The sequence below is a fragment of the Panthera leo genome, chromosome A2, assembly GCF_018350215.1.
Source record: "Panthera leo isolate Ple1 chromosome A2, P.leo_Ple1_pat1.1, whole genome shotgun sequence".
NCBI classification, from domain to species: domain Eukaryota; kingdom Metazoa; phylum Chordata; class Mammalia; order Carnivora; family Felidae; genus Panthera; species Panthera leo.
In genome coordinates, this window is record NC_056680.1 from 132,017,286 (window position 1) to 132,161,464 (window position 144,179).

General features: G+C 38.4%; 1 protein-coding gene and 1 long non-coding RNA gene across 3 annotated transcripts; one reads left to right on the forward strand and one right to left on the reverse strand.

Annotated features, from left to right (window-relative positions):
• Positions 1–11,802: 11,802 nt before the first annotated feature.
• Positions 11,803–98,374, forward strand: MDFIC (MyoD family inhibitor domain containing). Of its 2 annotated transcripts, none has more exons than XM_042922608.1 (5): positions 11,803–12,126; positions 12,409–12,594; positions 30,649–30,771; positions 64,705–64,983; positions 96,831–98,374. In XM_042922608.1, the coding sequence occupies exons 2-5, from the start codon at positions 12,510–12,512 to the stop codon at positions 97,076–97,078; spliced, it is 735 nt and encodes a 244-aa protein (XP_042778542.1). In that variant the 5' UTR covers positions 11,803–12,126; positions 12,409–12,509; the 3' UTR covers positions 97,079–98,374. The 2 variants fall into 2 exon arrangements, with proteins under 2 accessions (XP_042778542.1, XP_042778548.1); XM_042922614.1 differs by having other exon boundaries at positions 12,412–12,594.
• On the reverse strand, positions 70,944–78,950 carry LOC122210135. The gene is made up of 4 exons (XR_006197935.1): positions 78,825–78,950; positions 77,784–77,826; positions 76,699–76,741; positions 70,944–71,000 (listed from the first exon to the last, which is right to left on the reverse strand). It is a non-coding gene; the product is annotated as an uncharacterized LOC122210135 (long non-coding RNA).
• Positions 98,375–144,179: the final 45,805 nt, after the last annotated feature.

Consider the following 144,179-nt stretch of genomic DNA (forward strand, 5'->3'; position numbering starts at 1 on the left):
AATTTGTGCCTGGTATATTGTAATAGTTTTTATACGATAGTAGCTATAACTTGATTGTGTGGGCAATTGATTACTTACTGGCTTGATATTTCATTAACAGAACTCCTCCCAGACCAATGGAAATAATAATTTACTTATAAGTTGGCTTTCTAAAATACTGATATTTTAAAATTTATCAACTACAGTACTATTATTATACACTTAAAATAGCTAAGGAGACAAAATGGTTTAAAAATACTTCTAATGTGGGAGCACCTGGGTCACTCAGTCAGTTAAGTGTCGGACTGTTGATTTCAGTTCAGGTCATGATCTCAGGGTTCCTGATGTGGAGCCCCATGCTGTCCGCACAGAACCTACTTGAGATTCTCTCTCTCTCTCTCTCTCTCTCTCTCTCTCTCTCTCTCTGCCACTCCTTGGTGCTCACTCTCTCTCTCTCTCAAAATGAACGTTAAAAATATTTAAAAGTACTTGCAATGTGAAAAGAAACTATCTTTTTCATTCAATGTTTTGAAATGACCATTGGGCTTCTACTGAACTTGCTAAACTACATACGCATAGATAAAAATTGTACTATAGTTATGAGTATCATCCATAATCCTGGAAGCAAGATTCTAACAACTAGAGGTTATTACTTTTTGGAGAAATTTTAACAAAAAGAATGATGTTAAGCTCATCAGAGACTTAAAAAAAGGTTTTCTTCCATTTCATCTCACTTAAAATGTGCAGGGTTTTTGTTGTTGTTGTTCATTTTTGTTTTTTATGTATCTGGTGCCATGGGTTAAAGGCCACTAGGGAAATATTTCAAACTTCTGACTGTTACACCACAGTTTTCTTCTTTCTCTTGGACTAATGTTTCAAATTCTCTAATCAAAAGTCTTCTTTGTCCCTTGGCCCATTGTCTACTCTGATGAGCTTGAGGAGCTGGGGGCAGATGTGGCTCCTTAAGAACCACTGAGTGTTGGAAAGCATGAACAGACCCAAGGAAAAGAAGTGATTTATGTTTGTTATGCTAAACTAAGAATGAGAACCATAATTTGAGTTGAGTCTTCCATAGCCTTGCTTTTAAAGTAATTATCTTTACTTTGTGAATTATATTCAATTTTTGAAATGGCATTTAAAAAGCTATGCTAAGAAAATCCCAGACCATCTCCAAAAATTGATTTATCACAGAAAAAAAAATCCAGGTGGTCCTAAGAAGTTACTTCCTTCTGGTTCTGAAGGTATTCACATCCTATATGAAAGAGGTGTAGTGTCTGTAATGCTGAAGGATCATAGACCATGTCTGTCAGCTAGCATCTGAAAGGAGAGTGCCCTGGGTCTCAGTACAGACCAAATAGAATATTCCAAAGGTATTCTAGCAATTTTAAATCTCATGGTCTCATTTTGTAATGGTTTGTTTCGACCTTCTCTTTCTTAGTGTCTTTGGCATTAATGATTGTTTTATATGATTGAGAAATTTCCTTTTATTTTGAAATAACTTTGTAATCATACCTTTATAAACACCAATATTTCTCTCTTGTTTAGAAAATTACCTTTACTTGTAGTGGGCTTTCCAAATATCCGCTTCCTCCTTCATTGCAGACAGACCCAGGAGAGCTGATCTGTTCTTTAGGGTTTAAAAAGTAAAAGACTGTAGGGGTGACCCCTGGGTGGCTCAGTGAGTGTTCACCTCTTGATTTTGGTTCAGGTCATGATCTCAGCTCATGAGATCAAGTCCCACATTGGGCTCAGGATTCTCTCTCTCCCTCCTCTCCCCTCTCCTCTTTCTTCTTTCTTTTTCTTTCTTTCTTTCTTTCTTTCTTTCTTTCTTTCTTTCTTTCTTTCTCTCACTCAAAATAAACATTTAAAACACTTTTTAAAAAAATGTTTATTTACTTACTATTGACAGAGAGAGAGAAACATAAGCGGGAGGGGGAGACACAGAATCCGAAGCAGGCTCCAGGCTCTGAGCTGTCAAATCAGAGCCCTATGTGGGACCTGAACTCAAAAACCATGAGATCATGACCTGAACTGACATTGGACGCTTAACTGACTGATGATGATGATGATAATAATAATAATAATAATAATAATAATAAATAGTAGAGACTGTAGGATAAAGAGATAAATGACACCAAGGGGCTGTAACCAATGTCCCACTCCAGCAACATCATGGGGCAACATAATTCCCTTGGTGGCATCGGTGGTGCAGTTTATGGTATAAATACAAATGAGCCTTCTAACTATACTTTTTTTTTTTTTTCCTGCTACCAGGTAGATTTTGCTAGCACCATATAGCCAATAGCATTTTGGGCATACTTCAGGTGGATTGATGTCTCATCATCTGGGGAAAATTAAACATTCTCATTATTAGAGAGTTAAAATAAAAAACTTAGACTAACACATTGCACTGTATGTTAACTGGAATTAAAATTCAAAAACTTAATAAAAATTGAAAAAACTGAATCTAGAAATCCCTCTGACAGAATTCTGAGATGAATTAAAAGATTCCAGAATGCATAAATGAGGTCTTGTTTTGGATTAGACATATGTGTCATAAGAAATACAAAAAGAAAAAAAACAAAAAAAAAAAAAACAAACAAAAAAAAAACAGGTGCAGGGTTTGGAATTCTCTAAATGTGCCCGCTTTACCTTCCTTCCCTCTTCCTATGGTTGAATTCTTCTCATTCAGGCTCTTCTCCAAACCAGTATCATTCTTGAAATTCTTATCCCTCCAGACGGGCTTTGGTGCCGCCTCTTAGGCTCTGTCATAGGACCCAGTTGCTACTTCCTAGTATGAATCCCATGTTTCATCTTTATTGATTCTTTCCCTGTTGTTAGGTTCTTTTAGAGCAAAGACTTCATTTCTAATTCCAGGACCCTTTACCCACTCTCACAGCACCCATTGTTTTCCTCACTAACCACTATCAGTCCTTCCATATTTATAGGTGTGCTTGTGTGATGAATGTCTACCTGCCCCAGGGCTCTACAGCTTTGTGAAGGCTTTACTTTCCTTTGCATCCCAGCAGGTAGCAGCATACCTGACATCTTGCAGTTGAGAAAATAATTCTGTACAACCAGGATATAACCGGTACTCAAATGTTCTTTATTTAACCTCTCTAAAGCTTTGTTTTCTTATAGAGGGGGAATTGTTAACAGGGCTGAACTTCCTCTGGAGGCTCAGGGATGGAATCTGTGCCATGCCTCTTTTGGTTTCTGATAACTGCCAGCTTCCTTGGCTTGTGGCCACTTAACTCTAATCTCTGCATCCACCTTTATAGTGCCTTCTCTGCATACGTACACACACATACATACACATACATCTATATACAAATATGTCTGTATATAAAAATATTTATATGTTTATAATATATTTATAAGGAGGTTTGTTACAAAGTATTGGATGCAGGCTGAGAAGTCCCAGGGTTTGCTATCTGTAAGCTGGAGACCCTGGAAAGCCTGTGGTGTAGTTTGAAAGCCTGAGAGCCAGAAAGCCAATGACACAGATTCCGGTTGGAGTCTGAATGCTTGAGGACCAGGAGTGCTGAATACAGGAAAAGATCAGTGTTCTAGCTCAAATAGCAGTCAGCTAATTCAATGTTTCTCTGCCTTTCTCTTCGAGTTAGTCCCTCAGTGGATTGGGTTATGCCCACCTACACTGAAGAGGTTCACCTGTTTGACTCAGTCTACCAATTCAAATACTTACATTTCCCAAAAACTCGCTCACAGACACACCCAGAAATCATGTTTAATCAGCTGTCTGGGCACACCATGGCTCAGTCAAGTTGACACTTAAAAATAACCATCATACTTGGCATTGAAATGAAGGCCTACCTGGATAATCTCCTCATTTCAAATACTTATTTATGTCTGCAAAGACCATTTAAACCAAACAATGAAACATTCACACGTTTGAGGATTCAGATGTAGAACTATCTTTTTAGAGGCCACCAATCAGCCGGTGACAACACTCCTTAGGAGAGTGAGAAAAGAAAACATGCCGTTGTATAGGTTGGCTGAAGTAGCCAAAGTATTGGGGTGTTGCTGACCTTTAACACAGATAAATTAGGTAATTGTAATTGTAGTGATTTTAAGGATAATTTTAAGATACCCCTCCCCCAATATATATGCCACAACACCTTTGTTTCTTCTGGTCATTTTATTGCACTGATAATCCACCAAATATAAATTCAGGTAAGTCTATTATTATTAATACTATTAGTGGTAGTAGTTGTCATTGTTTTGAACCTCTGAACGAAGTGAGTTAATCAGTACCTTGATACATGGCACTTTATCATCACTGGTCTGCAAGTTCCTTTTCTTGTACATAATGCTTGTTCGGGAATATACGTTCTCTTTGATCCCTGTTTACTATTTTCCTCCCCACCCTCAATAGATTACCATTGTAAGGTGTTTTCCTAAGTCCCCTTGCTTATGTGTATGCTGTTTTGTGTGTGCATATTTTTAATTATTAGTTGGTGCTGTGCTAAAATTACATTCTGCTTCTTACTATTTTCACTACGCAATGTTTTAAAGACAGATTTTTTCGCTAACTTGTGCATATAATCTGTTTCTTCTAAGGGTTATACAATCTCCCAGGCTCCACATCTACCCCATTAACTTCCTGCTTTCCCAGGGATGGCGGTAACAGGCAGACTCCAACTCCCCACCACCAAAATAATGTGGCAATAAGTAACCTGTCTATGTCCCCTTATGGGCCTGGATACATTTTTGGGGTACTATTAACATAGGAACAGGACTGTTGGTCCTCATTCTATGAGTTATTTATATTTTTGTGTTTAATACATCAACTTGAATTCATTCCTTTAAATTTTGGCATGTTCTTTGTACTGGGTCTAAAGCTGGGAAACTGGGGTAGCAAGAAAATAGTTTGGGGCTCCAAGTGCTTGGATGCCAGGGCCAGTAGGAGAGAGAATAAGGGAGAGTGGGAGGATATTCAGGAAAACCTTGCCTTTTACCCACAGTTGATTGGAGGTCCCAGGATTGACTATCTTTTCATTGTCTTTGTCATAATCATCTTGCAATTATAGTTTCAGCGGATCAGTTATCATTTGCAAGGACCTCTTGTGTTCATTACTTTTCCATAATACCTGGTATAGCCAGGTTTACTTTCTGTCTACCAAGAAAAAGTCTCCTTATTGTGTCCTGCGTACAATATGCCCATTTTCATTTCTGTCTTCACTCACACTGTTCTCATCTGACATGTGCCACTGTGTGGCTTAATATCTCCCTCCCTTCCTTCAAAACACAAGCAGAAAAGTACAGTGACAGCAAGGAAATACCCTGAAGGCCAGTGCCCCAGGCCAGAGCAGTCAACCAACTGAAAGGGACACTGAGGGCTTGGAGGGAAGGACAAGTCAAACTAATTCAGCAACAGGAGATCCTGTGCCCAGCTCTTTGGTCACATATTGACAACAGAAAATTTTTGGAATTCCTAAATATAAGATCAGGCATGCCCTTTCTTCAGCATCCCTTAGAAATGATGAATTCATTTACATGACTTATCTAGATAACGGGAACAAGCCTGGATGTCAAGAAATGTAAGTTTTTAGTCCTAGCTCTGTCATGAACTCACTAAATGACCTTTGCCAAGTCAGTTAACTTCTGTGGGGCTTTCCCACTAGTGTGCCTTTGCATACATTACGCCTTTTATCTGGAATTACCTTAGCATTGGGACAGGGAAACTCTTACTCATCAGCAGTACTTAGCTTGGTGTCAGCTTTACTCTGAAACATCCCCTGAGTCTCCCCACCTACGCCTCAGCAGTTAGGTGCCCCTTTCTTCTTGACCCTGTACTACACTTCTTATTTATGTGACTGTCCCTTTCCTACTCTGCTCCCTACCCCTAGAGTTCCACTATGAGCTACTACTATTGCCTCTGTTTTGTTTTTGTTTTTGTTTTTTTTTTTTAAGTTTAAGTCTTTATTTTGAAAGAGAGAGAAAGTACAAGTCAGGGAGGGGCAGAGAGAATCCCAAGCAGTCTCCACACTAACAGTACAGAGCTGGATGTGAGGCTTGAACTCAGGAACTATGAGATCAGAACCTGAGCTGAAATCGGACATTTAACTGACTGAGCCATCCATGTACCCGTCCTCTGTTTTTGAATAGAGGAAGTGCCCAGCCTATGGTTTGACATATAGTGAATACTCAGTATGTGCTTGTTGAGCTTGATGAACTTTGTCTTTATATTTCTTTGCATGCTAAATGAAGGAGTTGGACAAGAGGGTGGTTTTCAAATGTTTAAAAACTAGAAGGACCGGTTTTCTCATCTAAAAAATTTTAAGGGGAGGACCAATAAGAATGTCATGGAGAAAAAGAGGAAAGTGCTCTATTTGAAGTAAGAATGGGATTCCAGAAACCTGTCCACTTGACCTCTCCTCTTCAAGAAAGCACTAGGAGGTGGAGAACCACAGTTAAAACAAATCGGCCTGGAATCGGGGTTGCTCATTTCCCTTGCAGCTATAAAAATGTAATTCTGTGAAAGATACTCTTTCAAGTAGCTACATTTTCTCTTTCTTATGTGAACATTTTTTGGTGAAATTTTTCCTGAAATGTAAAAATACTGAACTGCTTCCCTAAGACAGAATGCAATACTAATGTAACTGAATCTTTTCTTAATGACCTAGGTACCTCATTAGGAACATTCACTGTTTCACTGGGCTGAATTCACAAAGGCACTGTTATGACGTGTTTATTTTCCTGTATCTTCCCTATCTGTCATCTGCCATTTCTTCTGCTGTCACTTTCTCTGACCTAATAGCTCCCTTAGCTAATGTCTTTTTCTCAAAGCCCCTGTGCCCTAAATTTTTTGTGAGCTAACACAATAGAAAATAAAGTTTGTTTAGGAAGTATATGTTCACACACACACACACAAAGAGTCGGGTTTGAGAAAGTCGATGGCCATTGTGTTGGCCCTATGTGAACATCATGAAGGTTATTTTTGGTATTTAGAGGCTTAGGGGTATTTTTGCATCCCTGGGTTTGGGGATTGCTAGAGTCCCACCTTGACATAAATTAGGTAGGTATATATGTTTTTTAGAAAAACTAACCTTGGAATAATCTGGGAATGACTGAATGAATGTACCTTGAATGATGTAAAGCATTTAAACCATTTTTTTTTTTTTACAAAGCAAATGATAGAATATTTTTTAGTATGAACCCCTAATATATGTTTATAAATGATACACAAGTGCTTTTGTACTAATGTGTTTTATACATTGTAAAACATACTCGAAAATCAAATTTACAAATAATAAAACAAAAACAAATATAAATGTTCGTATTAGAATATTTTCTCATATTCTCACACTCCAGAGAATCGTCTTGTGCACCCCCTGGGATGCATGCACAATTACATACCCCATTTGTGTGACTGTGGTTTAGATAACTGCATAAGGATATTGACTTTGACTTGAGCTATGCCACTATTCCTCTGCCCAAGTGAAAACTAATTTAGGTGCTTTTCAAGACCTCAAATAAAAATATTTAGCTCCCGAACTTGTGACCCAGTACATAGCACAATAAATGTTTGATGAATGTTGAACGAATGATGGACATTGAGTAGGTCATAATGATGCTTTATAAACTCATTTAATTAGTTCATTTTATCGGTTTAGCTCATGTCAGACTTTTTTCACAATGCGTTCACATTAGATCATCACTAGTGCATATCACTAGACAGAAATGGGTATAAAACACATTGGGATTTTTTTAATATCTTTTTTAAAAGTTTTAATTATTTATTTTAAGAGAGAGTGAGAGAGCAAGAGCAGGGCAGGGGCAGATAGGGAGAGAAAGAGAATCCCAAGCAGGCTCTACACTGTCAGCACAGAGCCAGATGCAGGGATTGAACTCCTGAACCACAAGATCGTGACCTGATCTGAAATCAAGAGTCGGACTCTTAATCAACTGAGCCACGCAAGCATCCCACACATTGAGATTTAATGGTAGAGGGCTTTGAGCCAGAGCATTTAATTGCCCAGGGAAAGTTTCGACCCATCCAGATTACTATAGTAGGAGACATGGCAAAATCTGGCTTAACAAAGGCCATCATGTGATACCCATGAGCATCTGGGGTTGTGGGTCAGTGGTGGTAGTAGTGACTAAATAGTGGTGGTTCTCAAGCCAGGGAGATAACAGTATTATGAAGACATTGGGAAGGGTGTGGAGAAAGGGAGTGGGGCCAGTGAGGACACCTTTGTATTGAGTTTCAGGGCATAGCTGTGTCTTAAGCCTTTTGTTTTTACGCTACATATTCCTCTTGGGCACTCAGAGCTCCTAGCCAGTGGAGAACCATCTATGTGCTGACGTTCCAAATCCCTATCCAGCAACCTTCTGGATGATTCCAGTTAGGTGTGTTGCAGGTACCTCAGAGGCTATATCATCTACGTGATCAATTCAGCAGCTTTCCCCAAACCTGCTTCTCCTAAATGTTTCCATCTTTGTGGGTGGTATTACCAGCCTCCACCCAGATGCAGAAACCTGGAAGTCACCTTGGATTCCTCTCCTCCCCACCTCTTGCCTCTATTTGGCTTCATTCCCCTGCCATCTTAGTGGACTCCCTAGCTCCAATCTCAGTGCCTCCAAGTTGTTTCATATGTTATTCCAGAATGATTTTTATAAATGGAAATTTGGATAAATAGCCTCCTTGTTCAACACTGGTAAGGCCCCTGATTTTCTCTTCAGCTCCATCTTTCTTACTGCCTCCCTTGTATTAGTTATCCCCTTACACTGAACTTCTTCAGTTCTTCAAGGATGCTTGGCTCCCATCCATCCTCCAGGCCTCTTCCCACATGGCTCCTTCTACCTAGAGCAGTCTGTTCCTTTCCTTTTCACTTTCTTCTTCTGGTCTCAGCAGAGACATAATTTTTTCCAGGACCTTTCCCTTGATTCCTAGACCAGACTACATCTCCCTGTTAGCTTATTTATTATCCTAGCATCCCAGAACTTGTCTTGCCTTGCCACTCAGCAACTGTTGTTGTAAGTGGTTGTGTATCCCTATTTACTCCTCGGCTGCGACTCCATAAGGGCAGTGGCCACATTGATCATCTTCACTGCTGCGTCCCCAGCACCCACAACAGTGCCTTCCACCTCCAAACGTATTTGTTACATGAAAGAAGAGGGCATGGAGTGCCACTCATCAGGAACCAAGATAAGTGATTAATCAGACTGAACAAATACAGCAAGGGATAGGGTAAGTGGGCAGCTTGGGGAACACTTAGGAGCCCACAGTTAATTTCTGGCCTATCAGATGCCACCCTTACACCTTCCAAAGGGAAGACCTGAGTTTACTTAAAGAAGCAAGATAGCCTTGAACATGGATAGATCTGAGTTCTAAAAAAAAAAAATTTTTAACGTTTATTTATTTTTGAGACAGAGAGACAGAGCATGAACGGGGGAGGGTCAGAGAGAGGGAGACACAGAATCTGAAACAGGCTCCAGGCTCTGAGCTGTGAGCACAGAGCCCGACGCGGGGCTCGAACTCACGGACCGCAAGATCATGACCTGAGCCGAACTCGGCCGCTTAACCAACTGAGCCACCCAGGCGCCCCTAGATCTGAGTTCTAAATCCTAGCAGTGCAATCCTGGCAAGTTATTGGTAGGGCTGATCTAAGAACACAGAAAATTTATAAAGTGTATGTATGGTAACTGATCTATATATTTTTAAAATGTTTATTTTAGAGCTAGAGAGGCAGAAAGAGGGAGACACAGAATCCAAAGCAGGCCCCCGACTCCGAGCTATCAGCAAAGAGCCCGATGCAGGGCTGGAACTCAAGAACCGTGAGATCTTGATCTGAGCCGAAGAGTGCTTAACCAACTGAGCCACCCACGAGCCCTGACACCTGGTATTTTGATGTGGCCCTTGTGATCTAGTCATCATGCCATGCTCAGTGTAATCCATCCAAATGCTTCTGCTGTATAATGCTCAGGTATTGACCCCCTGTCCTCATACCTGACATTATTCCAAATGCTATAGGAGACTTATATTTTTCACTTATATTTTTATTTTATAATTATTTTTTTATAGTAAGCTTATTATCCCTCATGGGACCCTGTGAAGAGTTTCTCTTATCATCTTTATGAGGCAACAAAGGGATAGAGAGTTTGACTAAGTTGCCCAAAGTCACACAGCTGAGCAAGATACAGCATTTGACCATCCTGGTGATTCTATAATACAGGCTCTCATTTATTCCTAATATTTTTATTTGAATTTTATTCCTTCCTCATTAAAAAGTAAAATGTTTAAATTCAAGAAGTATTTATTGAATCCCTTACCATGTGTGCAACATTAAGCACTCCGTGTGAAACTAGTAAATATTTATTGTGACTATGACTTTGTAGAAGAGTTGTAGAACGTCTTGATATTCATGGACTGTAACCTCTTTGTGAGGGGATTAGGAAAAAAAGAAGTCAAGGAAATGTGCAAAAAAGGGATAACACAATCTTTGAGTGGCTACTTCCTGCCCTGTTCCCTTGATTGCAGATAATGTTGTAGTAGACAGTGATGTTTCCTAAACGTTTATTCTCTAAAGGAACTGCAGTCATCCTCAGAATTGATCTGCTTCTATCAAGCAGATTCTAGAGTCCAGGCCCCTGTACAAGTTTTCAGCAAAGTGAAGGCACTTTTATGCACACTGTTTCTGAAATGTCTAAACTAAAAACAGAAGAAAAAAAAAATTAGGCATAGGTCATTAGGGAAAATGTCATTTGTCTTTTGGGATGTAGAGTTTGACCTCACTGTCATCAGCAACTTCAAAGTCTGTGTTCTTCAGGTTTAACTGAAAGTAGGTTGGGTTGCACTGGCACTTTCAAGTTAAGAAATGGATTTTTTTCAATCAGTTGAAATCAATTCCAGTGGGTTTTTTAAAGAAAGGAAATTCCTGGGATATTATTGATACACCTAGAAAGCTGCATCCAGTGTATATTTTCTTCAATGTTGACAACATGACTGATTTCCTCTCTTGGCCTAGAGATTTAAAGCATGAGTTGGTTCTACCTTTCTAGAAATGAATTCTGCATTTTGCTTGCAATGAAAGAACAAAAGTTACCTGAATACATTATTAAAGTACTTTGTACCTGCAAATTGCTTCGTACAAGTTATTCTAGGCTCATCAGGTTATGCTACAGTCAGAATGCCTGATACTTAGTTGGCTTTTTACTTCCCACCACAAGTTTATCTTGCCACCGAAGCCATTCACTGTGCAAGGCCTGGCTTGGGGCCCTGGGCCAGGGCGTCCTCTGGGATGTCAACCTTGTCTGCCTGGATGCCTCCAGTTGATTCAAGCAAGTGCAACTGGTTTTACTGATCCACGTTCCTGTTGGACCAGAATAAAGACCTGAAAAAGAGAATAAAGGTAACTTCAGAGGCATAGAGTTTAAACACTGAGCTAAGGGTCAGGGTTTCAAAACCACACTTTTACTATCCTATCAGGAAAGTTCGATAAATATTTATATTTTTTGTTTTGCATTGTCCCCCCCTTGAAGGTTTCTCCTTCACTCAGGGAGTTCCCAGATCTTCAGTGGGTCTGGGGCAGAATTGGGAAGAAAGGCTGGGAGAAGAGGGAATGGGGTAAGTCTGGGCAGGAAAACGCCTAGGCAGCCAAGGACCAGCCAACTCCCTCCTTTCTCTCAGCCCCGAGAGAAACCCCTTACCCGGAGCCAGCCCGTTCTGGCTTTGGCCTCCTGACCCAGACAGTGCAGGGCGAGGGAGCCCACATTGCACCGCCCCCAGCCTTGGGCGGCCCGCCAAGAGTTCGAGGCCTCCTGATCCGGATGTGATGAAAAAGAGCAACAGACGAGAAGTGTTTCAGGAGTGGAGGAGTGGTGGCAGGGTGACAGAGAGCCAGAGGGGGAACAGGCCCCCTTCCTGGGGAGCTGGCCGGACTGAGCTGGCTGGAAAGAGAGGGCGGAGAGCACGGAGTCAGAAGAGCGGCCACTGGCGCAGTTGCAGCCACTGCAGTGTCTGGGCTGAGCCTGAGGGAGGCGGGGAGGGACGCGCAGGGGCGGCCGCCACTGCTGCCAGGCCACTGGGGTGAGATGCCGAAGCTGCTGGATCCTCGCTAACTTTGCCGGGCGGAAGAGGAGAAGGAGGAAGGGGCTTTGAGAGAGTTGGGGGGGGATGCCGAGGTAGGTGGTGGTCTCCCCGGCCAGAAGGAGGAGGGGTTTGGTCCCCTTCCCCGCGCTTCCAAATCCAGTCTCCCTTCCCCGCCCCCTTTCAGTGCCTCCCTCCCACTGCCCTCCCCCGCCCCCCAACTCCACCACTGTCAACGTGCGGGGTAGCAGTTTTCCTCCCGGGTTTCAAATCAAAACTTCTCTGGGGTGGGGTTTGGGGGAGGGAGGTGGAGGGGCAGGGAATGTCCTGCAGGGGTGGCGTGCTGGTCTCTGAAAACACTTTTTCCCCCCCACCAGAAGCAGTCAGTTCTCTGCACCCACCACCTAACAGCCCTTCGCGTCCGCCCCGGGGGCGGCGAGCTAGGCGGCAGCGCGGCGCGGGCTCGGTGGAGCGGCCCATGTCCGGCGCGGGCGAAGCCCTGGCTCCCGGGCCCCAGCGCGGGGCCGAGGCGGGCGGCGGCCGGCTGGGCGCCCCAGCCCAGGGTGAGTGCCTGCTCGCAAGTTGCGAGTCGCTTTGTCGTTGTTGCATTTTAAAATTTGTCCACACATTTACTGATTGAGGGAGGGGGGTGGAGGTTGGTGTGCAGTGAGGACGGAGTCTCACCCCGTAGTTGTGAACTTTTGCACAGTTAGTGCTACTCAAGAAAGTTCTCCAGGACTCCAGCCCTAGATCAACAACCGGATAAGAGGGCGGGATCCGCTGGTCCTTCCACTCCCCCTTCCTTTGACTGCAGGGAAACTGGATGACATGATTGCTTCTTTCTTAGGCATATGCATTTTGGGGCCTAAGACTCCCATATGTGGGGTCTGAAGCACTCTCGCCTGCTTCACTTCAGTTCTTGTGTCTTCCTCAGATCCAGGTCTGTTGCTGCTCTCTGAACAAGCTAAGCACTCTGGGCTCATCTTTGTTTCTTGTGAGCCACTCTGCAGCTCAGTTGATGATCTGGGGTTCTGTGACCAGTTCCTTTGGAATGGCTCCCGCATATGTTTCAATAACTGTTTTGTTTTGAAATCAGCATGCTTTAAAAAGGAACACTTGGCAAGAATGAATTAGCTCCTTTGTGTTTTTCCAAAGTGTAAACACAGGCAGCCTATAAAGAATATGATCTTGTTTCTGGGAGACTTCCCTAACAAGCTTATAAACAAGTCAGGCAACATCTTTGCTGTCTTGAAGGTAACATCCTTGAGGTTTTCAGTGAGCAAGGGCCTTACTCTTCTGATGCAGTTTCCTCTAACGGTGGCTCTGATTTAGAAAGTTCTGATATTGATTTGGGCTAAATAATTTTCCAGGTCTTCAAAACCTACTTTATGGTCTTGATTTTAAGCATATCTGATAGCTTTTGTATTTCTTTGACAATAATGTAGTGAGCTTCTTGGGACTGGTGTGGTTTTTTTTTTTGTTTGTTTTTTGTTTCTTTGTTTTTTGTTTTTTTTCCTTTTCCCCAAGCTGCAAAAATGGAAAGGAAGAAGTTAATGTTGAACTCAAAAGAGGTGAAAGCAGAAAACATCCATGGCTAAATTAAAATGTTCTGGCATTCAGGGCTGTTAAATTGAATTATGTTTATCATTGCTTTTTGCTTCTAAACAGTGAGTCATTTTTTTCTAAACAGAAAATAGAGCAAATCAGAGAAGTAGAATGATAAACATGTTTTCCCAGAAGCAGCCCATGCTCTGCACATTGTATTGCCAACAGTCATTTTCCCGTTGTTAGGCATGCCCTTCCTAGTCTTATCGACTCATTGATGTTTCACACTTGAGCTGTTAATCACTATTGTTAAACAATGCTTATGTCAAAATCCACATCAAACATGCTACAAAAGCAATTGATTTGGACATGGTGATATCTACAGTGTCCAACTTACTTTAATAATACGCATTGTTAGAGTCAGCTAGAACTTGCAGTGGTGTGTAATATAATGCAGTGCAATGCTGTAAAATATCACATGATTCTGATTTTAGGAAGTGAGCATCTAGAATGGTCTGAAGTGCAGTTGACTGCGTACAGGATTACCAGTGTGGAAACTCTTGGGGTTATGTTGTACCTGAAAATCGGCTTACCCTCAGCAACATAGTTATATACCGCCTTTTTATTAGTTTATCTTTGACTCACATCCTGTAAGCATCAATTTAATTGTACGTGTAATATAAGGTAATGATTGTACTGATTTTTTAGGAAGAAAATCTTCAGATTCTTGCTAAAATATTATGTCTCATACAAGCAGATTTCATAAGGTATATTGGAAGAAAACAAATTTTGGAGTGAGTGGGTAGGGTAAAAGTTTGCAGATGCAGCCTTCCATAGGTAGTTTGGTCCTCTTGGTAAAGGCGTTAGTGAAGAAAGAAGCTTGGCTCACAGAGTGCCCTACTCTCCAGCTCTTGAGTTCTTTCCTCTGTCCTTGGATTCTTTATCATCTTTTCAGAAGAATAGTTTAATAATTCTCTGGTCAGATGTGGCTGCTTAGTTAATTGAAACTTAATTTAAAATTTCTATATATTAAAATCTGTGAGAAAAATGGAGTGTTTTATGGCAATTAGCAGAAAATATCTTTTCATGAAGAGGAAATATAAGGTCAAGTCTTACCTTGTAGGCAAAGATAGATAGATGTCAAGATAAAACCTATGCATATATCACTATATCATGATGAGATATCCACACTCCTAACTAAGGGCATGCAATGTTAAAGTTAAAAGAAATTATAGGGGGGTCTCTAGTGAACTCCCCATCAAATCTAAAATCCCTTTCTCCGTTCTTCCAGATGGTTAGTTAGAAACCTACAGTGTAGCTGATTCTACGTAACGGCATTCAGGGTTAGGAAGGTTTCCTTATTAAGAGCACAGTTCTACCTCTTTAAAACTTCTGCTCTTTTCCTGTGATCTGCAAGAAAAACTCTATTGGTTTGAAAGCATTAAAAACATTTTCTGTGTATTTTGAAAATTGTTGCAGAGCAAGGACATAAGCTCCTATGCTCCAGGCTGTAAGAGGGAACCAGGATGGGTGTGAGGAGCTTGTAAGCAGCAGGGATCGTGGGCCCTGGGACAGCCCATGGGCCAGGAGGTGGTGATGCTCAGCTCCAGCTCATTGTTGCCATTTGGGCTAATATCTTCCAGTATTTCAAGAGACACTGGAAATACAGATTTTTATGTATCATCTCTCCCTTTTTAAAAGTTGGCAATTGATGAAATACAATTTTGCCCCGGCCAACAAAACAACTACGCTTTCAGGCTGGATATGGCCTCTAGGCAGCTGATGTGTTATCTCTGTTCTAGAAATTAGAATGTAAACATGTGTTTATAACTGTTTCCCTATTTGTGACTAACTTCTGAAAGATTGGTTTGATTTGCTGTCCCATGCAAAGTCCCTGTATAAAGGTCTTGATAGATGAAGGATAATTTGGGCCAAACTTAATTTTGTTTTAAGAGAGAATGGATCTTGTATACGTGATTCATCTGATTGTCATTTTTTTTTTTCATTCTTGGATTAAACATCTTAAAATTCATTGTGTTATCACTGAAAATGTAGGTACTTACTTTTTTGCGCAAAAGTTACTAGAATCCATGTACTCGGAAGAGCTTTTTAATTAAGTACTTCATTCATACATTTGCAACCTGGGACTATGAAGATTTATAAAAATAACTTAGTCCAAATGGATCACTTTAAAAAAAATTTTTTTAACATTTATTCATTGTTTGAGAGACAGAGACAGTGCAAGTGGGGGAAGGGCCGAGGGAAAGGGACACAGAATCTGAAGCAGGCTCCAGGCTCTGAGCTGTCAGCACAGAGCCTGGTGTGGAGCTCGAACTCAGGAACCATGAGATCGTGACCTGAGCCAAAGTCAGATGCTTAACCGACGGAGCCACCCAGGTGCCCCCAACTGGCTCACTTTTTAGAAAGGTTGTCCAGAGTATTCAGGTGACTTGGCCAAGGTCTCATGCAGTCCATAGAAATCAGGGTAGAACCACAAACTGGGGAATATATGTCATTGTGATAAATGTGGTTGAAGTAAAGAATGAATATAAATCTTTCCTACGGATGGATGAATCGAAGATAATAGGCTTTGGATACCGTGAATCACTTGAGCCTGTTCCAGTCCCTGCATCTTCCCCCTCCCCCCGCCACTCCCTGCATTTGCCAAGACTTCGATTGTTGGACTGTGAGTGCTGGAATATACTTTAATGTGATAATGTGTGATTTAATGCACTCTTCTCTCTTGGGAGAGTCCTCTGAGACTATTAGGCAGACTTTTCATAGCAGGATGCAAAATGCCAGTGAAGTTAATTAAAAATAATTTAAAATAGAAGCTAGGGAGAAAATCTTCGAGTTGAAATTACATAAGAAGAGCTTTGACTTAGAAGCTTAGCTAAGTTGTCAGGAGTTTATAGTGGCTAATCAGATTTCCTTTATGGGAAGCCTGTTTATTTCAATTTATACAATGTATGCTTGTGACACCCATATTCTTAGACACGTATCATATTGTTTTATCCTTCTGATTAAGGATGGAATTTCTCAAAGTGGATCCTCTTTGGATAGCTTCTCTCTCTGGTTCCAGTCCGGGGAGATTGTGCCCTCCAGGAGACATTTGGCAGCATCTGGAGACATGTTTGGTAGACATACAGGGAGTGGAGTGGGTCCTTCTAGGATCTAGTGGGTAGAAGCCAGGGGTAATGCTAAATATCTTACAATGCTTAGGACCAAACAGCCCCTCACAACATAGAATTATCTGGCCAAGAATGTAAGTTGCATTGAGATACTACCCTAATATTTCAAGGCTACTGGCATTTTTGGTCCCACTCTGGACTTTTAGAATCAGAATCTCTGGATATGGAAGGCTCAAGAATCTGTATTGTTAACAGTCTCCAGGTGCTCTTTATCTCTAGTTGAAAATAATTGTTATATAGGCTTTTGTCTGCAGAAAGATATATTGATAGGTTTCTACTAAGTCTATCATTTTTAGTTAGAAAGGCCTCAGAAAGCTTTAAAAACAGTCTCTCTTTCAAGTTCCAAATTTTAAATCCTATCACTCTGTGTATCTTCTACATTACTACTCGTCAGCATGTTTATCACATACCCCAATTAATAAAAATAATCCTGAGTGTATTCTTCCTCAAAGAACTTTCTAACATTTTGTGGACTGTAACACAAATGTATTGTGAACTTTAAAAAGGAGATACAGAGATGAAAATTGTAAGTGGATGAGATAAAAATAAGTGAAATAGGTATTTTAGTACTTTCTTCTATCAGCTCAGTAGATATTTGTGTCCTGCCACCCTACGCTTCTCTTCGGAGATCCCAGCATTATGGAATAATAAGGAAAAGAGTGCATAATTTGCACATGGGTTGTGTTCATTTGTAAGTTGGAGTTTTGGAACCTAAGTTACCCTTTCTCATAGAAACAGTGATAAATTATATTTAGTTCCCTAATCTCAAAAAATTAGAATCAACTTATATTAAATATTTATTACTAATTTTCATTTCTACCATAGCCTTTTTTTTCCTCTTTGCATTATTTCTGCCTTACTCAAATGCTTCATAAATATTCAATCCTACACACACACACACACACAAATATATATATATATATATATTCATCTTGAACCTTGCTGTGTGACAAGTACAGAGAGGAATACGCTGAATGAAATTCGGGTCTTGCTGAATGATGGGAAAACACCTACACTCACCCATAACTGTAATACAAGGTAGACTGATAGGTGCTGTGATAGACGTAAAAAGAATGTGTGATGGCAGAACATGGGAGACAGAAAGTATCTCTAGCTGGGGCATTTGGAAGAACCGCAAGGAAAACTTTTGATTTGAGCTGGACAAAGAAGCACGATTATAGAACTCAGCTCTGTGAAGATGGATAATGGAGAGCAAAGCTGGGAGGTGATTATTACAAAATGTTGAATGCTTCACTAAGCCCTTTGTATGGGCTGTATCAAAGAACAAAGAGTGAGGTAAAGTTGTAAAGATAAACTGAAGTAATTTTGAGGATGGCTCTAATTCTCCACTAAGGTGTTTGTATATCCTTTTTGTAGGCAATGGTGAGCCATTGAAAGTTCTTGAGAAGGGGAAGGACAGGACCAAATTGGTGTTTTTTTAGGAGAATAAATCTGGTGGCAGTGCAAAGGATGATGTTGGTACGAGGGGCAAGAGTGAAGGCAGTGATTATCCGGGAAGCTATGACAGGCACTTGACAAAAAGGACATAGGGCAGCCCCACTAGGAATTTGATCGAGGAAATGGGTTTAAAAACAATAGCAAAAGTAGGATAGAGTTCTTCCTAGCTGTGAGAGCCCCTTGAGGGCCTTAAGTTTTACTTACTCAGCTGTGAATCTCCTAAAGCATAGTGTCCAAGTTTTGTTGTATCCAATTGATATGGTTCAGCGACGTGACGTATTTTATACGGGAGGTAGTGTGAAGGTAGAAATTCAAGGTAATCCAGGGGTTTGACTTTTTAGCCTGAGTGGAAACATGGGAGTAGCTGTTGAGTCTTCTTTGGATCATCTTGGTTCCTGGAGCTTATCCCTTGCCATGATAAGCCAGTACTTGTAAGTAGGAGAGTGGTGAGGGTCAAGCTCACAGGGTCAGAGTTCACCACCAGATAGTTGATGGCTGGACACAAGAGTGAGGGAAAGGACTGAGGAGAAGCTTTGGGGGCATGGCCACACTTGAGGAAGGAGAAGGAAAAGAATACAGAAAGAGAGTCCATAAGGATTGGTCACAGAAGCCTTAGAGGTTTAGTGGTCACGGAAGATGAAAAAAGTTGTGATTTGTTAAGGGAGAAACCAGGTGTAGAGAGGATTTCAGTTGGGTGGATTTTGAGCTTGCTCACCACGTGCTAATGGAAAGAAATCCAGGGGAGAGAGGGAGATGGAAGTTGAAAGTGTATGGGGTACAGTGGTGGTGTGGTGGGTGTGTGTAATTGAAAGTAAAATTCCGGGACAGAATTGGACAGAGACCAGTCATAGGAAAGTAGACCACGTTCCCTTTACAGATGGGCATGGGAGAAAATAATAAATGATAATCTAGACACAGTTTGATGAGAAAGAGAGATCTTGGAAGGCCGAAATCTTCTTAGCAAAGTAGATGGTAACATTTGCTGAGAGCAAGAGTGGGGGGCGGTTAGGATGAGTCAAGAAATTTGAGATGTGTGGAAAAGATTTCAAAGAATGAAGTATTCAAGAGGGATTCAATCTGGGGCAAACAAAAGGGCTGCTCTGTAGCACTGAGGGCTTAACTGAGAATGAATGCCATGAATTTTTAGTGGACACGGTCAGCATGGTTGATTGCCTTTCTCAGCAAGGAGCATGTGGGAGCTTGGGAATAGAGCTGATAGAATGAGTTTTTGGAATTAGCATAGGGTTGGAGGTTGGCAGGGTAGAAGCAGTGGGGGACAAAGGAGGAGGATTACCCATGTGTGAGAAGAGTGTGTTTGTTCTAATGAGTCTTGGGTTCTAGGGTGTATGGGGAGCCAGAGAGCCCAGCAGTGTAATTGTCAGGCTAAGGTTTCTGGCCAGCAAAACCATGCCTGTTGGCCTTGTTTGGTCAGTTAACATGTAAGGATTTATACGTTTATACATTTATATAAATGTATATATATATATATATATATATATATATATATATATATATATATATATATATATATATATATATGTATTTGAGTGACCTTTATAGGGCTAGTTGGGGGGGGGAAACTGGAATTTTTGGGTGTGTAAGAGCCTTTCCTGTTTCTTTGAACCTTATTTCCTGGATCTTGTTGAGGTGATATCATGGAAAATTCTAATAGCTGTGTGCAATTATTTTAGTATCATTATATTTTTATAATAATAAAAGATTTGGGGAAAATAAGGAAACCTAAATTGACATAATCTGAAGTTAAGCCATTTGCAAATGGAAAATTAGAACGATACAATAACCAACAAAGGAGAGAAATGATTCAACCAAATAAATGGTCTTTCTGAGGTAACATGATTATTCTACCCTATATAAAGTTAGGGGATGTGATTTTTATGTTTCTTTTTCTAAAAGCCTTTCTTCAGTTTTTACTAAGGAAAGATTGATCCTGCACTGTCTAGATACTAGATGTTTGGACAGGTGGATGTTGGTGATTGGAGCAGATGAAGGACGCCGTGGTTCCTCCCATTGTCTTAATCAGACATGTATTTGTGCACCAGTGTTTTGGATGCTTCTCTCTCTTTTCCTTATCTCTGTGTCTGTGTCTCTTTTTCCCTTTCCTCCTCTCCTTTTGCCATTGACACTTTCCTGAAGTTACTTAAACTTTTCGTATCTGCTTTCACATTCGCATACATCTTCTCCAGAAGGAAAGCTTTTAACCTTGAGTTTGAAAGCCAGTTGTGTTTTAAAAAGATTCTAATTTAATCAGTTAGGGTTCACTAAGTAGGAGCTACGAACAGAGTTATTTTAACATTAATTTCGTTTGTGGTTTCTACTTGCAGTCCACTTCTGTTTTCAGATTCACACCCACATGATCTGAAGTAAGATGATTCATATGCATGTGCTTTTATGCCTGATTTTTTTTTTTTTTTTTACTAGTTTCAGGAGTAGAATCTGAAGTTAATTTTCCTGGCCAGCACATAGATTTCATTATTGATACGTTTGAAGAGAAGCCCTGTCAACAAATCGTTTTTGTGTGCCTACTGCGTGCGAAGTCTTGTGCAGATTAAGAATCTGTAATGCGTAGTTTGCCCACAAGGAATTTGTAAAGTTAATTCCTTGTCTAAATATCAATTCAAGATTACAACAAGAACCAGGTGACAGATTAGTTTATGGCCAGTTGCCAGCTGACTGGTGCAGTTCTGGAGCATACAAATTCAGAGGTTGAATGAGAAACCCAGAGTGGCAAGAAGTCTGTTCCTTCTGGGTTGGGCTGCTAGTGATCCCATCTGAAGAAGACATAGTTTGCAGGTCTTTTGGTTTTGAATTATGCAGAGTTGAGCACCAAAAATAAAGCAATTTGTGGTTGAGTAGGTGACAGACTCTCTGAAGGCAGCTGGAACACACAAAGGAACCAGCCTCTTCTCTAGGATCAGGTCCTCCTACTCTTTTCCCTGGATCAGCCCTTGATCTCCTGGGCTCTATGAACGTGGACCTCCTCTGTTGTTTGTTTTTCCATCGCTCATGCAGCTTGCATTTTCTGAGGGGTATTACTCTTTATTTCTCACTGAAATACAAGATGAAATTTTGGAGCATGGGAAAGGTGTAGGAGCTTCCATTAAAATAGGTACAACATGACAATATACCGATTGTCATCACTATGCAAAATGAATTTTTACTTGAGCTAAGGAGTAACATATTCAGTCTTTGTGTTGAAATAATTTCAAGAAAAAGGTGGCATTGGTAGTGGGCATAGGAAAATATACATTTGAGAGAGATTGGGAAGTTATAATTAGCTGGATCTCATAGTTGACTCTGTTAGGGCGGAGAAAATAGAGAATTGAAAGATGATTCTGTGAACACCGCTGACCAAGATATAGACTATAGTTGGAGAAACAGGGCCAGAAGAGAAGTGGTGATGAATTCCTAAAATTTTAGGAAATGTTGAGTTTGAGTTGCCAAAGATATATTCATGTAGAGGTGAGACTTCAAATCTGTAGGTCAGGCAGGGAGCAAGTCTAGAGGAATGGATTTACAAGTTCTCCTCCTGGAGGCCATCAGCCATTTGTGAGATTACAAAGATTGTGGGGCCAGAATGGGTTTGTTGTCTTAGAGGAGAATCCAAAGAAAGCAATGTCTCAAAGAAATGATCCTGAAGGCAAGAAGCCACGTCAGTTTTGGACTGAAGTCCAAAAAATAAATGGCAATATGGTTCTGCTTCTCTTATCATTATTTTATTTGTGTTTTCACTACTATGTGAAATGCTCTTCTCCATCCTCTCTCACTTATATCAGGAGTGGACTCAAATCATAGCTTTGAAAAAGGCTTTACAGATGAAACAACCCCCTTTGGTTCACTTTTGATTTCCATTGGCCTTCATTCTTGTAACAGTGCCAAATTAAGGTTCATCCCCACCCGATATAACTGAGAAGTAACAGAAAAGTTTTAGAATTGTGGCACTTACGACAGTGATCATGACAAAAGACTGAAGATGGGTGTGTGACATCATTTTAAAAAAAGAGGAAGATGTCAGAGTCCTCAATTCCTCTTTGTAATGGGCTTAGTCAATTGCCAAGTAAGAAAACTGCTGCAGATATGGCCTCTCTGGATTTCCACAGTAAGACAAACTGTTTGATGATGGCTTTCTAGACAAGAGGAAGAAGACTATCCTGTCTATAAGGGTGAACAGAATGTTAAAAAAGTTCCCGAAAAACGATTGAAGGAATTGAGGGTGTTTAGCACGGAGAAAATAGACACAAAGGCATGAGATATTTTCTAATATGAGGCGGTCACAGAGGAACATTAGACTTTGATTGCAAAGAGCAAAATATGATGAATCAGCGAAAAATGTAAGGAAGTAGATTTTAGCCAATTGTGAGGAAAGCCTGTGAATGATTAAAACAGTCCCAAACTGGAGTCAATGGTGTGCTGAGGCTATTTCCCTGCCCCAGAAGTAGTCATGCCTATACTCCTTGGCTTGTTCTTGGGGATATTGGATGGTGAAGGTATTCATCTGAATTCAAGTTAGCAGGTTGGCTGAGACCTCTAAAAGCTCATCTAACTCCAAATTCCATTAGCCTGTGAGTGTTTGGTTTTAGCATGAGTATACTTGGTTGAAAGAACACAAATGAGCATATATTTGAAGTGGAAGGAGTTTACTATGCCTCAGGGTAGGTCATCCTGAAAATATATTTTTAGGAGAAAGAACTGTAGGTTTGGATGTCAAAGGGCAGGAGATAAAGATGACCGAGGTAATGTGCCCCGGTTGCCGGTATCAGCTTTCTGTCATCTAACCTCTCCCTACTCCTTCTGCCATTTATTTAGAACCCAGATTTATTGAGATATTATTACATTTTGTACCTATTCATTTGCGTGGTTCTATTCAATTGTATATTTATCTAACTTTGGAATTGTTTTCCGCTTTGCTGTGTGTATAACCCACTCTACCTACCCCCAAATTTTAAACCAGTTGAGTCAATGTCATTTTTATCACTCTTGAATATAAATGCACCCTAAGCTTTTAAATGCATACGGAGCCCTTTGAATGAATGCACACTAGATTTTGCTCAGTCTTATTTTTCAAAATATTGATAACAGTGAATTGATTAAATTAAATTGATTCAGGCATTTAGTTCTATAAACATTTATAATGATTTGTGCTTATATAATAATTCTTGTATTTACAAAATTATGAAATTTTATGCATATGCTTATTCATCTGTTAAAATACTTTGGTTATCTTAACCTTTTTTGGACAATGAGATTTTAATCCAATTTATTTTTTGTTCTTTAATTAAAATTTTTGAGAGAGCACACGTGTGTGTGTGTGTGTGTGTGTGTGTGTGTGTGTGTGTGTGTGTGTGCAAGCAAGGGAGGGACAGAGGGAGAGAGAGAATCCTAAACATGCTCTGTGCTGTCAGTGCAGAGCCCACTGTGGGGCTCAATCTCATGACTGTGAGATGATGACCTGAGCTGAGATCAGGAGTTCAACTGACTGACATTCAACTGAGTGAGCCACCCAGGTGCCCCGATTTTAACCCATTTTAGAGCATTAGGCAAAGCAGGTTGGTTTTGCAATGTTTCTTGAAGGTCATTAGGCTTGAGGGTTTTGTTTGTTTGTGTTGTTTTGATGAGTGAAGAAGTAAAATTCCGGAACCTTAGGTCTTCCTGGAAACTGCTTTATCTTTGATTTTTAAAGGTTACATATGGGAAGCATTTGTAGATTTCCACACTGTTCTGAGCCTCTGGGAAAAACAGACCCAGATTTTTAACTTTGCCCAGAGATTTTAGTCTTGGATTACTTGAGATTTCATAAACCGGAACACACATAGACCATCTGAAACGATGCTGATATTTTAAAGGAAGAGTAAGAATTGTTTAAAACAATTGCTTTGTTTTCAGAAAAAGGAGGTATGAATATAGATTGCACAGCAGTAAGAATATCCATAATATATAGATTATAAATAATCTGACATAGATTATTATCAAATATTAAATTGAATTGGATGAGATCTAACATGCAAAAGTCCCCAAATTTAAGTACAAAGAATGGTACTTGTATTCCTTTTATATATGAATAAGTGTGTGTTTTACACTAAGTTTTTGAGGTTTTGTAAAGATTTCTGCCAAGCACCATCATTTATATTAGTCTTCCATGAAGTAAGCAAATAAAGTATGGTTAACGAGTAGAAAATATATTTGATGGTTGGTTTGTACATTTACATATACCTCTGCCTAGTTCAGTAGAATATTTTGAGGTGGCTTATAAGAGTACATTTTAAAAGAATATTAAAACCTAATAATGGAAAATACAGGTACCTAGGAGATCCAAACATGAGGGAAAATCAAAGTGTATATAGAGACTGTAGGGTCAGACTCACTCAATTTTGTTTGTAAATTTGGGTCAAAAAGAAAACTTTTTCTTTAATACGATGTTCCTTGTGCCTCAGGAAAAATGTATAGCTTCTCGGAGAGAGCAATAGTTTTCCTCATACTAAGTCTGGAAATAGGTTTCTTGCCTGCTTTTTCACATAGGGATTACTGACTAGTTAGTTCCTTCAACATCTTCCATATGATAGCTTTATATCAGGGTTTTAAAAGATGCTTATTGTAATAACAGTTAATGAAATAATAATAGCAAATGTGGATGAGCCCTTACTATATAACAGAAACTCTGCTTTCCAGGCATGATTCCATTTATTTCCACAGCCAGTTTATGAGATAGATACTATTGCTATTCCTATTTTAAAGATTAAGCATGTGACAGTTAATTTGCCCAGGATCCATAGCATTCGTGGTTGACCCAGGCACCCTGATTTGAGATCCTGTGCCGTTAACCACTTCCAGCACAAAGTGCAATTTAGAGATGGTCTTTCTGTTCCAGAGAACCAAAGAGAGTCTTTGTTCATCAGGAAGGATTCAGATATCTGCACTTGTACATGACAGGATTATCTCCATTTCTTGGAAAACCCTGGCACATACAGAACTCTGTGTTTAAAAGCTCATTAGTAATTTTCACAAACTAATCATCCGCATGCAGCATGGCTAGATTCTTTTACTGTTGTGTGCTAAAAGCATTTAACTCTTGAGATGGTATATTTGCTTGATTACAAACTGATGGAAAGACTATCCCTTTTCAGTAGTTGACAATGTAATCTTTTAGAAAGGTTTAAGTTTACTATGTCTACCTTCAATGGGCAGAACTGAGACTAGTTATAAATTACCTGATAGCAAATTTGTGTTCAAAATAAAGAACAACTTACTAATAGACCTAACTGACCAGGAATAGGGGTGTTTCCTTGTGTGAGGGATCATTCCTTGGAGGTTTGAAGGGCTGAGTGGTGTGGTGGGTCTTTCTACACTTGGTACAGTATCAAATGAGCTGCAAGATGCTTTCCACTTCTGGCTTTTCTCCTATTTTCGCCTGAATGTCTGTCTCTGACTCTCATTCTGCATTCTCATCAGTAAAATGAAGCCAACGTGTTCTTACGATATCATTGATGGTTCTGAAGATCAAATAAATATTAAAGCCCTTTGAAAATTGCTAATACTGTAATTGCAAAAGTTAATTAATTTACTCTTCCAACAAAAGGAAGTGTTTTATTTTTAAAAACTTGTTTAACAACCATATACCAGCTAAGTGGCTGTTCTGTGGCATAGAACATAATATAATGTTGTACGTATATTATTATCCAATTTACTTACATGTAATGCTTTTAGATTTTTCTCTTGTTAATCACCATTCAACTGGGTTATTCCCTAACTCTCAGAGGTCAGTAAAATTCTCATTCTCAAGGTTTCAAATTTGGACAATGTCGACTAGGTAAAATATTATAGAATTTTAAATGAAATGGAAATTCTGTTTACCTGGATCTCATTCTTCTTCAGCAGGAACGATTGACATTGGAGAGAGATTACTTTTCACCATTCATACCCTTGTTTAGAAAAATAACAAAAAATAAAGAGTATTGATCCTGTGAGAGAGTCATTTCTGAGTAGGATATATTGTATTTAAATCGATCATTTAGAATTCTTACTATTTTCTTTTGATTCTTTTGCTTAACTCATGCTTGTTATTTTCTTTGAGAATTAACTCAAATCCAATGCCTTACAAAGGTTTTTCTTTGATTTCCTCCACTCTATTCTGAACCCTTCAACGTGTATATGAAGTTTTGGCTCTGTTGTTTAGACTGTTGGCAAAGTCAGATTTACAGAATTGTGGAGACAAAAAAGGCCTCTGCCATCATCCAGCTCAGTGCCCTCACTTCTGTTTGAAGAAAATGAGACCCAGCCCCAGCCACATAGCTGGTCAGTTTTTGAGTCAGAATTACAACCCAGTGCAGTTTCCATTACCTTCTGTTTGGTAATTGCTTGATTGTTTTGTGTGTATGTTTGGTCTCTCAAGCTAGAGGATTTTTTTTTTGTCAGAGACCAAGGTGACTTTTTTTTCCTCCCTCAGCCAAAGATTTCTTCCGTACTTCTGTGATTCCTGGGAGGCTAGCCTTATGGAAGCAGATGCCAGTAGTATGCAGCTGTCCTCTGGTCTAGTGCTGTTTTTAAAGTGTCTTCAAGTTTATTTTAATTTCTAAAACAATGCTTATATATTCGTCTATTAGTAGAGCTTGTTAATGTCATATATAACTAATGATTTGTATTTTCATAGTTGTCCTATGACAACTATGTAGTACAGAAATTGTGTAGTGCAGAAGAGCTTGCTTAGAACAGTGTCCCTCAAACCTGGCCATATATGATGATGACATCCCTCCCCCCATCCTACCCCATACCACCTGAATTGGAACCTGTGCCTCTTTATGTTTAAGGGGCTCAACAGTGAAGACCCACTGGCGTAGAAGAACAGCATTATTGAGATGACCACGGTCCCCTTTTAAGAGAAAACGGTTAAGTTAGAGAGCAGTGCTGCTTGGTTGTATACGCAGAATTCTTACAGAAAGGTACGGGCTGAGCTCATGCATCACGAAGTTACTTGATTGCCTATGGGATGTGCCTTTTGGGACCATATACTAGTTTAACAGCATCTACAAACCTTCATAAACCCAGGAAGGAATTGATTAAACCAGGACTGTGGCCCTGCTTCTGCAGTTCAGAAGTGACACACATACAGTAAACCTCCATTGATAACAGAAATCTATTAGAAATTGCCTGTTTGTCATTTTACTGAGTAGTGGCTGACCCAAAGTACTGAAAGTTGTAGTAAGGTTGGTTCTGCGGCTGGGCATCATGATTCCCGCCTTACCATTGTCTATCAATTAAGTCTTAGTCTGCCTCCATGCGTTTCTTCAGTGTTAGATGTAACGGCACCCCATTTATGAGACTGTTATATAGGTATTCCATTAAATATTACAAACATGCCAATAAAATAATATACACATGTTAAAAAGTTATAGAACATTCAAAGGGTCACAGAAATTTAATTTTTAAAAGTGGAGAATTGGCAAAAGTCAACTGAATTTTTATGCTTAGAACCTTTTCTGAGCCTTGTTTTGGGCTGGGTGCTGTGTGGGTCATAGCAAAAAGCTGAGGCCAACTTTTGGGCTAAGACATTTACTTTTCAAGTGAGGCAAAGTTGGATAGACTGATGATTATGATTTGATAGTAATTACATTTTGTTTCTTATTTCTTGAATATAAAGGGACAAAGAATGATAATTTTTCTTTTTTAACTTGAGAAGGACTCTAACTCTAGAATTTCACAGATAAGGAAACTTAAAAAAAAATAAGTGATAAACTGTTCCTTAATAAATACTTAAAGCAGAAGAACTTTATTTTCCTCTTAGTGGTGGGTCACTAGTAAATCAGCGTGTATATGGACCACATGACATTTTCATTTATTCGGTGGAGAGTTTAGAGGGCCTGTGTTGAGCACTTGAATATTGGACATGATTCAAATGTGAGTCAAGTGTGTCTAGAGGCTTTATTCATACCTATTTTCTTTTAGTCAGCAATGCTTCATAATGCCCTGGTTTCATGAATTAATTTTAATGGAATTAAACTTGAACAGCTCAAAATTATATAATTAATTTCATTCAGCTTCAATTAAAGTTGCTAATTGAATCAAGCCTACTAGCATGACACCTGGCGGCAGTTAGCTTCATAACAGTAGCAGCAAGTGTGTGGGACTCTGCTGATGAGCTAGTTTGTGTATACTAGTGAGTTTTTATAAAAAGCTCTTCTGTTGATAATCTCAGAAAGGCCTTGAGTTGACTGTAACAGTGGAAAGATTTCTGGAGTTGTTTAAAAAAGTAAAGATTTTAATTGAAACGAACACCTCTCAGGAAGATTACATTTTCTCTAGGATAATGCTGAGTAAATGTTACATAAATCTTCTAGAACATATTGGTTTAGCATGCTTCTGATTTATATTTTACTGCTACCTGAATATGGTTTTGCTTTCTGAAAATACTTAGCATTGAAGACCTTGCTTTTTTTCAGAGATTTTTAGCCTCTGGACTTAGTCCTAAGCGGTGTCCATCTATTTTCATGTGTTGAAATGTGTTTCATGGCAGAACTTTTCAATTGTTGTGAAATCCCCATGGTACATGAGAAACTTCTGCATGTGCAGAAAATTTTTCCTTCCACTGGAAATGTTAACAGAGTTGACTAACAACTTCTGTTTGAATCTCTTTCCTTTCCTTGCTTCCATGGCTTGACATCATCCAGTTTCTCGTCCTTCTCTGACTCCTGTCTAATTGTACAGACCCTGTTGGTACTCTTATTTTAATGTGCTCACTCTTTTGATGGGCCCATTCATTTAAATGGCTTTAGCAGTCAAGTTTAGGAAGATCACTTTTCCCAGCTATAACTTTATTTATGATTTGCACTTTCAAATGTGCAACCTAAAGTCCTCCTCTACTAAACTGTAAAGTTCATGAAGGCCTGAGCTGTGTCTCAGAATTCATTGAGCCTTCATTGCCTGACACGATGCCTAAAACATCTACGTACAAATAGATATTTTTAACTAATAAATTGTTCTCCTCCTCTCCAGGTTTTCCCCTTCAAATCCTTGACCAAGAGAGCTCCATCATCTCCAATCCCATCTTCCCTGATCATCTGTGCAAATCTCTAGTTATGTTCTCACATCTACCCCCTTTCCCATCTTGTTGTTCAGTTGATTAAACTCTGATTAAACTGGACTACTCTAAGCCCCTCTTATACTCTGTTCTCCCTCTTAGATACATCCATACTCCAGTGATTGTCAAGGATGTAAGTGCAGTAAAATTACCTAAGTGCCCCATCCCTAAATTGAAATAGAATCTTTAGTGGTGGGGTCCAGGAATCTGCTTTTTAAAAAGCCCCCCAAGTGAGTTAAAATGCAGACGGGATTGAGACACTGCTGTGCACAAATGAATTAATCTTCCTAATGCACAGCTCTGATAAAGCAATTCATAAAGCTTCAATGGCTACTTTGACTTACTTATCTTGCCTTGAAATTCTGTCTAGATTTCTCACCCTCACATTCAGATACCCATGCCGTGTCCCTAATCAAACCTTTATAGTCTTATCTCCTAATGTCCCCCTTAAAGTATTTCACACTCCAGAGAGTTGGAACCTTTGCTGGAGTTTATGCTTGTGGAGTTTGGCCAGGCCATGCTTCCACCTGGAATGACCTTTCTCCCATCTCTGCTTGCAGAATTCCTGCTAGTGTTTTGAAGACTATCCAACACGCACCTTTCTCTGGAGTGCTTTTCTTGAGGTCTGAATCTTGATGACTTTCTTTTTCTTCCTTTGAACCTCTTTATTGCTCTGGACCTCTTCTAACATGGATTTTACCTTGTGTTGTAGTTAGCTTTTTGTTTGAGTTGTTATGTTCCTGATCAGATGTTACTTTTCCTTACTGGCTTTCCCCCTAAGAGCCCATAAACCCCTGTATAAATCTCCCATCCTAAACATCTCCCTTTGTGAGAATGCATAACACAGCCCTTGCCTCTTTCCCAAGTTTCTGCAGAGAGAACGCTGCTTGTTTCTGTACCTTCTCACTTCTCAGTTGCTCCCCACTGAGCTTCAGCCTGGTTTTTAATCCCCACCGTTCATTGGGATCTCTTCTCCTTTGTTGCTTTCTCTGCTGCACCTGCCCTCTGCATGTATGGACTCATTTTCATCTTTTATGTGACCTTTCCACATTTCTCTGTCATGGCACACCACTTGTGTTATGATGACTTATTTACGGTAACAGGTTAGTTTTACTGTAAACACGTTTGTTTCTTCGATGCTTGTCACATAGTAGGTGCTCAATAAATCTGTTACTTTTTCAATACCTATGCGACAGTCAATAGAGATACTGCTCCCATTTCCTTAAGTTATGGCATTATGGCAGACTTGGAAGCATTTGGAAAAAAACACCTTAAACTGAAAAAAATAGAGAACAATATGTAACATTTAATGGTAATAGATCTTTTGTTTTATTTAGAAAAATGTGATAAAGAAAATACTGAGAGAAATATAACTCAAGCTGCCGATAGCTGCTTCACACATGGAATGATGCAAGACCAGTCCATTTGGGGAAATTGTTCAGATGACGAACTCATCCGAAGTAAGTATTTTTAGAGAAAATCAGAGTGATTTGGGTATATGCCTATGATAATAGGCTTTTAGTTAATTGCCCCATATAATTTTCCTGGAAATCTATAAACCAACAGAGTTTATCTGAAAGTATGTTCATGAGTATTTTAAAAAACAGAGCTAAAACTAGAATATAGGTAATCCTGTTTGTCCATTTTCATCCTTTGTTTTTTTTTTCTTAGAAAAGGAAGAATTGACCTGTAAACATTGGATTTTATTCTCATAGAGCTAGAGATAAAACTTAATTCCTTCTTGAGCAGTGACTGAGAAGTAGTCAGACAATTCTAAATGGACAGTGAAACTAAAAAGATAATGAAAGAACAAAAGGGCAATGAACAGTATTTTGGTAATGCCATTCTGGTCTCTGTTCTTGTAGCCAAATGACTCCAAATGTTTCTTTTTTTTTTTTTTTTTTTTTTTTTTTTACAATTCCCGTCATTGGCATTACTTGGCTTTTCTTTTTCTTCTCTTCCTCTCCCTGAACTTGCTCTGTAGACTGTATACAAAAGCTGTGGTTTATTTCCATTTGATGGTGGGAATCCCCGGAAACACCAGTATCTTTTGGGTACTATGTAGAATACTCATGATGTGTCAGGTTCTCCTAAGACCTGAGGCTTTCCCCCACCCCCACCCCGGTAGGTTCAAAATGAATTTGCTATATAATGAAATATTCTTTGTAGCAAACAGGTAAGTATAAAGAATATTGTTATGCTATTTGGTGATAGAAAAAAATACTGTCAACGGCATGAAATAGTTTCTTTGTTGAGATGATGATGATTCAGCCTGTATGATGGGACACTGGCACTCTGGGAGCAACTGTCAAGTTGTTTTACTAATATGCCCTGAAGAAATGCAGAGACAGGGCGCTTTGTGCCCCCCCCCCCCCCCGCAACCCTGGGAAAATGGACAGATGAATGCATACACGATAAAGTCCGAAGACAGCAACGCCACTCCTGCCTGAAAAATAGCTGGTGAGAATTTCCAAATATTTGCGGGTGACCTTGGACTCTGAATTCTGATTTACAAATTTCAGAAACTGTATTTTCGTTCTCGTCCTGGTCACGCTTTTCTAACTAAGGCAAAGACGACTTTGTTGGGTCCAGAGAAAAATCTGATGTCTGGATTTGCCAAAACGGAATGTTTTATGTCATATTTAAACTCAACTCAAGCCTGGATAGCACTTCAAAGTTTGCTATTGTGATAGCTTCTGCTGTTCCAACTCCCTGACACTGAACTCTACAAAGCTGCCTGGATTTCCTTCTTTGGCCCCATAGGGTAGTTGGCCATCTCTGAATAATTTAATGTCTGTCTCTCTTAACCCCACAGCTAGGGAGATGTGTGTTTTCCTCTCAGCATCCAGCACATTTTGGGGGGCCCAGTGAAATCTTTTGTAATAACAGTAAGCCCTGGAAAGAAGGCCCTGGCTCAGAGTTGCATGGGGGAGGAGGGGAACATCTGTGGTGAGTCAGGACCGGGCTGGCTCCCGTTCCAGGAGTCCTGTGTGGCTCCCTGAGCACTGTGGAAGAGGAGGACAGCTGGCTCTCATGGAACTGATTTTAGTGTTCCCACTGTAGTGTGAGCTTGGCTGGATGCAGGGATCATCAGAAAAATGAGGCCGGCTGGGGTGTGGGAACGTTTTCAAATGCACAACCCACTCTTTTTCCAAGCTTCCATGGGATAGCTCAGCTGCATAAGCAAGAAATAGAGGAGAGTGAGTCTGTTTAATACGACTTCTTTTTCTCTATCTGTTCTTGAGAGTGTTTAGAAGGGCTGGCAGCTAACATCTACGTTGTCCGGATGCCTGCTGCTTTCTTTGTTGGACATTTAAGGCGTAATTTATAGGGGACTGTTAGCTGTCAGTGTGATGAGGCTGTTTTTACTTTTCTGAGAATAACTGAGCTCTGGAAAGTCAAGGGAGTGGTTGCTTTGGAAATTGTATTCTAATTAAAGGGTGTATTCTCAGGCCTCATAAACGAGATCCAAGCTGAGAATAATTTCCAAATTATTCTCTGAACTTTAACCCTGACCTCAGTGGACCACCCACTTGTGGCTCACACTTGGTTCATACTCCACACAGAAGTTCATGAGCTTTGTGTGTCTTCCCTGGTCCTTCTAGAAAACATTGCAGGTGACAGACCTCAGGTACAGTGCTCTCAGGGCCTGGATTTCACATTGGTTGCCCTTGAGTTGCTAACTTATTACTGAGAATCCTTTCTGGAAGTTATAAATAAAAGAGAAGAAATCCATATGGAATCAAACATTTTGAATAAATAGGCCACACACAATCTGGTCAGGGAATGTGCATTGTGATTCTCTTTCTTATGAAATTTAAATTAAAAAGACAATTCTAACGACTCAAGTTTTTTTTTTTTTTTTTTTAACCTAAATCAAATCAGTAAAGAATTAAAAATGTAAGGAAGGTAATTTGAGGAAATTTTATGTTTGGGAAGTTTTATTTTTTCATCTTATGAGTTTCCTTTTTACAGTTTACAATGGGTTCATGTTATGAGAAAATATTTTTGGTCTATAATTGCTGGAAAGGGGCTTAAGTCTAAAGTTTAGAGTTTATAAGAGTATATTTTTATGACAACACCAGTAAGGACTTTGGCTTTTCCCCTCAGTTTAGCGTATATGATTCAGTATATAATTTGGAGCTATGCCTTGTTTTTATAATCACTATTCCTCTGAATTGGTAAAATAAATGTGGCAGGGAAATGACACCCTCAATTAATATTAATTTTTCTATTTAACCCATAATGCACATAAACTGGTAACAGGCAATAGGCAACATTTCATGTTTTAATTAGACTAGAAAAGGAGCAGAAGAAACATTTTGATCTTAGTCTTTGGGGGGATTTCTAAGGTAGGAAGGAGTGTGTGTGTGTGTGTGTGTGTGTGTGTGTGTGTGTGTGTTCCTGTGTTCCTGTGTTCCTGTGCTTACATTCAGATACATGTAGTATTTTCCTTTAATTTAGGTCAAATTCTATTTTAATTATTTCTTATAGAGAGCTCACATTTTTCTTTGTTCTTCTTTCTAAAGTGCCTTAGGTCTCTATCTCTGATTTTCTAGGTCTTTCTGAAGAATTCTTATCACTTAACTTTATCCTTGGCCATTGCTTTTACATACATGTCTCCTAATTCTAAATGCCATTACTTAACTCCAGAAATTTTCCTTAGCTCCTCTTCTGAAATAAATGTCCCATTAAATTAAACTATTTTGTTCAGCTAATTCTCTCCTTTGTGATTTTGTAGAATTCCCATGATCTGAAGCAAAGTTCGAATGCTCTACTTAAATGGCAATCCTCATTCTATTTAACCCATTTATTCATTCTGAAGAGTTTCTCACTCTCATAATAGTAAGCACTCAATTGGCAGTAGGTTGCAAGCCTGTTGCCCAAGTCACTCTTGCCTCCTCTTCATGGAGCTAATGCATCAGGCTTTTTCACTCGGCTTGCTGCTTGACATCTTCCTCTTGGTGTCCTCTGAGCTTCCTCTCAACATCAGCGGGCTCGGTTATGAGGATCTCTATTCTTTCTTTCCCAAGACTTGGCCAACGTAGCTCTGATCGCTCCTTAGTGAATATTATTTTATCACTTTCGGGGCTGCCTCCTCTATGTCTAATACTGGAAATGGCAGATACTCAGGTGTACTGTTTATATACAGAGAACATTTGTTACTTGGTGATAAGGAAAGATCAGGAGAGATTGGGATTTAAATTTCTTTTGCAGGTCTCATGTTTGAATGCACATTATAGTAGTAGTATTAATATTCTCCGAGAATTCACTTATGTAAACAAACCCCTGAAATAAATACCACCCAATAAGACTGGGAGAGGCAGCTTTCGTGTTACGGTTCTCAGTAGACCTGGAATTCTTTCCTAATATTGCATGCTCATTCATTGTGGGATCCCATATCGGGAGCAAGTCATTGTGACTTCATCTTGCTCAATATCTTTGCCTCCATTTGTCTCTCAGAAAAATTCTCTTTAAAAAAAAAAAAAATACACTGACCAAATGGTTATGTGGCTGCAGTTAAAATGCTTTGGTCTGAAGAGAAGAATCTTTAAAAAAAAATTTTTTTTAACGTTTATTTATTTTTGAGACAGAGACAGAGCATGAACGGGGGAGGGGCAGAGAGAGAGGGAGACACAGAATCGGAAGCAGGCTCCAGGCTCTGAGCCATCAGCCCAGAGCCTGACGCGGGGCTGGAACTCACGGACCGTGAAATCGTGACCTGAGCAGAAGTCGGATGCTTAACCGACTGAGCCACCCAGGCGCCCCATGAAGAGAAGAATCTTTAACCATTTGTTATTCCAAAATCGAACTCCTGGTTTAGTTTAGGGTTAGGTGGACAAATCATAAGCTGTTTTTTATTTTATTTTTTTTAACATTTATTCACCTTTGAGAGACAGAGCATGAGGGTGAGCAGGGGAGGGGCAGAGAGAGAAGGAGACACAGAATCTAAAGAAGGCTCCAGGCTCTGAGCTGTCAGCACAGAGCCCGACACGGGGCTCAAACCCACGAACCATGAGATCATGGCCTGAACCGAAGTTGGACGCTTAACTGATTAAGCCACCCAGGTGCCCGAACATAAGCTGTTTTTGATGGTTACTTATAATGATCTCATTGTTCAGTGACCATCACTAGGCTGCATTCTAGAATGGAACTCAAGTTTACTGACACACTTCTCCCTTAGGGTGCATTATTCCAAGCTCATCTAGGTTTTGACCAAGAAGTTAGGGAGAACCATTGCCATCTTTTGCTTTGGGCATCTTAAGTTCAGTTCCTGGAGGCCAGTGGGAGTTGATGGTCAGGTTCAGATCCTGGATACATGATTCCTGCTGGTGTTGGGCAAGTTATTTAAACTCTATGATCAAAATTCTCCTTTTTTAAATGGAGGTCCTGGGGTGCCTGGGTGGCTCAGTCAGTTAGGCATCCAACTCTTGGTTTTGTCTCAGGTCATGATCTCCTGGTGTGTGGCATTGAGCCTTGTGTTAGGCTTCACATTGTAAACATGGAGCCTGCTTCAGATTCTCTCTTCCTCTCTCTCTCTGCCCCTCCCCTGCTCTCTCTCTCAAAATAAATAAGCTGTAAAAACAAAATAAAATGGGGGTACTAATTCTATATACCTTATTGTGTTATTTTAAGGATTATTGGAGAAAAATATTTTTTATGCTTAATTATCACAGAAATATGTGTCTAAACATTGAATCAATTTATTGATTGTCATTATCTTTGGACACAAGTATCAGTTTCAAAGCTTTGTTTTTTGCTTTTGTTCTTGCTCGGTTTCTTTCTTTTGTTCTTTCATTGTTTCTTTCGTTCTTTCTGGATCCATGGTTCGAATGGGTTACATGTCCAGACACCTGATATGCTGGGTGTTAGACCATGTCTTCCTGAGATCATTGATAATTATGTCATAATAGAGCATTGGATATTACATGGTTTGTGCTTAATAAATCCTTAAGAAGTACATGGAATTAATGAGATTCTTAAAAATACATCTTGCTTGTATTATTTCATACTTTAAGTTCCTAATATGAGCATTCTAAATCAGTACATTCTTTGTTTTTTGCCTTCTAACCCCCTTCTTACTCTCAAGCCATACCTGATTCATACATGTCGAGTTCCAAATATTCATAGATGACTCCTAAAGATATTAAAACAGTCAAGTCATAGGTTTGACTGCTCTTCACTTTGAAGCTAGTCTGAAGAGTTCTCAGTGAATGGTGGCAGTGCTCTGAATAATGTTCATTGTCTGTGGAGGTGGGTAGGAATGGCACTTTATGTAAGACCTATTTTCGTTCCCTAGTTCTTATTTTTCTTGCTTTGCTAGAAGAGTCTGAGACTCCTTTAGTTCCTTTCTTCCTTCATTGCTCTTTCCCTTGCTTACTGCCTATCTCCCCAGCTTCCTTCCTTTCTTCTTCCTTCTCCTATCTTTCTCAACCTTTTTAAATTAGTTTTAAAATGCTTCACGTTCTATAAAGTATACAATGTATATAGCTGATGTTGTTGTCCTTACTATTCCTATTAATATTCTAATTTATTACTTGCCCTTCACCCTTATCTTATACCATGACTCATTTCATTTCCAGTCTATCTCTTGCTGCCCTTTTGTCAAAGATTTTCAGGCTCTTTCTGATATCCCTAAAATCTTTTGGTCTTTATTGGGAGAGATGAGATGATATTGAAATACAGGTGGCGGGTGGGGTTCAGTGAGGGAACCAGATATATTCCTTTCCTATTTGGGAGTTTCTTCAAGTCTCAGGGAGGAGCTGAGGCCTGGAAATTACCACAGAGATTACCCTGAAAATGCTAACCACTGAAGAAATAACTAACATGTAATGATCAAGACCATAAATGCTGCGGTCCAGATAATTTTAGTTCTCAAACCTCCAACTTTCTGGAGTTGAATACTGTGTGAATTTACACATAAATTCTTTTTTGTAGAATATGTTATTCATGGGTACCTTTCAGGATTAGGAGTCAAAATATAACTTTTAAAGCTGAATAAGAAATCAGTTCTTTTAAGATGAAGTGTTACAGTGTGCTGACCCTCTGTTATGTTTGTGATGCAGTGATGAACACTACAGGTGTGGCCTCTGTGTTCAGAGTTTATAGTCTTGAAATAATGTGTATTATGAAAGCTTTGATGGGAAGGAGCAGGTTGTTATATTTTCACATTTGAGAAACACAAATTCTCATGTTAGGGAGAGGTCAAAATGGGCTTTCCAGAGGGAGCGATGTATTTGGTAAAGCCAAAAGGAGCTAGCCAACTCTGGCAGAGCATGGGAGTGGGTGGAGCCAGTGTTCCAAGCCAATAGGATGGTTTACAGGTCTAGAGGTAAGAGGTCAGCTTGAAGAGAGTTGGAGAAGTTTTGCCTAAGCTGAGATGGAAAATATTGGATGAGAGCTGGAGGGAGGTGGGAGGCAAAGAATCTGTGAACAAAGGGTTAAGGGAAGATGGAAGGTATTGAAGGGAGTAGTGACTTAAGCAGGTTTATTATTTCGTTTGCTTATATTTTAGGGCAATAACTATTGGGGTAGCTGGAAAATATAAGTAAGAATGAGAAACAGAAAATATTAGGATACCGACTGGGAGACTGTTGTATTAATCCAACTGAGAAAGATCGGTCTTGGATGGGGTAATGGCAGGTAGGATTCAGCTTTTTGGGATGTACAATCAGTAAGACATATGGGGTAGGGGAATGGCAGGTGCTGGGGATGAGGCCAGGGTTTTTAGTTTGGACAAATGATAGTTATGATGAAAAGACAGTGGGGCAAAGGACTTAAGGACGTTGTCCAAAGAGAGTTTATAGCGCTGGGCTGAGGATATCAGATGGGTTGAGAAGGAAGTAAAAACAGGAAAGATCTAACAAATAAGAAAACTAGCCAGAGAGGCTGACAGTCCCTAAAGGTTTCTATTCCTGAAGAAACAAAACAAGTATCAGTGGAGTAAATGAATAGGAGTAGAAAGAGTAGATGAATTATGAGATTGGGAAATAAGAATTTAAGATTTCTGAGGTAGGACAACACCCAAGGTGTAGTTGTGAGGCTGGATATCTGAAAGAGTGTCTTCCAAATCCAGAGTGCTAGATTTGGAAGAAATTTTGGAGGCTTCATAAAAATTGCCCTGTTTAGTAGATGGGGAAACAAATCCAGAGTTTCATTTCAATCAGCATGGCCAGTAAGAGGCAGAGCTGGGGCTTATCTATGTTTTTTGTTTGTTTTGAGTCTCAATCATCTGAATTCTTCATCAAAACATAATAGTTGAGAGGAAGGCAGCCAGTTGGTTATCTCTGGTTCTTTCTGCTTTGCCCTAAGATTAGTCACCTGTTGGGGAAGAATGGAAGAGTAGTTTGATATTCTTTAAGCTGAAGACCCTGAAATGAATGAAAAATAATGCACACTCTGTGGAGCTGCTGGTTTGCTCCATTGAAAGATTCAAAGGGGTCTTCTCCATCTAGTTCAGTAACATACAAAATTGGGATTTTTAAAAAAAGATATATATATCTCTATCCATCTATATGTATATATCTATATGTCGGTGGGGGGTTATATATATAATTGTGTGTGTATGTATATGATTTTTATTAAATTAGATGTGTATTTTTCTTTTTTTGTAATGAAAGATATCTCTTTGCAATAGTTACTTTTAGGGAGTTATGTCAAATTAAGTGTGGGGGGTACATTTGTGAAGAAGACTTCCACTTAATATTGTGTATACCTTCCTCTGAATCATTGATTTCCCCCCCCAGGGTAAATTATCTTATTATATTAAAAGCAATAATATTTTAAAAAGAAAATTCTCCCAGATAGCAAAAAATACCAGGGCAAGGGGTCAGCTTCCCAAAGCTACATTAGAGCCCCAGTCACTTGTAAGAAATGCTTCTCAAGTGACAGATAAGCCAGGAGATTCAGATTCCTTCAGGTTCTGTGGAAGACAGGACCAGCTAAATAAATTGGTGGGTGTGTGTGTGGAGAATAGTGCGAAATGAGAATTCAGGTCCCCTTATTCAAAAATTGTGAATTTTAAGATGGCAGCAGCTGAGGTTTGCACAGGTCACAGGTCCATGAAGCTGGGCCTGGCTGGAGGCTTCAAGAGAGTGGCCATTTCAGTTCTGGTAAGCAAAAGAGAATACTGTATACCCGTTTTATAATTTGGTTTTTCAGTAAGGCACTAAAGTTCTAGAATGAGGAAGTTTTTCTTTGCTTGGCAGATCCTGCGTTTGTCACAAGCACAAATGACTTGTACAGGTACTTGGGAGCTGCCATGCAGCAGACTCTGGAAGACAGTGGTTCCGAGCTTTTATCCAGCCACAGGAGTGAGACCTGCTTCCAGCTTTATCCATGGCTCAGTAGTAGAGAATGAGGTGTGTTAGAATGAGGAGACTAGGTAGAAATTCCTCTCCATTCCTTCCAGGAACTCCATTTCCCCTCTGCCTTAGCACAGCTGAGAGTCAATACAGTGACTTGTCCTGTGTTTCTTGCAGTGAGTCTTTCAGGACTCAGTGGTAAATCCATGCTGCACAGTTTTCCACTGGAAGCTGGATTCTTCCCAAGTCCTTGGGTTCTGCAGTAAAACACATAAAAGGGAAATTTCTTTTAAAACCCTCTGATGCTGGTCTTAGAGGGTGAAATTGCATTATGTGAGCTAGAGAAGGAGTGGGTGGAGAAATTTGTTCTGCATTGGAATATAATCTAATTAAATACATTTCCCATGGTTCTTGAGAACTTAGATTGGGAAATTTTAGAAAAAGCAAAAGATTTCCACCATCTCAAATTGTCATAAATAATTGATTCATGCCTGTGATCTAATAAGACCATTCATGTCCTCTATGGATGCTGCCCATCATTGCTCCTTGTAATGGAAAGGGTACTAATGTATCATCCACGAAGAGGCCCGTCTCTGCAGGTGGTCTTCTGCATATTTGTTCAGCACTGCAAAGGTGCTGTAGTCATCACAAAGGTGAGTGAAATGTAGGCAGCAGCAGTGAGAACATCGCGTCCAGAGGATGATGTGATCATGTGCAATTAGCATTTTTCTCCTCTTCCTTATGAGTTAGTTTCTTCTTTTTGTACTTCTCCCGTATCCAGTAAATTTTTGAAAGTCCTATCAAATAGCTCTGAATATGAATAATTACTACTGGAAATGTCATATGAACCCATATTCTTACATATTTAGGTTTCTAATATTTTTCACTTTAGCAAGTTTCAGGTGGTTGATTTTTGGTCTGGCTTTACCTGTTGAAACAAACAGAACAAATGCCTTTTAGTACTTTTTAGGTAGATAGGTATAATTTGCCTTTTTTTTTTAAAATAAGAGGAATCCCTTTTAATTTCTATAGATTATACCCCAGTGGAATATATGTGTGTAATTTAAAATGTGTGTGTGTGTGTGTGTGTGTGTGTGTGTGTGTATTAATTTGAGAGAGAGAGAGGGAGAGAGAGAGAGAGAGGGAGGGAGGGGGAGAGAGAGAGAGAGAGAGAGAGAGAGAGAGAGAGAGAGAGAGAATCTGAAGCAGTCTCCACGCTCAGCATGGAGCCCGACATGGGGCTTGATGTCACGACCCAGGGTTCATGATGTGAGCTGAAATCAAGAGTTGGGTGGTCAAGCAACTGAGCCACCCAGGCACCCCCCTTTTTAATATATCATTTTAAATGTATATCATAAGATCTTTCTTATAGGAGGTTGAATAAAACTGGCTTTTTCTATAAAGTCCAAATTTGTTTGGACTGATCCAAATCAGGGTAAAATATTTCAGGCTATAAGATCTTCTGATAATTTAAACATTAAATTTGAGGGGCGCCTGGGTGGCTCAGTCGGTTGAGCCTCCGACTTAGGTTTGGATCATGATCTCACGGTTCGTGAGTTCGAGCCCCGCGTTGGGCTCTGTGCTGACAGCTTGAAGCCTCGAGCCTGCTTTGGATTCTGTGTCTCCCTTTCTTTCTGACCCTCCCCCGTTCATGCTCTGTCTCTGTCTCAAAAATAAATAAACATTAAAAAATAATAATACTAAAATAAAGATTAAATTGGAGCCTAGCTGCTAGTCTGATACGTGCAAAGTTGATTTGAAGGGGGTGTTGGTAGTAGCTGACACTGGAAGTCAAATGGCAGAGTCTTAAATTACTCATTGCGTGGAGGAGTATTGAGTGTGTTGTTGCTCTGATCATTCTCACATTCTGTTCCACCTTCTAGCCTAAACTATTTGATCCCTAACTAGTATCCAATTTGTTCTCGAAGTCAAAGCTTCTTTTAGTTTCTTTATAAAGCTTCTTTTAATTTCTTTGAAATCACACTGCTTCTTGACGACTTTAGCTCAAAGGCCCTAATGTCTATTTCACTTCAGCCACCTTACAAATATAGACCCACCTTGGACCTTGTTACTGCAAAATCTCTAAGATTTTGAAATCAGAAATTGACTTTCTCATTTCTGCCTGTTTTTGACTTTAATTATGCCTAATCTGTGAACTATGTTCTTTTGCCTCATAGTAACTCATCTGCTTCTTCACTTCATGTGCCTTTGTTTTCATGGCCTGCTAGCACCTGCAAATGATCTGTCATTATCCCCCTCAATTCTATGACCTTGTATCCTATTTGCCGTGATAATAAAGTAAAAGACAACACCATCAGTATTCTCAGTTCAGATTCCAGGGGCTCATAGATAAAAGATGATCTATGGGGATCTATGATCTATGGGGATCATAGATAAAAGATGTTATATCGCAGTAAGATTAGCTGTGGTATAAATACATATTCTCTAATCTCAATTGAGACCTCTCTGATACTCAGCTATACTTTAGTTTCTAGTTGGTTTTCACTTATGGTCTATTTTTGCCTTTTGATTTTATGACACTTCTGTTTGCTGAAGACTCAGATTGTATTCTGATACATCTGTCTCCATCACTGAGATATTCTAGGCTCTATTTTAATACTAGCTCCTGGTATTCAAACCCAGTTTGGTCCACATGGCTGATACTTAGTCTCTCCTGGAAGGTTAAATACAACTAAAATAGTCTTTTTTTTTTTTTTTAACATTTATTTATTTTTGAGAGAGGGAGAGAGAGACAGAGTGTGACTGGGGGAGGGGCAGAGAGAGAGAAGGAGACACAGAATCCGAAGAAGTCTCCAGGCTCCAAGCTGTCAGCACAGAGCCCGACGTGGGGCTCGAACCCACGGGCTGTGAGATCATGACCTGAGCCGAAGTTGGACACTCAACCGACTGAGCCACCCCGGCGCCCCTAAAATAGTCTTTTAATACTGATAGGTCAGTTATCGCAGTGGTCTCTTCTCAGACTTCTGTGTGTACTGTTTGACATGACGTGTTTCCTGCTGGAAATTCCTGCCCCTGCCTGTGTAGCTATACGGGGTTCCTTTTCGGATCCTCCAGATGCTCTGAGTTCCTTTCTGTCTCTGAGCTTTTGCCCTCTGGGTCTGCCCACCAGACTTAATTGTCAGTTCCCAAGAGAGACTTCCCAGACTTCTCAGTCTAAACTGGGCTTCCCTATTTCTCCAGGCATCCTTGCTTTCTGTCGTGGTCACAATTTGTAACTTGTTTCTGCTGTTACATGTCTACAGGTCTCCTGGCTTTAAGTTGCACCCCCAGCAATTAGCATTGATCCAGGAGTACATTGGACCTTCCCTAAGCTATTTCGGATGACTGTGGGAGTAAAAGAAATTTTGTTTTTTTTTCCTCCACTACTTCCTTTCGTGAAGTTTTGCCGTAGCCCAAATGCATTCCTTTTTCTTCCCTCTCCGGGTCCAGTATTTTCCTTCTCCCATGCTTCACTCATGTTACCTGTCTCCCCACATCTCCAGCTGTACAGGCGAGCCATGCTGTGATTTCTGCAAGCAGAGTGGCTTTATCTTCATCTCTCCTAAAGGGCTCGTTAATTTTGAAATCATCCTGTGTGGATGGCCCTCTTCCTCATCACTGAACTGAAGGCTCCTTAAAGGCAGAATTGGCGGCTCATTCAGCTTTGTAGCCCTCACAGCATATAGCCCAGGGCCATGCACAGAGTTTGTTCCCAATACTGTCATGTTAATTGTTGAATAAATGAAAATCTGTACCTTTTGACTACATTTAGCTTCTCTGTAGGAGACTGACAGCTTTGAATTGGTTAAGCTGTAGTAATTTGTCTTAAAATGTGGATTGACTATCTTTGCCTCTCTTAAGGAGCTAATTTTCTCAGTCTACAGTTCATGCATATCAAAGGATGCTTTTTATTAGTAATATTAACAATGTTATTACTTAGAGCTTTTTACAGTTAATGAAATTTTTCATATTGATGATCTCACTTGGCCTATCAGCAACTTTATCAGGCAGGTGGAATAAGTATTATTATCTGTAGATGGGACTGAGCTCAGAAAAGTCAAGCAGTTTACCTAGGGCCACACAGCTAATCTCCCAGTGATGTAGCCCTGACTCTCAGATGGGGAAAGAGTAGGGAAAGAGTCAGGACTCTGTGGTGTTCATGGTCCCCTAAAGATTACATTAAAATCCTAGGGGAGATGATAGTTTTCTTAAATTAATAGTTTATTCCAAGCTGAAAATTCTAATCCATTTCCCTGGTTGGAAATTATTGCCCTTTTTCACTATTAATGATGTGACCGTATCCTGCCTTTGTGTTGGGTCATAAAAAAAGTTAGGAAAATTTTAATCTACTATATTCTTTTGGAATTTTATCTTTGTTGTGATAAATTCAAGTCTATTCCTGGGCTTACAATATACTTGACGTTTTAGAAAAAGGGCTTCTTTGTTTTCAGAACTATTGTCTCATTGCCTCTATGAGAACTTACTTGGTCTCATTCGGAGAGATAGGCAGAGAATCTTGACATCTGCTGTTCTTTTTTTGTGGTCTGAAGATAGGCATTTTCATTTGGCACCAAGAAGAAATCAGAAACTGAAGCTAAAGATACAGGGGCCAGAATATGCTGCTGTAGTCCTATGCCGTTGTTGAAAGCAAGGGTTCTCCACTCTTTGCATTAGCTTCAAAACATATTGATGTCCAGACCAGTCCACACCAGTGAACATAGATCATATGTGGGCATGGTCTGGACAAGCTTAATTTTTCAGAGCTTCTTAGTTAATTCTGAGGTATAACTCAGACTTAGAACTAATACAGTTTTCAATTGAATATATTGCCCAGAGTTTTTTCTTTGAACATTTAGAGACTTTTTGTTTGTTTGTTTTTTAGAAAGTGGTTTCTTAACAGTTGTGTTTAATGACCCCTAGGGACTGATAGCCATGGCTGCCTTTTTGGGAGAACCCAGGTACTGGCTCCTTGTTTGAGACTAAGCTTGTTTTGAAGTTTTCTAGAGAGATGTTTACATCGTTCACAAAGTGTTTCTTACTTTTAATTTCACTGTGCAGCACTTTGCGTTTTATAATACTGGAAAAGAACTATTACAGTTGGTACTTGTGGCCTCGTTAAATGGCATGATGGGGTTGGATAGCGCAATGAAAGGACTTTAAAATCGAAAACTTGATGTCGCCATAAGGGATTATTTGATTATCTTAGGAATCTTGATTTATTAACCCAAGATCAAGGTTTATGTTCCAGAAGAGTCAGATTTCTTAAGGTTGAAAACTCTTTTGCCTGTTTTTCTGAGGAATTACAAATGCCTGCTTTCATCTTCTCTTGACACTCTGTCCCAAATGGGAATAAGCTATCTCTTTCAGTTAAAAATGTCTGCAATAAGCAGCCTTCCAATCAAGTGTGTGTAGATATAGTGGAAAGAATATCTCCTTACCTATTACAGCGAGAGTTTGTTCTCGAAGTAAAGCAAAGTCCCTTATAATAGAGATACAGTTTACCTAAGAGTCAGATTAATAAGTAAAAAAAGATCAGCTTTTTGAATAATATATGAATTCATATGATATCTGTGGTATCTAGGCATTTGGGACAATACATAATTAGTTTCAGTGCCTTTAGAGAGGGAGATGTGGATGTTAAAATAAATTGCTGATGAAGCACATACTTTGGAGAACAGTGTATTTCAAAACTTTGTGCAGTATCAGCTATTTCTTTCAATGGTATGGAAATATAGCATAAGACGGAGAAGATTTATTAGGGGCAGTTGTACACCATTCTTACTGTATGAAAGTTCATAGTTTGCTCATTTGGAACGAGCTACTAAGAGAAGAATAATGGCAAATATTTACAGGGCTGCTGGGAAAACATTAGTTCTGTACAACTTCTGGCACCATTTTTTGTTGCCAGTCAACCAGGAATAAGCATTTGCTTCCAAAGGATCATCACTATCGCAATATTTAAGCATTTAAAAGAGCTTGGTCATTTAGTTATTAAGAGTGACTGTTTTTACAAAACTCTGTAGAATGGACCTACCCCAGAAGATTCAGTACTCGTGGAGTGAGAAGACCTGAAATTGTGGAATAAATACATTCTGAGAGAAGAAGGGAGGAACAGAGTTTGGAATAAATTGATTTTATTAATTTGTTAATTAGTTAAAAAGTGAAACTGACTCTATGGAAGGAACTGTTTTGCCATGAGGAATGGATATTCCAAACTCAACTGTTCTTGGGCAGTAGCCTGTCTCCTCATTCTTACCTTGAGGGAGTTCTTCAAAGGTTTCAGTTTTACCAGGAAAACTAATTAGGCTCCAACCTACACACTAGATGTAGTTGAACGTTCTCTGCGAGCACAATTTACCATCGGCTCCTGAGTGTGTGAGACTCATAAACGAAATACTGTATCTTTTGCACAACTCTTTGAAGTTTGTGCTCTGATGTTGGTACATTTACACTATCATTATCTTAAATGGTTTCACAAGTTTTTCCCTGAGAAGTGGGGCCCTTTACCTAGCCAAGGATTCATCGCCCTGCTCATCACTTTGCTCAGGTTCACTTATTTTGATAAACATGACGTTGATGAGCAATTCCTTGTCTCCATTAAGCCTAAAGAAAATGAGGGGTTTGTTAGAACACTCACTGGGAAGAAGTCTTTAATTTAGTTTGTTTTTCTGGTGACATCTACGGCGTTAAAGTAAAAATATTTAAATGGAACAGTTCACCGAGTACATACTTAATGTGTAAAAAGAATGAATGTGTGGGAGTGGTCATTTTCTGCATTTAATTTTTTTCTTTTTTACTAAAAACAAACAAAAGCCCAACCACTACTTCTTCGACCTAAAAAACAAAACAGGGTAACTAAGCTCACAGAGTCAGAATCTACAGCTCTGGCAGGCTGAAGAAGGGCGATTATAGCTTGGTCAGTAATAATGACAGATTTTAGTGTCCATTTTAGTGTATGAAACACTAAATTACAATGAATTGAAAAGATGGGTAGTTTATAAACCTAGAATAGCATATCTTGGGGGATAAGGATGACGTTAAATCGTTTGAAGATGGTTTTGGTCTTTTCTCTTAATTGTAGGTACAGTGTTATTTTCACGTCTTTGCATATTAATACAAATGTGGAAGTATTTGTGGATAGTCTTTTTTGGAGAGAGGCTCATTATTATGTGTCTCTCACCCTTTAACGTATCCCTATTTTTTTTGTTTGTTTTTGGCACAAATATTAGAACTCAGTCCCTTGAAAAATGTCATATAGAAGTTTCGTTATTCAGATAACTTAATTTTTATAAGTCTGCATGAGTGCTGTTTCAACTTAGTTTCCAGGCAGTAGGGCCTGATGCAATCCACTCTAGTATGCCTTGCGAACTAAGTGCTGAAATCTCTCCTACTGTTACTGATGATGTATGAAGACTTGGGAAGAACTGGAGGTGTCACCGACGACAGGTACAAACATAGAATGGTGCTTTTTTTTTTTAAATTTTTTAACGTTTATTTATTATTGAGAAACAGAGAGAGACAGAATATGAGCAGGGAGGGGCAGAGAGAGGGGGAGACACAGAATGAGAAGCAGGCTCCAGGCTCTGAGCTGTCAGCACAGAGCCCGATGCAGGCTGGAACTCACGAACCGTCAGATCATGACCTGAGCCGAAGTCAGACGCTCAACCGACTGAGCCAGCCAGGCTCCCCACATGGTGCTTTTTTAAAGCAGAGGAAGGTACACATGTGGCAAGCCAATTAGATTGACTCCCATTCTTAATAGACAAAGGCAAATGTAGGAAAAGTGAAAATGAAATTATGGGCAAAAGCTTGACTTGTCACCTAGCTCTAGGTTTGACCGGAGTGATGCTCCTGGTCAGACATTATAAAAGGGGCTTTGTATATGCAGAGAAGGTCAGATGTGAAGTCCTGTGATTTGGATTCTAATCCTGACCAAAACTCCTTAGCTTGGGATCACTGGGCAAAGTCATTACATGGTCTCCACCTTCAGAATATGGACGAAGGGAGGTACTCTCTTCTCTCACTACCTCTTGAGGTTAGTGAAGAGGCAAACATGAAAACCTAAGTGGAAATACATTGTTAACTCTAAGTTTCTAGATGCACATTTGTAATACATAACAGTGACAGTAACTGGTACCCGGATTAGACTAAGAAGTGCAGGGCCATTTTGAGTTAGGCATTGGAAAGAATGGAACGTCTTCTTAATCCCATATTCAGGCTGATCCCGAGATACTGAGCAAGGACCCAGGAAAGAAAGTGGAGTTGTCTGGATTCTCCCATTGGTTAGCCAGGAGTCAGCAGGGGAGAGTCAAGTACACACAGCATGGCCTGTTGGTATGATCCTAAAACGAAAACAAAAACAACCTAAAACACATCATCAGAGTTGCCTATAAAACCATGAGAAAATGAGACTCTGCACTGAAGAGGCCTCTCTTTATTTTAAAATGAATTTTCAGTTTTAAATATAATGAAATATCTCAGTCATAAGCAAAAGTTTACTTTTCTAGGAAAAGGATACTAATTTGCCCTTGATCCTGGTAATATCCCACTCTGTTAGTGTTTTGGTTAGTGGTTACCAATCAACTTATATGCTTAATAAATAGAACTCTGATTTTTCTTAACATTAAAGTAGCTCCTTTAGAAACGAGGAAAAATGAATATTGAAAACACCCATGAATGAACCGGGCTCAGCTTTAACAAGTGTTAACATTTTGCCACATTTTCTTAAAGTGTGTGTGTGTGTGTGTGTGTGTGTGTGAGATTGTTTTTTAAAAATCATGTTTAACATGGCAGATTGGACATACATATTCCATTCCCTTTGGAAATCCCACTTAAATGATTATAAATTAAAGATAATTTTACAGAGACAGAAATTTAAGGAAAGCAAGAACAGACCAGGAAATGACAGATCAGAGATGTTAAGAGTTTTCTGTAAGATGGAAAGTAGATGAGGAAATAACTGACTTTGTAGCACTGAGTAGCCAAAACCTAAGTGTCAGTATGGCACAATCTGGCACTACCCCCAAAAGGCTCCAGATCTTGAGTCACCGAGGCTCTTGGGCTCTGGAGTGAACTTTGACGCCCGGAAGTGTGCTGGTTGGAAGTTTGCATACAGAAGGCTTAGACCATCAGATCTCTTCCCCTGCTTGAGTCCGAGTACCATATTATTCCCACTCTGACTCTCATAAGACACAAGAGAGGGATACTCTGGGCAATATAAACCAGGGAGGCTCCAGATCATAGGCACCTGGCACAGCACAGCACGGGAGTGAGTGGCATAGTGATCACAGGGTGCTCAGCGAAAATCAGCTGCCGGAAGGATGAGTCACAGTTACTGTCCCAGCCTCCTTTCCTCCTAAGCATTGATGGTCATGAACCAGATAGCACATACTATATAGAGAAAATACTTATTTTCATATTCTGTTTTGTTCACTGGTTTTCCACTTTTGAAAAAAAAAAAGTCTTAATTTTACCCCTACTGGTTACCATTGCTACAGCCCTGAGCTCCTGACATCTGGCCAAGAGCAGAGGGTTTGTGAACCTTGTGAAATTAGTAATTGTTGGCTGGAGGTGGACAGCTCAATCACTACTGTCACTCCCCCTGGTTAACCTGGCTCCGAATCAATGGTCCTATTTAAGTGTCATACCTTCCACCCTCTCAGACTCCTTTCTCTAGAAAAAGATGACATTTGAATACTTACCTTAATAGATATTATCTAGATGACATAGATTCCGAATTATAAGGCCCTAACAACATGGGTGCTTACGCTGGTATTTTCCAGTTTGTTTTATGTATATATTATGTGCCATGTTTACATTGTTTCTCTACATGTGGAAAATGAATCCTGGGCCTATATTCTTGTAATATTAAAGTTAAGGAATGTCCCTTAGAGATCAGTGTGTTCGACCTCTGTGGGTTCTGTGTTTTGTTTGTTTCAGCTGGCAAATTGAAGCATAAAGAGGTAAACAGTTTATCTAGTGAGACTCAGGTAGTTGGTGGCAGAAATGGGCTAAAATTTTTGAGAATGGTCTTTGATTATCAATGAGAACATATAGTTAGCTCTTGCAGTTTGTAAACTACAGTGTGGGATTTGCAAGGCTAAGTTTTTCCTCAAGTTTTCATTTAAATTCTACTTAGTTAACATACAGTGCAATATTAGTTTCTGGTGTACAATATGGTGATTCATTGCTTCCGTACAACACCCAGTGCTCATTACAAGTGCCCTCCTTAATCCCCATCACCTCTTGAACCCACTCCCCTCCCTCCTCCCTTCTGGTAACCATCAGTTGGTTCTCTAAAGTTAGAAGTCTGTTTCTTGGTTTGCCTCCCTCTCTTTTATCCCCCCCTTTGCTTATTTTTTTCCTTAAATTCCACATATGAGTGAAATCCTATGGCATTTGTCTTTTACATGCTATATTAATTGAAAATAATTGCTAGAAATTAATGGGGATTTTAAAGACCCCAGGTAGATAAACTTATTCAACTGACTGTCCATTTGCCCATTTTGTTCTCCCTTAAGAGTTTGAAATCATGATAAAAATTGCTCTTGGTAAGCTCTCTACTGATCTGTGACTCCTGTATTAGAGTTAGGATTCTCCAGTGTGGTGCACAAGGCAACAGCTATGAGACTCGCTGGAGAAGTTTGTTTTTGAAACCACACAAGATATTCCTGAAGGGTATGTGTTGCTCAAATAAACTTCTGTGGAGTTGGAAAAAGATTGAGAAATACTGCCAGAGAATTATATTTTGAGTAAAGGAATCAGATTTTGAAAATTGGAATAAAATAGGAAGATGAGTACAAAATCGGAATGACAGTCTCCTTTCTAAAATCCGAGCAGATTCCTAAGAACAGTAGCAAGATTCTCCCACAACCATTCATTTCACTATCCGAGAACATGGAATAATTCCTGCTAGTCTCTCCAGCCCCAGAACAATTTTCATCCACTTTAAATATAAATAGATTTGTACATTTCAGAGAAATGGATGTATGTGTTTCTTTCTTAGAAAGTAATTAGAGGATAAGATTTCTATAAATGTTTCCTAATATTCCAAATTGTAGTTGTATATATACAGTTGATGGCCCCTTTTTGTAACTTCCTCAGAAGTCTTTTCCTGGGGGTATCTTGATTCACAGTAAAGTATCTAAGTCAACTTCTGGTCAGTTTTATTGAGAGTGGTCTTATAAGTGAATAATTTATTATTGTAATGGCTTATATGGTAAAGAAGCAGAATATCTGGAAGAATATTGCCAGGAATTGTTGATGGAAGCATTCTATGATTTTTCTGATGTATTTGTTACTGTTTATCCTTTGAATGAGGCAATACATATTTTGTCCAAAGGACTGTGTGAGTGTCCTCTAGCCACACTGGCTTCCCAGCAGGTCAGCAGATGTGCTGAGCCCTGTTCTGTTGCAGAGCTTTGCACGTGTCGTTAGGTTGGCCCAGAACCCTGGAACTCTCTGCAAGGCCTTCTTCCCCTTCAGGCCTTTGGTGAAATGCCATTCCTAGCTATCCTAAGCAAAACAGTTTCACTTGTTATTCTAATAGTAGTATTTTTCCTTTATAGCAAGTACCATGATTTCAAGTTGTATATTTTGTTTATTATGTACATGTCTCATGTCTTTTTATTCAGCTCTACTTGACTAGTCTTAGCGCTGTGCCTGATACATAGATGTTCCATAAGTATTTGGACACATGAAGAAAACAGAATTCTGTATATCATGGGCACTTCACCCACTCTTAATCTTCAGGTGCTAAGATCTATCGTTGTTTTTTACTGTTTGTGGGTTTTTATCTACTGCTGGAAGACGGAGCAACGTTCTTCGGAATGTTAACGAAATTAATATGAGGTCTACGGTGATGAATAAATTTGACATTCTCATTTTCCCATTTCATTCGAATGATAGCTCATAACTGGCCTTGTAAATAACACAGGGTGTGTGGGCTGTTACAGGGTGTTAGGGTTGTTATCTGGGTTAAGTAGAACTCAAATTATATCAGAGAGGTATGGGGAAAGGCAAACATGCTTGTTTTCCTTGTTTACTTTTCTAGGTAAGAAATGCGTACTTAAGGTTTTATTTTAATGGATTGAAATTGGGAGCTGTGGAATGAATGTTATTGTCTGTCATTCCTTCATTCATTTTTCTAAGTGACCACTATTTGAGGTACTGTAACACATCTTCAGAAGCGCTGGGCACTTGAATGTAGCATTTAGTAAATGCTCGTTGAGTGACTGACTGAATGAATGATATGTCTCTTGCTACGGAGGAGCGTATCTACAGTGTGGGGGAAAGGGCAGACCTTTAAACAGATGTAGGTCTGCAGGGAGAGAAGAAGGGAACTTTACTTTTAGTTTGTGGCCCAGTGTCCACCAATGAAACCTGAGGGACATCTCCTGGAAGGAAGGATTTTTTTTTTTTTTAAATATATTCTTAAAGAGATGGTAAGAAAGAGCACTTCTTCTTTCAAGGGCTGTCATCATCTCGAGATGTGATGTTTGGAGCTGTTTCAGAGAGTCTTGTAACTATGAGGAGAAGAGTCGGATGGGAAAGTTGGCATGTCGAGGATGGCAGTGAAAATACAGAACCTGTGAAATTAGTATTAATTAGAGCCACCCTGTCTTCAGATTTCTTGTTATGCAAGATAATAAATATCTCTTAGCTTTGTGAGGGCAAGGCATTTGTAAATTTTGTAAAATCTCTTCTGCCTGGAACAGTGGCTGGCACTGTAGTATGTACTTGCCAAGTATTTTATAATATATTTAAGTTAGTTTGTCGCCAAAGGTACCCTGAAGGATTTAGTGGATTTTAATGGTAAAATCCAAGGAAGAAATGGTCTCGATCTTGTTAATCTTTAAATGTGGTTAATGAGTTTGTTCCTCTGTGCTCATGTTGGGATAACATTTCATTCCCATCAAGGTTAAAACAGTCTTGATACATTGGTGAAGATAAGAATCTAAAATTCACATTCCTCAAATCTGGCCCCAAAAATTTAAAGTAGCCCTGTAACGGGGTGGGGAGCGGGGGCAAAATTTCATCTTAGGAGAAGACAAGTTGAGAATGAGGAAATAGTGTTATTTTTTACCTAGTCCTTTCCATATTGAAACCTTCTATTATGTTTAACCTGTGATCTGTTGCTCACGTGTAAAAAAGAATTTAAAACTCGTATGTGTGAATCTGCCTCCACAGGTTTGGAAAACTTCACTGTTTTTTTGAAAATTGTTTTCAGTTACGTGGGATAAGCAGCTAGTTTATTACTTCCTTATGGAGGAAGCTCTCCAGGATCTCCCCTAGGAGTTGGACATGATCGTTAGGGCCATTCCAGTCTTAGAGTCAATTCTGAGAACTTTGGAGTCCTAAATCTTTAAATTAGATCAGAGAGAGCATCACCTGTAATGAGAACTGTTCTTAGAATGAAAGCACAGAGGTTTCCTTGTCTCGGACCCTATCTTCAAGGAATTTATTGAAGAGTGGAAAGCTATCCCAATAACAAATACTCACCAGTGAACTTTGAGGGTTATGACCTATATTAAAGCTCTGGGGAATAACAGTGGAATTTACTTTTTTTCTGATTTACCTTGTATAAGCTACCAGAAATAAATTTCTTTTTAAATGTTCAGTTAGCAGTGCATCGTTTCCTCTACCTGATTCCCTGTCTTCTAACTGGAACTTCACTTGCAATTCTGCTGCTCCACCCTCAAAGAGATACGAGTTTTACTTGTACATTAAGTTGGATTTACTTTTATTAAAGGGCAGGGAGAAAACTTTCAGATATATAATTTGGTACTGACTTTTTAATGCTGTTTTCAGGAAGGTCACTTAACTAGTATTTTTGATGCATTTCCCTACACATTGTATGATATCTGTAACTGAATCTTTAATTCCCTTGTTATAACGGAGAATTTCTTGAATCCTTGCTATAGCTCCGCCATCCTTATATTATGCTTTTACAGCAATTCCCTAGACTCGTGAAGGTGAAGGATGAAGTTTATAATGGTATTGAATACCAAACTGTTGCTTGATTTATTCAGGAAGGTTGTTACATACTGGGATCAAGTGACAGCTTAAAAGCTAGTATAATTCATCATCATCAGTTAATTTTCACTGGGTGTCCACTGGGTGCTGAACATTGTACATGGCTCTTTGTCAGCAGGTATGTGCCTGATAAGGTTGATGGAACTCTAAGAAGACGGAACCTTGTCTTTAAGGCACTTGCTGTATAATCAAAGGCAAGTCAGCAAATGCCCAGTGTTAAGCTCTGTATACAAAATGTGTGTAACTAAAAGTACTTTATTTTTTGAAGGGTTCTTGTCAGTAAATTGAGGTCCTGCTCTCATTAATAGCCATACTGGCACCAGAAGAAAGTGGGTGATGTTGGATGGATCAAGATTAGGTGTCGGTTATGGTCCAGTCTTTGCTTGACCAGCACATATTTATGTGTGTGTCTACATACAGATACTTTTTGTTTCCGTGCATATGGATTCAGAATATTCTTAATGAGATCCAATTATCCTTTCAACAAACACATGTGTACTCCACCTGTCCCTAATGAGAGATGAATCAAAGTCACATTCAGATGATGCATCTAGAGCCAGCATCATACGGTCATTGTTCTGCACACCTCTGGGTGATATTTATTCCTCCTTTGACATGGTTCAGAAATGTGATCTCAAATCAAGTTTGGATTTAGCTCCTCATGATCTTGCGACTTATGTTTGAAAACAAATCTAACTGTATGATGGTAAAGGAAGTACAGGGCAGCTGTAGTGTAAACTCTCAAGTACAGTACTGATCTGGGGAATGTCCATGTCAGTCTGGTGAGGGATAGTACAGAAGCATCTCTTTATTGAATGTTTCCCTTGACCTTGGCCTGGGTTCTGTAGGCAGTAGATGTGCTTACTCCAGGATCATCTGCTAAGAAGATTTCCCTTGTTGGGTGTCCCTCATGGCCCTTTCCTCAAGGAAGGGCTTCAAGGAGGATTCCTTTGTTAGGGATTTTAGCAGTTCTCTTCTTGTTAACAAGGACTTAGATTCAGGGATTGCCTTTTGGTGGAACTGTCACAAGCCTTTATTTTCTAAGCTAGAGATTTTTCTAGCAATGTAATTTCTTTAACAACTTTGTTATTTGTTTATCAATATCCTTTTGGGGGAGGTGATGGGGTAAGACTTCATTTTCTGGTAACTGGCATCAAAAGTTGGTTGAATAATCTTTGACTCTGGTCCCTTGACCTGCCATCTGTGTTTTTGAGCTCTGATCTCCTCCTGTCTCTGCGTACTGGCTTGCCGTCACTAGCTCTTTCTGTGGTTGGTGAGGCTTGACCCCGTGGTCGCTCCTTCCCCAGGCTGTATCCCTCGTGAATGAGTTATGTGAACTACTGAGAGGCAGTGAGTGCGGGAAGCACTGGAGCTGGGAGTCTCAAGCCTTTCTTGAGATCAGCACACTCAATTTTGACTGAATACATGATTTGGTTGCTGAAATCCAGTTACCATGTATGACTCTCTGAACTCTAGTGGTCCCTCCTCACTGGCTACTAAGGCTCTTGCTTAGGGTTGTATGTCTGTGAATTGCACCAAGGCAAGTAGAGGCCAGAACCTACTCTTCGTCTACTCATTCAGGTATGCAATCAGGCAAGGAAGGCTTTTGAAATTTGTGCAGAGGGGAGCACCTGTTTGGATTTCCCACAATAGCAAATTTATATGTGTGTTGCTAGCTTTGTTTGTGTTGCTTGAAGGTAAAAGGAGCTCCCTTGAATGAAGCCGCCCGCTTTCTCCAGGTGGCTGTTACCATGGCCAGTTAGAATGGAGTTTGTTGTTTTATTGCAGCAGCTACTGAAAGCCATAAGAAGTCCGATATACCAATTTGTGAGTTTTCTGCAGAGTACTCCAAAGCTCCAGCCTCAGTATGCACATGATTTCTGTTCTAAGAACTGATGGCTACTCACTTCAATGAACTACTTTGCTACTGGTTCACCGTGACTACTGATTTTCTAGGGTAGGATGTATTGATTCTCATCTTCCCCATTCTTGGCTTTACTTAACTAGTTTCACACTTTAATAGCCTACTCTTGATGCAGTTTTTTATACTGGATCAGAGTTCTTGGTTTCAAGGTTTTTTTGACTTGTATCCTTGCCTTACTGGAGAGCTCTCATCCCATGGAGGAGGGCTAAAGTCACTCGAAGGCAGGGATGATCCAGGACCTATGTCAGAAAGCAGTTCTGCATCTACCCAAGTGTGTCAATGTGTATCTTCAGTTGAAGCCTAGGAGTGCTGCATGCTTCTTAATGGAGGTGCTCTTATATGCTTTGTGGTCCTTGAAATCTGTAATTAGTATATAAAACCTCAGGATGGATTCTGGAGTGTCAGATATGTGGGGTTTTCAGTGTGTACTTCCCTTAGTTGTTACCAACACTAATTTTACTGCAGTGTATGTTGTTTGAAGTTTGTAGATGCTGCATGTGGTTAAATAAGGTATTTCTGATATGTTAAAGATATGTGAATGTGTCCTATTCCATTGTGATAGATAATCAGGGGCTTTTATTAATTTTTATTTTTTTCATGTTTATTTTTGAGAGAGACAGACAGAGACAGAGTCTGAGTGTAAGCTGGGGAACGGCAGAGAAAGGGAGACACAGAATCCCAAGCAGGCTCCAGGCTCTGAGATGTCAGCACAGAGCCCCACATAGGGCTTGAACTCACAAACCATGAGATCATGACCTGAGGTGAAGCTGGATGCTCAACTGACTGAGCCACCCAGTGCCTCAATAATCAGGTGCTTTTATTTTTTTTTATTATTTTTTTAACGTTTTATTTATTTTTGAGACAGAGAGAGACAGAGCATGAACGGGGGAGGGGCAGAGAGAGAGGGAGACACAGAATCGGAAGCAGGCTCCAGGCTCTGAGCCATCAGCCCAGAGCCAGACGCGGGGCTCGAACTCACGGACCGCGAGATCGTGACCTGAGCTGAAGTCGGCCGCTTAACCGACTGAACCACCCAGGCACCCCAATCAGGTGCTTTTAAAATGATTACTTATAAACATGGTATTAATAATTTTTTTTAAAAAATCTTTTTCTTTAAACCTATGGTGAAACTCTAGCAAGGTCAAAGAAATATTTAACTTATGGTCTGAAGGTTGAAGTATGAGTAGTTGTTCTCTGATACTTGTCTTCCTACTGTTTTCAGAATTCCAAGGAGAGATTCTATTTGTTAAGACATAACACAACTATAGGATTTTTCAAACTTCTGCTTGCCCAATAATTGTTTTTTTTTTCTTAAACCAAAGAAGTGCCTTTTATAACTTAAAAAACAAAAAAAACAATAAAATTTTAGGATGTAAAATAGTTTCTGGAAGAGTATGACTTTGTGTTGCCTTTTTATTAGTATGTTTTCTCTCCTACAAGAAAAGCCTGCTTAGGCGAGATATCTAGATCTAGATCTAGATCTAGATATTTTTTAAATGTAAGTAGATAGGCACTTTTTTTTAGATATGTATCACATAGTTGCAAATAATTATAAGTAGAGGATATTCTATCAGTTGAATCAAATGGTGGAAATACCTGAAAACATAGGGATACCTACCGTAGCAGAACGACCCCATCTTCACTATGGGATTATATCAGAAGACCGTGTGATCTGTTCGTACATAAATAAAGCTTGTAGGTAACAATCCATAATGAAACTTGCTAACTTAAACTGAAAAATATTCTGTTCTCAGATGTACGAGTGGTGGGCCCATGTTATCCACATAAGTTAGCTAGAATCCATGATGTGTGAGAGCTGGCATAAAGTAAGGCCAAATTTGTCATTCATTTGGGGATGGAAACAAGTATTCAAGAAAAGCTACACTTGGGGGGAATACAATAAAAATTGTTTGTTCATTGGCTTACTGCTGGGGACTTTTCAGTAAAACATGTAAATCTTAAAATGACAAAATGATTTTCCTTATTTTTTAATATATTTTTCAATCAAGTCATTATTCTTTCTGAACAATGAAAGATACTGTGTATTTTTTTTGAAACCTGTTATTTCATAAAAAGATCTTGCATTGATTTATAGGGGGAAAAACCCCTAGTAACAGAATTAAAAAAAAAGCCTAATAGTAAATCAGAAAGAAATGATAGGAAAATTATGTAGGGAAGAGTAAGGAAAGAGAGTAACTGTGGTACAAAACTGGAAAGTGCTAATAAAGTGTCCATACCCATGAGGACCTGTCACTTTCTCATTTTGCTAGTGAAGGGCCTCATTCCCAGGGAGATGAAGTACCTTTCTCAAGCTTACAGAACTGGGAAATACTGACTCTAGAATTCAACCCCTCGTGAGTCTCGCTGAAAGCCTATCTTCCCACCATCTGCTAAAGCCAGTGTCTCATTTGAGGAAAACAGTAGCAATTGTGTAAAATTGCTCCTGATGTAAAGGTGACCAATTTGTCCCAGTTCACCTGTCTTGTTTTAAAAACTAAGAGTTCTGCATCCCAGCACCTCCCTTAGTCCTGACCAAATGGGATGGTGGTCACTCTACTGGATTTCCTACCAGCCATGGTGAGGCTAAAAATTGTCTTTGAGCAGCAGAGTAATGCTGGGATACTTTTCCTGCAGAACTGCATGATGCACGACTATCCCTCAGTAATAACTGGCTTCTGCATGGTAAAGCTAGCTCATCTGCTGTCTTCTAAGACAAACCCCAGGCTGTGGGTTTGCCAGTGGTCTTTCTACTGCTACTAATGTACTGTTTCTTTCTAGTGAAATGTGGTATCTTTTAAGTCATTTGGGCTAGGGGCAGTTCATATATATGTATTTAGAATTTGTGTCGTTGTTAATAGGATTTGATAGAAGCTGTAATGTTTTGTAACATTGTTTATAACAACGAGTCCCAGCATTAATCCCATGACTGAATAAAAGTTTATTTCTTATGGAACAGTATAAGATGAGCATACTAGGTCAGTGAGAGGCTCTTCTCCCTGCCATGCAGATTCCTTCTGTTTGTTTTCTCCAAAATGCCTAAGATATTTCCCACTGCTGTGGTCAAAGCTGGGTTGCTGGCTAGTGCAAGAAAGAAAAGTATAGAGGACACACCCAGGGCTTAGGCCCAGGCCTGGAAGTGGCGGAAATAATTTCTGCTCTCATTCTTTCAGAGTGAACATGGATATATGGCTGAACTGAACTGCAAGGAAGACTGGGAAATGGGTTAGCCAAGAACCCGGGACAATGGGGAGCATGGAATTGGGGAAAAGCTAGCAGCCCTCCGTCCTTTGAGCTCTTCTTCATTATGGTTAAGGACTTTCTTAATGATTGATTCTCCAAACAACTTGTCAAGTTTTATCCTTTTGTTTGGGAAGTATTTGCAACCCCTACCACTGATAAGTGAATTACTGTTAAAAATGCTTTCATCATAAGAGAGTCTCTTCCATCTTGTACATTTCAAATTGTGTAGAGAGAATTTGATTGGGCTTCTCAAACCGATCAATGTTCCAAAAAGGACACAATTGCAAAATATATTTCACTATGTTAATATATACATTAAATAAAATGAAGATGGAAAAATATAACATGTGATGAAAAAGTTCAGAGGCTCAAGAGATAAGTCAAAATTTTCAGAAAGACCTTGGGCGGGGAAGGGGGGCAGAGACCTAAGGAAACAGGTAGAAAATGCCAGGAGCTTTCGGACTGTGTAAGGGCTAAGATGCTGGGTCTATCTAGGGTACACTGAGAAAGGCTTGTATCAAGCTGAGGAACAGAGTTAGCCATTATTTTAACTTTTATTTTAGTTGATTTTAGCCTAAATCTTACATTATAACAAATATAATTTTATCACATTAGTGCATCTCAAAGAGATTTTTTAAGCTATTGGGTATTGACGCGTATTACATGTATATACAATAAAACACCACTTTATTTATATATAATATCTACTATTTTAGTGTGTGTGCACATGTGCATGTTTGTCTCTGTCTCATAGTGACCATGGAGTTACATAATATTGGGCATCCAGAAAAGCTTTGTCACCTATCTCTGGGAAGAGTAAATTCAGTTTATACCAAGTCACCCCCTAACAATATTCTATTTTGATAATTTTGTTACAATTTTAAATTCTAAGCATTTAACTTTTTTTCATATGCATACAACCACCATTTAAAGTGGGCAAGTGGTATGAGAATTCTTTTGTAATTTTATTAAATCTGATTTGTGCAAGAGACCAGTGACTGAAGAGGTCTTGCACATGCTAATAGATTATATGCTATAACAAAATGTTGCTTTATATTGCCGCTCAGGCAGCTACAGTTGCAAGTGTAGTTATTACTTGCTGCAATATCACCCAGTTTAAAAAAAATTATCAAAAGAAGTTCATGCTATTGACTCATTACTCCCATATTTATTATTCTTATTGAAAATCACTAGATTTAATTCTATTGGTTTCCTCCCTGATTGAAAACATTTGAACCTAGAAAGCACAGTATTTCTTAAGACATTTGTAACTATTCATCACGGATATTAAAATTACAATCATGCGGCATTGTGTGAGCACTGGTAAAAAAAAAAAAAAAAATTCTTTACACATATGGTAAGCGGGTGACCAATGCTATCCAGGTTTGAAGATGCTGAATGTTCATATAACTGGTATTTGAAATTTTGATGTGTATTGCATTAGTTACTGAATGTCAAGAATACATTTTTTTGCTCATATAGAGTAAGTTTAAAATGGGGTCTTTTGTAGAAGCACCCATCCTGTTTAGAATGATATAACAGATGCTGAATGTTCACATATCAAACAAAATGCCAGCTTTCTGTAGAAAAGAGGTGTCAAAAAGTTTCTTTGTACCTTTAACGCATGTGATTATGTAGTACAAAATGCAGAGTTTGTAAAATTTCTTGAATATACAGGCAAAAAAATGAATAATTCAAAACAACTCATAAGTTCTACATTCTATTGTCCCTTTATAACGCAGGCAGAAGATAGCAGTGCGCTCCCAATAGAGCTGAATTTGCACAAGTTACACCTCGGAAAATGCCAGATGGTCTATGGTCTACTTTTGAGAGCTGTCACATATGTAAAGATTTGAAAAAAGAAAGACAGCTGAATGAGAGCAGTGGATCATTAAAGGGAGAGTGAGGGTCCCTAGGCATCACTTGTGTTTTAAGAAGCATTGTGTTGTTCCCATATTACTGTGTTTTTTTTTTTTTTTTAAAGCCATACACAACTTTTACACAATAAGGAAAAGAAATCTATTTAAAGACAAGTAGTTAGGGTTTAATCAGTCAGATGTTTTTGTTCTTTGAGAATAAAATCCTGTTTCTGACTTGGTTTTGCTTAGAATTTGACTCTAAGATTCAAGTCACACCCATGAAAAATTAGCAGTGAACTTAAAAAAAATGTTAATATAGCTAATATACCAAGGGTTTATCCATTTTTAGTTTGACTTACTGTATCTGCCCAAATCCTAAAACTAAGAAATTATTTTAATAAAAAAAAAACTATTACTATTAAAAAAAACAAACTGGCATAAAGAGATAATATTTGGTTACCTGACCATAATACAAACTATAGTTAAAATAGAGAACAGTGAAACAAAAATGAATGTACTTTGATTTATCTGCCAACAGAAATAGATATCATTTTGAAGATTGAAATGTAGATAAATCATTAAGGATATGTTTGAATACCACTTGAGCCATATCTGGTAATTTGCAAATAGTCAATTGTGATAGTAGAAAAAGGTCAGATCTGTCAGTTTGAGAATTTGGTGGCAAGACATAGTTGTCTTTTACCACCTTTTAAAAAAAATTACTTATTGGAATGTTTTAACTACTACATAGTAGTTTTAAATTTATCTTGGATTATGGACTGTGACAGGATATTTTGGGTTGATAAGAAGTCTCCTTAATATTGGTCAATTGGATATTTCAATTTAACCAAGCTCTCAGATTGCTTTTGAAATATTCTTTTCAGAGAAAACGTGGCCCAAACATTCCCTTTATTTGGTGAAATTACTGGTAAGTGCTCTGAAAAGAACACCACATTATGTTTGACTATCTTCTTTGGCATCCCTTTAAATACATATGCATAACTATGTGTGTTCAATAGCAGTCATTAGGGTGTCCTTCTAGTTGATACAAGTTACAGGAGCCGCAGATTAATCTCTAGATCAAATGATTGCACACTCATAAGAAATAGATCTACCTTTGCAGATGCCTTGTCGATATTTAACAGAAGGGCATATATATAGCTGCTAAACAGAGAAGTAAGTTTTTTTTTCATCAAGAGTAAGGAGAAAAACAAAATATTTTGATATATTTTACCACCATTACTTTAATTTTTAGACAGTCATTTTCCTTTATCACTGAAGAACTGAAAACCTTTAAGGGAGCTCATAGGTTAGTTTAATAAATCAGGTATTAATGTTAACAGATTTTGTACGAAAGCATGCTTTTGTTAAGTAAACAGAAAAAGAATGTTGTTTTTCTTAAAATATGCACATTCATGAGTTAGCATGTTTTGATATGTTAAGATGTTTTTCTTCAAGAGACAGAGGATATGTGAACAGGAATGGAGGTAAACAATGTGTGCTAGAGACTTACTCAAATGCAAACTGTCTTTGTCAAAAATACATACCAAGTCTTAGCTAATCCCCAGAACACAGATAATCAGACATGGTCAATGCCACATATAATTGTGACTGCTTTGCATGCAATACTTTTCTCAATTGAAGAGTTCTTAGTATTCAGATGTAATATATATTTCATAACTGCTCATATTCATAAATGGAAAAGAAGATTAATTAAAACAGCACTTTTAGATTTGAAATTGCAGGAAATTATAAAATAGTAAAATTTTGGGAACAAATTGTTTTTATTGGTGGCTTTTGCTGAAGTGCAATGATGGATAGCTTTGCTTAGGGGCTACTCAGTCAAGGTGAATGTTGATTTTAATAATCTCATTATGTAACCAACGTAAAATAACACTGGGGGTGGGGGGAGTTAGGGCTCTTTAGCTACAAACACTAGATTCCATTTTGGCTAATTTAAATAGAAAATAAATTTATTAGCATACAGACCCTCCCAAGAGTTACACAGCCACAGATCATTCCCATCTATTTAATGGGGCTTCTTTGTTGAAAACCCCACTGCTAGACTATCGGTTTATTGGTCTGATAGGAAGTGGACATCAGACACTGCACCCCACTGCCGAGACCAATAAACGCTTTCTACATGGTCTGTGCTGAGGGTTTCCACCTCTCTGGTGGAGGTGGCTGCCTTCTTGCATTGGCCATTCTGCATGTAAGTCATACTTGTGCTTAGTAGAACTTAGGTCACATACCTGTCCTTTAGCTGCAGAGGAGTCTAGGAATGGAATAGAGGAATTTACCAAAAATCCATGAGGGTGTTCAGAAATGCCAGGCAGCACCAATGATGAATAGTCATCCTGCTTTTTTTTATGATTCATTGTCCAAACAACCAATTAGTTTGTCCTTCAGTGTCATGATGTTAAAATAGTCTTATATTTTTTCAATCTGAAAGGTTTTGCTTTTCATAGATAGGCATTTAATATACCCATAATTTATTTTGTTAAAGAATACATGCACTTAAATGTGTGCACACATTTATATTGGGAACTCTCTCTGCTTATCCCCTGGTTTATGTGTCTGTGTCTGAACCATCAGCTCACTGATTTAGCTCCTGTTGGTTTTGTGATAAGACTATATATGTAGTAAGTCAAATGCTGCAACCCTCGTTTTCTTTCTGAAAATTTCTTTAGTGGTTGTTGATTACTCTTCCTCATAAATTCTTGAATCAGCTTGTCAAGTTCCCTCAACAAGCCTGTTGTTTTATGGGAATTACACTAAATAAATAAATTGGGGAGAATTAACATTTATATGCTCTACAGTTAGTAGTATATTCTTTAATGTCCTTCAGTATTTTTATAATTTTTGCCAGAAAATCACTGCCCATTTTGTCCTAGCTTAATTCTTAACAGTGTTTTTCTTGGCTTTGTTTTTTGTTTGTTTGTTTGTGTTTTGTTTATGATATTGTGAAGAGTTCATTTTTTCTTGTATATTTGCTATTTGGTTTCTGTTGGCCTAGAGGAACGTTTTTTTATTTTAATATGGTTGATCTTGTATATACCTTGTTAAATTCTTTGTGTTTCAAGATTTATAGTCTCCTAAATTTCCCCTAGAACATTCAAATTAGGTATACCTCTCAAAAACATTTTTTTTCAGACCTGTTACTTCTTTTTCATATTTATTGTTTTCTCCAGGACCTCTAGTGTGATGTCGAATAAGAGGGGTGAAGCTGGGCTGCCTTTTCTTGGTCTTGACCTAAATGGGAGTGTTTCTATAGTGCTGACATTTAACTCGGGCAGATGTGTTTTATCAGATTAAGGAAACTGTCTTCTATTCCTAACTTTTCATAAATGGTTGATTTTTATATCAAATTGAAGGATACATATAGAAAAGGTTTTCTTCTCCAGGATTTAAAATAAAATTGAAGGGGTGCCTGGCTGGCTCAGTCGGAAAAGCATGTGATTCTTGATCTTGGGTCCTGAGTTCAAGTGCCACATTGGGTGTAGAGATTACTTAAATAAATAACCTTTAAAAAAATGAAGTGAAATTGAAAAGAAAAACAACTATATTTCCTTCTCTATTGTCCAGCTTTGACACTTGAATTCATTGTTCTTTCCCTTTTATCTCAAAAGACAATTAATTACTTTAGCCCATTATCAGAGATATTGAGATAATATTGCTGTTTCTAGCACCCTAAAGAGGGGCCTAGTACATAGAAGACAAACATTTGCTGTTGATTGGGTGTGGAATAACTTTTTCAGATTTCCAACTTAAATTTTCTTAAAAAAACAAAAGTCTTTCCTGCTATTTTCCTATTCCTTGTGTCAAGTCACTTCTGATAACCCTGTTCCCACTTTGCCTTTTGTACTAATTGTTTTCTCTGTGTCCATGTTAATTAATATTTCCTTTTTCTCCACCTTCCATTTTTTAGTACCACAGGTGAAACCCAGGGGAAAAAGAAAAAGTCTGTTACTGAATATATTTTGATGATTTTCAAATATTTTTTTAACTGGAAAAACTTTTCCTGTTCTTTAGCCCAACCTCAGCGCCTGCCTCAGCTTCAAGCGTCCCTACAGGAGCCAAGTGAGGAGGAAGGCGGCAAGATAAAGAACGGCCCCACTAGTCTGAGCAACGGAAATGGAATTCACCACCACGGGGCCAAAAACGTATCTGCGGATAATCGAAGACTTTCAGCACCTGTTTCTAACAAGATGCATAGAAAAATTCAGTCCAGCTTGTCCGTCAACAGTGATATCAGTAAGAAGAGTAAAGTTAATGCTGTGTTTTCCCAAAAGACAGGCTCTTCACCTGAAGGTGAGTTTGAGATACATGCTTATTTTATTTGACCAGATGTAAAATCATATTCACCAATAACTACCTGATCAAGCAAACATGAATGAAGAATCTTGCTTATCTTTCAAACAGGAGTTTTGGTAAAACGCAACATCTGCCTAAGGAAACACAGGCTTGGAAAGGAAGTGTTAGCAACTGACATCCTGCTTTAGATTATTGTCTTCTAGAGTGAACAGTCAGGACTTTAAATAGAACTCATATACCCATTTTTTTTAATACCACATCTGAACATACGAATGCAACATTCTGGTGGTGTGTGCATGTGTTCTCTCTGTCCCTGATTCATTATGATGTCCTGTGGTTCAGAAATGACTTGCTTATATTTTTGTCTTGCAAATCAGTTCTTAAATACGCACAAGTAAAATGAGGAAAGGATTAGGTAATTTCCATCCTCTCACCAGGGATGGGCCCGGTGATCTGTTGCTTCACTGAGGAGCATCTTCCAGCCCCCGGTGTTGTCACCCCTCCAGGCCCACCTCATTGCCCATTCACTTTGGTCTGGTTGTGGCCTCTCCTCCCGAGGTACATGGGTGTTCTTTGACCTCTGGGGAATTACTGATTAGGTCTTCAATGTGCTTCATCCTGTCCTTGGCCAGGTTAAAGTCAGGTTAAATACTATGAACGTGAGAAAGCTTTTATCAGAGCACAAACCCATCCGATGATGGGTTTACAGCCCACAGACTCCTTTCATAAAAATGGCTTGTTGTGTTATATTTTGTTAGAGAAGAATAGCCTCCCTACCATGTGTAAGGTCCCAGATTTCGCCCAGCCTATCCATGTTGTTCTAGTCTTCCTCTTTCCTCTCCTTTAGCAGTTCTTGGGGATCAAAAACCTCACATCTGCATTTTAGATACAGATACAGGCATATATTTCCTCCTCTGGTTCAGATCTATATGTGATTCTTTTTTTCTAATTCCCCTTACCTTTCAATTTTAATTACCATGAAATTTTAAATAAGGCAAATTCTGTGGATGCCTCTGTGAAGTTGGCCATGCTTATTCATAGAGATAAATTGAGTTGTAAATAGGAAATTGTATTGAGAGTTACCAGTAAGGAGCGGGAGAAAGGATATTACATTTTGGCTACAGGTGTCCTAGACTCAACTGAGGTAAAGTGTTAGGTTGATCAAATGATATGATAATAAGTGGCCTGCATAGTTCCAGGTCAGTGACACTACTTTCCAAACTAATTAGATTGAAAGGGACATGATTGACACTTTAAAATGAGTTTGACATGCAAGCTGTATGGTCATCTCGGAAGCAGAGGTAGGCTGTTAACTAAACTGGCTCTCCAAGGAGTTGGGAAGGCAATGCAATTTTCTTTAGAGTATCTTTGCTTCCCAGTGATTGGGTGAAATAATTGAAATCTACTTGTTTTATACATTTGAATTTACTTATTACAGCCTTAACCTCTTCTTTTCCATTTGATATTTACTTATTGTAAAGAATGGTGTATCAGTCCTACCTGAAATGTATCAATCAATCCAACCTGAAATAGCTTATGGAACTTTTAGATTGTCCTTATTTGTTTATTTTTAATTCTGTGTCTGAACTTATTTCTAATGGAAGAATGCAGCTTCCTAAGTAACATAGGAAGGAAGAGGAAAATCGATAGTGTTGAAATGAAATAGAGTTGTGTTCTCCCCCTTTCTCTCCCAGGCCTGTGAGTGTATGAGGGAGATAAGGATAAGGGAAGTCCCTTGTCATCCTCCTCTTTATCACCACATCTTTGCCAGGTTGGATTGGGGAATGAGGAGTGTGAAACACAAATGAAGATGTCTAAATATATTGTACGTCATTCTATCCAGAACTTTGCTGTGAGGGTATAGGATTTAGCTGATTGTATGTTGTTGTGATTGCTCAAATCTAGATGAACATGTCCTTGTCCCAGTTTCTTCTGTTCTCCAGCTTGGGCATCCTCATGCTTTTTGATGCTGTTTAAAGTTGACTCCTGATTTTCAGTTTTGAAGTTAAGTTTATTCCCCGGCAATGTAGTTGTAGGTAAACAAAAAGTACAGACCTGGTAGATGGCAAATGAAATGACAAAGTGCCGGCCACCAGCTAGCTGGGCGACTTGCATTTCTCAGGGGGCTGCTTTTTCTGTGAAATGGTTTGGAGTAGGAATCTTCCAAGTTAGGATGAGTTCAGGATTCTGTGATGCCATCCCCACAGCAAAAACTGCTTCACTTCAGCGCAGGTTTCTTGCTCTGCAGAATGTGATTCCTGGTTGAGCAGAAATGTAATACTTGCTGAGTAGGCCCGGGGAATGGCAGGAATGGTTCTGATGAACAGGGAGAGCATCTGGATTTCAGGAGGTATGTCACAACAGTAGGTCTTGAACAGGCTTGATTTAGGACACTGATAAAAGTGGATACAAATTATTTTTTTAAAAATGAGAGATTTAATTGTTTTCTCACTTTCTTTTTGTTACATTTTCTCAAGTCTTTATTGTCTATGCCTGTTCCTCCTACAGTAACAGGAGCAAATGAATAGCAAAATAATATTCACTCAATTCAGCTCAAAGACAGCTAACCACAGTTTGACAGTGTGATTTCTAGACAAACGGCGCCTGTGGTTATTTTTGTGTTACACATAAATAATAGTGACAGGGGCGTTTTTTCTGGTTCAGAAGATGGAATTAAATATGAAACTATTTTATTTCGCTTCATTAAAAAAAAGTAAGGGCCTCTTTGCAGACCAAATTTTGAAAAACCCTTAAGATGTGGGCCCCCTTGGGGTGCCGGGGTGGTTCAGTTGGTTGACGCTCTAGCTTCAGCTAAGGTCGTGATCTCACGGTTTGTGAGTTCAAGCCCCGCATCAGGATCTGTGCTAACAGCTCAGAGCCTGGAGCCTGTTTCAGATTCTGTGTCTCCCTCTCTCTCTGCCATCTCTGTCTCAAAATCAAACATTAAAAAGTTTTTGAATAAAAATATATTTAAAAAAAAAAGATGCTGGCCCCCCTTGCTCACGCAGAGCTTAGGACTTACCCAGCCCCGTAACTGAGTCAGTGTGTTGGCAACATCTTGTAAGATGCAACTGTAGGTTATCTATGGACTGAGCTCAAGTAGTAATGTGTATTGTTCATTCTCTTTTAAACTAGGCTAGCATGATTTCATTGTACCCTCCCAACAGCACTTTAAGTTAATCAGCTCTATGTAATTGTCTTATTATAAATGAGCCAACTGAGGCACAGATGGGTCAGGTGAACCCACTGAAGTCAATTGACAGGTGGTAGAAATAAGATGAAACCCCAGACCTTCTGGCTCCACAATCTATGCCCCTAACCACTGATACTTTGCCTTACTGAAGGTCTTTATGAGAAAGGTAGTTACTGGTCATTCCCGCATCGCATCTGATGTTGATGGTGTTATCTGTGGATGAGGAAAGGATCTTAGTATACATTTGCCTTCTTGAAGCTTTTCCTACTAAAACTATAAAAACAATTCTCACACTTTTGCCCTAGGCTTGTTTCCCTTTCCTGCCAGACTAAAGTGCCGAAGAGGTTGGACTGAGCTGACTCAAATTTTTTTCTTTATGAAGCTTTAGCGCTGGGCACCATTATAAATTAGAGTTTCCCACCAGTTAATAAGTGATACAGTGTTTTATTCCACACACTTTTATCCTACTCTTCCTTGAAACCAGCACTGGAAAATAAAATAGGTGCTCATATTCATTAAAAAATGTTATTTTAAAAATTTCCTTTTTTGCAATAGAGGGAAAAAAATACCCATGTTGGAAAATAATGTACCTTTTATTGAAAGTTTATTAAATAAGTAGATTTCTACTTGTTTTGTGTAAAAATATTTTCATACATCCTTAAATTTTCTGATTGCATCACCCATGTGGAGAGTTTTAAGACTAAATGTTTAAGATTCTTGACCTCTCAAATAATTATAGGATAATTTAGCATCATATGATATTCAAATTGCCAAGGGTTTTCATTAGACTCTAAGACACTTTTCTTATCCTAGGAATGGTAAATCTAACACATTTGAGGTATGCCAGTTACAGCTGTATATTTGTGTGAAAATTAAGTTTCAGCAAAGGTGTTTTTAGAATAGACTTTATACCTTTCGGGTTAATATGCCATCTTATATACTTCTCCAACCCCAAAGCTCATTGAACTTAAATTGAACAAGACAGCCAAGAGCCTTGTGTATATAGCAGTACCTAGGATCTGTCCCATTTTTAATCACACACAGGCTGTGTGGCCTAGGGATTAGACCACAGACTCTGAAACTAGTCGGCTTAGGTTCAACTATTGGCTTTACCACTGACCTGTGATGTATCCTGGGGTAGGCTTTGTACCTCAGTGTCTTAAGTGTAAAATGGGGCTATTATTAGTACCTACCTCATGGAATTGTCGTAAAGAGGAGTTGAGTGGATGCCAAATTCATTTGAGTTAGAACGGCAGTCTGGCCCAGATGAAGCATCTGATAAGTATCACTGTTGTCATTGTCATCATTAAGGAGCTCACAAGTGTTAAGAATGTTAACTTCCTGAAGAAGGCAATGCCTGGGTGGACGCTCAATAGATAGATGAGAGAGACATTCAAGGCTGTTAGGAATTAATGTGGTTTGTTCAGATAATCATAAACAGTTTACTGTGATAGAAGCTAAATTAGCCATGAGAGTGGAAATGTGACAAAGGGAAAGTCCACAGGACCCCTGGGATGTCCTGTTCCTCTGAAGCTTTAAAGCAGTCGCTTTGAAGGACACCATTTTATATCCAGTATACATTTCTTTGAAAAAAATTTTCTCTCCATAATGCAGAAATTCCATGGTTGCAGTTATTCAAACCAGATGCCTTCTTACCTGTTCAATATTGCTCTCTATTAAGCACCTGCACGCCTAGTGCCTTCACAACTTTTAGTATGTTAGAAATAAACTATTGCCATACCTGACATGATGAGTTACTCTGGACTTGTTGAGCTGGGATGCTACCAACCTCTAGGAAGCTTTTGGAACTATGGATGGACTTGACTTGAGCCCAGTCTTCCAATTTTACTGGTTCTCTCTGCTTCCTTTTCTTCAAACTATTTTCTTGGTTTCCTTCCTCTCTGACCTATCATTTTAGATTCTTCTTCCTCCCCCTTTTCTCTGTATTTCCCCTTGTATTTGTAGTGTAGCAGTTTTTCACGGTATACCAGAGGGACAGGGCACCTTAGCATGAGTAGGAGCAGGTGGGGCACACAGCCTTCAAAGTGGATGTGGCACTATTGAGCATGAAAGTTTGAAAAGCTCAGGAGGTGATCAGATATGTCCTGCCCCGCCTTTCTTGAGAATTGCTGGTGAAATGGTAAAAATATCTTTCCTTGACCTCATCACTTCCCCTACCCTCCTCACCATCTGCAAACCTTGGCACAAGTCCACGTGTTTCAAAGCATGCCTTTACTCCATTGGTTAGAGGTCCCTGTACATGTGGTTAAGGGGTACAAGTAAATGCCCTTCCTTCTTGTCTCCCCTCAACGTGGAATGCTCTCGTAATTTTCCTTGCCTTTTTCACCTGTGTACATTTTTTTTCAGAACTCAACTTAGGCATCATCTCCTGATGCCCAGTTTTGAGCTAATTGCCCCTCTTTTGTGTCCCCATAGCACCTTCCACATACCCAATGATACTGAAGTTTGTCTTCCTGCCTGCACTAAAATGTAATTTCACTGAAGGCCAAGACTCTGTCTCATTCTTTTTATTTCCAGCACAGTCTAGAGTCTGGCTTGTAATAAGTGTTGAAGCAAGTAAGGAGTATAAACCTGAGAACACAGGTACTTGTTCTTTAACATTCCATAGACATTGTGGTTGAAACCTCAGAAAGGCTGAAATCCTCAAGGGAGAGAGTGTGGAAAGATAAGAGTGCAAATATCAGAGGTCAGAGACAAAAATTCTACTGGGGTAGGACTGGAACTCAGAACTTCTGCCTCTTACCCCCATTGTTTCTTCATTATTCCTTGTGATTTTCAGTCAACAACATGTTGCCAAATCCTAAAAACAAGGGGGGAAAAAAGTAAAATTCAAATTGAATTGTTCATTCTTAGTTACATAATACTATAAAATCTTACATTCATTTTCCCCCATAAAACGTCAGGTTTGCCTGTAATTGTAGAAATACAAGTATTTTAGTGGAAGGATAATAGGATTTTATGAGAGGACTATAGTGTTATAATTTGAGCTTCCAGAAACACACCTCCTCTGACTTTGGCAAGATAGGTCTCTGCTTTCCTCAAAATACTTAGTTTGCTTGGATGATGTTTTGTTTTGTTCTGTTTTCTCAGGCACAGTGCCTTCCATTCCATGTCAAAATGGTTGTGTGGGAGAAAGGTTTAGAACTCTGCTTTCTGAGGCAGTATTTGCCAGTCCATTGGAAAACAGGCTTTTAGTAAATTTCACTGCTCAACCAACAAACTAAATGGAACAAGAGTAATACAGTAGATGGGTACGTGAGGAAAGAAGACATGATCAAAGTTGATCTCAAAGTAGAAATCATTGTTTTTATTTACTTGAGATATTTTATTTGAGATATTTAATCAGCTTTTTTAAAAAAAATTGAAACAATTATCTATCCAAAGTGCTTATAAATTGTTCTTTTTTTTTTTTAATAAATGATGTTTCTAGATACTTGAATACACTGTAGATTTTAGGCAAATAGGTTAACTATATAATTGATGTTCTATAGTAAATTATTCTCTTACCCATCCCTTTAATGATCAAAGAAAAGATTTTAAAAGGTTCTGAAATACGTATAATTTAACATTTGGAACAGAGATGCCTCAGATAGCTTCATTTGAAATAGCTTACAGTTTTGCAGGCCAGGTTAAAGAAGAGAAGCCATCAGCTATGTATGGATTTTACTTCCTTCACCTTTGGCTTTTTGGTTTTGTAGACAAGTTGCTTAGGCCACTGTTCTAATGATCTAAATTAGTTTAGCATCCACTCAGGAGATGGGTGGGGAGGAAATAAAACAATGAAGATAGAGATAGATTGGCCAGGAAGCTCTGGGGTGTGGGGTGGCAGGGTGAACAGACCATTTAGAAACCCAGCTTCAGAATAATAGGCTAAATGGAAAGGATTGAACAGATCTTGTGCCCCTATTCATACACCATGGTTTTAATTTTTTCTTTGATGATGAGAATTTTAGGTGGTGTTTTTTTGTATGTGAAACAGCACTAGGGGATACAGTAGCCAGGCTTCTCTAGGGCAAACTTTGTTTTCTACCCTGTGAGTTGGACTGAATGTGATAACTGAGAAGCAGAGGTTTTCTTTAAGGTTTCAGGATTAAGGGCTGGGTTAAAACTGAGTAGAACTGAACAGCAGTCAGACCTGCATCTGAATCAGGACTGTCATTAATTTTCTAGTTCAATTAGTTGGAAAAGGGAAAAGAAATGAGGAAATCATGAATAGCTCAGTGTAGTTTAAGGATGACCATGAGTTGAGTTTTAGAACTGTTTGATTTCAAATGATGATACACAATTCAAGAGCATTTGGGAATATATAGTTGGAACTTGGGAGGAGTTAAACCCAAGTATGCTAATTGATATTCTCATGGAGGGAATATTTGAAACTAAATCTGGTTGAGTTTTCTTCAGAAGAGATTTATGAGAAACAGTCAGATGGCGGAAAACTGACTGACTCAGAGATCACTGGAGGCCAGCCAGCTTGGTGGGAGGGGAATGTGGGTTCAGCTTGCGCACTTGGGAGACAATCGCATGGAAAAGTTCAGATTTTTCTCCACAGGTGATGTTAAATAGAGTCAGAGTGAGGCCATGATACTGATAAGACAGCCCTCAGGAGACCTCCCAGGCAAAGAAGAGGATTATCTTGCTGAGAAAAACAATTGGAAAGGATAGTGCCATGGAGGCCAGGGAAAGAATGTAGGAAGGGATCTGCGCCAGATAAGTGACAGGTTCAGCGGGATGAATACTGAAATATTTTATGGATTTCATTGTGGACATCATTTGGTGATGTAATTTAGAACCATTTGCATGGAGAAACCAGAATGATGTAGGCTATGGAACACTAAGGAAACACATGGGCAACAGTAGTTCTAGAAAGGCCCAAGTCCAGGGTGGAAGTGTGGGTCCAGGGAGTTTGTTTTTCATTTTAAGATGGGAAGGCTTTGAATGTGTTTACTTTTCGATGGAAAGGATCAAGGAGAGAGGAAAAGTTTGAATACATAAAAAGGTAGTAACATTAACTTCTTGACAACCCAGCATACATAGGTTCTTTAGAGTTTAGCTCTTTATGTGGTTGTATATCCATTAACAAGGCAAGAGAATTGAGCAACCAGAAAAGCATTTACTGAATTGTTAACATAGATAACTCCACTCTGTTTGTGGTGTGGTTGATTAATCTTAGAAGACTTCTGAATAACCTCTGTGGAATGACTGGGTATGAGGAAATGTAACTAAAGAGATTAAAAAGCCTATCTCAAGCCCTCACTCCGACCTCATTCCAGGAGCACTAACTGCCATTTGAATGGGAGGCTTTCACAGGGCGGGCATTTGTGATTCTGAGTTCCAAACTTCTGACTGTTGTCTTTTGGATCACAAGTTCACAAGTGGATGGAAATTGATAGCTTCTTATACTTTAGTTTGGCAAGACCCTTAACTGAATTTAAATCCTAGCCTCTATATATGCATAGTATAAGAAAGGAAATACATGAACACAGAAACAGGTAAAGAATTAGAAGAGGGGTGCCTGGGTGGCTCAGTTCGGCAGCCAACTTCAGCTCATGAACTCATTACTGGTGAGTTCGAGCCCTGAGTCAGGCTCTGTGCTGACAGCTCAGAGCCTGGATCCTACTTTGGATTCTGTGTCTCCCTCTCTCTCTACCCCTCCCCCACTTGCACTCTATCTCTGTCTCAAAGGTAAATAAACTTTAGAAGAAGAAGAAAAATGTAGGAAAGATGAGTAAAGAAACCACTGCATCATCCAGGAAAATAGAAGACAGGTGAATTTTAAAATATATATAAAGTAAATTTATCTTTTAATGTGACTTACTCTTTTTCTTTTTTTTAAGTGTATTTATTTATTTTGAGAGAGACAGAATCCCAGGCAGGCTCAAAAGTGCTATCAGCATAGAGCCGGACAGGGCTGAAATTCACAAACTCTGAGATCATGACCTGAAATCAAGAGTCAGACACTCAACTGACTGAGCCACCCAGTACTCCTAATGTGGCCTACCTTTGACTGAATTACTATTGTAAGTAAAAGCTTGCAAAGGTTAAAACCTATCCTGTAATAAATTGAAATATTATGATAGTCTCTTACAAAGTAATTCTGATCATTTTTGGCTCATGGGCTTCTTTGAGAATCTGACAAAAATTGTGATCCTTTTCCTCAAGCTTTTAAGAAAGATGGTAAGAAAATCCTGTCAGTTCTTGTGTTGTTTCTGGAAGTAAATTAAAACACTTAACAGTGAAGGTGGTGCAGATAATGGGGAGCCTGAAGAACCATTGTAAAGATTTTGAACAAATGAATGACATGGTCTAACTTAGCATTTTTAAGCATCACCTGCCTCTGTGCTGATAATCCACTGCAGGTACAGAAGGACCAAAGAGGCCTACTGTGTGCCTTTTGCAGTAATTCAGGTGGGAGATAGCTGTGTTGGATCCAGGTGGCAGTAGAAGTGGTGAGATGTTTTTGCATAAGGAGGTATTTGGAAGGCAGAGTAAGATTTACTGAACAGTGAGATTTCAGAGAAAGATAGAACTTAAGGATGACTCCTGAGGTGTTTTTTGTTTGTTTTTTGGGTGTTTTTTTGGGGTTTTTTTTTTTGTTTTTTTTGCCTAAGCAATCTAAAGTAACAAGTTGCCATTAATAGAAATGAGAAGACTATGGGAAGAACAGGGTTTTGTTGGTAGAGGAAGATAAGGATTTTGGTCATGGATTTGAGATACCATTTATTTAACTGGTGATATGAAATAGTTGTTTGAATAGAGGTGTCTGGAATTCAGAGGAATGGTCTGCAGCCTAAGATACATTTTATGAATCATCAAGATACAGAATGTTCGACGAACGGGATCTCCGAGGACTGGGGTTCTCAACCTGGGGACCTGGAGGAAGAGCTTCTGGACAAAGCAAGTAGGAAGTAAATTACCACTCTCTGGACTTTGCCCCCAGAGATTCTAATTCATTTGGAATTGGAGGGAGGCTGGTGGCTAAGGTATCAGTATCCTCTACCTGCTTCCCACCAGATTTTAATATGCATGTAGAGTTAGGAACTATTGCTCAGGATGAAGATAAATTTAGGTATTCCAAAAACTGAGCCACTGGACTAGTCCAATATACAGAGGTCAGAAAATAAAGAGGAACTTTAAAAGAAAGAAAAAAGAAGAGGAGGAGGATGAGTAGCCAGTGATGGGGGAGAAGGAACCACTAAAGAGAGACAGCTTGGAAACCAAATGAAGGAAGTGTTTCAGTATGAATGAATGAATGATCATGGGTCAAATGAAACTGAGAAGTCCAAACAGGTGCATGGGAGGTGACCGTTGACACTGTCCTGTGAAGGTCATTGGTGACCTCATACTTTTGGTGTCGTTAGGGGGATAAGAGTATGATTAAAGTGGGTTCTGGAGAGAATGAAAAGAGAGGAATTGAAGATTGGAAGTCTAGGATACTATATTCAAGGAATTTTGCTGAAGGCGGATGTTTTTAGAAATAGGATATATTGGGGGCACTTAGGTGGCTCAGTTGGTTAAGTGTCTGACTTTGGCTCAGGTCATGATCTCATGGTTCATGAGTTTGAGCCCTGCATTGGGCTCTGTGCTGATAGCTCAGAGCCTGAAGCCCGCTTTGGATTCTGTGTCTCCCTCAATCTGTCCCCCTGCCTGAACCACCACTCACATTCTTTCTCTCTTAAAAGTAAATAAACAAAAAATTATTTAAAAAATAAAAAGAAATGAGATATATTGGTTGATTGTTATTGGTGATGATGCAGGAGAAGGATGTCCTGGAGTGTAGGAGAGAGGGGAGGAGATCCATTACAAAGTGCTCTATCTATATCTTATCCTTCTCAGGTTTTAGACCATTAAAAGCAGCTATGGTTTCAGATGATCTTTATAGTGTCCACTATAGTAGTGCTTAGAGTAGGAGACACTTTCTATTTCTTTAGCTGGATATCTTTCAAATAACCAGTAGGATTTGGCATAGGTTTACTGTTTTGGAAACCATCCATTTAAGAAAATACTTTATCATTTGGCATGCTGTTAATTATGATAAAAGTTTCCATTCGTTTTAGAAGGATTTCAAAAAATTATTTCATAGTTACAATAATAGCACTAGACACTGCGTAATAACTACAATTCTCAAAGGAGGAAGTTTTTGGGAAAAGATACAGAATGTGCAGGATGTTTTGAATCTTCTGACAAAAACTGGCTGATGACTCATGAGTCTCTTGTAGTTTATGAAGTATACACAGGGAAAATAGTATCAAAGTATTATTCATTGAATATAGTTTTTATCTTCAAATATTTGAGATGACCACTCACAGTAGAACTTGCTCTCTGCTGGTCACAATAAATCAAAATTCTTTGTTTTGTGTCTCACTTTAACCTAAAATTTACCGCCGTAGCTACAGTATTTACCTTGTTAAAAAAAAATTAGTTCAATTTCTGAGGTTTGACGGATAAAAATCTTTAAATGAGCTAATGACTTGAGGAAAATACTGATGTGTAATCCATACCTTAACTTGTGTCCAAATGCCAGATGGTCTGCCCACTGACAATCTGGAAGAAAGAAGAAATTCAAAGTTTTAAGCCTAACTGGGTTATGTTCATGCTACTTTGACTTCAACTAAAACCATTTTTGATAATGTTATATTCTGTATTTTTTGTCTTGGCACCTTAATAAATTTCCTGGTGTTTTTTTTTTTTTTGTTTGTTTGTTTTTGTTTTTGCTTTTGTTTTTGTTTTTTGCCCTATGTTTTTCTATGTTCTTTCCATTCCTTCCTTTGTGTGCCCCCACTGTCATCTCTGTATGCTCAAAAGATCTATTGTTTTACGGGTTAAATAGACACTAAAATATTTAAGAATAGAGAATTGCAATATTGGGGGGAAACCCATTTGGAACTGTTTGGATTAGGCCTTCAAGCTGAGTTTGGGCTCCTTTGGTTTGTAACTCCAAAGTATACTTTGTGTAGTGCATCTGTCTTTCTCGCCCACTGCCCCTCCATCACTCCATCCCCTCCTTTTTCTCTTTTTCTTACTTTCTCTCCCTCCTGACTCAGACATTTTGCACGATTTAATTGAACAACTTATTGCAATTTACAGGAACCCAAATGACAGTGATTCATGACATTTTCAATGTTTTAATATTAGTGTCCAATGGTTTTATTTTTAGCTTTTGTGTTTGTGAGTATGGGTATGAGAATTTTGAACATTGGTTATCTTTTTCTAGATTGAATTAGATTCTCATGGTATTTGAGTTGATTTCTTTCAGAATACATAGTTGCTCACTGTTTGGAGTTAGGCAGGGTCATTTGAGAATGTAATTTAAAAAAATGAAGTAACATAGAAATGTGTACAGTTCATCTTAGAACTCTTTTCACTAATTTTCATACTAATACGTAGTGTTAAATTAGTGTAGTTTTTGAGGACTTTTACAAATTAATTTGTATAACTCTCAGATAGAGGGGAACTCAAGGTACAAATTTGCCCTATTTCTGAAAATTTCTCACATGGTAAAATATTTTCTTAAAAGAAGGCTTAAATTGAATATACTTAAATGAATAAATATACTTAAGTGAAGCTCTTTGAAAGATTCACTTACGATCCACCAGTTGAGGGGTCTTAGCTTCGGGAGGGGTCCATGACTTTGAGAGGGAAAAAAAAAAATCAATTTCATTAGTTTCTGTACTTGAAATTTAGCATTTCTCTCGGTTATAAATGGAAACAATAAACTTTAGTAGCATTAGTAGTACTTGTAAATTTTGTCACTGATATTTTCTTTTATTATTAATTTTATTTTAGAGAGAGCATGCATGTGAGTAGGGGAGGGGCAGAGAGAGAGAATCTTAAGCAGGCTCCCCTCTTGGCTTGGTGCCTGATTTGGGGCTCAATCTCATGATCGACTGTGAGATTGTGACCTGAGTTGAAATCAAGAGTCAGACACTCAATTGACTGAGCCACCAGGCACCCCAATCACTGTTATTTTCATATCCTATTACCATTGCTGCAGAAATCCTGAAATAATTGTTTATGCTAATCACTACTTTAAAATTATAGCAGTTACAAGGTCAGTGGATCTTGTCATTGATGTGTTAGAAAAAGCACATACTTACTTTTATTCTACCTCAACTTTTAATATTGTAACTATTTCAACATAATTGGTTTCCTTTGAAATCGTTTTTATTTGACACATTTGAAACTATTATTTTATGTCAGTGGCAGACACACAAAAAAACAAGAATACCTGCTCTATCCTGCTTTGCTGCACCCTAAGCATTCTTTGTAGTATAATTTCCTTTGCAACCTTACATATCTGTGTGCAATTTTCATAATACAGAGAACACGGATTTTTTAACAGCTTTTTCTTGCTCGTATGAAATTGAAATAAGCATAAAAGACATACCCAAATTTCCACGTCAAAAAACAATATTAAATAGTAAATTCCCAAGAAACTTACATCTTCATGCATACTTTTGTAAAAAAATTTATTTTTTACCCACGTCATACTCAGCAATATCAGGATATAGAGGAATGGAGAAAATTATTTCCGTGGTTTTGCATGCCACAGTTTGGGTAATCTTAATTTAACTGTCCATAAATAAATACAAGACAAAACAGAGGAAATGTATCAAAAGTCAACAACCTGGTGAAAACTTTGTTTCCAGGCTCTCAGGCAAATCTTGCAAAGGGATTTGAATTGACCTGTAACATAGCGTGGCGTCATGGCCCTCTTCCCCGCACTGGACCTTGGTAGTTGGTACTTACTTCGCGTCTGCCTGGCTGAAGGGAAAATGGAAGGTGGTAGGTAGAGGAGGCAATTAGAAGAATAAAAGTGAATAATTATAAAACAGTTTACTCAGGGAAATTAATTGTATTCCTTATGTTGAAAGGGAAACATTCATACACATAAATAATAGTGCTCTCCTCAAAGATTGAGAAATCCAGGATCTGGGGGGAAATGTGAAGATAATTGAAAGAAAAGAGCAAAATGGATGAATATACTAGTTTTCCAAAGACATATTAAACCTACCTAAGTTTCCACTCTGAATTCTCTTGGGAAATCAGACTGGAAGAACTGGACCTCTTGGGGAATAATATCCCCATAACATAACATAATTTAAAGTTGACACTAGAAGCTGAAGTTTATTTTTTTTTTCTAATAATTATGCTCAGTGAGGGATGCAGAAATTGCATCTTGGAATGACAGAAGAGTAGTTATTTTAGAAAGAACTTTTCAACAGCTGTGGTAGATATCTCCTGGAAAATGTGTTCTGTGGAGTGACAGGAGAAGATGAAGTAAAACCAAAAGTAATCTTCGCCTGAGGCCATACAAATGAATTTCATGATGTCAACAGGTATTTAAGGATCTGCCAGGTGCCCAGGCCTGTGTACTAGATTCTATAGAGCAGTCCCATGTTATTTTCTAATCTAGTGCCTTTGAGTATTATTCTTTTTTAAAAATTACACTTTTAGTCGGAAATAACTATGAATATGCTGGCTCTTGAACTCCACTTGACCCTCATTATATGTACCTGGCCTCCCAGATGTTGTCTTCCTTATTGATATTTGGATCCCTCGATGAATCTCCCGACTCGAGACCCTGTCCTTCAGGGATGCCTGCCTTTCAGAACCAAAACCTAGACCCCCTTTCTTTTTCAACTTCTGTCTGTACCAAGACGCTGAGCACTACTGAGGAAACCTTGACCTCCATAAAAATCACCATCACGACCGATGTATGGTCTCAGATCTCAACTGGATTTTCAGAATCCCTCAGCAAACCTTCTATATGTCCCTGACTCATTCAACAAATCATTATCAAGCTTGCTCTGGGGCAGGCACCCTTTAGGGGACGAGGACATTGCAATGAACTACGCAGATAAGCAGACCTGCCCTCTCCATTTTCCACAATGGCTATTATATTTTGTTGCCACTCTCATTACATGAAGCTCTCTGAAACTTTCTCTCCCTCTCCATGGGGAGAAGATGCTTTCCCTGTACAGATTTCTTGAAAGGTATCTGCCTTTGCGGTCTCTACTTCCTCATTTTTCAATTACCCCTCCTCCCACTGCTATTCACTTTCATCCCTATCACATCACTGAAATTTCTCTGGCTAAGCATACTATTCGACACAATCTCCTTGAAATATTTTACTCTCTTGCTTCCACGGCACCTCCCTTTCTTGGAGTTTCTTTGCCCTTGTTAAGTCCCCAGTTTGCCCTGCCTACCCCCTCTTCCTCAGTCCTTTTCTCAAATGCTGTTTGTCCCCTTCCGTCTCTTCTCCTTTTGCTCAGGACATTCTCCCTGGGCAGCTTAATAATTGTATTTGCCGTAAGCCTTTTAGCGACTCTGGCTCCCTAGCCCAGACCTGACCCTTAAGCTCTTAGGCCAGTGTCTCCAACCACCTCTTGGACAGCTCCATCTGAGTTTCTTCAGAATTATCCTATGATGCTTTCAGAGTATCTTTAACTAAACTATTTGTCTATGTTTCTTGCTTAGTGAATGGCTCCAGAAACCAGGGAGTCATACTTGACTATTCTGTTCCCATCATTGCCTCATCCAGTGTCTTAGCAACTCGTGCTGATCTGACCACTTCCATTATATTCCTCAATAATACAGTGTCAGGGGGGTCAGGTAGGTATATATTATCACTGATGCTGCTCTTGCCTCCTCCTTTCTGAAATGGAAAATTGAAGGCTTTCTCCTTGGTTTTCCCTGCCCCAACAACACTGAGCCACTTGGGTCTCTAAAACTATCATATTCTTGCCTGTGTGCCTTCACATTTCCTCCTCACTACCTGGAACCACCTTGGCTTTCTCTTCACCTAACACATGTCATCTGACCATCTGTTGAATATGTTGACGCTAAGTTGGTTGAGACCCAGGAGCATCTGTTAACTTGCCATTGTACTTCGAATATCGTGTTAAGCCAAGTAATTGCTCTGTTCAAAGCCAAGAAAAGACCCTGAGCTATGCTTTCATAGAAACTTAGTGCCTGGAAAGAACTTGGAGATTATTTTGTTCTTTACTGTAAGAAGTTAGACACTGAAATCATTTGCTCAAGGTCACTTAGCCAGTTAGTGACGGAGTCAAGACTAGGAAATAGGTTTTCCAGATCCCGCTAAACGGGATATAATACTTGGCTGTCTGTGCCACTCACGAAGATGGCAGAGTGATCATAAATTGTAACATTTCTGTGCCCCCAAAAATGTCATTTCCTTGTTGCTAGAAGCCTCACCAAAACCAAACAGAGAGACAACCACCACGGACACTTGGGGCATCTGTTTCAGTAATTCTGGCATTTGCTGGCTGGAATTGCCACAGTAGGTAATGAGCTGTGACTCAGGGAAACCACCATTGGGGGGTGGCCCTGATGAAGTGCACAGCATCGAGAGGCAGCTAAGTAAAAATGTTTTTTTTTTTTTTTTTCACCTTCTTTTCTACAATTTAAAGTAATATAACAAGGCTCCAAAATTTTTATTATATGAGAAAACCAGGTTTGTCAGTTTTAGAGTACTTGCAAACGACATGTTCATAGATTTTCTTGGCTGTGGAATTGTTTGTACACTAAATTAAGGTGGAGGTATTTATACCTTATAATTTCAGTGTCATGCTGTCCTGTTCATCGGAGGCTTAAAAAAAACAAACAAAAAAAATGGTATTAATAGATAACATGGGTGGAGAGGGAGGGATATGGAAAGAGTAACAATGCCATCACTGATTCCCAAATTAATTCCATAAATAACAGGATTTACCTCCTGTGCACTCCTTTGAAATACGCTTTGGTGTCTCATTTCGCTCGGCTTGTTCCTCTTCATCTTGCCTGGAGTGTCTGTCAGACTGCTGTGCCTCTGTGGTTGGGGCCTGGCTCTTGTACCAGGACTGGGGTGCACAGCCTGGGCCTTCTCAAGGCAAGGCTGCTCTTGCCTGTGTGAGGCCTGTCCTCCCTGCTGGAGATGCGGTCCCTGCCTTTATAGGAGCTTACAGGAACAGTCACCACCAGGGCCTCTCAGCCTTTTTCCATGGTACAGGTGCAAGTGCCTGGAGAATTACTGTTCCAGATCCCAGCCCTTCGTATACTGTCAGCTTCCTCTCCTTGTGTTTGTTTATTCCCACACGGTCTTAAAGACCTCATGACACAAGTGACCTAGCCAATTCTGGGGGCCCTGGAAGAGTCTAGTAGCATCTGATAATAGGGAGTTCTTGTTCAAGATGGCACAGTAGGATCCCGAACTCACCTCCTCCCACAAACACCCCAAATCTACAGCTACATATGGAATAATTTCTTCTGAAAAGAATCTGAAAACTAGCTAAGTGAATCCTTCACATATGGCAGAGAAAAAAAAAAAAAAACAACAACCACATCTAAAGCAAGCAGGAGAGGCTGAGATTAAAGCTCACACCGGCACAATGACAGGATGGAACTCAAAACCTAGAACCTCTCCCTGAAGAGCAAAGAGTTTGAACCCCACATTCAGTGCCCTGACTTTTAAGACTGTATCTGATAGAAGAACCCCCAAACATCTAGCTTTGTAAACCAGTGCAGCTTATATCCCGAAGACCCAAAAGACTGTGTCGAACCGGGAAGTGGCTATAATGGGCTTGTACGTGCGGACCCACATGCCCTGGGCCCAGTAGAGAGGCAGCGGATTGAGGGGTGCCCAGACCTTAGGTCAAGCAGATACTCTTTAAAATAAAGTGTCAGTGTGAGGGGCAAGCACCTAACTTAACACACATCTAGGAAATCGCCAGGATACTCAGATCTGAAGCTGGCAGGCTCTATCTCAGGGAGGTTGTTCTGACTAACTCACTGTAATCTGGGTTCACCTTGGAAGGTGAACACTAGCTTTGTCCTGCAGAATGCCAGTATCTCTGGGAGAAGATGAGCTTATACACATCTGGTGCCCAGGGACACCATTAGATCGCCTAGCTGTGGTGGATAGCAGAGCCTGCGTTCCTGGGTCCCACAGACTAACACAGGAGAGACTGCTCTTGGCCAGCTGCCACTCCAGAGGCACTGCACAGATAGCAGACTGAGACATACCCCCAGTCTCTGCAAGAGAGTCCTATTTGCTTAACATGACCTTTGGCTTTGGGCAGGCTTCAGGTTGGGCACATATGTAGGGGCCTACTTGTATGCACTTCCAGAGAAACGGCCTGTGAGTGCCGTCTTTAAGCTCTCCCTTTGCCTTGCTCCAGATAACCAGTATCCTCCCAAAAGAAACTTGTATACCCAGCTAGTACCCTGATTTTTGTGACTGCCACCAGTGGACACCTCTAGATCGCCTGGCCTTGGAAACCAGTGGGATTTATAGTTTTAGTGCCACAAGATTATATATGTTTGCATACTTTACAAGCCACTGCTGCGGGGGGCGGGGGGGGGGGGGTCATTTTCCAAATAGCCTTAATCTAGGTGCTAATTTATCTAATCAGAAGGTGGCTGTTTTATCTAATGCACAGAAGCCAACACAGAGAGTCAATAGAAGTGAATAAAGAGAGGAATATGTTTAAAAAGGAAGAAGATAAACCCTAAGAAAAAGTTCTTAATTAAATGGAGATAAGTGGTTTACCTGCCAAAGAGTTCAAAATAATGGTTTCAAAGATGTTCACCAAACTTGGGAGATGAATGAGTGGACACAGAATACAGAGATATAAGACATTACCAGATGGAAGTCACACAGCTCAAGAATACAAAACCAAACTGAAAAATATACTGGAAGAATTCAACAGCAAACTATGAAGCAGAAGAAAAGATCAGGGAGTTTCAAAACAGGGCAGCAGAGCTCACCTCATCAGTGCATAGAAAAAAGGAATGGAAAAGTTGAGATAGCTTAAGAGAGTTATGTGACAACACTGAGTGGGCCAACAGTGACATTAAAGGGATCACAGAGAAGAAAGGGGCAGAAAAATTATTTCAAGAAGTAGTGGCTGAGAATTTCCCTAACATCTTGAAGAAAACAGGTACCCAGATATGGAAGCTGAGAGATTGCCAAATAAGATGAACTCAAGGAGACTCACACCAAGACACATCATAATTAATATGTCGAAAGTTAAGAAGGAGGAGGTAATCTTAAAAGCAGCAAAAGAAAAGTATATGTATAAGGGAACCCCTAGAGACTATCCTCAGATTTTTCAGCAGAAACTTTGCCTGAGAGAAAGGAGTGGCATCATTTATTTCAAGTGTTGAAAGAAAAAAAAACTTGTAACCAAGAACACTCTCCAGCAAAGTTGTCATTCTGGATTTCAGGAAAGAATTTTCTAGACAGATAAAAGCTAAGCCTGGTTTACAGTAAATGTTAAAGGAACTTCTTTAAGCTGAAGAAAAAGGGCACTAATTACTAACAGGAAAACATGAAAGTATAAATCTCAGTGGTAAACGTAAATGTAAAGTTCAAAATAATCTAATGTAAACATGGCAGATCACTTGTAAAGCTAGTATGAGGGTTAAAAGACAAAAGTAGTAAAACTCACTGTAACCACAATAAGTAGTTAAGATAAAAAGATGTAAAATGTGACATCAAAAAAGAGGGGGAGGGGCGCCTGGGTGGCTCAGTCGGTTAAGCGTCCGACTTCGGCTCAGGTCATGATCTCGCGGTCCGTGAGTTCGATCCCCGCGTCGGGCTCTGTGCTGACAGCTCAGAGCCTGGAGCCTGTTTCAGATTCTGTGTGTCCCTCTCTCTCTGACCCTCCCCCATTCATGCTCTGTCTCTCTCTGTCTCAAAAATAAATAAACGTTAAAAAAAAAAATTAAAAAAAAAAAAAAAGAGGGGGAAAGTAAAAATGTAGAGCTTTAGAATGCATTAATGCTTAAGTTATAAACTTAAAATAGGCTGTTGGATATGTCATTATATGTAAGCCTCTTAATAACCACAAAGCAAAAACCTGTAGTAGACACACGAAATATGAAAAACATGAAGCATATCTAAGAATAATCTAAGCATAACCACTACAGAAAATCATCAAGTTACAAAGGAAAAGACCAAGTGAAAGAAAGAAACAGAACTACAAAACAGATTAAAAAAAAAAAAACAAAAAAACAATTAACAAATGGCAGGGGCAGCTAGGTGGCTAAGTAAATAAATAAATTGTAAAAAATGGCAGAAATACATACCTATCAATAATTATTTTAAATATAAATGGACTAAATTCTTCAATTAAAAGAATGGTGGTATGAAAACACAAGACTCATTGGTATGCTGACTACGAAAGACTCACTTCAGATGTAAAGTTACATAGACTTAAAAGTGAAGAGATGGATAAAGATCTTCCATGCAAATTGAATCCAAAAGAAAGATGGAGTAACTGTATTTATATCAGACAAAACAGACTTTAAAACAAGGACTGTAAAAAAAGACAAGATAATCATATGAGGATAAAAAGGGTAGTCCAACAAAAGAATATAGCATATGTAAATATTTAAGCACCCACACAGGAACACCTAAATATATAAAACGAATATTTATAGACCCAAGTGGAGAAATAACAATACTAGTACAGGCCTTTAATACCTCTTTCATCAATAGATAGATCATCCAGACACAAAATCAATAAGGAAACATTGTCCTTAAGCAGCTCATTAGACCAGATAGACTTAGCAGATATACACAGAGCATTACACACAAAAGTAACAAGAGTATACATTCTTTACAAGTACCCATAGAATATTCTTCATGATAGAGCCTATTAGGCCCCAGAATAATTCTAAGTGAGTTCAAGAAGATTGAAATCATATTAAGCAACTTTTCAAACCACAGTGGTATGAAATTAGAAATCATTTACAAGAAAAATGGAAAATTCGCAAATATATGGAAATTAAATAATATTCTACTGTACAGCCAGTGGGTCAAAGGAGAAATTAAAAAATACCCCAAGACAATGAAAATAGAAGTACAACACAGCAATACTAATGGATGCAGCAAAAATAGTTTTACAAGGGAAGTTCATAATGATAAATGTCTACCTCAAGAAATAAAACTCCAAACAGTGTAACTTTACACCCCAAAGCATTAGAAAAACAAATGAAGAACAAAGTTGGTAGAAGAAAGAAATAACAAAGATCAAGTGGAAGTAAATGAAATAGAGGTTACAAAAAACAATAGAAATGACCAATGAAAGCAAGAGCTAGTTCTTTGAAAAGATAAGCAAAATTGATGAACCTTTAAATTCACCAAAAAAAAAAACCCTCAAAAAATCCTCTTTAATAGATGAAACAGGAGATATTACAACTGATATCATAGAAATACAAAAGATTGTAAGAGACTACTATGAACAATTACATGCCAACAAATTTGACCATCTAGAAGAAATGGATAAATTCTCAGAAACATAAATTTACCAGGTTTATTTATTATTATTGTAACTAATAAACCTATTTATTTTATCACAATAAAATAGAAAATCTGAATAGACTGATTACTACTAAGGAGATTGAATCAGTAGTCAAAGATCTCCCAACAAACAAAAGTCGGGACCAGATGGGTTCACTGGTGATTTCTACCAAATATTTAAAGAAGTAACACCAATATTTCTCAAACTCTCCCAAAATAATAGAAGAGGAGGGAATACTTCCAAACTCATTTTTTATATGACTAGCATTACCCTGATACAAAACAACACAAGGATGCCACAAAAAAAGAAAAAATATTGCAAGCCAGTATCCCTGGTAAACATACATGGAAAAATCTTTAACAAAATACTAACAAACAAAATTCAACAGTACAGTTGAAAGATCAGAGATTATGATCAGATAGGATTTACTCCGGAGATGCAAGGACAGTTCAGTTTCTGCAAATCAATGTGTATACCATGTTAATAAAATGAAGGATAATAAAATAAAGTATATACCATTTTAATAAAATGTCATCTATAGGTACATAAAACCTCTGACAAAATTCAAAATAAATTTATGATAAAAAATCTCAACAATTGTGTACAGAGTGTATGTATCTCAACACAGTAAAAGCCATATATGACCAGTCCACAGCTAACATCATACTCAATGGTGAAAAACTTGAAAGTTTTTCCTCTAAGATCAACAATAAAACAAGGATGCCCACTCTCACAACTTTTATTCAACATGGTAAATTCCAACCAGAGCAATTAAGCAGGAAAAAGAAACAGGAGACAAACAAATTGGAAAGTAAGAAGTAAAACTATTGCTATTTGCAGATGACACAGATATGTGTGGAAAACCATAAAGCCTCCTTCAAAAAATTTAGACCTAATCAGCAAATTGAGTAAAGTTGCAGGATCCAAAATCAGTATGAAAAATCTGTGGCATTTCTGTACATTAATAACTATCAGAAACAGAAATTAAGAAAATAATGTTATTTAAAAATGCATCAGAGAATAAAATACACAGGAATAAATTTAACCAAGGAGGTAAAAGACTAATACACTGAAAACCTACCAGACATGGTGAAAGAAACCTAAGACAACTTAAATCTGTATGAAAATATTCTGTGCTCATGGATTGGAAGAATATTGTTAAAATGTCCTTACTACCCAAAACAATCTACAGTTTCAATGAAATCCCTATCAAAATGCCAAGGACATTAATAGCACAAATAATCCTAATGTTTGTTTGGAACTACAAAAGACTTTGAATAGCCAAAGCAATCTTGAGAAAGAACAACAAAGCTGAAGGCATCACACTCTCTGATTTCAGTCTATATTACAAAACTGTGGTAATCAGAACATGATGGTATTGGCATAAAAACAGATACATGGATCAGTGGTACAGAGAGCCCAGAAATAAACCCATGTATATATGGTCAGTTAATTTTTGACAGCAAGCCAAGAATATGCAATGAGTAAAAGTCTCTTCAGTAAATGGTACTGGAAAAACTAGACAGCCGTATGCAAAACAATGAAACTGGATCACTATTGTGTACCATACACAAGCGTTAACTCCAAATAGATGGAAGACTATAAGATCTGAAACCATAAAATTCCTAGAAGAACACATACTCAGGAAGCTACTCCTTGACTTCTATTTTTGTGCTAAGATTTTAGACTTGACACCAAAAACAAGCCTAAAATAAACAAGTGGGACTACATCAAACTAAAAGGCTTCCGCCCCGCAAAGGAATCCAACAAAACAAAATCATAACCTATCGAATGGGAGAAAATATTTCCAAAACCTATATAATGAGGAGTTAATATCCAAAATATAGACAGAATTCTTACAATACAAAAGCAAAAAAAAAAAAAAAAAAAAAAACAAAAAACCCAACTATCTGATTAACAATGGGCAGAAGATCTCAATAGATAATTTTCCAAAGATGATATACAAGTGGCCAACAGGTACATGAAAAGGCACTCAACATCACTAATCGTCAGGGAAATATAAATTAAAACCATAATGAAATACCACCTCGACCTTGTCAGATTGGCTATTAGCAACGATAAATATCAAGTATTGTTGAGGTTATGGGAAAAAGTGCACTATTGGTGGGAATGTAAATTTGTTTAGTCACAATTGAAAAGAGTATGGAGGTTGCTCAGCAATTAGAAACAGAACCACCATATGAGCTACTAATTCTAGTTCGGGTATTTATCCAAAAGAAATGAAAAGACTAATTCAGAAAGATATATCCACCCCCATGTTCACTGCAGCATTATTTATAATAGTCAAGATATAGAAACAATGTTTCTCAACGGATGAGTGGGTAAAGAAGATGTGATGGATATATATAGGATATATTTGTGTGTGTGTGCACACACACATACACACACACACAACTGAACGTTATTCGGCCATAAAAAGAAAGAAATCTTACCTTTCCAACAATATGGATGGACCTTGAGGGCATTATGCTAAGTGTGTAAGTCAGAAAAAGACAAATACCATATGATCTCAGTCATATGTGGCATCTAAAACCAAAACCATGAGTTCACAAAGAACAGATTGGTGGTGGCCTGAGGCAGGGGGTGGACATGGTAAAATGAATGAAGGAGTCCAAAAGTCACAAACTTCACTTATAAAATAAATCAGCCGTGGGGATGTAATGTACACCATGCTGACTATAGTTAATATATTGCATATCTAAAAGTTGCTTAGAGAGTAGATATGAAAAAGCTCTCCTAAGGAAAAAAACTAGAGTGGCAGATATTAACTAGACATCGTGGTGATCATTTCACAGTGCAGATATATTGAGTCATTATGTTGTACACCTGAAACTAATACGTTATATATTTTTTTTCATTTCAAATGTTTATTTAAATTCTAGTTAACATACAGTGCAATATTGGTTTCAGGAGTAGAATTTAGTCTGTCAATTATACCTCAATAAATATAAATACATAAAAAGCATGTGATACAGTAAGGTGTTATTTTACTGTTCTTATCATCACCACCAGCACCTTTTGCAGGATCACCCTATTAGGTACTATTTGACTTAAACAGATTTCTTTTCATAACAGTACCTTGTGCAGTATTTAGGCATGCACAGATCAGAGGGGAAACTGAAACGGTAATTGTGAAATAGTCACAGTTGTGAAAAATGGGAAAAACATTAAGGTTTGTGGAGACATTCCTTAGATCATTTTTACACAGTCATAAGAACGTAAATCCTCTAGTTTTAATGAAAAAGTGTATTTTTTTCCTAGGCATAGATGCCATTGTGACCAATTTTAGGAGATACTGTCAGACATATTCTTTCTAGGAAAATGCTTTTAAGGTCTAAAGTGGATTTGGTTCTCTAAGAGTTATATTCAACTTCTTTATTGAACTTTTTGGATTAGAGATACTCCAACTGGCTGGCTGAATAAAGTCAGCATTGAATAGGTTCAGATAAAGTGTAGTCTTACTGTGTTTATGCCTTCTAACTTCCTGAGAAAATAAACGGATCATTTAAATATGGAAAAAGATGATTATTTTAAGTCTTCTGCTGTAGTCAAACACAAGATTTACTAATTTTTTTCTGGGCAGATTTCTGCTTCACTCCTGCAGATTCTGTCTCTTAAAGTTGCCATTTTGGGTCTCTGTTTTCAAGTGTTTGAACTATGAACTGAGCCTTTTATAAAACCTCCTTAGTTTAAAATGGAATGGCCCAATTTTGGTGTAGTAATCAGAGTGAATGAAGTCTATTGGTAGGTAGAGAGGTGTGGCCTCCCTAAAATAAATATTTTTCTATTATCTTCATAGCTATCACAGTAACAACATTTAATAAGAATTACATGATAAATCCCTTCTTGAGTACTTTTTAAGTTTATTTTGGCGGGGGGGGGGGGGAAGGGAGGAGCAGCAAAGGGGAGAAAGAAAATCCCAAGCAGACTTTGCACTGCTAGGGCTGAGCCTGATGTGGGGCTCAACCTCACAAACTGTGAGATCATGACCTGAGTGATAACCTTGGTTACCACTTCAGATGGTTAATCAATAATCTTCACTGTAACCCTCTGAGGACAGTATTGTTATTACCAGCTATCAAATTTGTGATCTTAGTGTTGTAGAGATTCGGTAAGTTAATGTACATGTTATGTGCATCACCTATATTTTTTAGCTTTTCTTTACCCTCTTCTCTTCCCATATTTTAACTACGTGTAATGGCATGTAGACAACAGAAAATGTTTTAAACATGTAAAATGCTTTACATAAACACGTCTACTAACTGAGCTTTTAGTCCTCTTCAGATTTCTGTGTACAGCTCCTGAGGTGGAGGGGAAGGTGTTCAGGTGTATATGTTATGTTCCTAGACTTTTAAGATGCGACTCTTTAGAAAGGACTACTTGACTCAGTCCTACAGTTAAGTAATGACTGACGATTACTGGATCAAATCTCTTAGAGAGTTTGGAATGTTCAATGAATCAACCATGGAGCATGCAGCAGGATAAACGGATAAGAGAAGCAAAAAAATCTATACCTTGCACCTACTGTAATGTAAAATGCAAATGCACCTCTCATAGGTACAGGATGGAATCCAGAATTTGGACATGTGCTAGGAAAATTATCAAGGAGTCCCTTTCTGGGCCGTGGGAGAACGGTGCCTTTTTTTTTTTTTTTCTCCAAGGTTCTTTTGAGTTTGCCGAAAGGAAAGATAATAGTAAAGAGAATTGTTCGGTTTTCCTAAGTGTGGTCTTCTTTGTACTGCAGTGGAAAATATCGCTCTTCTCTTTCCTTTACCTCCTGACCTAACTCCCTTTCTTCCCCACTAGGAAAATGTTGACTGTGTTCTGGCTAAGATGCATGGCCTCACGGGGACAGCAGTGCGCCAGAGAGTTCTGTGTAGGAGGTACGCTTCAGGCCAATTTATGCAGGCAGCGGGTCATTCTAGGGCTGTAGGCCAGAACGCTGTGCGTCCTCTGGCTGGGAGACTCAGAGCTACTTGGAGCTGAGCTACCGTGCTGTATTAGTAAATATCTCCTGCCCCTATGAACACTTGAGGAGCACAACTCCCTGGAGATGTCTGTGTCTCATCCCTCACAGCTAGCTTTTCACATAGGCCAGATACTAACTTAGCCATCCTGGCTGCAATTCAGGATTACTAACCCCCACTTCTAGCCTGGTTTCTGGTTTTGCCTTGATAAACAACAGTTGCAGTCAAGCAGTGTCTGGGAAGAAGAATGCCACCAACCAATCAGGCATCCTCTGTACGGGGAGCCCCTTTGGACGCCCTGTTAGTTGTGAGCCTTAGCAGGTCAAGACATGGGAACACGTGGGGGTTCTCTGTAGCTTTGGGTGTGAAGTCAGGTTTGGTCTCCGTGCAGTTATCAAATGACTAATTATACATAATTGACTGCTCATGTTCTCATCTGCAGTTGCTTTTTGGCATACTGTTAGCCTGTTAACAATGTTAACAAACTTCTGTTTCTCAGTATATAGTTTACTTGTTGGGGACTTGGTTAAGTAAGAAAGTCGTTTCAAGCATTGAAGACATAGGAAACGTTATTAGAGATTAGTCGAGATAAACCACATACAAATCTGGTTTGTGGGTTGTTCTCAGAATTCACTGCTCTGCGCTTCCCAGTACTCTGCTGTTTGGGGTCTTTGTTCCAAGAAATTCAGAGCATCTGTCATACCACATCTTAAAAAAAGAAAACTCAAGAAATGTAATAGACTCATTTATAACAGAGCTGAATGTGCTGTGCAGAGAGTTTTCTGATGGCTGTCCCCCCTATTTTCTGAGCATTTGGGGCCACCTATGTTTAGGTAAATCAATCTGGGATCATTTCATTATTAAATTAACATGTTCTTAGCAAAATGAGTCTTCGGTGTCGTTTTAAACAGACCAAAGCCCCTTGGGCCAGTCACGGACATTTCCATAGTCACCTAAGATGCTGTTGAAGTAGGTTTCTGTTGTTGCCTTCAAGGCCTGGGGCAGCCAGATGTTTTCCAGCTAGACCAGCTGCAGGGGTTTAACACTGATGACCTTTTATAGGATTCAGATATTTTGTTTGGGTTTGTGTCTGCAGTCATTCATAACAGTTTTGGTTTTTTTAAATCAAATGTTGCACTAAACTTTTCCTTTTATGCTTTCTTGCAAGATACTTGGCTGCTGGTATGTGCCTTTGTGTTCCTCAATTTACAGTAGCTGTCAGTCTTGTGCTGAGTTCCCCTCTCACTAGCACATTGAATTGTGCAATTCTCGCTTGGCCCAGTTTGGGACAGGCATCCTTCCCAGAACCTAGTTGGCTTCTCAGAGGTTAAATGCTTTTGGCAAAAACTGCAAGTATGACTGAATAAAACCATAAAAATGAAAAACCTCAAGAACAGGGGGGAAAAATTATTTCTGACTGTGAACTATCATCGATGCAGACAACTCTTCTTTTTCAAAGTTTCTCTATTGAAGTCTTCTTAGTTTGCTAATTCTTAGAATCTTCTCTTTGCTTCAGATAAAACCAACATTGTAATGCCTTTTATGATTCTTGATTCCCCTGGGGGTGGTGGGGGTGACAGTGGAAGAAACTCTATCAGCTATTTTGTCTCAGTTTAACCTTTTCATTGACCCAGTCACAAACTGCTCTTTCTAGAACCCAACGAAAAGAAATGTTTTGGGCAAGGAATAAAAATCAGATTATGAAATTGATTTGATAGGATCTAGGGATGCTTTTGTTTCTTTTGTTGTTTTCATACCTCGGAAGTTCTTGTAAAGTACAGGTAAGGACTGTGTGTGTGGTACATGTATCACTTTAATCTCTAAGGTGCAGTTTGGTTTGTGGCTTTTTTAAAGGTGCCCTTTAATAGATTGGTTTTTCGGAGTAGCTCAAAATGGTTTTCTAGTGAATTATGTAGGACCTATGTTCTAAGAGGATGTCTTTTTTTATTTTTATTTTTTTAGTTTTAGTATTGACCTAGAGAATTGATTCTTTTAAAACCTGTGTCATTACCATGTTGTACCAGAATTCCTACATAATCTGTTCACTGCTTTTGTTCCTATAACTGTGGACTTTAATGTTTACGTTTTCCATGTACAGATTTGTGTCTTTTGAGACCTGCTCTCTTGGCTGCCCACCTTCTGATGTCTGTCTCCACAGTGTTACTGGCAGTGTATCAGTTCTCCACCTCATAAACTTTGCTCTTAGTTGTTGAAGGTTAACCTCTACTATCAACTCTTCATTCAAGGTGAAATTCAGAATCATCTTCAGAAAGGAAAGGGACATGAATCAAGGCTAAAAACAGATCAAGACAAATCAGGAAGGTGGGGGTTTATAACTGATCTTCCCCCAAGGAAGATGAACCAAGCGGTCCACCCCTGCGGTCAACACAGCATGCTGGATTAGAGCAGGGCCTTTCCCTGCGAACCATGTGGTTCTCACCCCGACTCTGTTCCTTACAGCCTGTAGGACTCTGGGCAAATGTTCTCAATTTTCTCTACGTCTATATTGGTAAAATATGGATAATACCAGGGCTGCCTCTTGAGAGTATTATTAAAATTAAGTGAATTAATATTTGGAAAAAGCCTTAAATAGAGATCAGTACAAAGTATCTAAAATAGTTTTTTAAAAAAATAATCAAAACATTTTCTCTAAGATACCATATTTCTTAATATGAAAATAAATTATTTTCCTTTATTTATGCTAGGCTTCCCATTCTATGAAAGACAACCACTCATACCTATTAGTTACAGAAATCACATTTTGTTGTAGAAGATAGGCTAGAAAGGAGTATTTGATCTATTTACAGCTAAGAACTTTCATTTTTTCATTTTGTTTGCTAAAAATACAAAGGGGGTTTAACAGACTTAAATTGATCTGTGAATCTTGTTGGCTAAAATAGGAATTTGGACAGATCCTATTCTGGGCTTAGGGCTTCTTATTTCTGTATGACAACTGTCATCATCTAAAATCAGGAAGGGATTTTCATTTGCCAACAAATAGGGACATCCTGTGAGTAGCAATGAGCTGTTTAGTTTGGAATTATTCTGAAGGCTGTTGATTTCTTACTCATCACATTCAGTCTCTCCCTCCTGATTGTTGGCTTCTTCTCCCTCTCCCTCTCTCTTTCTCCCTCCCTATCGGCAGGGCTGGGCTCCCCTTCTTGTGAATCAGCCATTAAAACTTTTTATTTCATTCTGTTACCAGATCTTGTTAATGCCTCCTCCTTAGCCATATAATCAATCCCATATCTCTAGCTAACAACAAGATTTGATTTGGATTTCTCTTTATTTAACTCTCAAGGTCTGAAAATTCACTCATCTGTCTCTTATTTTACTTTAACCTAAGAACAGCCACATAACCTAAGAAAAGCCATAAGAAAAGCCACCTAAGAAAAGCCACAGTCATTTTTGAGAAAGGATTGGTATCTTGAACCTATGGAGAACTTCTACAAATTAGTAAAAGCACAACTTAATAGAAAAATGAGGGGAAAACATGAACATCCTGAACACGTGTTTCAAAGAGACCGCATGAATGGCCAAACATGAAAAGATGTCCCAACTTACTAGTAAGTAAGTAAATACAAAGTAAAACCACCATGAGATGTTGTTTCGCACTCACCTAATGGGCATATATGAAAGTATGACAGTTCCCAAGATTGGTGAGGATGCAGACAGTGAGCATTCTCAAACTTGGTTTGTGCGAGTAAACTCTGGAGCAATCGCTTTGGACAACCCGTTTGCATATCCCATGAGCCAGCAGTTCTGCTAGTTATATATCATGTATGTTCTCAGACACTTGCACAAAACCATTCCCAACAGTGATGTTTGGAGTAGCAGAAACACTGGAAATGACAAAGATATTCATAAATAGTACAGATAAATAAATTATGGCATATTAAATCAGTTGGGATACTCAACACCTGGAAAATAAGTGAACTATAGTGACATGAATCAGTGACGGGAAATCTGAAACAAAGTGTTGAGCAAAAAATGCTACTCACAGGAATTCATAAGGTATCATTTCCCTTCTGATCGGCTATGTAGGGATGTTTACACATTCACTGTTCCAAAAAGTACAATGGTAAGTAAGGGAAAGATTGAGTCAAAACTCAAGACATTGATCATATCTCAGGAGAGGAAAATATAGTTATTAGAAAGGGACTAAAGGAGGCTTCAAAGATATAACCCTCTACTTCTGAGTCTAGGTGGGATGACCATTCTTTCCCCCCTTTAAAATCGATAGATCCTTGGGGCGCCTGGGTGGCTCAGTCGGTTGAGCGTCCGACTTCAGCTCAGGTCACGATCTCGCGGTCTGCGAGTTCGAGCCCCACGTCAGGCTCTGGGCTGATGGCTCAGAGCCTGGAGCCTGCTTCCGATTCTGTGTCTCCTTCTCTCTCTGCCCCTCCCCCGTTCATGCTGTGTCTCTCTCTGTCTCAAAAATAAATAAAATGTTAAAAAAAATTAAAAAAAAATAAAATCGATAGATCCATTACAGATAGTTTGATGTATGGTGTAGTTTATGATTAATACATAAATAATCTAATGATCAGTAATATTCTTAGGGCTTTCATAATACTCAGTTAAATGTTCTTCAATGTCAAGTGAGTTTTGTAGGTTCCGCTTTCAGCTTTGAAATACAAGCTTTCCCCAGCAGAATAGAAAGTTAAGGTCAGAAATGTTACGAGTGGTTAAATAGGAGTATTTGTTTGAAGGCATACTGAATAGAAGTGGCTTAGTGCCAGTTAAACACTAGTTTCTTAATATCATAATAATCTAGCTCGTTAGCTCTTTAGAACATTTCAAGTACCTTATACATCATGATGTACTCAATAATATACTGAATGTATCCTATTGAATTTTTTTTTTCCTTCCAATTTTGGAGCAGGTGGGTGGAGCAGTCAAATTTCTACTTCTAAAGGACTTTACTGTCACAGAATTGTTTGAGCCTCTGTTATAGAGAGCAGTAGCATATAGGGACGATGGGTAAGAGACACAGAGAAGCGGAACCTAGGACCAGGACCACGGCACAATGTATGAAGGTGACATAAAATCTAACCTGTGAGCACGCAGCAGTATACACAACAATGATCTGGTTTTTTTGTTTTTTTGTTTTTTGTTTTCCTGAATGCAATACCTACGTCTCAAGATTCCTCCTCGAAAATTTAACTTAAGTTTCTTTGTGAGCTTCCAGCCCCCGGAAAGACTTCTAGGAGTGCCTGTCACTGCATTCCGGATTCCTTATTTTGATCAATTCTTATTAATTCCGTCCGTTGCTGACTTATGTAATTGTGTTCATTCTTTCTCTCATATGTGGTCCCTTCCCAACTGAAAATGAAGATTGCTGTGTCCACTGTATCCTGGCCTGCTTGTTCTGTGAATTCCTGACCCTCTGCAATATTGTCCTGGGCCAAGCTTCGTGTGGCATCTGCACCTCAGAAGCCTGCTGCTGTTGCTGTGGAGATGAAATGGGAGATGACTGTAACTGCCCTTGTGACATGGATTGTGGCATCATGGATGCCTGTTGTGAATCATCAGACTGTTTGGAAATCTGTATGGAATGCTGTGGAATTTGTTTTCCTTCATAGATATTTATCTTCTGTTGTGTTAAAACTGGAGAGTTTTAAGATTTTTCTTTTAAGGGGGCAGAAAAGCCCATGGTAAGATTCTCATGAAGCAAGCCAGTATTTGCACTGTTAACTCATTAAGTAATCTCTGAAAGCCTTCTCTAACCAAATCTACGTGGTTTAATATGTGAAATTTTAACTACTTGTAAACTTCATAGGTTACAATGACTGAGGGACATTTTGACCAAAAAAAAAAAAAAAAAGCTAAATGTCTCCTCCTTTTATACACATTTCTATTTCTTTTAACAATTCCTAGGAGCCTCTTGCTCCAAATGTATTATTTCTCTGTGGGTATTTAAACCAGACAGTTTATTTTTGATGTTTATCTCTCCATGGTTCAAAGTAAGCGTTTCTTTCCTTTCAAGTGAACTTTGGGAAACAAACCCACACCGTAGTTGGGCGCCCCGTGCTAATCTCCGTGCTCTGTTCTCACTTTCTCCACTTGTTCAACAGACATTGAGCTCCTCCTGTGTATAATCGCCTGCTCAGATGCAGAGACGGATGCCATTCAACTCTCATCTAGAGGAGTGTACAGTTTAACAGAGCAAAGAGACCTGTACAGTATGAACCATTCCTCAAGGCATACTGAAGTGAGGATTATGCACGAGAAAGACTGAAAAGGCCCTAGGAATACACAGAGAACAGCTCTTGTCTACTGGAATATGCACAAGGCCTCAAGGAAAAGATAGTGTTTGAAGAGGCCTTTTAGGATGAGTGATCCATCTATGGCTTGAATGAATTAGATTTAGGACCAAGTTTTAGGTGGGGAGCCTGAACTGTGTCTGTCCTGAAGCAGTTGAAAGAAAAATGCCTTAAGTATGTATTTTCTTTAGTTGCAGGAATACAGCTTTTTTTTTTAAGACTATCAAATTTAACTAAAATTACACAATAACTTTTTACACATAATTTAAATGTGATAAAGTTTTTGGCAAGAACATAATGATTTATTAAAATAGCTCTATTTTATGAAGAACGTGGAATGCTTTTGACAAATTGCATTTAAATTAGGTGATTTTTTTAATACTAAAATCCCAGTATTCTGATTTTGATTTATTCAAAATGTTTGTTTTCTTTTTTTAATTTTTTAAGAGCTTTAAGTCTCTTTATAGGGAAGGAAGGTTGTTTGTTTTGCTTCATAACCAATGTTATATTTTATAAACACAGCTCATCTTAAATGTAAACCATTCCTTCCAAAGCCGTGGGAAACTTGACGTCCACTACTGTGACCAGATTTCACTATTGCAATTTTATGTTAAATTAAACCAACAGGACAGGTTATGAAGATGCTGCAAGAGTAAAGAAATAAGTCAATTATGAGACTAAGTACAGAGTAAGACGTAGAAACTTCATGTAGCCCAGATGAAAGGGGGAGTACATTTCCATACTATGTGCTTTCCTACTAAATCTGGTCTCCGCAAAATTGTAGTTTGGTTTGAGTTAATGTAATTCCTCGTAGAAATTCTGAAAGCGCACTTTTGGATTAATAGTTATTTTCAGTTCTTCTAGTTGAAATTCAAACTCATGATAAAAACAAATGCATTTTTTTAGGAAGCCTTTAACAAACCTACCCTTTTCAGAAAGGTTTTAAACCTCAAGCATAGGAATGTCACCTACAGTTTTTCCTTTGAGATAAAACCTAGTTCTACTTCTGTCATTACTGAAAGGACTTAAAAAGTCGGCAAACTCTTGAATCCCCTTTTCAGTGCTATGTGCGTGTGTATACACACACACAACCTTTAAATTGTCGGGTTTAAATAGAATTCTAGGAAACAGCTGTCTTTCTCTTGTCTCAAGAGTGTCTTTCATTTGTTACATTAAATATAAGAACATCTTTGTACTATTTCATAGTAACCAGAATCTGAATATTTACATATACCCAATGTTAACTTATGCGTATATATTAGGATATAAGAATATCATCTGTGTATTGATATGTAAAGCCTTCTAATGACCTAGAATTGTTAAAATGTCACTTTTTATCATGCAAAATTTTTCAACCAAGTGGTTTATCTAATATTTAAGTATATTCTGCCCCTATTTGCAATGAAAATATTAGCACTTTTAAAGTAATGTTTTTCCTTAACAGAGAACATTAATTGATAGCAGAATTTTATTTTCCTATTTATGTTCACAGGACTTTTCCTCTATTGTCTACTCCAGTCATGCCATAAAGTGTCTTGTATGATTTTTAAAAATGAAAAAAAAAACAAAAGTAGGAAAATGTGAAAATAGTTTTAAATATATGTTAGAATTTCTGTTTGTAAAATGTTTTGTTGAATTACATGGCCATCATGACTAAGTGCTACAGTGTACAGTTATAGATTTGGTCTCTTTTCAAATGTGGAAACTTAACCTGAAATATTTTTAAACTGGACCTGTATTATCCTGAATACATTATTTTGAAATAAAAAAAATTCTCTATTGGGCTTTAGCATATTTCCTATCTAATTGTTATACTGATATTTGAATTAATTCAACTATAGTTTAAAACTTGAGACTTTTCTTTGTTACTTCCCTTTCTGAAGATTTCATATTTCCTTATGTAAATCACATGACTCACGCTCATAAATGAACTATGAAAGATTCAGATCAGTTTATACCACAAATCATAGTTAATACGGTATTTTAAAACATAGTCTTAGGTAAATGGTTGTTATAAGTTGGGAAATAATTCCTAAGTAAATAAGTGGAAAAAAAGGTCATTTTATTTTTAATGTATATACTGAGATTACACACACACACAAAATCTATGAGATTGGATATTAGATTTAATGAATTTTACCCAAAAGTTAAATCAGCAGAAGTATTTTCATCTAGGGTTTTTAGTGGTATAATTTTTAAGTAGTAGGAAAGGCTTTATAGTATTTAACCCCCCCAAATCATTTATTTAGCAGAAGGCTATTTAGGAATATTTAATTTTTATATTCTTCGTCTATTAACTACATCCGTTTTTCTCACCTAAAGTAGTCAGTATTTTTCTGAACAGTTCAAGGAGTAACCAAGGCAACCTTATGTAATAACTTTCCATTCTTTATCCATACAAACTCTATCAGTGCCCTAGATTCTAATGTTATAAATGTCAAAGTCACTGCCTAACATAAATAAGACTGGAGTCCTGAGTCTGTGGCTGGCCTTCTTGCCTTTCAGTTTAAATGCTTAGATTTACCCAACCACCTAAAGAATAAGTTTATTTATTAATGAGATTATTTTTCAAATTATTCAAGACCTTTATGCCCTTTCCAATTACTTGTGATTTGTTGGCCTGTAGGTTTATTACATCTAATCTGACAGGCAGGATGAAATTTCATCAAATGCTATAATATCCATTTTTATTTTCCCTTTACACTAATGTAGTAAAGCACACCATTTTTATTTTAAACAGTAGTTAATATATTAATAGAGTTTATTCCACACTTACTATTTATAGCTTTTAATCAAGAATTTTTACAAGGGTGTCCCTTTAACCCTTCATCTCCATTTCCCACTATAACCAATACATTTACAAGTGCCTATTTTTAATTTTTTCAATGTTTGATGATTTTTGAGAGACAGAGACAGGGCGTGAGCAAGTGTGGGGCCGAGGAAGAGGGAGACACAGAATCCGAAGCAGGCTCCAGGCTCGGGGTTGTCAGCACAAGGCCCGATTCAGGACTCGAACTCATGAACCGTGAGATCATGATCTGAGCCAAAGTCGGACGCTTAACCGACTGAGCCACCGGGCGCCCCTACTTTCTCTAGATACCTCAATGGGGTCAGAACCCTCACGTAGTTTCAACCTAGGTAAGAAGTTTGGCACCTCGCAGGAGAAAACTGTATTTCCTTGCTCATTTTCTATTAGAGATTCTGTAGAAGAGCTTATAGAAAGGTGATAGCATTATGATGCAGCCCTAAAGTGGAGGGTGTTTTTATAAAAACCGTCAGTGGTGACTAAATCCACCATGTTTTTTCACATCTCAAAATTTCCAACAATGACTGCTCCCTTGACCTTAAAGGACTGTGAATGAAAACACCATATAAATGATCAAATTTTAATGAACTCAATAGGCAGTCTGGATCGAAAAGGAGTCTGAGCACAGCCACAGCCGAGCCCCACCCTGTAGAACACAGGATCTCTAGGCAAGCAGAAGCCTGCACCACCCCGTGCTTCATCAAACTGGGACAATAGTGTGACGGTTTCCACGGGGACTACACCGATAGCTCCCAAGCCGCCAAATGTCCTCATGAGTAGTTTCCTGCCTTCCCACTGACCTGTGGCCACTAGTTCCAGTTCCACCGTTTGTCTGTTATTTATGCCCTCCATCTGTTGCCTCAGTGCTTGCTAAAACAGAGCCCTGCATTTACTTGGGAGGTGACCGTGAAGAAATCACGTTAGATAACCATCCTTTGACACATTACCAACATGGGGTATAGATAACACATGTTAAAGACAAAGCAGAGCTTTGCAATTAAGTGCTCACTTCCAGGCAGGTCTTTGTGCGAGGTTCAGTTGAGAATGTAATTATTAGGAAAATAGTAAAAAGCAAATTCAAACCAATTCTAAGTTTAGCTTGAAAAATTGAAAAGGTTCTTAAGTTCTGTCTGATGCATAAAGGGGTAGAAGCAAAAGAATTACGTTCCAAAGCCAAGAAAGAGGGTGTACAAAAGCAGCTGATCCACTTGACATAGTTCATAGCCTTTTGCAAAGGAATAAAAGCCTGTTGAGCAGGGAACCAAAAGATCTCATTATAGGATGAAGCCAAGCCATATTAAAGCTTGTGCACTAGTAACTATGTCTAAAAACAGCCTGCTGTTTTATATTGAACCAATACATTTCTTAACTTGGTAGGTTGCAGTGTAAAGATGTACAGAGCCTGTCTGCTGGATGCTCTGCCAATTACAGATGTGGCGGAGCGGTGTCAAACACCTACAAATAGTTAGGATCTCGAGCAATCTTCGAGTGAAACAAAAGACGTGTTAAAATGTCATCTCAAAACCTAGAAAGCACAGCATCATGTGTGTCTGACTCTTAGAGTCTTGAGATCACCTTTATTATATAATTTAATGTGGACGTCATATGATCCCTCAATCAGAATGCACAGTTCTTTCAAGGACATGAATAGTGCCTGAGAGATAAGGAGAGTATCTTTTAAAAGTAACACCTTCAGATGACAAGGCATCTGTGATCAGCTCTGCAGGAAGGGCGTTTTATTGGTGTTGAGGCGGAGGAGGAGGGAAATACTCACGAATACATATTCTATTAGATTTTCTTAGATCATCAGAAAGGATAATTGGGCATATTTACACAATTACATTTTAGTAAACTATTATGCCAACTTAACGAGAATACATATTCTGGTAAAAATACATTAAATTGCAATCCAAAGGCAATTTGCTGCTGAGGACATTATTTTTTTTATCTAATTATTCACAAATTAATGAATAAAATTAAATTCCAATCACTGAAGAAAATGAAGCAATGGTAAGAATCAGAACTACAGATTAGTTAAAGCAAAGATATGCAATGCATAACAGAATTAAAGCATTTCTTTTACTCAAACTCGGTGCTTAAAAAAGAACAAATCCATCATCTTGAAATTTGACTTGTAGCTTGACATTAAAAATAATCTGAGTAGAATTTTCAGTGGGGTAAGCACAAAACTAGTTCAAGTTGTGTCACTCTCAATTACTGTACTCAGGTGGTGTGCCCATTAAAATTCCCACTTGTGGGTTCCGCTCGCTATGCAAATGGGGTCATTACCTGGAGAATTTAATTGGTTATGACACTGGGAGTAGGACTTTTCCTTTCAAAATAAACCTACTTACACACATTTTCACTAGAAATGTGATTGTTATATATACTTTGGATTGTTTTGCTCTATCAATATTTACTAAAAATAGATGGTCTTTGCTTACTTATTTCTTACGAATAATTCAAAGTAGATCCAAATTACTTTGTGGATAAGGTTTTGTCTGTAAGACCACTTAGAATGACTCTTTGGTAAATCAAATTGCTTATCAAAACATCAGGAAAGTCTTTATATCTTTCATACCACCCATCACATGTGGGTACACTTCCAGAAAAGCTTTTTATCTTTTCATAATAAACATTTTCTCTCTCATGCATGTCTGAATATTTGATTTGAGGGGATCCTTCCATTTTTTTTTTTGTCACTTTAAAGAAATGGACAGTTAAAAACTTAACCTGCCCTCTTGGATGTATAATACATATATTGGATATGTAATATGTAATGTATGATCATTTATATGGCTGAGGAGCCATGTGTGTAACACTAGGAAGCCCTTTATGTTCACTGATAAGTCTGGGTGAGGACCTAAGTTGTTTGTCAGAACTAGTTTCACAGACACTTCCACCAAGAGCCATCAGACAACGGAATTTAAGGAGAACGAACAACAAATTGGTGTGAGAAGTGCAGCTCTTCATACACCCACCATCTGTTCTCCTTGACTGTGGTGATTTCAACTGGAGAAAACCTGAGTTTATAGTTACCTAACAAGAATATTAATAATGGCCTGAGTTCACAACGAACACTGAAATTACAGTGTGGCTTAGTGGATGTAATATGAAACTGGGCATCCAGGAATTTAGTTCCTAGACACTGACTCCCCTGGCAGTTCCCAGAACGAACTTGAAGTAGGCACAGGATTGCTGTTAAGTATTAATGATACAATCTCAGGGAAGCCCTAACAGTTCCTTGAAAGAGAGGGGCTACGCGGTCCAAATTTTTATCACGGTACCAAGTTGTACAAGCCAAGATTTTATCACTGGCTTACCTAGACCTACAGAGAATTATATTTCCTTTAATGCAAAAAAGAATATTCTAAAATGAGAGAAAAAAAATAATTCCAAGGATGAAAGAAGAAGAAATACTACACATTCCTAACTGGACCATTGGGCAGGATTTTTAACATCTGTAACTATGGGAAGTTTCCTATAGAATATCAAATATGGATCCAAGTCTCTGACATTCATTTTTCTATGATATTTCTAATTGTGCCCGGAGGATAAGAAGGAGTTGGCGCATCCAATAAATATAATCATTTACATGCACGGAGCTCCCTTTGAAGTTAATAGGACCTATGGAAAGGAGAGTTATGCACCACGAAAACGGAGTTCAACGTGAATCTAGTTCTCTCTTGTTAACATGCAGCGGTATTGCCAACACATTTGGATTTTCTTACTGCTTATCTTTTCTTTGTATGTGATGCTTAAGTTGGAGTTGAGTGAAGTGCTCCATGTGTAGGGGAAAGATAGTCAAAAAGAGAGGATGATGATTACAAGCGCATACTCAGGGACCGGCTTTATGAGGTCATATCCAAAAGCGATAGAGCCTGACATTTGTAGAGCTTGTTTAACTTCTCAGAAGAAAACCATTTCCACTTTCCCATTTGATCTTTACAACCCTACAATTCATCTAGGATGTGCATTTTTCCCTCCATTTTACAGATGAAACAATGGGGACAGATGGCTTAAGTTCACTTCCCAAAGTAACACAGTTCCCTTAGACCTCGGAAACCTGATTTCTCTTCCCAGATCTTGCTATTACAACCCTATGTTTCTTAAGAAATCTTATATATAGGGGCGCCTGGGTGGCTTAGTCGGTTGAGTGGCCGACTTCAGCTCATGTCATGATTTCCCGGTTCGTGGGTTCAAGCCTTGCATTGGGCTCTGTGCTGACAGAGTCTGCTTTGGATTCTGTGTCTCCCTCTCTCTTTGCCCCTTTCCAGTTCGTGCTCTCTGTCTCTCTTGGTCTCTCAAAAATGAATAAACATTTAAAAAATTAAAAAAAAATAAATCTTACATATAATGTAATATAATAGATTCAATCACAACTGCTCTGCTTGAAGCTGGCATGAGGACATGGGGATCTGAATTCTCGCCAGCCTTACTTCCTGTCTCTCATCTCTCCCACCTTGAGTGGGTATCCTGGCACCGGCTCCCAGGAAGACTGAAAATCATAGCCACTATACTACTTAATTCTCATTACATGCGCTGACCCCAAATCAATCAATCCACAATATTTCACTATCGTATGCCTACTTAACACTATCCCTCTTTGTCCCCCCCCCCCCACCCCCGCCCCCAGATGGATAAGGAATCAAGAGTTATGTGTTCATTATAAATTGTTTCTGGTCAATTCTCCATTTGTCCCTCTAGGTCTATTCTCGGTCTCTGCCTGCTTTGTTCAGGCTCCCTTGCTTTCTGGTTTCCAGTTGATTTTAGCTGATGGCAGTCATGAGAAATCCGAAGGTGGAAGGAGAGAGGTCAAGGTGTTAATTCCTACCCTACTTCCTGGCCCCCTTCCTGCCAGGTAATGAAATGACCTTTAACAACTCCATTCCCCACCATAAAGTGCTGCTGTGTCGTCACCCTTGTCTAGAGCTACAGCTCTCTTGCTTTTGCCCCTTCAGACATAGAGATGTAACATCTCCCACTGTTGCTAGTTTCTGGCACTCCAAACGCCCTTGTTGGCTACCTTACAACTGATTCTTTCTCTGTAAATGGTCCATTTTATTAAATGCTCTTCAATTAAGCTCTTTGAGTGAGCTGTTTCCTGTCAGTACTCCAATGAGATAGTGAGGAAGAATGAGCTTGTGTGTGCAAATGCACATGTTGTCTGAATCCAATCAAGTTATCATGTGCTTCTAAGATTTATCAAAATAATGTTAACTCTGGTGGTTTCTTAGATGTTTTTCTCTTTAGCATGGACAGTTAGTCAAATCTAATATTGCAAGAAATACACTCGACACTCCAGAAATTAACTTAGCAATTTCAGGTTCAATGATTACACATCTTGATGCTAACATTTGACACTGTAACAAGCTGGCAGTGGAAGAGGGAAGAAAAGAGAGTATCATTATCAGGAGTTATCCAAAGTTTACAACTGAGTTTATACAGCTTTAGGATTCCTAGAGATGACAAGGTTTAACTTTGTTCCACACAACCTGGAATGATGCAACATCATTATCAATGTAAGCAGACCCACAATAGAAATATTAGCCTGGAAATTAGTCTTTCCAGAAATGTCCTATTTAAAGACTCCATATGAATGTAAACAAAGGTAATACAATAACTTAAGTGGCATCTGTATGCCTTGAGAGTCAAATACCTTTAAGCTAAAGTAGGTCCAACATCAAACTTAGGTTTCCAAAGTTCAACCTGTAGGCTCTGACCTGTAGACAATGGGAAGCTTGCTAAGGATTTTAATCAAGGAGATGATGAGATCAAATTTATATTTTGATGTAGTTTTATTGGGGCAGCTGTATGAGTGACAGACTAGAGGGGCTGAACATGAACTGAGGCAGGCTAAAAGATTGTGTGTTCATTTACACCAAAGATGGTGAGGGTGTGAACTAAGGCACTGACTGTAGGAACACAGGGGGGTGGGAGGAGGGACTGAATTAAATGCATTTCTGGAAGAGAACTGAAAGACTATCCTAGGTGAATTGAAGTATTAAATGTGCCTGGTGCCTACAAACAAAACCAACTGCATGAATATTAGATAAAAGTCAAGTTCACAGAAGTTTTAAAGCCCATTAATGTTTCAGGCCACCGATATCACGTTTTCACTCAGTCAGATAATGGATCTGAAAATGCTTGTAAACAGTGTCACCAATATTCGGAAACTTCTTCAGAATTCCATTTAGGGTTTACATGGTGGGAATGGTGGTATATATGGTGTTCTGGTGGTGAACTAGTGAGAAAAATACCAGAGTAAAATCTTCCAGTTCCCTAAGATGCTGGAGATGGACATTAATGTGTGTAGCCAGGGGTTGTGGGGGAGGAAGTACAAGGAAAACAGGAGTAAGGAGACATGGACAAAGGATCTCCAGAGTTCCTGGCACGTAGGACGTGTTCCTGTGTATATTTGTTAAATTAATATGTGAATTAATGAGTATGTATGTATATATGTAGGTATATGTACACACACACATATGTGGCATGAATAACTGCACAGAATCAGATGTGTGTTGCTACAACACGCTGAATGACAATTATAAGCATAATAACTGAAAGAGAGGACAATTTCCACTGGACCATACACACTATTATTTGATCATTTTTAGCTAAGCAGATTGCTAACCAGTTACTGATTACTAACTGTTGGCTAAATGAGTCATTCTTTAATTGGCTTAATGAGTAAGTCTACTTCCCATCGTAAGTCTTAGGTAATGTATGACCCAAATCTCTTTGGTGCGCCTCCAGCAGTTCGAAAATTAGGGAGTAAATCTTCCAAAGTTATAGTGTTGCCAGCCTTTGTCTTTTTGCACAACCTGATTCAAATTTTCAATTGGACACGTTCCAAGTTTTGTGTTAGTCTGGGAGGGTGTTTACTGGCCCCGAGAGATTGCCTAATTTGTCTTAAGTTCTGTGCATCACATATTATGTTTCCTTAGTTCAGAAAGAAAAAAAAAATGACCCAAACCTGCTTTTACTATTTTATTCTTTACTCGCACACACAAAATTTGCAAAAGGATCATAGAATTAGACTGTTTTCTTAAAAAATAATTACGTTTAAAGGTAAATATTTAAATTCACATTGCAAATACTAATTAAATTTCAAGGGGTCTTTAAAATATAGGTGCTTCCTAAGAATAATAAGGGAGGAGGGGAGGCACCAGGGCAAAAGGGAGTCCCTTGGGCTCTTTTTGTCCCCAGTGATGGAGGCTGGTACTTGAAGGGAATCACAATGCAGCTTTCCGGGAAGTAGTTTGATTTGCATCTGGCAACTAGATCATAAAATACGAACTGAGGGATTTTATCTGTTCATTAAAATATTTAATAATTGTTGACAGTATGGAGGACAAGGCAGTGGGAATCCACACCAAAATACAAAAACTTACAGTTGCCAGATTCTTAAAACATTGTATATCACAATTCCTTGGGTGTTCCTGTTTTCAGAGATCATGTCATAGAATAAAAAATGGCATGTGCTGAGGCTTCTCGTGTATTATGAGGGTCAAAAAAGTTGTCTTTCTTTTGAATTACATTTTCCTTGAAACAAAACTTTAAGGTTCTCTGATCTAAAATATGATAAATTATAATGAAGTATATATGGGGTACATATAATTAGGCAGAGTCTATCCCGAAACTTACCTATTTTTAAAGTATCTCAATACATAATAGTGGCATCATAATCATTTCTTCTTTAAAGAAGAGCATGTGCCCGGGACAAATGACTATTTCCATGGAGAGAAAAGTTAATATGTAATAAGGGAAAACACTTTACTTTTATGCTTTCTTAAATTTCAGAAAGTATGACTTTCAACACGTATGATCCTATCAAAGCATCACAATGCCTATAGATGCACATCTTTGTGATGAGAAAGTTCTACTTTTGCTATATGCGCTCAATTATTTCCATTATTTGGAAGTTGGTAGACTGTCTTCAAAAAGGTTTTCTACGTGAAAAAAAATATGGAGGGATAATACATTGCATAATGGCACCCCAAGTTTGCACTAATAAAGTATTCCACTTGTAAGTTTCACGACTAAAGTAGCCCTGTGGTTGTCATAGATTACAGTGCACACAATTTGATTGTTCCAGGGTAGACATCTGCCAGAAACATTTCAGTTTAGCAAGATGAATTTACCTTAGCCCTGTCAAGAATCACATTACAATGCCAAAGTATTGCTTTGAATATATGTTGAAAAACAGCAATAAATTTATCGAGGTAGGGTTTCAAATCCCCTCAGAATCCTGTCATTACTGGTGCTGTGGCTAGGCACGTGTGAGCTCAGGTTACTCCATGGGGGATTTGCCAATAGTAAATGCCACTCACTCAGTCGGAACAGCTCAAGAAAAGGTATTGTTGACTGTGAGTGATACAAGGAGTTTATCAGCATCACAGCAAGGATTCCAGCATACTTATTTTAGAAAAATATATAAGGATATTTAAAACAGAATCCTTCTCTAAGCCATTTAAGCACACTCACATGGCAAGTTGTTTATCTGTAGCCCTTTTCCTTCTTAATGGCAAACTTCTGTGAACGATTGGACTAAACTCTAATAGAAACCACATTTGCCTCAAAATACCTAATATTAGCCATCGTTCATTTGAATAGTGGAGTCTGCACTTCCCTTGTGTGTAAAGTACGGGATAGGAAGACAGCAGGAGATGCCAACAATTGGCCATTATTCTAAAGCTATACAAGAACTATTGGTAAGTTCACATCTAGTGTCTTTGGGAGCCAAGGTAGACCACACTCTCCTCTACAGCCTGCTTCACAAATGCCAGGTGAAATTTTACTCTAATTTCTTGAAAGGCTTATGAACTCTACCAAGAATTTGCTGCGCACTTTGGGAAAATTTTACGGTGTAGACATGGCCACATGATAGACTTCTTATATCCATAGCAACTTTTAAAGTCTAAGATGCACAATAAAGACTACTGCCTTAATAATACCATGGGCCACATCCGTATAGGCAAGATTGTGTGCAAGGTTCACAGTTTAACTACCATAAAATTTAGCTGCCGCTTTCATTTGAGAAATGTGGCAGATAAAAGCAGTTTCAATATTGCACCATTGCATTAATGTAGATGTAGCACAGATATATTAAATTTTTTCCTCTCAACACCATGCTCTAAGAAAGTAGTAAAAGTATTATGTTTGCATGATACTGATTTGACATGTAGTCTGAGAAATATATGAAATGTTGTATTTTTAAAGGACTTGGCTTATGAGAAGTCATATTTGAGGGAGTGTGGAATCAATTCGCAGGGATAGTTTATGGTCTAGGAACTCTTATAAGCTATTGGAAGAAACTAGTGTGTGCGTGTGCATGTGTGTATATATGTAAAATCTGACAGAAGTAGTATTAATAACTTATATTGAACTTCATCAAGGGAGAACAAAAATCTTACAATCTCTAAGTTGATAGTTGCAATATATCTATGGTATTTACTTAGTCTAGAAATTGTATTTATATCATTTTCCAGTTTTTTGTACCTTCTAATTGCTTTCAGTTCAGCTAGAAATACAAATTTCTATCGCATTCAGGTAAGCCAAATTTAAAAAGATAAGATCTAAGCATAAAAAGATCCCAGAAAAGAATGAACTTTTTAGTGTGTGCGTATCCTTGTTTGATGTAACCACTTATATATCCTGGAAGAATGTCCAGAACTACTGATTTGAAGAACGTTTACGGATATTTCTGTAGGAAAATCGAACTATGATATAGATACTGGAAGAGAGGAGAAACCCATGGTGAAATAACCCAGAAAAACAAAAACATAATAGAGAACAGATATATACAAGTGTACCCTACTAAAAAAAAAAATCAAGACACTATTGGCAGTATATCAAAAAAAAAAAAAAAAGCATTCACAGACTATCAAATTGTGGCACAACAGAATATCCTATCACTACAGAAAAGTGAAAAACAACACTGCACTCATAAGGAAACATTCCTTTTATTGAAACTGTGGGAAATCCTTTTTTCATATGAATTCAGAAACTTTGGACATGATTACAGGTCTGGTATCTCTCCAATATATCCTCTATATTAAAATTAAAAAAAAAATAAGCTTTCTCATCTTTTCTACTTGCCTGCTACGGTCTAGTAAGGAGAATTAACACTATAAATCAAATCTATTTCCTCTGAAGTTACTTGCATGGTGAAGCATGTCAAGCTTTTTATTTTTGAGAGTTTCTAAGTGTTTGGCAGCCAGATACCACTGCTCCCGGGGCTCCCTCTCTGGCTTTTAGATCAGGTAAAAATAGGAAATATTCAGAAACTGATGCTCCACATTCTTTCTGAGATAGAAGCCTGGAGCATCAAGATTCTCAAAAGGCAAATTCCAATTTGTAGAATAGTTTCAAAATAGAAATTATCACTTAAATCACTTAACATTATCTTGTACATTGTGGTGCGTGTATATGTACATATTCATTTTTAAGGAATAATTCGTAATGTTAAATTAATCCTGAGAGTATAACAGTTTATAGAAATAACAGCACTTAGGAAACTGAGCACTAAAAACCTGTGGGATATATCTATTTTTTAAACTAGAGTTAACACCCCTGAACCTGAACATCGGTCTGTGTCACTTGTGTCTTTGTCCTCTTTGCATTCTACCTGCACACATTTTTTTCTTCTCATGATGCTGGCTTTCCTGTAACATTCCAACTCCACTTTCAGTCATCACTCTTCACCTTCTTTCCCCCAGTTGCCTGTTGATAAACATCCCCTCCTAAGCCCACCATTCCCTTTTCCTTTTCTTCAACATAGAATTCTCTCTTGACGTTCTCAGTACCATTCAGTCAAGTTTGGCCCATGTGAAGTGGCCACTTTTTCTAAGCACTAGGAAGACAAGATAAATCAGAGTTGGCTCCCGCATTTCTGGAGCACATAGCAGACTGAGGGAAATAAAGACGTGAACAAATTATGAAAGTGCATGGTCAGAAGTCAGAGAGAAACGTGAAAGTTCGATGGGATTGCACAAGACTAAGGCTTGGCAGGAACAAGAATTATGATGAAGTATTATTTTGAGCCAGTTCTTGAAAGATGCTTTCGAGTTTCCCAAGCAGACAAGGAGAGGAGGACGGACAGTCAAGCACAAGGTGCGGCATCCACAAATCCATGGAGCGTGAAGAGCGTGGCATGTCCTAACACCAGAGAATGTTCGGTGTGGCTAAGAAACCACTTCAGCAGGACGGACAGAGTAGAAAGATAGGACAGAATAGAAGGTGTGGTCAAGATGAGTTTTTATGCCATGCCACGTAATTCAAAATTTTTTTTTCTATGTGCTACAACTTAACAGCAGGAAGATAGTTTCAGATTTGTGTTTAGACAGACCATTCATGCAAAAAAATGGAAGACACTGGAAAGGAGGAAGACTCAAGGGAGAAAGTGAAACCAGATATGAGGTTGTTGTTATAGTGAGGTCCAATAGTGGCCCTACCTAAGGCTACCAAGGCTGCGGCTTAGGTCTTTCTTGGACCTCCAAGAAGAGGTCGAGAGAAGAAAAGTAAATTTCAGAGTTTTTTAGTTTGTATAGGATTGCCTTGAAGGCAGAGTCTGAAGCAAGAAGGTATATTTAGTTTATCTGGGAGGTGATTCCAAGAGCAGGATTGAGGGATCAGGGACAGGGAAGCAAGTGAAGAGGAAAAGTCAATTTAAAGGTGTTACTGAGGTTGTCATTTGGGCAATGGGGCTCATTTCTGCCAGTACCAGCTGAGAAGGGCACAGAATACTTTTCAGAAATGTGTACCTAAAGGACAAGAGGCAGTGACATTAATCTATAAGCTTCTACTCCATTGGTCTCCATTGTCCCTGAGAGTATCCACACCTCATACTTCCAGGTTGTACTTTCTCTGGCCAGTCTAGCTTCCATGAGGTCTGAACTAGAAAGCCTGGTGCAGAAAGCGAGTAAGGGGCAACATGATGCCAGATTTGGTTAGCATGTGGGTAGAAGTCCACAAGGAATCATCTGCCCAATTCACATCTGAAAACAGAGGTACACATACACGCGCACGCACACACGTGCACGCACACACACACACACACACACACACACACACAGGAATATTACTCAGTGATCAAAAAGAATGAAATCTTGGGGTGTCTGGGAGGCTCAGTCGATTAAGTGTCCAACTTCAGCTCAAGTCATGATCTCACAGTTCATGAGTTCAAGCCCCGCATTGGGCTCTATACTGGCAGCTCCGAGCCTGGAGCCTGCTTCAGATTCTGTGTCTCCTTATCTCTCTCTGTCCCTCCCTTGCTCACATGCTCTCTGTCTCTCTCAAAAATAAACATTTAAAAAAAATTTAAAGGGAATGAAATCTTACCATTTGTAACAATGTGGATGGAACTAGAGTGTATTATGCTAAGCAAAATAAGTCAGTCAGGGAAAGATAAATATACAATCTCACTCCTATGTGGGATTTAAGAAACAAAACAGATGAACATAGGGGAAGGAAAGGACAAATAAGATAAAAACAGAGAAGGAGACAAACCATAAGAGACTCTTAAACACAGAGAACAAACAGCACTGCTGGAGGGGTGTTGGGTGGGGGGAGGGGCTAAATGGATGATGGGCATGAAGGAGGGCATTCATTGGGATAAGCACTGGGTGTTATATTATGAAGTGATGAATCACTAAATTCTACTCCTTAAACCATTGTTAAACTATATATTGGCTAACTTGGATTTAAATACAATTAAAAAAAATAATGGTAACCACAAATAGGTACTAGTCGAAGCTACTTAACCTGAGGAGATCACTAGAGTAAACAGGTAGACTGGCATCTCTTGACATGGTCAGATTATAGGGTAAACCCACAGAAATCAGGAAATATGTTTGTATTTATTGCCGTATGCACTTTTCTGAGAAGTAAGTCCAGAGATTTACCACATTCTCAAAGTGATTCTTGATCCACAAAAATTTAAGAAACACAAAGTTGGAGCAAGAATGCAAGTGCAAGAAAAGAAACCAGAAAAACAACATTTGAGAGTCAGAGAGGAGAAGATGGGAAGAGAAGTGTTCATGCCCCGGCTTTAGAATCAGAAAACCCTGAGTTTGATCAAGGCTGTATTTGAATTTGAGCAGATTATTGCATTCTTTGAGCCTCATGATGCTCCTCTGTAAAACAGCAATAGTAACACTTAGATCTCAGGGGTATTTTAAGTATGAAATGGAAAACATGTGCCAAGTATCTAGAATTAAGTAAATTCTCATTAAACGAGTTGTCAGAAAAGTGGGAAAATGCCAGGAAGAAACTGTATAATAGAACCGGAGGGGAAAAAAAAAAGACAAAAAGAAGTAAATAATAGTTTTCATTAGGCAAGTATAGAAAAGGAGGTTGAAAAGAGTTCATGGAGTTTTTGATGAATTTCAAGAATAATCAAAATACAATTGTTGGGTAGAGAAGGTACCTTGAGGAGTGAAGTACTGGATTGTCAGAGCTGACTCATACAAATCAGGTATCTCACCCAGTAGTGAGCTTTACAAATCATTTAAGGATATCCTCAGTCAAGAAACATAGACCAAATAGAGAGGCCTGGAAATTGCACACAGCTTTCCAGGTCCTTCCTCCCACATTAGACATGCTCTTCCTGGCCCAGAATAATATATGGAATCTCCAAATAAGGTTTTGCAGGGCTACCTGACAAGTCAAGAACATTAAAGTTACGAAACATCTGCATTTTATACCCAAAGGAGTTCTATAATTTATGCGACATTCTCTAAGGAGTCATGCCTTATAAACCATAGATTCTGAGTTTATTTACTACAGTAAACCTTTAGTCAGGGGCTTCCTACTATAAGAATTCTATGGAAAGTTCTCTTTCTCCTACCAAATATTATTAGTGTCTCTCTGAGAGAGAGAGAGAGAGAGAGAGAGAGAGAGAGAGAGTCCAATTGATGAGGAGATAAGAATAGTTCACTTTTCCTTACTTTTTCCCCAGGGGTGCTCCCCACCCCCAGAGAGACTGAATGGATCACGAGGCAACTGCCTGAACACTTCTCCTCAGTACCATATTCATTGTGCCACCCACTTCTATCTCAAGTACCCAAGCAGTCTTCTCTTCCAATAGAGAAGTTATCACTTTTTTATCATTTGGTATATATCCTTCCAGAACTTTCTTTAAATATTTATTGGTGTATGTTGGATTCAAATATGTGTGTGCCATATATGTGTATATAATACATTATTGCTTTTTTTCCCCCCTAACAGTATGTCTTGGCTATCTTTCCATATACTTCAATTTTTTGACAATTTCAAAAAATTGTGAAGGGTCTGAGATTTTACTGTTTGCGGGTTGAAAGCTAGCTTGCCACAGTTTCATGGATGCTGGCAGATGACATGAGACTCCTGGGTCAGAGATAAAGAACTTTTCTACCAACAGCAATAGCAATATCAGGAGTATCAGCATTTATACCAATCCCCTAAGCTCCAATTCCCATAGGGTAACACGAAGAAGGATAGGCAATGTCTGTATATGCGGTTGAATGACCCAAACTTAGAGAATGCCAAATCTTCATTAATTGGCAGTCAGAAGAACAGCTGTATGTTAATGCTAGAGGAAGACACTGTATTTATTATACTGGAGAGTAAACAAACATAGCCTATACTCCAGAGGGAGATACTATCTCTATCTTCCAAGGCTATTCAGTATACAAACATTCTTGTAAGACATGCAGAAACTTAAGAGGTGCCATGGAGGATTGTCTCCCAACAAACAAGTGTATACAATTTCATAGTATTAACATTATTTAACCGTTCTCCTATTAATGGTCATTAACAGTTAATGTAGAACAAGTTCTGCTTTCTCAATTATTTTCCCAGGGTCATTTGCTGAATGAAATGAACTTTTATTTCTTTTCCTTTTTTTTTTTTTTTTTTTTTTTTTGAGAGAGAGCATGAGTAGGGGAGGGGTGGGGGGGAGGGGGTAGAGAAAGAGAGAGAAAAAAACAGGCTCCATGCTCAGGGCAAAGTCTGATGCGGAGCTCAATCCTACAACCCTGGGAACATGACCTGAACCAATATCAAGAGTCAGACACTCAACCGACTGAGCCACCCAGGTGCCCCTGAATGAACCGAACTTTTAAAGTCAGTGACAAACTGTTCATTTATTTTTATTTTATTTTATTTTATGTGAATTCATTTTCTGAAGTAGGATTTTGTTGGTTATCTCCCATAGTTTTTCTCACATGTTTTGAATGCTTATTCTGCATCTTCCTCTTGAATGCATTGTTATTTGTTTTTCCTCTCTCAATTCCAGGTTTCCCTTTCTACTGTCTAGGAATTCTTGAGTTGTTCCATCTGGCCTCATAGAGCCATCTTGTCAGAATCAGGTCTTAGGTTGATGACTAGTGGCTCTGGACTAGGGACATTTCAAATCGATTCATTGAGCCAGTATCTGGGTTGGGTTCAGGCTAGGCTTCAAATCTGAGTCTCCTCCATCCTGTCCCTCAAGGTATATGCTGTCCTTGGCCACTGTCCTCAGGGATCCAAAGCAACTATTTTTATCCTCCTTTGAGGGAAGTGGAAACATGGGGCAAGGAGTCAGAAAAGAATATCTGAGAACTTTGTGTTAAGAACTGAGGCTGATGTAATATTCATTACATCACAGTAAATGAACTTCTTGCTACCTTGACCTAATCGGGGTCTAAAGCCCAGAGAGCTCACACTTGTAGCTTCACACACTTACCACTTTGTGCACCTGCTGCAGAAATATACTCCACAGAGGTATTAAGCTTGTTTTGGGCTAATATATGCACGCGCGCACACACACACACACACACACACACACACACACACACACACACACTTTAGATAGATATTGCTTCTTTTTCTAAAAAAAAAATATATTTTGTTTTCCACACTGCTATGTGTTTCAAAGGATTACCTCAAAAGATGAACTTAAATTGCGACCTCCACTGGCGGCAAATATAACATAAGCTCATTTATACAATTCAAATAGCATAAAAACAAGCAATCTGATTAAAAAATGGGCAGAGAATCTGAATACACGTTTTTCCAAAGAAGACCTACAGATGGCCACAGGTCCATAAAAAGATGCACAATGTCACTATTTATCAGAGAAATGAAAGTCAGAACCACAATGAGATATCAGCCCACACCAGTCAAAATGGCTAGCATGAAAAGACAAAAAATAACAAGTATTAGCAAGAATGTGGAGAAAACGGAGCGCTTGTGCACTGTTAGTGGGAATGTAAATTGGTGCAGCCACTATGAAAACCAGTATGGAGGTTCCTCAAAAAATTAATAATAAGACCCCCATATGATCCTGCAATTCCACTTCTGAGTATTCATCTACCTGAAAGAAATGGGAACACCGACTCAAAAAGATATCTACACATCCATGTTCATTTCAGCATTATTTACATTAGCTAAGACATGGAGACAACCGAAGTATTCACTGATAAAAGAATGGACAAAAAAATGTGGGACACACACGTACACAGCAATATTAATTAGCCCTAAAAAAGAAGGAAATTCTGCCATTTGTAACAACACAGATGGACCTTGAGGGCATTATGCTAAGTGAAATAAGCCACAGAGAAAGACAAATACCATATGATCTCACTTACATGTGAAATTGAAAAACACAAAATCTCAAAACCCAAAAAGCAAACCAGAACTCAAAGATACAGAGAGCAGATTGTGGTGGCCTGAGGCAAAGGGCTGGGGGTAGGCAAAACAGGTGAGGGTGGTCAAAAGGGACAAACTCCTAGTTAGAAAAGAAAATGGCTAATTTACACAAAATTGTGGCATTGTGTATGATGTAATTCTTTCACAAGGTTATAAATTAACACCTAATGTTTAAGATTAGTTTTAAGCTGGGTTTAAATCAGTGGAATTCTTCTATTAGAAGAGCAACTATGGAAATCATTTCCAACCTCAGAACTTTCTTCCATGCCCTAATAATTTGATGACCTTATAAACGTATTTTCTTGCCATATGTAAAATATTACCGTCAGGTCTATCAAGTCCCAATTAGCCCAGAATCTAGACCCAACTTTTTGGGAGGCGGGACAGTGGAGGCAGGTGGGATGGGAAACCAGTATGCTTAGTTTTTGAAATAGATGAGTTCTATAAATATTAAAATTGAACACAGTCTTTTTCTTAAGTTCAATTATAACCATCTGTGGTTCCCAAATATAAACAATAAAAAAATAGTATTTCAGTAAAGCTCAGAATCCAGTGAGAGCTTTTCATCACTCAGAATTCTGAAAAATGTATAAAGAAAATAATTTGTCTTTTAAGAAATATGGTTAACTCAAAATACGGTAACACAGCCTTTAATTTTCTATTATTATTTATAAACGGTGGAAAGCCTTTTTTCAAAAAAGAAAAACGTTTCAAATTTTGAATAAATTGTTAGACACAATTAGTGAAGGACAATGCAATCAGACCTTGAAGGGCTTTTCCTCTAATATTGTGTACTTTTTACTTAGATTGTCACTTATCTAGTGCCAGTGTGAATTAAACTAAGGAATATATATAAAAACAGAAGACCTACATATTCATATGGGTAAAAATTAGATAAACTTAAAAAATACCTCCTTTGACTGAAACTTTATCTTTGCAAACAGACCTAGAATCTATTCCTAGCCTGGTTTTTGTTGTTGTTGTTCTACAGATAGATAATAAATAGTGATCTTTGAGAAGATTTATTGAGAATTTTTTTCCTCACCTGATTCTGGGGATATTCTACAAATATCTGGGGATTTCTAAGAATATCTAGGGATTTCTACAAATATAGAACTTGTGTTGCTATTTCACATCAGTAATATTTACATGAATGAATGTGTCTCTTGAAATGAACTTCTACACTGATATCTAGCATATTTTCTCTAGAACCTTGTAGTATATAGAAGTTTAAAATCAAACTTTGAGATTTTTTACACCAGCAAAATTTCCCTAACCAGTTTTGAGAACATAAGATTTTGATTATTTTGTTTTGCTAAGCAAAGACACTTTTTAAAATCTGGTAGTTGCTATCATTGAAATATTTTAACACACAAAATTAATCAAGGGGATAATGTCAGAATAAATTACTGGTTTTCCCAAGAAATAATGGTTGTCAGCTTTATAGCAAAACAGTATTTCTTACTTACATTTCTGGTTTCGAAGTGAACCCATGAAAACCTTCTTGTTGACTTATTCAAGAAGGATTGAGACCTGACCATACACTAGGTTCTGTTCCAAATGCTAAAGGAAAGCGGTTAACAAAATTAAGTCCCTACTTTCAAAAAGATTGTGTTCCAGGAGAAGAAATAATAAACAAATGGACAAGTAAATATGTCAGCTGGTGATGTTATATCAGATGGAGAAAAATAAAGCAGAGTAAACGGAATAAGGAGTGCCAGAGTGGGACAGATGATGATTATTTTATATAAAACATTCAAAGAAGACCTCTTTACAAGGGTGAAATGTGTTCAGCGATCTGAAGGCAGTCTAGGAATAAATCATGCTGCTATCTGGCAGAAGAGAAAGCAGGTGCAAAGGCCCTGAGGCAGATGCATGCTTAATGTGTTAGAGGAATAGCACAGAGTCCTGCATGACTGGAACAAAGTGAGGTGTGGAAAGACTACTTAGGGAAAGATACTAAAAAGTTTATGGGTGGCCAGATTACACAAGGACTGTTAAAACACTTTAACTTTGAGTGAGATGAGTAGCAAATGGAGAATTTCGAGAAAAGGAGTAAAATGATCTGTCTCAATTTTTTTTTTTTTTTAATTTTGGAATAGTCTTGGATTTACTGAGAAATTGCAGAGACAGCGATAAGAGTTCCCATATGTGTGTCACTCAGTTTCCCCATTGTAAACACCTTCCATGACATCTTTGTCAAAAGTAAATAACCTGCATTGGTGCATTACTATTAAGCACCTTCCAGACTTATTTGGATTTCATCAGTTTCTCCATCAATGCCCTTCATCTGTTCCATGACCTAGCCCATGATTTGAGCTACTTTACATTGTCATGGCTTCACAGTCTCCTCTGGTCTATGACTGTTTCTCCATCTTTCCTTGTCTTACACACCTTGGCAATTTTAAGGAGTAGTGGCCAAGTTATCCTGTACCATGTCCCTCACTCTGGGTCTGTCTGATGTGTCGCTCAAGGTTAGATTGAAGTTTTGGGTTTTGGGCGAGAGGTCATGTCATAGCGGAGGGCTTAGGATATCCACATGATATTAACCTTCATCATTTGGTGAAGGTGCAGTTTGCCACATTTCCCCACTTAAAGTTACCCTTTTTTCCATCCTATATTCTGTGCTTTGGAAGAACAATTTGACATTTTTAAAGGGTCATTTGATTACTATTTTGAGAATAGAGTAGATTCAAGCCGACAGTTGGGAGGCTGAGGCTCTTAATGAAAGATGCTGCTTGCAGTATACTTTTCCGGAATGAACCCCCAGGTAAATTTAAAAGAAGGTGCCCCTTTCACTTGAGGATATCTTTCATGAAGCGGCAATAATTATTAATATTGAATCTCAACCCTTAGGCACAAGCTTTTAAAACAAACTATTTGACAAAATTGGACAAACTTCTGCATGTAGCAATGATAGTTTTGAGGAAAAACATGTGTATGATTGAGTTGTGAGCTGAACAAGCCACTTAGTTTCCTGGTACATTTTTTCTTTCTTTCTTTCTTTTTTTCACATGAAGGAATTACTAATAGACAAAGTAGTTATTCAGACTTGGGTCCCTGGCAGGCATTATCTTGAAAATTACAAACCAACAACAACAACAAAAAAACCAGTTCAGATTAGATCATATCTCTTATATAAATCTTTAGTGATTTTTAATTTAAAAGCAATGGAAGAAATCAGTAAAAGGGCAACTGATGTGAATTCACAAAAAATTGAATGACTACTACTCAGAAACACAAAAACCTCTTAGGCAAAATGGCTAATTGGGAAAATTGTTACAAGCAATACTTATAAGCCAAGTATTGCTATCTTTTATATAAGAGTATTTTGCTTTTCCTTTTTCTTTTTTTTTGCGGGCAATATTATATTATGTATTATATAATATTATTAAATTAATAAAATATCATAATATAATATTATAAAATATTCTGTTTCTCACTTCTTTCTTCCCTCCCTCAGGAAAATATACTAATGCTTAACAGTGGTTGTCCCTAATTAGTGATATTAGGAACCTTTTAATAGTTCTCTTTTTTAATAATCGGTATTTCCCAAATCTCCACTTTTTATGCCTGGGAGGAAAAAGTGCTAACGATGTTTAAAGGCCCGATATTTTTTTTTTCTTTTAGAGTTTATATATTTATTTGAGAGAGAGAGAGAGAGAGAGAGAGTATGAGAAAGGGAGAGAGAGAAAGAGAGAAAAAGAGAGAGAGAGAGAGAAAGAGAGAGAAAGAGAAAGAGAAAGAGAAAGAGAAAGAGAGAGAGAGAGAGAGAGAGAGAGAGAGAATCCCAAGCAGTCTCCTTGCTGTCAGTGGGGTTTGAACCATGAACCCTGAGATCATGACCTGAGCTGAAACCAAGAATCAGATGTTTAACAGAGTCACCCAGGAACCCCTAAGGCCAGATATTTTAAAATCATTTTAAACCAACAATTCATTTATATTGACATTCTTTATTATGCAAAAACCAAAAATCATCCTGAATCTTTAAAATTTGAATAAAACAGTTAAGATTGCATGAATGCATTAGTACCTAGTCTCCTTATGGGAATTAATATAGAGGTTTTGAGGTTTCCTTCAAGCATGAAGCACTTTTTCAAGAATTAAATATATAACTGTCCACAATAGAGTTTTAGTTGATAGTGAATTTACAACTGTCTTTGATTATTAGCAGTTCTAATTTGAAAAATATATTTGATAAAAAAAAAATGAGACATTGGTTTAAATATTTTTGGGTAATAAATATTGATTTAAAGTTTTCTTGGCTCGCCCAGTCCCTCCTTATGAACACAAATGCAGAACAGTTACTATCTGCACATGATCTGAAGGATTGGCCCAGTACTTTGCATTGTACAAGAATGTAAGTTCAGCTGATTGTGTTTTCATTCCACTTTTATTTCAGTACAAGATGATACATAACAAAGAACATTTTGAATTCATTTTTAAATTTTAACTTCTTATTGACATGTTTGTTAGCATCACAACGTTTCCATAATTTTTAACAATTTAAAATTTAAAAGTTAAAAATGCAAAAAAAAGTAAAACCTCCTATTTTATGTCTTCCCTGCAATGGAGTCAGATCGTCACGTCTTTGCTCCTCAACCCCTCCAATCTGCCAGAATTTCTGTGTAGTGGCTTAGAAATGTTGGTTTGTGTACAGTTTCCATTCCTTTTATTTCTCCTAGAAAAAGGACAGCTAACTAAATTCAACCAAGCTTAACCAACTTCTCCTTCTCTTTTCCATGAGAATGTACGAGTGTTTGAAAAACTGTGCATTTGGAGAACTTAATGTAAATGCTTTGGCAGTGTTCACGGACATGTCTAAGCCGGCACTCTCTGAGAAATTAAAGGGTAAGTTGACTAACAATACCCTCAATTCTCAATTTCTCTGGCCTTCTCCAAAACCTGACAAGCATTTCTACTTCTAGTGTTTACAGCTGTAGAATCACCTCATGAGATGTGTCTCCAGAAGTTTTAGGTTACACTCCATAGCCAACAGAATACTGTTAGGTGTATATTTCTAACAATTACAATAGCTTTTTCTTGTTACTTACCCACTAACTCATGCTTCCGTATTTCCATTATTACTAGGCAGCAGAGATTCCAATTTTTATTGTAGCTTTCTATAGATATAAGCCAGGAGAAATTCTTATCCATTAGATCTTCTCTTAATGCTGAAAATCTAACCTCAGTCTCTCCTTTTTATTTCCCATTGTTCTTCCATTTCGCTCTTGGTTTTTTTTTAATCTCTTTCACTTGTTTGCACAGTGTCCATCTCTTTGCCTGTGAAGGCTGCCTCCAAATGGACCGCCGTTAAGTCAGAGATCACAAGCTTCCTTCAGTTTGCTCTTCCATTTTCTTACCTAAGCCCATTGAGCAGATGTTCATATTTGTGGTTGAGCAAATTAGGCAACACCGTGGAAGAGAATTACTTAGGGGTAGGTCAACCCTCTGTGGTTATGCTCCCCAGCTAAAAATCTTGAGGCCGTGGAAGCAAAGTTGTTGTTTCTCCTTTTACCAGACTGTTTTCATAAGCTTGTCTACCCTTACAGAGTATTGAAGAGGCCTCATTTTCATGTTTGTTTCTTCCAAATGGAATAAAACTTTTTGTGTGCTTTCGTTCAACTTTGCTCCTACATACATTTTGATTTTAATCAAAAGCTTTCTTGGAGTGAGTGAAGGCCACCTACAGAGCTAGTTTATGTGTTTAAAAGCTTTGTTTATCACCCAGAGTGATACAGCCTATCATAGGGGATTCATTTTGGTTCAAGGACACATTATTGTCTTGATTGGGCTTAGACATCAAAGGCAAGAATTAAAGGGTTCTGATGAAAACTTTCCACCTGACACACAGGTGGCTAAAAGTATGTGCTAGCCTTTCTTGGGTCCTTTTGTCACCTTTCTTAGCTTTCTTGTTTTGAAACATGATAATAGTAGTATTTGAGTTTTCTGGGGATTTTTGTTCTATATTGCATGCTGTGAAAGGATTTTTCTAGGTTCTGCTTCTGGGCTCCCTCTGATCTTGTGATGTTAAACACACTGCTGTCTTCCCTCGGCATTACTCTCATCATTTTCTTCTCCTCTTGTCCCACTTCTGTCCTGTGTGTGTGGGAGGGGGCTGTACGGCAGATGTGAGAGGAAATTGAGGAGAATGGCAGAGTCGGGGGATGTCAGGGAATCACACTGCTGAAAAAAAGAACCTCCACAACTTCTAAAAGAAAAAAGGATAGGCTGTACTGGTCTTTGCATTTTTTTTCCAGCATAACCACAAAAGTTAAACTTTTTTTCCAATGAAGCCTTTCAAACAGAAACACTGTCCCTTATCTTTGAATTTTGATATCATCTAGCTCCTAGAGCTATGTCCCCAATTCATGAAAATTCATGGTTTGTTTTCTAAACAGTAGAGAATGACTTATGCAACACAAATCCTATATTTTCTAGTAAGACCAGTGTCATTCTGACCTTGAAGAACTGTGTGAATTGTAATGAAAATAAATACTTCAATAAAGCATGACATCATATCTTGATTCATTTTGCATTGTGTGTATTTAAGGGAAATACTAGAACTTCCTTCTGATAGTTTTAATACCTCGGGAAATATGTTGACTTTTGCTTTCTCTCTTGCCCCAGGGTCATGTTTGGAAATTCCACTCAGTATTAAAACCAGATTTAGTCAGTCAACAACAACAAAGAGACAGAATGTTGAGTTGGTTTTTTTTTTTTTTTTTTTGGACTAGTTGTCACTTTTTAAATATCTTCCTTATGCCAGTCATTTTGGTGAGAAAGATGTACACAGATGCACACAAAGGGAAGCAAAATGTTGATAAACATATTGAAGAATAATTTAATATGGATCAAATTTCTTGCACATAAGATCTTTCTAGCATCACATTCTGCTATTCAGGGCTGCAGTTTAATCTTTCTTTGATATTATTTCCTGGAATGACTGGCTGGGATTATATAATTAAAACAATCTGCATGTGCTAGCATAAATTTGATTGTTCTAGACATTACAACTAAATTTAATAGGACACGTGATAAGCTTTGATGGTAAGGAAAATAATTCAGGCTTTGGGAGGCTATCTACTTTATGCTTCATGATCATCAGAAGTACTTTACATTCATTAAGAAACTTAGCATGGTTTCTGGCACATAGTAGGAGATAGATACGGATATCGATACGATTCTGTTGAGTCTAATACACGAAGAAATATGCCAAACGAATTAAATAGCTAACAACTCTCTTTAGAAATTTTTATCCTCAGAGAAACAACGTGTAAGGATAATAATGCAGATACCTGGAAAAAGCCAGCAAACAAACCATAAAATGACAACATTAACTGCTCTTTCAGCTCTGTAATGAAACATACATGCATTTGTGAGTAATAATGGGGATGCTGCCAAAATATCAACTTTTGGCACTGAGTGCTTTTATTTAGTAATGCACACAGTGTGATAGGCTTTTATTTTAAAACTGGAGGGCAATTAACAATTGTTCTTGTTAACATATTCCTTTTTTTTTAAATATGAAGTTTATTGTCAAATTGGTTTCCATACAACACCCAGTGCTCATCCCAACAGGTGCCCTCCTCAATGCCCATCACCCACTTTCTCCTCCCTCTCACCCCCTATCAACCCTCAGTTTATTCTCAGTTTCTAAGAGTCTCTTATGGTCTGGCTCCCTCCCTAACTTTTTTTTCCCCTTCCCCTCCCCCATGGGCTTCTGTTAAGTTTCTCAGGATCCACATTCGGATACTAACACTCTATATAAAAGAAACCTATTGATAGAACACATTGTTTTATTCTCTCATTCTCTCCCCCCCCCCCCGCCAGGTCCTGCTGACATATTATAATTGGCTCCAACAAGACCCTTCTTCAGTTTCATTCGTTTGTTCATTAATTCATTCATTCACCCATCTATCCATTAATTTTCTTTTGTCCATGTTCCCCACTACCACCCGCCCCACTCATTCATCTCAATACATGCATGCATGTATACACATGTATGTATGTAGTGTGTGTGTATATATTCTGTTAAATGTGTCAAGTCTTTTGCATATAGTTTTTAATTTTAGTAAATGATATTGCACATTGGATTATTTTTTCTTTTTAGTCAGATCAAGTTTTTGGGATCCATCCATACTGCTTATGCATATCTCACCCATTGCTCTGGCATACAGTTCCTGCTATCATACTCATTATTGGTTATATAGTAATGGGTAAATTACTCAACCTAAGCTTTAATTTCTTCTGTGAAATGGAAGGGATATATTCTACCTCATTAAATTGTGTTACAAATTAAATGAAAACATGTGACAAGTATCTAGCACATAAATTCTCAGTGAATGGAAACACTCAGTATCTATCAAGTAGCTCACTATGGCTTGGCAAAATAGGGTAGAGGACAGTGGGAAAATGTGAAGTAATATGTAAGATGAAACTGGAGAGTTGGAAGGACCAGATCATGAGCATTTTTTCTACAATATGGTAAGAAATTTGTACTTCTGTGCTTTAAATTTTTGCCCAGAACTTCCATTAGAATCACCTGAGATTGAGAATTCATATTTACAAGACCTACCCACAGAGATTTGTTCTGTCCATGTGGCTTAAATAAATTTTTCTAATGCAAAAGAGTTGATAATATGTTTTTACTATGTGCGATGTTGACTTCTGCCCTTGAAATTAGTGGTAAGGAAGGGACATCGTTCCTAGATCTGAGTTTTAAAATCTTAAAACTTTGGAGCAGAAAAGTACTCAAAGCCCTTTGCTTAAAGTATAAGGTGAATAAACCTTTGAATTTGGGGGTGATGGAAGTTGGGTCTGCCCTGTATCAACCATTTGTCCGAGCCTAGGCCAAGGCTATTACTGTCCTCTGTTGGATCTCTCCATCTCTAAAGAAGAAGAAAAAAGACAAACTCATCTAGCCCCTCACCTTCAGTCTCTGGGGAAAAATGACTACAGTCCAGTAGGCCTGTGGCCCCTTTCTTCTACAAACAAACAAAAACAAAATAAAACCTCGCCATCTACTTTCCTAACAAGCTGTTCAGAGGATCTTGCCTTTTCAGGCACGTTAACATTTGAAAACTTTTTGGCATTAGGAGTCATCAAAAGGTACATGTATTTTAGAACTATGATGTCCAATACTTTAGCCACCAGCCACATACAGCTATTTGACTCTAACTTAATTAAGTATAACTAAAAATCCATTTCTTCTGTTGCACTAGCTACACAATATCTGATGTGTCTAAGCTGCTACCATATGGGACAGTCCAGAATAGAACTTTCCCATCATTGCAGCAAGTATCACTGAGAACAATACTTCAGAAAGCTCATTCTAGTGGCAAGCATGTAGGATGAATTAGAAGTGAACAAGACTACATTCCAGTGAAAACAACATGGGTGAAGTCCTGACAATGGCCTCCAGGAACAGGAATAGTAAAGATAGAGAAAACTGGATGAATATGAAAGGCCTTGTTTTTGTAGCTTATGCTTTGAAAATTTATTTAGAAACATTTTTTTCTGAAATTCTCCTTAAGAAAATAAATAGAATTTTAATTATATTGCTAATGGGACTTAAAAAAAAAATTATCAGTAGGTATTGCCTGATTGCTTTATAGAAACACTGTATCCATTTAACCTCCTACCAACATCCTAATGACAACGAAAGTCATCACTGAAAACAACTTTTCCAATTGGATTACACCAACATGGAGTCTCATTTGTAACAACTTACTTTTCCTGGTTTGTCTATCTTTCCAATCATTACATTTTTGATATACCATTATATTAATCATCATACAGTCAAAACTATTGACTTCTTCTTTTGTTCTTCCTAACAATATTTGTACATTTAATGATTGTTCTTTAGATGCTAGATTATACATCGTACACATTTGAGGTGTTCTGCAGGTCAATACAAATAGTGTTTATGATATTCTTAGGCAGGATCTGGTAAGGAACTCTTGGGAAATTTATAGTAATATAAAGATGTGATGTGGTTTGTTTTAGGTGACAGATGTAGGAAAAAGAAGCAACACTTTATACAAGAAATATTTTGAAAGAATCATTAATACCTTTCAAAGATTGCCTACATATTTGGGAGAAGGAACCATGAATTAGAAAAAATGGTGTTAAGCCAGAATGACCAACAGACTTCAAGATTCATGATTAAGGAAATTAAATTGGGTGGTGACAAACTAAGTTTTAGAAACACTGATTTGGGGGAAGTGGACACATGACCAAGCGGCAACTAGCAGTTATTTAGAGGCAAAGAATTAGGTCCTAGGCAAGAGGAAAGAACCAGAAATGTGGCTTTAGATTCAGAAGAGAATGTAAGTACTTGAACTATGAAAATGGAGGGAGGAGATATTTAAAGAGAAAAGGAGTCAACTCCCCAGGTTTGGGCACTTTTCTTTCTGACTTCTGTTTTACATGCACTTGGCCATGAGTCAGACTGGGGAAGCAGATACGGGTAATATACCACAAAACTCTTTCCCTTTATAGGTAATCAGCTAGGACCACATTTCATGAAAGTTATGCTGCCCCTTTTTCTATACCGCCCTTGCCTCCTAGCAGGTTACCTTGCCCCACTCCCAGTCTAAACACAGAAGTCCTACCTCCTCTGTGCCAATAATGTAATCCCTCTGCCTAAAACCCCGCATAAAATCCAACATTCTCCCCAAGATTGCCTCCAGTCCCAATCTGATCGCACAGTCTACTCACCTCACTTGCTCTCTGATTTCCTTTGGTTACCTAGAGCTCCCCCACTCATTTTTGCCTTTTGAGCCACATCAACTAAACTCCTTGTTGTTTCTCAATATGCCATGCATGCTCACATCTCAGGACTTTGGCTCTGTTCCTTCTTCCTGGACGAAGGAATGCATCTCCCTGTCAACCCTCCCCGCCCCAATACTCTCAGAGTTTTCAAATCTTTGCTTACATTTCAATGAATCCTACCCTGACTACTCTGTCTATATCCTTCTCAAGGAAGCCCAAAAATTCAGTCCCTTACACTATTTTTCTTCTTTTTATCCAGGGCATATCACCTTCGAACATACTATCTAATTTACTATGGTTACTGCCTGTTTTTCTTTCTCTAGAATGTAAACTCCACCAACGCATCTGAAGTACCTAAGCTTTACGTCTGGCACATAGGTCTTCAATAAATAAATCCTCAAAAATGACTAATTTCAGTACTTTCTCCATTTCCTGTTAAGTCAACTTTGTCATTTATATCAGATCTCAGTACCATACTCTTAAGAATTCTATTTTTAACTCCCCCCCCCCCAAAGTAATCTTATTGAAGCAGTGGTCCCAATGCTAGATATTATCATTTTGTATTTGCATTTTATATAATCCTCTGGCCTGCTTGTCTAAATGACATGTGTCAGGGAAATGGTGCTTACCAGCCACTCACACCTGTCTTGTTGATGTTTGATGGCTTGGCTTATTTTGTCTCGTTCACTTCATAATTTCTTGAGAAATTTGGCAGAGCCTTTCCCAATGGTGTGAAAGCATTTTCTATGGGCTTGCTGATGGTGTGACTATCTCCCTCTGGTGTTATAGCTTTCAAGTGGCTTAAAATAAAAGACTGAATTATTCCTGTACCTGGCAGTCTTTATTGCTGCACTTCATCAACTCAATCCTACTAAATCATTAATTTATTTTACTTACATGCCTACACAAGCATGGTGAAAAGGAATCTGCAAAAATGCCACAAAATAAAGTGCCTTCTTTATTGCATCCCTGGCATTTGTATAGAGCAGAAGACTTCTTTTGCAAATTCTCTTAAATTTCCCCATTAAAAGAAGCCCGTCTCCCTAAATTTTAAAATGGCAACAATAGCACTTCTATTAGAAAAAAATTCAAAAATATTATAGAAAGACCTTGCATTGTCATCACCTGCCTCTGAGACTTTCATACAATCATGGGTGAAGGAAGTCTCAAGAACAATCCTAGGACTCCTCTTTTCTTCTTAGACCCAGACCACTGTGCTTCCCTGTCTTTCTAGAAATTCATTATGCTAGCTTTCCTGATTATCTTGCTATACTCATCCTCCTTAAAGTAGTATGTTCCATGATATTGAATTTTGGATTTTAGAGCTCAAAAGAAGCGATTATTTGTCTAATTCTTGCATCATTTGAAATAAAGAGACTTGATCACAAAACATTAGATTCCTTATTCAGTGCCCTCTCCATACTATATCAACCTCCATAGCTTTAAAAAAAAACTTTTTAAGACCTCCAGTAAATGGAAAAATCTGGCTCAGACTGTTGCTGTCAGGTGGATAAAAAATTATTTTCGTCAGGTTACAGATAAGGCAACTGAGATGTAGAGAGTTTGTAAAACTCTTCCAATGTCACAGTTAAATTGTTACTGGAATTCATGCTGCTCAATTCTTCAAGCCCTCCAATTTATAATGACATAAACAAAACTACTTAACATTAAGCATAATTGCAACTCATCTCAATTAACCTTCTACTCAAATGAATTGTTATTTATAAATATTTACAGAATTTTGGCACTGGTGAGAGCCCGAGGTTTCTATTTCATATTTTGGAGGAATACCTATTCTTCAAAGTATAGGCACTGTAATTTTTGGTTGCTCATGAAATATTTATTAATGCTAATGCTAATAAAAATAATGCCATGGTGATTATGCTCTTCAGTCATTAATGCCCTGAAAGAAGTAATTTGCAAATTGGTACACTGTCACTCAAAGTATTAATTTACCACATGTGGGTAACAAATTACTTCTGGAATCAGGCTAGGCACAATTGTCAAGGCTCTCTGAAGTTCCTCGCCTCCACCCCCCATAGCGCTCACATTCATTCAGTTGCCAAATCTCATAGAGCTATTTCCACAATGTCTCACATATATTCCCTACTCCCTCCAATGTATTGCTACTATTACCACCTGAGTTCAGGTCTTTCCTACTCTTGTTTAGAGAACTTCATTAGTATAGGAATTGGTTATTCTGCTGTCATTCTACCTCTACCCCAAACTGGCCTATGTAGTGGTCATATAAGCCTTCCCAAGACATGGGGACTTGAAAAATCACCCAGGGAGGAAATAAACAATACAGGCAACCAACAGTTGGGATTCAGACATCATCAAGAGACAGCTGGAGCTTTTCTTAAATTGAACCAAAGTTCCAAATGCAACCTTATATAGGTGCATGCTAAATTAAATACATTGGTCAATGCTTGTATAACCCTTCACTGGCTCCTACATGAAATCCCAAGTCTGAGCCTGCCCTTGCACACCTGTGTGCACAGATTCTCAACTTGAATGCTCATTGGACCCTTCCACAGAGCTTCAAACATACTGATTCTAAGTAATTGGTGAGGAGTGGTGTGTGGGCTTTGAGATTTTATAAAGCTCCCTAGGTGATTATATTATGTACTTTGGGACTAAGAACTTTTTTTTTTTTTTTTTTTAACGTACTCAAAGAGGCAACTTGTTGTAAAAGGGAAAATAACTCCTAAGAATCAACAGACTGGTGCTCACTTCTGGATTTTGCCTTGAACAAAAGATCTCCAATGTATCAAATGCATTCTACTAAATTTCATTTCCTTATCTGTAAATGCAACATGAAGGAGTAAGGCCAGGTTAATATATTTAACATGAACATGGCACTTGTGTACTTGACTCTATTTGAAACTGAGAATTTAGCACTGAACAAGAAAAACAAAGTCTCCGTTCTAACCAACTTCATAAAGCCTAAGAGATAGTTAAAAAATAAAATAATCAGAAATTACCATAAAAACTATGAAAGAAATCACTGATAAAATGAAAAAAAAAAACTTGAGGAAGGGATGGGCACTATAATAAAAACAATAGTCTTGGGGCGCCTAGGTGGCTCAGTCAGTTGAGTGTCCAACTTCAGCTCAGGTCATGATCTCGCAGTCTGTTGAGTTCGAGCCCCACGTCGGGCTCTGTGCTGACAGCTCAGAGCCTGGAGCCTGCTTCAGATTCTGTGTCTCCCTCTCTCTCTGCCCCTTCCCCGCTCATGCTCTGTCTCTCTCTGTCTCAAAAATAAATTAAAAAAAAAATTTAAAAAATAAAAAATAAATCAGACTTTCTGTTTAAAAAAAAATAAAAGTAAAAAAAAAAAAAACAATAGTCAGAAGTTACATTTGTCAGATATTAGATAATCCCAATCTCAATTTTGTAAAGAATCAACAAAGTAGACCACACCAATAAAAGCAAACAGCAGACTCCTGAGGGCTTCATATCTAATGTGTAGCATTGTAGAGACTGAAATTTTTTGATTGGCAGCATTCTGCTTCATTGTTTCCCCCACTTTAAACATCCATGTTTTGATGAAATAGGTAAAATCTACTCTTTTGGACTCTTTGAAGGTAACAAAAAATTGGTTTGGGATGATCGAACTCAATTGTTTTACTGTACAGTGGGGCTATAATAAAATTACTCCTTTCCTGGGGATTGAGAAAAACTGAGTCCATTGTTCCTGGAACAAAGTATCTGAGCAAACATGAAATTTCAAACTTATAAGTTGTCCAGATATTAGTAATCAGTTGTTGGCCTACACTGACATTGCTGAGATGCCACTTTCTTTTCCCGGGGCCATCTTTTCTGAACCCTTATGGTGGGAATTCTAAGGACCCTACTTAGGGCTGAGAGAGGCAATAGTGGGGACAATTCTTTGTGTTAGGGTATCTTGTACTTTATAAGCTATCCATGAATTAGACAATCTGGATCCTAACAAGTCCAAATGGAATAAGAAACATGAGCCAAGATTCTGAGCCAAGTGAGTCTGGAACCATGATTTGCTTGCCATCTGGAAGAATCCCACAAGTCAAGGAGCAAGCAGATTGAGGCTGAAAGTGGAGATGCTTCTCAGAGTCTAAGGCAATGCCTAGGCAGTGAACATTTTTACTTTTATCTAACGTGGTCCAATTTCACTGCAGTGGTCCAATTCACTTTAAGTACTAACTTTTTTCGATGCTATTGTTAAGATTTGATTTCTCCAAAGCTCTTGCAATTTTTCCCTCTGGTTAATTTCTCTGTCCTTGTAAATGGTCACCCTATCTCTTCAGCCACAATAATAGCATAGTAATAAACTGCAACTAGCATTTATACAAGACTTGTCACCTGTCTGGCACTAGGCTAAGACCTTAATCCTCTGGCCTCTGCTCTGCCTGTCTCTAACCTGAAGGCTAAGTGCAACTGTGACTTTAAAAAAAGCTCTTTATAACCAATTGCTTTGGCAGGGAAGTAATATCTAAAGAGAGCAGGTGCATTCTTCAATGCGTTCTCTGTGTGTTTTTGGAAGACTAACAGCCCTCCTGCTCTCAGGGTTTCGCCTGAAGAATTTCATGTCTCTGATTATGCGGCAGGCCTTATGGGGGTTACACAGTCTCAGCGTTGTCAAACATTATGGGCAGGAAAACAGCAAGCCTAGGCTGATTAGTTCTGCTACCCTGAAGCCAGATAGCAGGGTCAGGGCCTGGCACTGAGGGGATGAGGCAGCAGAGTTCTGGGATGTGGCCTCGGAGAAGTCAGGAGAGAACAGCCCTCAAGGTACTTGTGCTGAAAGCCCTGTAGAGGGTGTGTGGCTCCGACACGGAGCAGAAACTGAGGTCTACCTGCTCTACCAGACTGGTCCCGCATGGGTTACTGCGTCCTCATTCCTTCTTCCTGCTGTTTCTTGGGGGTCACCTCCTCCAGCTGGACAAGTCTGCGGAGACCTCATCTATGGGGGAACCAGGCATCAAATCTCTGAGCCTCTCCTGCTGCCAAGTCACAGAAACCCTACCACCTGTTTGTTTTTTTGATTCACCATGTCAATGTCCCTTTAAATTCACAAGCGTCAGCACTTCAAATACTTAGGCATTATTCATCACAACTGGATAGGGGCCCAAAACAAGAGACAAAGGCAAAGGACATGTGTGGGCAGCCCCACTAAAACAGAAATGCAAAATAGTAGCGCTTTCTCTAGAGCAGTCACTGTTGGAAGAGCTTTTGATATAATAACTCATTCGATCCTTTTAATAAGCTTATGAAGTAGGTTTCTATTAGTCTAATTTTACAAATGTGGAAACTGAGGCATCAAGAGATGAAGTATTTAAGGTCACAGAGCCACTTAAGGCAGAAACAAGACTTGAACCCAAGAAATTTGGCTCTACCGGCTCTGTTTGTAAGCACTATACAAGAAGTCATATTTAAATATAATTTATGAATTTCACTTCGTGTTTCTTTTACATACAGTATTTCATGAGGTGGATGAGGCAGGGTCTTTCACACAGCCTGCCACTAAGATCCAAGATTAATGTGTTGAAGCATCGTCAGGGTCAACTACCACGCTGTTTTGTAAATTAACCTTGGTTGTGCTCTAGTCAGACTGCATTGGGAAGTGAAAGGTTTTTCATCTTGGATCTTCCTCATTTACTCACAGGCAATGCCATCTGGGCCCTGAGTGGCTGGCTTCTTGACTATAATTTAACAAACACTCATCTAAAACATTTTATTCCTGAGACTGAAATGTGGTTGTATAGACTGTGGGGTACAAAAATACAACAGGATCTAGTGATGTTTGACAGCATAATTTAAAGAAACTGCTCAAAAAATATTCAGTGAGAAATGGGTCAGGGGTATTTAGCAAGTGTAGGTCTATAAAGCTTTTGCGTGGTTATTTCCCTGAAAATATATGTTGTCTCAGACATAAAAGGCTTCATCATTGTTAGTTAAATGCCTGAGTAAAAGATTTAGAACTGCTTCACTTCATTATGTCTCATCCAAGCCCAGGGTGGCTCATCTTAATATTAAACAATTTATTATTTTCTAAGGAGTAGCAAAAATGTAGTTAGCACCGGTCAATTAAAGAAGTTCCATAACTAACACAAGGGCTGATATACTAGTGTGGAACTCGAGTTTATAAAATGGACATTAATAGCTTAATGTACATTTCCATAAATAATTCCCATTAGACTCATTGTGGTCTGCCCTTATTGCAATGAAGAAACTTTATATATGTCTATTATACCCCTTTGTCTTACTTTGTAGCTATCTCCTGCTGTGCCAGAAAGGCCTTCGATTCCCGACTGTACCTATCACCTTTAGAGAGGTTCCAAATTGACTCCCTTCAGATGCCACTTTTTTTTTTTTTTTACACGCATCATCTTTCACAGGAAATATCCTTGTACTTGAATATGATGAAATCCTTGTTCATTGGTATCATTGTGTCATGTGACAATTGGAAATTTTTCAGCAAGGAGAAGCTGAATTGGCGTAAATAAGATCCTCAGATTTCTGCACTACTGAATCCATTCTTTAAAACTATTCAGTTTTCATGCTTTTGCCCAACTGGTTTTACCTTAACTTAAATAAATAGCCAATTCATAGTATTCAAATCAGGAAGTTAGAAAGACACCAATAAATTAAAAGAAAGCAGATAGAAATGATTATTAGGGTACAGGTAGAGATTTGCTTTTTAGAAAACAGTTTTTCAAGTAAATCCAGGCGCATACTCTTTGAAAAACCAGTAACACAGACAAGCCATCAATCCAGTTTTATCAAAAAATAAGTAAAACACACACAGAGAGAGGCAATGTTATAGCGACTATTTGTAATTTACCTCAACACTTCCTTCTGGCATTAGCCTTTTCACTTAATGAGCTTCCTTCCCCCACTTCAGTTCATTAGCTACTATTGGACCAGAGGAGAAGTCAGTATCGTGGACCCAAGCCAATCAGCATTGCCTACAGTACCTAGATACTTTATGTCCACATGGCCAGTGTTGGTCCCAGGAGAATGACTTAAGGATATTTGCTGGTGCAAAAGCACTTGTTCTTTTGTGCCTTATTAGAAACTGGAAATATCCAATCTTGGGAGATACTGGCTACCATTTCTTAATATAAGGAAGAGCTTATCTGAGACTGTCAAAACAGAGGCAGTACATAGGAAAGGGGAATTTTTTTTTTGTAAAATATTTTGAGCCTCTGTATTTAGTAATCCTGGAGTAAGATCTAAATGAATATTTAGCAAAGCAAATCAATGAGTTGCCACTTGTGCTAAAGCCAATTTGAGTTCAGTTTTTCATCTCGAAACAAAAAGCAGTCTAAACCAAATATACATTAAATTAGCCACACACACTGTAAGGATGAGATGGGGGATAAAATCACAAATTTAGAAGTCTGTTCTATACGAAGAAGGTATATGTTTGCTGCCAAGTGAAAAGGACACTCTTCGATACTGGGTTGAGTATGTATATAGAAGCCCTCTCATTCCAAATGTGGAGTGTATATCCATCCATACAACTTTTCTGAAGGACAATTGAAAACACTGGACTGAGCCCAGAAAAAAAGTCTTCTTTTGAAATTATTCCCCCAAAATATTCAGAGTTGCACATAAATCTTACAGAGAGAAGGATGCATATCACAGGATTAGTTACATTCATGATAAATGTACAGCAGCCAAAAGCTCAAGAGTAGGGGACTGGTTAAGTAAATCATTTCAATTTAAAAAAATGCAACACTGTGTATCTTAAGTTGTTGATATTTAAAAATACCTTTTAGCAAGGGAAATATTTATTTTTTAAAATATTTTTTAACATTTATTCATTTTTTTTTGACAGAGACAGAGCACAAGTAGGGGAGGGCAGACACACACACACACACACACACACACACACACACACACACAATCCAAAGCAGGCTCCAGGCTCTGAGCTGTCAGCATAGAGCCTGATGCAGGGCTTGAACTCCCAAACCGTGAGATCATGACCTGAGCTGAAGTTGGCCACTTAACCAACTGAGCCACCCAGTCACCCCAAGGAAAAATGCTTTTAAAACCCAGGTCACTAAAATATAGAAAAACAAACACCAAAATGTAAATGAAAGGACAAGAGAATTAACATTTACTTTTCCGTGTTTTCTTCTTTTGGCTATACTTTTTCTATGGAGTATGCTTTAAAAAATACATGTTAAAATTTAAATTTTTGATTTTGCTTGCTTTCTTATTTTCCAGCATTTAAGGGTAACAGCTAATAACTGGAGTATCTCTTTGTAAAATAAACTGAGGTGTGAAAATATTTCATCTAATAACGAAGTATTCCAAACTGTGAGCACCTAGACTCTCCCAGTCCCTGGAGGAAGATCACTGCAACTAACATTGTTGACTATTAGCCCCAAAACACCATTTATCCCTGAAGGGGTTTTAGTGTCTATCACATGGACAGAGAGCTTTAAAATAAAAATTGGCTCTATTTAGACATTTATTGCTCCAGGTAAACTTCTGTTTATCCCATGTTTTGCTTCATTCCTTTTTCTTCCCATTTCATTCCAAGACCCAAAAATGAAAAAGAAAAAAATAAGCTCCATATTACAAGATTTGTCTTTCTTCCTAGAGAATAAAGCTGCAGGTTTTTCATAGTGATCTTAACCAAGAACAACTCAACTCAACATGTATTTCTTGGAGAGGTTTAGAAGACTTTCCTCATCCTGTGACTCAAATTTTACCCTGCCTTCAACTGCTAAGCTTTCCTCTGATGCTTATTTTTTGTTGCTGTTGTTACTGTTGAGGGATATTTTTTGTTGTATTATTTTTTTTTGAGAGAGAGAAAGAACACAAGAGGGGGGAGGGACAAATAGAGGGAGACACGGAATCTGAAGTAGGTTCTGAGATGTTAGTGCACAACCCTATGTGGGGCTTGAACCCACAGAGCTTGAGGTCATGACCAGAGCCAAAATCTGACACTAAACCAACTGAGCTAACCAGGTGCCCCAATTGTGTGCAATACCCACCTTCCATCCTTGGTCTTAGTGCAAGAAACACAAATCTTTCCAATGTAATGTATTAAGGGTGCAGAAATACACAGCATGCTCTGGGAGCCCAGAAAAGGGGCACTTAAATTAGTCTGGCAATTCTGATAAAGTTTCCTAGAGGAAAATACTTGAGCTGAATCTTCCAAGTGGCAAAAGAGCTCATTACTTGAAAAAGACAAAGGTGGGCACCAGAGTGCAAACCCCATTGCTAAGGGAGACAGGCAGGTTATAGATCTGAATGAGGGGCTACATCCAGCTACCTCATGTGCATGGTCCAGAGGAAGCGCAGAGGCTGAAAGCCCAAGATTTCCCTGGCAAAGGGGGATACATACAAATTCACACACACACACACACACACACACACACACACACACACACACACACACAGGTTAGGAGGCAGGGACTGGGGGCAACCTGGAGAAGCCAGAAGCATGTGAAGGGAGAACACAATCCAGCCTCATGGGAAAGCAGGCCCATGCTGCGAGTACTTCTGATTCTCCAAGAGAAACTAAAAACTAAATGGTTCAACTTCAAATACAGTTTACACATGGTCAGTTCAACTAAAACAATTAAAATACACTGTGCGAGCTTCAACAGCAAGGCTGCAGGCCCCACCTGGCATCAGGACCACCTGTTTGTCTCTCTGACCCCACAGTATTCTTCCAGCTATGAATTACTGACAAACTCTGTAGAGAATATTGTCCAGGAGCATCCTTTTCAGGCTTATTTGGAAGAATTAGTCAATTTTAGAAATAAAGTTTCAATATAGTATTTAGAATGATCTTGCATGTTCCCATTATAGAACTCTTAGCGATGTTCACAGTACTTAAAAAGATGCTTCCTGTTTAAAACAGTCCAAAGGCTCTCAAACAGTGATGATGCTACACAGAATCACCTATGAAACAGATAGAGGTATCAGAGAACCATCCCAAGCCTATTGTCCAGGAATATGGACCTGAAATTTGTGCTTACAAAACATCCATGCACACAGCTGAAAATCACTGTATTAGACTTGGGGACATTTCCATTGTGTTTTCCTGCTAAAATTATTTCTGTTAAACTTCTAAGTAATGTAGTGATATTATCTACATTTTGTAGTTAATAAAATTTTCACACATACTGAAGAAATACCAAACTAAGGAATTTAAGACTAGAATCCTTTTGGAAACAGAATGAACTTGTTGACAAATATTGACACACCATTTCATATATATTACGTGATCATTACATTTTATACATGAAAATCATGTATTTATAACCAAGTAGTCAGTAAAGAATAAAAATCATCTGAAATATTGATATTGCCCTCCATTCAAAACCCAATTAATAGCTGTAAGTATGGCTGATAAATAATTTATAGACTTCTGCCTAGCTATAGGTGGTGCATATTTAGTCAATATAAAAGTTTCTAGATATGCATAAATTACAGGAAAATAGATTTAAATATACTAGACCCAGTGAAATGTTTGGAATAATTTTCTTAATAAAGTAATAAATAGTTGGCTTGTTAATTTTTTAAAAGGCTTTGAGGAGGTAATTCTTCTAGAAATTCTTTGGAACATCCTGGGGACAATTATAATCAGGTAATAATGAGTGCATTTCAAACAAATGCCATTGTTCATGCATGATTACCAAGTTATAGCAACTTTTGAAGAACCAGCCTTCTCTTAAATGTTTTGCAACTTTGGTTGCCATAACAACGTAATATTGGTTCTTTACTCCTAAAGAGAAAAACTGCTTTATTTTTCTTTTCCCTGAAGAAAACTTAAAGCATGATAGGCGAAATGTTACATTTAGTAATACCAAGTTTGGTGCAATACAGAGACAGAGAGTGGGGGGAAAATAGACTTATTAATCACGTTAATTCCTGGGGCGCCTGGGTGGCTCAGTCAGTTAAGCGCCCAACTTTTTATCTTGGTTCATGTCATGATCTTGCAGTTCCTGGGTTTGGGCCCCGCATTGGGCTCTACACTAAAGGTTTAGAACCTGCTTGAGATTCTCTCTCCCTCACTTTCTGCCCCTCCCCCACTCATGTGCATGCATGTACTCTTTCTCTGTCCCCAAATAAATAAATTTTAAAAAGCTGAAAAAAAAAGTCAGGCTAATTCCCATTCCCCCTTTCTTCTTCAGGTTCTTCAACATATTTTGCCAAAATTGCATCTTATTCGGAACTTGCAAGGCTATTTTGCTTACTAGGAACACTATATTTCTAACACTATGTTCTTAAATCCAAGCAACTGTTATGTTGAAATTTTCTTAGGAAAGAGATGAATGTGAAATCTGAACTAGAAAAGCTATGATTAAATAAGGACAAAAGGAACACTGGATAAATAGATACTATGATCTATACCCAGATCCCTTTATGGGAAGGCCTCTATTAGCCCCTCTTGAAAAGGTTACTTCTTGTAAGGAATCCTGCCATCCGTATTCATATTATCATTTATGTAATCAGTTTCCTTGATGCCAGGACTACGAAGAGAGTTGTCATGTATGTTTTTATGGGTTAATGACTACCACTGAATGGTGATCTAGAGTAAGGTACACCGGACACTCTGGGCATTCCCCTTCCAGACCAGTACACCACTGAGAGTTCCCTGGAAGCTAACTAGACTCCCAAGTCACCATCCAGTGTCTCCAAGAAAACACCACCGCACACCAAGTTATTTTTGACTCTTCCATTTTCCTACCTCTGACGTGTAATTCGTTGACAAATCTTGGAAAACCTATTTAAGGTTGTTCTATTTCTTCCACTCATGCCACCAGAAGCATTGTACAAGCCACACTATCTCAACAGCTTCTGAACTGACCTTCCTACATTCATTCTTATTCCTCTCCAATCCATTACCTACACGGCTATCAGAAAAATTTTCTTAAGTGAGATCATGTCATTCCCTGGCTTTAAACTTTTCAATGATTTCACATTACTTTGAAAATAACATACAAAACCTTTAAGGTTAACATCATCGAGAGAGAAGGCAAGGATACACCTGATTCTTCCAGGGCCCAGAGAGAGAAGCCAGGCCAAGGAGCAACACTAAGTATGTAGTTTCAGTCTATTTTATAATGGAGGAACCCTGTTTCCTCTCTTCCTTTAACAGGTCAGGCATTAGAGCAACATTATTAATGAAGGACATCACCCTTCCTGGATGCCAGAGAGTCTGGATATGAGAGGTGAAGTGTTATGGGAATTAAAATTGTTCATGGACTTCAGCTGACAGCATATGGAGACCCTGGGGCCCAGGTGGAGAAAAACACTTGATTTCTCCCAGAGGTGGGAGTAGGGCTGGTCCCAACTATTTTGTCCAAAGCCAGGCAATTCAGATTGAACATCCAGGTCATTTCCAGCGGGTTCTGCCCTTTGTATATCATCTGAATACTCTCCTCGTAGAATTTCATTTTCTTCAAAGCATTTATCAAGGTCAATCATATCTTGTTTATTTCGGAAACAAAAAGCATTTATTCATGCCTACCATGCGTCATTCTAGGTATTTGTTTACTTATTAATATCTATATTTTTCACAAAATGTCAACTCCATGGACAGGGAGCTTTTCTGTCTTGTTCAAAGATTTATCCTCAAAACAGCCACTACATAAACATTTGTTAAATGAACTAGTGAATTAATTACTGGTTGTTAACAGGTGTTTAAACCTAAAACATTTTATTTCAACTCATCAGTCAACATTAATTTACAAAAAAAAATATGTTTTAGTTCTAATCTTAACCATGTCCTTCCAGCGATGCATTTTTTGCCTTAATTATAAAGTATTCTTAACGTTTATCATCCAAACTGGTTTACTTGTGAGAGTCAAAGAGACACATTAGAACTGAACAGACATTTTTCCAAGTAAGACATCCAAATAGCCAACATGTACATGAAAATATGCTCAACATCACTAATCAAGGGAAATGCAAATCAAAACTGCAATGAGATCATCTCACACCTGTTAGAAAGGCTATTATCAAGAAAACAGGAGATAACAAGTATTGGTGGGGATGAGGAGAAAAGGGAACCCTCCAATGTTGTTGGTGGGGATGTATATTGGTGCAGCCACTATGGAAAACAGTATGGAGTTTCCTCAAAAAATTCAAAATAGAACTGACCTATTATCCAGTAATCATACATCTGAGTATATGACTAAATAAAATGAAAACAGAGTATTGAGAATACATCTGTACTCCCATCTCCATTGCAGCTTTGTTCACAATTGTCAACATACTGAAACCACATAAGGGTCTGTCAATATATAAAAGAATAGAGAAGAGACAGCAAGTATATATACAGTGGAATATTATTCAGCCACAAGAAAGATGGAAATCCGGCCATTTGTGACAACATGGATGGGGCCTGAGGGCATTATGCGAAGTGAGGTAAGTCAGAGAAACACAAATACTGTGTATCACTTTTATGTGGAAACTAAAAAAGTTGAACTCATAGAAACAAAGTAGAATGGTGGTTACCAAGGAGTGGCACGTGAGGGAATTAGGAGATGTTTAGGGGGATAAACTTGCAACTAGTAGATAAGTAAGTTCTGGAGATTTAACACACAGCATAGTGAGTATAGTCACCAATACTGTATTATCAACTTCAAAGTTACTAAGAAACCAGATATTAATTGTTCTCATCTCAAAAAAGAAATAATTATGTGATAGAGGTGTTAGCTAATACTATGGTGATAGTCATATTGCAATATATATTTAAGTTTATTTATTTATTTTTGAGAGAGAGCACAAGCAGGGGAGGGGCAGAGAGACAGAGAGGGAGACACAGAATCTGTAGCAAACTCCAGGCTCTGAGCTGTCAGCACAGAGCGCGATTTGGGGCTCAAACCCACAAACTGCAAGGTCATGACCTGAGCCAAAGTCGGTCACTCAACCAACTGAACCACCCAGGCATGGCTCATCTTGCAATATATAAATGTATCAAATTGGCATGTGGTACACCTTAAACTTACACCCTGCTATTTATCAGTTCTATCTCAAAAAAAAATGTATGCCAGGACAACGAGCATTAACTGAGATTGCCCTAGGTAATGCAAATTGTATGGTCAGCCTACTGAATTTTTTTCTACAAAGCCTGTTTCAATATTTTAAAATAATTTTTATATTAACACATGGTATTTCTAATAATCTTATTTGTCATGTATGCACTCAGATCTTAAAAAGAATAATTTATAGTTGGATATTTGTTATCAAGATAAAAGCTAACACATCATGTTTACTATGTACCAGGAAATACCTAAATGTTTGACTTATTTTAACTTCTTTAATCCTCACAACCTATAACATAGGCACTTTTATTGTTCTCATTATAGAGGTGAGAAGACTGAGGGATATAAAAGTTAAATAATTATCTTAAGGTCACACATGAGTGTGATGAGTAAGGGAGCCAGGGTTCAAACTCATCCAGCTTCCCTCCACGGTCCATGATCTTCTTGTCTAATTGTTCTTCACACAGTAATTGGTATGGGGTAGACTGTGCAATGGTTTGAGGAATGTTTAAGAACTTGACATAGACAGGGTGCCTGGGTGGCTCAGTAGGCTGAGTGGCCAACTCTTGATTTCACATCAGGTCATGATCTCATAGTCATGGGTTCGAGCCCCTCATTGGGCTCTGTGATCACAGCACGCAGAGCCTGCTTCGGATCCTGTCTCCCTCTCTCTGCCCCTCCCCTGCTTGCTCACACACACATTCTCTCTCTCTCAAAAATAAATAGATGTTTAAAAAAAATGAACTTGACACAGGCAAAGTAATAATAGGGAATTTCAGGCACATTGCAAAGCATAGTTTAACTGCCAAGAACATCCTTATTCTGGGTAAGTCTTGGTCAAAAAAGAAAGAAAGAAGGAAAAAAAGATACTATTCTTTAAACAAATTTTTAAAAATTTATTTTTGAGAGACAGAGAGAAACAGAACACAAGCAGGGAGGGCAGGGAGAGAGAGAGAGAGAGAGATTGGGAGAGAGAGAGAATCTGAAGCAGTCTCTAGGCTCGGAGCTGTCAGCACAGAGCCTGATGCAGGGCTTGAACCCATAAACTGTGAGATCATGACCTGAGCCGAAGTCAGACTCTCAACCAACTAAGCCACTCAGGCACCCCTAAGAAGATACTATTCTTATGTTAGAAACATCATTTGTTAATTTTTCAATTGCCAGGCTGAAAATAGGAAATTTCAGGTCAATATGAAGTGATGAGAATAGTCTTGAATAAATTAATGCAGTAAGAATTTGGTGTCAGGCAAGTGAAATTAATGTCTGAAAGACTTTTAAATATGATACTTTGGACTCAAATATCAAATTTTATTCCTGATTGAGATCTTAAAATCCTAGGTATAAGTGGCAACTTGTAGGAAACCAAAAATGTCTCAATGTAGACATTTTAAGAATACAAGTGTAACCATTTGCAAGGAAAAGTTTTTTATAGATTAAAACTTATGGCCTTGTACACTATGGTATTAATTATAATGTTATCCACTTATATTTTAATCTTCACTAGTTTTTACTTTGTTTCAAAATTACTTTTTAAAATAATATTGATTTTCATTTCTGCATGCAAAGAGCTTGGAAGTTGCCACTTCATTCTAACAAGTAAAAACATGAACAAAGTAGCCATGGGGGGGGGGGTGGGGAGAGGAAGTGTACAAGATCCTCAAAAAATTAAAAATAGAATTACCCTATGACCCACCAATAGCACTACTAGGAATTTATCTAAAGGATACAGGAGTGTTGATTGATAGGAGCACATGTACCCCAATGTTTACAGCAGTGCCATCAACAACAACCAAATTATGGAAAGAGTCCAAATGTCCATTCACTGATGAATGGATAAAAATGTGGTGTGTGTGTGCATGTGTGTGTGTGTGTGTGTGTGTGTGTACACACACACGCGCGCATGCACACACAATGAAGTACTACTCGGCAATGAAAAAGAATGATATCTTGCCATTTGCAACAACGTGGATGGAACTGGAGGGTATTATGCTAAGCAAACTAAGTCTGTCAGAGAAAGATTACATGTTTTCAGTCGTATGTGCAATTTGAGAAACTTAACAGAAGACCATGGGGGAAGATAAGGGAAAAAAAATAGTTACAGAGAGGGAGGCAAACTGTAAGAGACTCTTAAATACAGAGAACAAACTGAGGGTTGATGAGGGTGGGG

Bases quoted from the DNA above. Each gene is read 5' to 3' on its own strand.
- MDFIC (XM_042922608.1), top strand. From the start codon at position 12,510: ATGTCCGGCGCGGGCGAAGCCCTGGCTCCCGGGCCCCAGCGCGGGGCC. The intron at 30,772-64,704 runs GTAAGTATTTTT...CCTGTTCTTTAG, and splicing joins AGATGACGAACTCATCCGAA to CCCAACCTCAGCGCCTGCCT. The intron at 64,984-96,830 runs GTGAGTTTGAGA...CTGAAAATGAAG, and splicing joins GACAGGCTCTTCACCTGAAG to ATTGCTGTGTCCACTGTATC.